Source organism: Lithobates pipiens, unplaced genomic scaffold (genome assembly GCF_037356315.1).
Source record: "Lithobates pipiens isolate NorthernLeopardFrog02 unplaced genomic scaffold, aLitPip1_a1.2 Scaffold_63, whole genome shotgun sequence".
Classification (NCBI taxonomy): domain Eukaryota; kingdom Metazoa; phylum Chordata; class Amphibia; order Anura; family Ranidae; genus Lithobates; species Lithobates pipiens.
Window position 1 is genome coordinate 441,670 of NW_027507885.1, and position 144,179 is coordinate 585,848.

At 55.3% G+C, this 144,179-nt stretch overlaps 2 protein-coding genes across 2 annotated transcripts; both read right to left on the reverse strand.

Moving 5' to 3' along the window:
- Positions 1–9,016: 9,016 nt before the first annotated feature.
- On the reverse strand, positions 9,017–92,915 carry LOC143958881 (neuronal acetylcholine receptor subunit alpha-10-like). Its single transcript, XM_077467864.1, has 5 exons — positions 92,654–92,915; positions 36,841–36,986; positions 31,206–31,360; positions 11,649–12,181; positions 9,017–10,434 (listed from the first exon to the last, which is right to left on the reverse strand). Exons 1-5 carry the CDS (start codon positions 92,697–92,699, stop codon positions 9,812–9,814), a joined length of 1,503 nt encoding a protein of 500 aa, XP_077323990.1. The 5' UTR covers positions 92,700–92,915; the 3' UTR covers positions 9,017–9,811.
- A 32,892-nt stretch (positions 92,916–125,807) lies between these two features.
- Positions 125,808–137,335, reverse strand: LOC143958882 (transcription initiation factor TFIID subunit 10-like). Its single transcript, XM_077467865.1, has 5 exons — positions 137,119–137,335; positions 136,539–136,690; positions 134,741–134,805; positions 129,121–129,235; positions 125,808–126,321 (listed from the first exon to the last, which is right to left on the reverse strand). The coding sequence occupies exons 1-5, from the start codon at positions 137,318–137,320 to the stop codon at positions 126,232–126,234; spliced, it is 624 nt and encodes a 207-aa protein (XP_077323991.1). The 5' UTR covers positions 137,321–137,335; the 3' UTR covers positions 125,808–126,231.
- Positions 137,336–144,179: the final 6,844 nt, after the last annotated feature.

The window sequence follows — 144,179 nt, forward strand, 5'->3', positions numbered from 1 at the left end:
CCCACATCCAATCACTAACTAAATCCTGCCTCCTCAACCTCCGCAACATCTCCAGAATTTGCCCCTTGCTGATTAACGACAGCCCCAAACAACTTATTCACTACTTGGCTATTTCCAGCCTTGGCTACTGCAACTCCCTCCTCACTGGCTGACCTTTACACAGGCTCCTCCCCCTTCAATCTATTATGAATGCTGCCAGACACCTTAATAACTGATTTTTGACAGCTGTTCCTCTCTGCCAATCCCTCCATTGTCTTCCCCTCCCCCATCATATAGAATTCAAAATACGAACCACAACATACAAGGCCATCCACAACATTGCCCCCATCTACATCACCAACCTCATCTGCAGATATCGCCCAAATCATCCTCTCTGATCCTCCCAGGACCTCCTGCTCTCTAGCTCCTCCCATGCTCGCCTCCAGGACCTCTCCAGAGCCTCTCCCATCCTCTGGAACTCCCTGCCTCGGTATGTCTGGTCAGAATCTACCCTGTCTGCCTTTAGGCAATCCTTGAAAACTCACTTATTCAGGGAAGCCTACCCCTCCTCCACCTAAGAGCTGTACTTAAGTCACATCCATCAGATTATCTGCTGCAGCTATTACTTTTTGTACAACCTCCCCCTCGCTTTAGATTGTTAGCTCCATGAGCAGGGACCTCCTATTCGTTCTGTATTGAACTGTATTATAATTTTACTATCCCCCACTACATTATAAGGTGCTGCATAAAATCTTGGCGCTGTGTAAATCCTGTATAATAATAATGTATAGTAATAGATAGGTTGAAGCTCTCATAGGACCTCATTGATACGTCAGATCTCTCGTAGGACCTCATAGATAGGTTAGAACTCTTGCAGGACCTCATAGATAGGTCAGATCTCTCATAGGACTTCATAGATAGGTTAGATCTCTCGTAGGACCTCATAGATAGGTCAGATCTCTCATAGGACCTCATAGATAGGTTGAAGCTCTCATAGGACCTCATTGATACGTCAGATCTCTCATAGGACTCATAGATAGGTCAGATCTCTCATAGGACCTCATAGAAAGGTCAGATCTCTCGTAGGACCTCATAGATAGGTTAGATCTCTTGTAGGACCTCATAGATAGGTTAGATCTCTCGTAGGACCTCATAGATAGGTTAGAACTCTCATAGGAACTCATAGAAAGGTCAGATCTCTCGTAGGACCTCATAGATAGGTTAGATCTCTTGTAGGACCTCATAGATAGGTTAGATCTCTCGTAGGACCTCATAGATAGGTAAGAACTCTCATAGGACCTCATAGAAAGGTTGAAGCTCTCATAGGACCTCATTGATACGTCAGATCTCTCGTAGGACTCATAGATAGGTCAGATCTCTCATAGGACCTCATAGAAAGGTCAGATCTCTCGTAGGACCTCATAGATAGGTTAGATCTCTTGTAGGACCTCATAGATAGGTTAGATCTCTCGTAGGACCTCATAGATAGGTTAGATCTCTTCTAGGACCTCATAGATAGGTTAGATCTCTCGTAGGACCTCTTAGATAGGTTAGAACTCTTGTAGGACCTCATAGATAGGTTAGATCTCTCGTAGAACCTCATAGAAAGGTCAGAGCTCTCGTAGGACCTCATAGATAGGTTGACATTCTCCTACCTTGTAGATAGGTCAGAGCTCTCACAGGACGCCTCAAATAGGTCAGAGCTCTCGTAGGACCTAATAGATAGGTCAGAGCTCTCGTAGGACCTCACATATAGGTTGACATTCTCGTAGGACCTCATAGTTTGGTCAGAGCTCTTGTAAGCCCTTGTACACACGGTCAGAGATTCCGACAACCAAATCCGTCTGATTTTGTCCGTTGGATTTTGTCCGACTGATTTTTTCCGAAACTGTTGTATACACACGGTCGGACAAAGTTTTCGGAAAATCCGACGTGATGACGTTATTTCGTTTCGATGGGACTACGTTCAGGCTAGTAGCCAATAGCTTTGGTGTAAGAATTTTATCTGAGCATGCGTGGCACTTTGTCTGATCGGAATTCTCTACACATGATCGGAGTATGTCCAATCAGAGCATTTTGTCTGAAAATTTTACCAACAAGTTGGAAAACTTGGTCCGTCGGATACTCCGACGGAATCAGTCCGATGGAGACCACACACAGTCGGACATTCCCGACGGAATCTCCAACCGTGTGTACAAGGGCTAAGACCTCACAGATAGTTTGGAGTTCTCGTACCTTGTAGATAGGTCAGAGCTCTCATAGGACCCCTCAGATAGGTTGGAGTTCTCTTAGGACCTCATAGATAGGTCAGACCCAGTGGCGTAACTAGAACCTTCAGGGCCCTGATGCAAGAAACCATGAAGGGCCCCCCTGAACCCCAGCCAGGGCCCTTCCCTCCGAGTCCGGTGGTGGAATTCCAGGGCGTGGTCACAGGTATGACCTTTGTGAGCCCTGGAGTTCCACCACTGGTATCAGTAGATTTTTTTTATAATTTTTTTTTTTAATTTTTAGGTGCCCCGTTGGGGGACTGTCCCTAGGCAGGATGGGGTCCCCGTCCCCAGAAGAGATGAGGTCCTATTCTCCAGGGCAGATGAAGTTACTGCCCCCAGGTGAGAAGGGGTCCCTGTCCCCAGGGGAGGTGGGGGTCCCTGTCCCCACGTGAGAAGGGGTCCCTGTCCCCACGTGAGAAGGGGTCCCTGTCCCCAGGGGGAGATGGAGGGGGTATGTAATAGTGTGTGGGGGATGGGGTCCTCTCACTCACCATGACCAAGCTGTAGGCCGCGCACTCATCCATGTTGGCCTGGGCTCCATCCAGTGTGCTGGACGGGCGATCAGCATATCTCCCAGAAAGACCTTTCATCATCTGTGTATGACGGGGGAGGAGGGGGGCTGGCAGACAAGCCTGCAGTGTCCTCCGGGGGGCTCTCATAGGGCTGCACTGCATCTGTGTGCTTAAAGTTTGTTTACCCGGGAGAAGTATGCAGTGCAGTGGGTGCTGGACTCGGGGGGCGGGACTCTGGCTGGGGAGAACAGACATCGGACTGAGCGCCAATGCATGGAGCAGGAGAGGGGTACTCTGAGGAGCCCGGCCGAGGACACAGGTCATGCGGGGAATGCACAACTAAAGAGCTGCCAATGCGATAGTCGAGCATGGAGCTCTGCTAGTCACCCTCCACCTCCAGCCACCCGTGTGCATGGTGCACTGGTACCCCTAGCTGCCTATGCTGCTGCCGGCCATATGTAGAGGGGGCTGCATGGGCCCCCTGCATCACAGGGCCCGGTTGCGGTCGCGACTGCTGCACCCCCTATAGTTACGCCCCTGGTCAGACCTCTTGCAGGACCTCATAGATAGGTCAGATCTCTAGTAGGACCTCATAGGTCAGATGTCCTGTAAGAGTTTATAGATAGGTTGGAGCTCTCGTAAGACCTCACAGAAAGACTGGCACTCTTGCAGGACCTCATAGATTGGTCTTCAGCCATAAAACATACATTTGCCAGCCTTCTGGCTATCTAGACTTTGTAGTCCTAGAGCTTATTTCCGCACAGACTTTCCACTTTGTCTTAATGAGCTTTTGGACCCAAGAAATGCCCACCTTGGCTGCACAGGCTTCTGCCCAATGATTCACTGGCTCCTGAACACCTCTCAGGCTGCAGCCTGGTCCAGTCTGGCTCCCCCTCTCTGTGAGGCCAGGGAACACACCCGCCTAGTGTCTTCATCCACACAGGTACTGTATGCTGCTCCAGCAGCTTGTCTCCGTGGGAAAGGGGCCCTAAACTACAGACAGGCCCTTGATACTCAGCCTGCTGGTCTCCAGTAAGATGTGGATAATGTTTAGGAGTTTTCATCCCTCCCAAGACTCTTTGAAGTCTCTAGACTCCAGAACATTATCCGAGAGTTACCAGGAAAACTGAAAAACCCATTTTCTCCATTTAGAGGAGACATTTTGGAGTCCCTCAACCTACTTCTGTAAGAACCCTGTGTGGCATATACTTGCCTGGTGAGTAGGAGCATGCGGTAGGTACCTTTCTGGTTGTGGGCAGGTTGGAAATGTGTGTGCAGTTAGTTATCCAGCAGCCGGCCAAGGATGGGGAAAGGGTTAAACATTTTCGGCTCAGTTCCCGGGCATCTGGTTTTTGGCGAGCCCACATATTATATAAAAAGTGGGACAGCTAAGATCAGGAATGCTGAGGAACAGGATGTGGGGATAGGTGGAACATAGGCTCACCGTCGAGCGCCAGTGTGGTGCTGAAAACACGGAGATCACGGACAGCATCCAAGCCTTGCCCAAGGATTGCCGGGGCATCTACGTTCCATTGGTTAGGATCAGGGACAGGACCTTGTTGGTTTTGTACGGACATGCTGCATCTAAACTGTAAAAATCCCATTTACTGTTCTGAGCCTGGTCTGAAGTGACTGAAAAGTGCATGCTGGGATATTCCAGGGTCTGTAGAGTACTATGGGGTATGAAGTGACATCACTGCGACACTACTGTATTTCTCTTCTATACATCCATATTCCAGGGTGAGCTCCTTATCCCTTAGTGCAGCGCTATGAAAGTCTTCTTTCCTGTAGCTGGAAGACGTTCTACCATCTCCATGGCCCATGTCACTCTTTTATCAGCCCAGTCTGAACTCTATACCTTCCACACTCCTGCGCCCCTGCACTCTGTATCTTCCACACTCCTGAGCCCTGCACTCTGTACCTTCCACACTCCTGAGCCCTGCGCTCTGTACCTTCCACACTCCTGAGCCCTGCGCTCTGTACCTTCCACACTCCTGAGCCCTGCGCTCGGTACCTCCCACACTCCTGAGCCCTGCGCTCTGTACCTTCCACACTCCTGAGCCCTGCACTCTGTAACTCCCACACTCCTGAGCCCTGCACTCTGTACATTCTGCACTCCTGAGCCCTGCATTCTGTACCTTCCACACTCCTGAGCCCTGTACTCTGTACTTTCTGCACTCCTGAGCCCTGCACTCTGTACTTTCCACACTCCTGAGCCCTGCAGTGTTTACTTTCCACACTCCCGGGCCCTGCGCCCTTTACTTTCCACACTCCTGAGCCCTGCCCTCTGTACTTTCCACACTCCCAGCGGTGGGGTGCTGTATACACTATCTGTGATTCTGGGCCAGATATATCATCTGAGGTGCAGATTGTGAGACGTTGGGGTATTTAATCCCAGTTTTTAGTCTGCAGACGATAGGGGGCTCCATATGACCAGATGGTGGTCATCTAAAGACCTCTAGAACTCTATGAAGTTTTCTTCACAGTTTATTGTGGCAAAGGAGATGCCAACCAATGCCTCGGGGTTTGCCGGGTCTCCGGGACTATAGTGAATGTTTTTTTTAGCGACAGTCTTTTGGGGACAATTGTGATTTGCTCAGATCAGAAGATTTGTAGATTTAATTCCTCAACATCTGTAGAATTCATATCTGATGGTTTATAAATAACTGGATTGCTGTCCAATATACAGTAGGTCAACCAGATCAACCAGGTAGATGACCCTGTATTCAGCCAGACCTTTTAAAAATATGGAGGGGCAATTCAAGTACACTGTGGTAATCTGACCATGGATCACCCAAGTGGAATTTGATTACGCTGTATACCCTATCTGTGATTCTGACCTATATACCCTATCTGTGATTCTGACCTATATACCCTATCTGTGATTCTGACCTATATACCCTATCTGTGATTCTGACCTATATACCCTATCTGTGATTCTGACCTATATACCCTATCTTTGATGCTGACCTATATACCCTATCTGTGATTCTGAACTATATACCCTATCTGTGATTCTGATCTATATACCCTATCTGTGATTCTGGGCTATATACTCTATCTGTGATGCTGACCTATATACCCTATCTGTGATGCTGACCTATATACCCTATCTGTGATTCTGACCTATATACCCTATCTGTGATTCTGACCTATATACCCTATCTGTGATGCTGACCTATATACCCTATCTGTGATGCTGGGCTATATACCCTATCTGTGATGCTGACCTATATACCCTATCTGTGATGTTGGGCTATATACCCTATCTGTGATTCTGACCTATATACCCTATCTGTGATGCTGGGCTATATACCCTATCTGTGATGCTGGGCTATATACCCTATCTGTGATGCTGGGCTATATACCCTATCTATGATGCTGACCTGTATACCCTATCTGTGATTCTGAACTATATACCCTATATTCTCTATATGTAATGCTGGGCTGTATGCCCTATCTGTGATGCTGGGCTATATGCCCTATCTGTGATGGCGACCTATAAACTCCATCTGTGATGCTGGGCTGTATACCCTATCTGTGATGCTGACCTATATACCCTATCTGTGATGCTGACCTATATACCCTATCTGTGATGCTGACCTATATACCCTATCTGTGATTCTGAACTATATACCCTATCTGTGATTCTGAACTATATACCCTATCTGTGATGCTGGGCTATAAACCCTATCTGTGATGCTGGGCTATATACCCTATCTATGATGCTGACCTGTATACCCTATCTGTGATTCTGAACTATATACCCTATATTCTCTATCTGTAATGCTGGGCTGTATGCCCTATCTGTGATGCTGGGCTATATGCCCTATCTGTGATGGCGACCTATAAACTCCATCTGTGATGCTGGGCTGTATACCCTATCTGTGATGCTGACCTATATACCCTATCTGTGATGCTGACCTATATACCCTATCTGTGATGCTGACCTATATACCCTATCTGTGATTCTGAACTATATACCCTATCTGTGATTCTGAACTATATACCCTATCTGTGATGCTGGGCTATATACCCTATCTGTGATGCTGGGCTATATACCCTATCTGTGATGCTGGGCTATATACCCTATCTATGATGCTGACCTGTATACCCTATCTGTGATTCTGAACTATATACCCTATATTCTCTATCTGTAATGCTGGGCTGTATGCCCTATCTGTGATGCTGGGCTATATGCCCTATCTGTGATGGCGACCTATAAACTCCATCTGTGATGCTGGGCTGTATACCCTATCTGTGATGCTGACCTATATACCCTATCTGTGATGCTGACCTATATACCCTATCTGTGATGCTGACCTATATACCCTATCTGTGATGCTGACCTATATACCCTATCTGTGATTCTGAACTATATACCCTATCTGTGATTCTGAACTATATACCCTATCTGTGATGCTGGGCTATATACCCTATCTGTGATGCTGGGCTATATACCCTATCTGTGATGCTGGGCTATATACCCTATCTGTGATGCTGGGCTATATACCCTATCTGTGATGCTGACCTATATACCCTATCTGTGATGCTGACCTATATACCCTATCTGTGATGCTGGGCTATATACCCTATCTGTGATTCTGACCTATATACCCTATCTGTGATGCTGGGCTATATACCCTATCTGCGATGCCGGTCTGTATGCCCTATCTGCGATGCTGACCTATATGCCCCATCTGTGATGCTGGGCTGCATACCCTGTCCTGTGATGCTGGGCTGTATAACCTGTCCTGTGATGCTGGGCTGTATAACCTGTCATGTGATGCTGGGCTGTATACTCCTGACACTATGGGTAGAATACAGGGAATGGATTGGGTGGATTCTATAAGAGGTGGGGATTATGAGACATAGGAGGGGTCAACAAGGAAGGGCGGGGTCTGCCCCATCCTAAAACTTCACCAGTCGCCACTAGGTTAGTAGGATACCAGCCGGCTGCACCATACAGAGTGTGTCCTGGTGTGGGGGATACCGGCCGGCTGCACCATACAGAGTGTGTCCTGGTGTGGGGGATACCGGCCGGCTGCACCATACAGAGTGTGTCCTGGTGTCGGGGATACCGGCCAGCTGCACCATACAGAGTGTGATCTGGTGTGGGGGATACCGGCCGGCTGCACCATACAGAGTGTGTCCTGGTGTCGGGGATACCGGCCAGCTGCACCATACAGAGTGTGATCTGGTGTGGGGGATACCGGCCGGCTGCACCATACAGAGTGTGTCCTGGTGTCGGGGATACCGGCCAGCTGCACCATACAGAGTGTGATCTGGTGTGGGGGATACCGGCCGGCTGCACCATACAGAGTGTGTCCTGGTGTGGGGGATACCGGCCGGCTGCACCATACAGAGTGTGTCCTGGTGTGGGGGATACTGGCCGGCTGCACCATACAGAGTGTGTCCTGGTGTGGGGGATACTGGCCGGCTGCACCATACAGAGTGTGTCCTGGTGTGGGGGATACTGGCCGGCTGCACCATGCAGAGTGTGTCCTGGTGTGGGGGATACCGGCCGGCTGCACCATACAGAGTGTGTCCTGGTGTGGGGGATACCGGCCGGCTGCACCATACAGAGTGTCCTGGTGTGGGGGATACTGGCCGGCTGCACCATACAGAGTGTGTCCTGGTGTGGGGGATACTGGCCGGCTGCACCATACAGAGTGTGTCCTGGTGTGGGGGATACTGGCCGGCTGCACCATGCAGAGTGTGTCCTGGTGTGGGGGATACCGGCCGGCTGCACCATACAGAGTGTGTCCTGGTGTGGGGGATACCGGCCGGCTGCACCATACAGAGTGTCCTGGTGTGGGGGATACTGGCCGGCTGCACCATACAGAGTGTGTCCTGGTGTGGGGGATACTGGCCGGCTGCACCATGCAGAGTGTGTCCTGGTGTGGGGGATACTGGCCGGCTGCACCATACAGAGTGTGTCCTGGTGTGGGGGATACTGGCCGGCTGCACCATACAGAGTGTAATCTGGTGTGGGGGATACCGGCCGGCTGCACCATACAGAGTGTGTCCTGGTGTGGGGGATACTGGCTGGCTGCACCATTCATTACTATATTAAATGATTCCTTGGCTATTGCTGGGCCTACCTAAAGTGGAGACGGGTATAAGAACCGGATCAGGAAGGCATTGCCAGATCAGAAGATTCAGGAACCTCCTCCGAGTTCCGAAGGGCCACATATGGATCACAAATAATAGAAGTCACCAGAAATGATGGACAATCGAAATACATTGTGAGGATTGGGGTGGCAGTATGTTTATTATTATAGTTCTTGTCTAGCACATTGATGGTCCACCATGGATCTGGAACCAGCAGAAGTTCTCCACCGTTGGGTACTTACCCCCCATCACCCTCTATATCGGACACCTAGGAGCTGCCAAAGTCAAGAGCTTACCCTCAGGTAAGTCAATTGAAGACCACTGTGAGTTGGGGCCCTAGGCCTCCTCCATCGGGGGGCCCTTCAGATGGCTTTGCCCATGATGAGCACGCTCATGAAGAAGACCATGATGAAGAACACTGTGAGTTGGGGCCCTAGACCTCCTCCATCGGGGCCCTTCAGATGGCTTTGCCCATGATGAGCACGCTCATGAAGAAGACCATGATGAAGAACACTGTGAGTTGGGGCCCTAGGCCTCCTTCATCGGGGCCCTTCAGATGGCTTTGCCCATGATGATCACGCTCATGAAGAAGACCATGATGAAGAACACTGTGAGTTGGGGCCCTAGGCCTCCTCCATCGGGGGGCCCTTCAGATGGCTTTGCCCATGATGAGCACGCTCATGAAGAAGACCATGATGAAGAACACTGTGAGTTGGGGCCCTAGGCCTCCTCCATCGGGGGGCCCTTCAGATGGCTTTGCCCATGATGAGCATGCTCATGAAGAAGACCATGATGAAGAACACTGTGAGTTGGGGCCCTAGGCCTCCTCCATCGGGGCCCTTCAGATGGCTTTGCCCATGATGATCACGCTCATGAAGAAGACCATGATGAAGAACACTGTGAGTTGGGGCCCTAGGCCTCCTCCATCGGGGCCCTTCAGATGGCTTTGCCCATGATGAGCATGCTCATGAAGAAGACCATGATGAAGAACACCCACATGAAGAAACGGTCCATCACCTTTGCCACCTTCTTCCACTCACCAGTCCGTTTCTGAGTGGCCCTTTGTTCCCGGAAGCAGTTGGTCATGTACTCAATGTTTTTAAGCAGGCGTTCATTATGGCACAGACAATGAATTTTTGAGCACTCTTGGTCTCCGCACCCCGTCCCGGACCTGCGGGGATCAGAGCCTTGGTATTTACCCCCTGGCTCTTTCCAGGCTTTATGGCCATCTTGGCATCCCCAGTCCATCTCCTCCTTCACCGTCTTGGCGTTGGAAGTGCTGTCTGGACCGCTCTTCAGTACCGCCGGCGGCTCCTCCCGTTTGGCTTGCCCATTCATGGCCTGTCCTTGGGGTGGTCTCTCCGGCTCGGTTGGCGGCCTCTTGCAGCTCTCACCCACCTCGTAGACAAAGAATATCCGCGACATATACTGCAAGATGAACTTCTTGGCCCACTTGGGGACGGGCTTGGCCTCTGGGCCGCAGTGATGGATGTTCATGATGAAGATGGTGAGGGCGGTGGAGGCCGTGATCATGGTCATCGTGGCAATGTAATACTTTCCTGCCATGAGAGAAGAGACTTCAGTATATGGAGGTTATCACCGTATATCACGAACCAATGTCCACCAGCCGTACCCTGAGAGAGAATCACCTGTGTACTTACCTGTCTAGGGAAGTAGAGCGCGGGGTGTGTCCCCCACTGGGCTCTTCTGGAGGAACGTAATGGCCCAATGGGAGGAGCTCCAGCGCCCAGTTGGGGAAATGCTATCCGCCACTCCCGGGCCTCTGCGCTTCACCAGTCACCTACCGGCAGGTAAGTACACAAGTTATTCTATTATAGAGTACAGCTGGTGACAGGGTCACTTCATAGATCCACCCCAAACTGGGGGAAATCATATCCAATAAATACACAACCCGACCAATCAGAAAGTTCCTTCAAATGACCTGGAAGTGAGTTCACCCTCCCGAAATTCCAGACGCCCCCCATCCTTTATCAGAACTGCCCCACCTTCCATCACTAGAGGGGCATCCATGGGCTCCAGACAGGGGCCTTCACCTAGGCTGAGATAATAGCCCCATTACTACACCCCATATAACCCCACATCTCCTCTCCTAACTACACCCCCATATAACCCCACATCTCCTCTCTTAATTACACCCCCATATAACCCCACATCTCCTCTCCTAACTACACCCCCATATAACCCCACATCTCCTCTCCTAACTACACCCCCATATAACCCCACATCTCCTCTCCTAACTACACCCCATATAACCCCACATCTCCTCTACTGAATACACCCCATATAACCCCACATCTCCTCTCCTAAATACACCCCATATAACCCCACATCTCCTCTCCAAACTACACCCCATATAACCCCACATCTCCTCTCCTAAATACACCCCAATATAATCCTAAACCCCATTCCATACCCCCTCACGGTGATGGATTACATTACGGTCCCCTCAAGGTATAACTACAACTCCCAGCATAACATAGCAGCCAGAATATACTTCACAGAGTGATGGGTCATGTTAGGTCACCCATGGGTAGAACTACACCTCCTAGCATGCCCCACCACAGAGAAGAGAAGAGAAGAGAAGAGAAGAGAAGAGAGAACAGAGAGAGAGAAGAGAAGAGAGAAGAGAGAAGAGAGAAGAGAAGAGAGAAGAGAAGAGAGAAGAGAAGAGAAGTACATGGACATATTGGTAATGCTGATAAATGGAAAATAAGTTGTAGGTCCCGATGGCGTCGCCTCTTCCTACACTCACCGATTAGTGGCACATTTTCGGAGGGTGGCATACTTTCCGCCACCAGCAGCTGGAATACAGTGAGAGCCAGGAGGACAGTGACACCCAATGACACCTTCTCCCCAGAGTCTGCCGGCAGATAAAAGCCCAGAGGAGCCAGGAAGGAGATCATCACACAGGGCAGGAGGAGGTTGAAGATGTAAAAGGAGGCCCTCCTCTTCAGCATCAGGGTGTAGGTGACATCGGGGTACGGCTCAGAACAGCAGCCATAGGTGATGACATTTTTCTTGGCTGGCATCCCCAGAACCTCCCATTCCACATTCTCCACAAAGTCGGTCAGATCGCCCGTGTCCAGGTGGTTGAGGATATCGATCTGGTTACCGTTGTAGGTCCAGGAACCAAAGGTCAGGCGACATTGCTGTCCATCGAATGGGAAGAAGGAGACGTCCACTTTGCAGGAGCTCTTGGTGATGGCCGGTGAGTCCCACATAATCTGACCATCGTACCGAATCACAACATTGGTCTCCATGGATCCCGTGAACTGGTCGTCAGCGCTGGAGGGGAAAAAGATGGAAATGAGAAACGTATAAAGGAAAGAAGAAGCAGAAAATGCAGGTAAATTGTTGTCATTGACCTTCTATAGTTTACAAAGAAGCCCAAATGGTCCCATTCAGTTGGTCATCAGTAGATACAGTGGTGTGAAAAAGTGTTTGCCCCCTTCCTCATTTCCTGTTCCTTTGCATGTTTGTCACACTTAAGTGTTTCGGAACATCAAACCAATTTAAACAATAGTCAAGGACAACACAAGTAAACACAAAATGCAATTTGTAAATGAAGGTGTTTATTATTAAAGGTGAAAAAAAAATCCAAACCATCATGGCCCTGTGTGAAAAAGTGATTGCCCCCCTTGTTAAAACATACTATAACTGTGGTTGTCCACACCTGAGTTCAATTTCTCTAGCCACACCCAGGCCTGATTATTGCCACACCTGTTCACAATCAAGGCATCACTTAAATAGGAGCTGCTTGACACAGTAAGGTCCACCAGAAGATCCTTAAAAGCTACACATCATGCCGAGACCCAAAGAAATTCAGGAACAATTGAGAAAGAAAGTAATTGAGATCTATCAGTCTGGAAAGGGTTATAAAGCCATTTCCAAAGCTTTGGGAATCCAGCGAACCACAGTGAGAGCCATTATCCACAAATGGCGAAGACATGGAACAGTGGTGAACCTTCCCAGGAGTGGCCGCCGCCCAAAATTACCCCAAGAGCGCAGCGACGACTCATCCAAGAGGTCTCAAAAGACCCCACAACAACGGCCAAGGAACTGCAGGCCTCACTTGCCTCAGTTAAGGTCAGCGTTCATGCCTCCACCATCAGGAAAAGACTGGGCAAAAATGGCCTGCATGGCAGAGTTCCAAGGAGAAAACCACTGCTGAGCAAAAAGAACATCAAAGCTCGTCTCAATTTCTCCACAACACATCTTGATGATCCCCAAGACTTTTGGGACAACATTCTGTGGAGCGATGAGACAAAAGTGGAACTCTTTGGAAGGTGTGTGTCCAAGTATATCTGGCGTAGAAGGAACACTGCATTTCATAAAAAGAACATTATACCAACAGTAAAATATGGTGGTGGTAGTGTGATGGTCTGGGGCTGTTTTGCTGCTTCAGGACCTGGAAGACTTGCCGTCAGAGGCGGCTCTAGGATTTGTGAGGCCTTAGGCGAAACTTACACATGAGGCCCCAATCACGCCCATAATGGGGAAAAATTCAAGCAATAAAAATGGCTGCAAAAAGATGCACCGATCTAGCAAACAGTTCATCTGCACCACTTCCAGGGCACTCTCCTCACCCATCAGACACATGCAGCCATTAAAACATCTGGGCCCACCAAGGTGGCAACCCCTCTAAGAATTTCCTGTGTCTTGGGAAATGGGGAGGGTTGTCACTGAGCCATTCCACATCCGCAGAGGAAGTAGAGTGGGGGGATCCCAGCACAGTGCAGGGGGAGCAAGAGAGGGGAAGGGAGACAGAGAGGAGGGTGAGAGAGGGGAGGGGGGAGCGAGAGATTGTGAGAGATAGGGGAGGGAAAGATAGAGAGGGGGAGGGGAGAAAGGACATTGTGAGTGAGAGGGAGAGGGGTGACCGAGAGGGAGGCAGAGAGGGGGTAGATAAAGATGCACAAAAGGGGAGAGAGAGGTGGAAAGAGGAAGGGAGGAGAGAGGGAGGAGAGGGAGGGAAGGAGAGGGAAGGAAGGGGGAAGGAAGGGGGAAGGAAGGGGGAAGAAAGGGGAAAGGAAGGGGGAAGAAAGAGGAAGGAAGATAGAGAGGGAAGGAAGGGAGAGAGGGAAGGAAGGGAGGAGAGGGGAGGGAAGGAAGGAGGAGAGAGGGAAGGAGAGAGGGAGGGAAGGAAGGGAGAAGAGAGGAAGGGAGAAGAAAGGGAGGGAAGGAAGGAGGAGGAGAGGGAAGGAGAGAGGGAGGGAAGGAAGGGAGAAGAGAGGGAGGGAAGGAAGGGAGGAGAGAGGGAAGGAGAGAGGGAGGGAAGGAAGGGAGAAGAGAGGGAGGGAAGGAAGGGAGAAGATAGGGAGGGAAGGAAGGTAGAAGAAAGGGAGGGAAGGAAGGGAAGAGAGAGAGGGAGGAAGGGAGAAGAGAGAGAGGGAAGGAAGGAGAAGAAAGAGGGAGGGAAGGGAGAAGAAAGAGGGAGGGAAGGAGGGGAAAGAGGGGAGGGGAGAGAGGGAGGGAAGAGAGGGGAGGAAGAGAGGGAGGGAAGGGAGGGGAGGGGAGAGAGGGAGGGAAGGGAGGGGAGGGGAGGGGAGAGAGGAGGAAGGGAGGGGAGGGGAGAGAGGGAGGGAGGGGAGAGAGGAGGGAAGGAAGGGAGGGGAGAGAGGGAGGGTAGGAAGGGAGGGGAGATAGGGAGGGAGAGAGGGAGGGAAGGAAGGTATGGGAGAGAGGGAAGGAAGGGAGGGAGGGGAGAGAGGGAAGGGAGGGAGGGGAGAGAGGGAGGGAGGGAAGGAAGGGAGAGAGAGGGAGGGTAGGAAGGGAGGGAGATAGGGAGGGAGAGAGGGAGGGAAGGAAGGTATGGGAGAGAGGGAAGGGAGGGAGGGGAGAGAGGGAAGGGAGGGAGGGAAGGAAGGGAGGGGAGAGAGGGAGGGAAGGAAGGGAGGGAGAGAGAGGGAAGGGAGAGGGAGGGAAGGAAGGGAGAGAGAGGAAAGGAAGGAAGGCAGAGAGGGAGGGAAGGAAGTGAGATAGAGAGGGAAGGAAGGGAGATAGAGAGGGAAGGAAGGGAGATAGAGAGGGAAGGAAGTGAGATAGAGAGGGAAGGAAGGGAGAAGAGAAGGAGGGAAGGGAGGGGAGAGAGGGAGGAAGTGGAGGGGGAGAGGGAAGCGGAGGGAGAGAGGGAAGCAAGGGAGAGAGGGAAGCAAGGGAGAGGGGAGGAAGGGAGAGAGGGAGGAAGGGAGAGAGGGAGGGAGGGAGAGAGGGAGGGAGGAAGGGAAGGGGGGATAGAGGGAACGGAGAGAGGGAGGAGGGGAGAGAGGAAGGGAGGGAGGGAGAGAGGAAGGGGGAAGGGGGGATAGAGGGAAGGGAAGAGGGGGGGAAGGGAGAGAGGGGGAAGGGAGAGAGGGGAAGGAGAGAGGGGGGAAGGAGAGAGGGGGGAAGGGAGGGAGGGGAGGGAAGGGAGGGAAGGGGAGAGAAGGGAGAGAAGGGAGAGAAGGGAGAGAAGGGAGGGAAGGGAGGGGAGGGAAGGGAGGGAAGGGAGAGAAGGGAGGGAAGGGAGGGAATGGAGAGAAGGAGGGAATGGAGAGAAGGGAGGGAGAGAGAAAGGGGTGGGAAGGGGTGTGAGAGAGAGAGAGAGGGGGGAGGGAGAGGGGGGTAGGAGGGAGAGGGGGGTAAGAGAGAGAGGGGGGAGGGAGAGAGGGGGTAAGAGGGGCGGGGGTAAGAGAGAGAGAGGGGGAGGTGAAGAAAGAGAGGGTGAGGGAAAGGGGGAGAGAGAGATCTAGAGATCTGTCCCTGTCTGCAGTCCCTGGGGGGAAAAGAGCAGGGAGGAGCTGTAGAGTGCTGGGGGGTGGGGACCGGGAGAGTGCTGGGGGGTGGGGACCGGAGAGTGCTGGGGGGTGGGGACCGGAGAGTGCTGGGGGTGGGGGCTGGAGAGTGCTGGGGGCCAGAGAGTGCTGGGGGTGGAGAGTGCTGGGGGTGGAAGGTGGAGAGTGATGGGGGCAAGAGAGAGAAGTAGGGGGTGTAGGGTGGAGAGTGCTGGGGGCCAGATAGTGCTAAGGGTGGGGGGTGGAGAGTGCTGGGGGGGAGCTTGAGAGGGGAAGCAGAAAGAATTGGAGAGCAGGGGGTGCTGGCGAAATGGGGGTGGAGCCAGGGAGGACAAGAATTGGCTGGAGAGCAGGAGGGGCGGAGCCAGGGAGCAAAGGGAGGGGCTAAAGTGCAGGAGGCATGGAGAAAGGGAGTACAAGAAGGGGCGGAGCCAGGGAGCACAAAGGGGGCTGGAGAGCAGGAGGGGCGGGCCAGGGAGCGCACGGAGGGGCGGAGCCAGGGAGCGCACGGAGGGGCGGAGCCAGGGAGCGCACGGAGGGGCCGGAGAGAACGGGGATGCAGAAAAAGTTAGATAGGAGGAGTGGTGGGGAGACTGCACATAGATAGTGGAATTGATTTTTCCATATTCCTTCATGCAACCGCTGAATGATCACCTCTCCTCCCTGCAGACATTCAGCGGCTGTATGGATTAATATGTAAAAATCAATTCCACTATCTATGTGCAGTCTCCCCACCGCTCCTCCTATTCAGGCACACAGGGAAGGCTGCACGGCACGGGCACTCACCTTTGCTCTGGTCGGCAGCATAAGGCCGCGTACACACGCGGGGACTGTTCGCCCAACTTTGTCCGCTGAACAGTGTTTCGGCGGACAGTCCGCTCGTGTGTGGGCTTTCAGCGGACAGTTTCAGCGAACAGTCCGCTGAACAAGGTTTTTCGGAAATTCCGAAAAACTGTCCGCTGAAACTTGGTTTGAGCGGACAGTCCCCTCGTGTGTAGGCTTGTTCGACAAACTAAGTTCCGCGCATGCTCAGAAAGGATTTACACGCCGAAAGTTATAATGCAGTGTATAGGACGTCGTATTTTTCATCCCGTCGTACGTGCCGTTCACGTCATCGCGTGCGGTTTCAGCAAACTGTTCGTTCGTCGTGTGTGGCCATGTCCGTCCATGCTAATTTTGAGCGGACTGTTTGCTGAAACTGTTTGACGGACAAAGTTGAGCGAACAGTCCGCGCGTGTGTACGCGGCCTAAGAGTTCCTCCCTCTTCACACTCATGGTGGGACTATCCAGCTGGGTAGTTTTTCAGAAACACCCCGCTCCGACTCCAGAACCAAATAGGAGGCAGGTGCGGAGGAGAGGTCTGGTGAGCGGCACAAGAGAGAAGCTCAAGTGAGGGTCCCACATGGACATGCCGCCCTCATGCCGTCTGTCATCCAGCCGCTGCACCACCTAGAGGACTCTACTGTTCCGCTCCCCGCACTTGCTGCCACCAGATTATTTACAGGCAAATTACTCGATTGCGAGGCCCTTAAGACTGCGGGGCCTTAGGCAATCGCCTAATTTGCCTAATTAGAGAGCCGCCTCTGCTTGCCGTGATAAAAGGAACTATGAATTCTGCTGTCTACCAAGAGATCCTGAAGGAGAATGTCCGACCATCTGTTCGTGTACTCAAGCTGAAACGAACTTGGGTTCTGCAGCAGGACAATGATCCTAAACACACCAGCAAGTCCACCACCGAATGGCTGAAGAAAAACAAAATGAAGACTTTGGAGTGGCCTAGCCAAAGTCCTGACCTGAATCCTATTGAGATGTTGTGGTATGACCTTTAAAAAGGCCGTTCATGCTCGAAAACCCTCTAATGTAACTGAATTAGGACAATTCTGCAAAGATGAGTGGGCCAAAATTCCTCCAGGACGCTGTAAAAGCCTCATTGCACGTTATCGCAAACGCTTGGTTGCAGTTGTTGCTGCTAAGGGTGGCCCAACCAGTTATTAGGTTTAGGGGGCAATCACTTTTTCACACAGGGCCATGATGGTTTGGATTTTTTTTCACCTTTAATAATAAACACCTTCATTTACAAATTGCATTTTGTGTTTACTTGTGTTGTCCTTGACTATTGTTTAAAATTGGTTTGATGTTCCGAAACACTTAAGTGTGACAAACATGCAAAGGAACAGGAAATGAGGAAGGGGGCAAACACTTTTTCACACCACTGTAGTTGTTGGCACAAACAAACCCCCCAAGACCTCTGGCATGGAGAAGACCTGCCGGCATTCATGTGGTGGAGCGGTCAGGTTGGCTTTTCTGATTTCTCTTATGGCCAGCGATGATTGGACACAGGAAAAGATCACCTTATGGTCAGGACCACCATAGAAGGTAAGTGCAGGGACTAAAGAAAACTTACCTCTGTGGCACTATTCACAAGTTATGTCGCTGAATGACTCGTCCTCCAGGCAGGACACCCGCTGGCCACGGATCAGTTCCGGTTCTTGGAAGTGGACTTTGTAGTTCCCACAGAAGTCTATAGAACTGGGCTACGCCAATCACACAAAGTGCGGAACAGGGACCGCCATGGTACAGATGGAGGTGCCCAGTGTCCGGTATCAAAGTGTCTAGTAGGGATGAGCTTGGCATTTCAGTTGAACGTATGCTCGACTTGAACACCGGCTGGTCGCCCGTTCGGCAAAGCCGGAACTCTGTGGGCCGTTCGCGACCAAATTCGCGTGGCGCTCGCGGCCCACAATGCATTGCACCATCGCAGTGTATTGCTGGCTCACGATTGGCCAAGCATGCACTGTGACCCCGCATGCTTGGCCAATCACAGCGCCGGCAGCGAGGAGAGCCATGATTGGCCACAGGCAGGACACCCAGCTGGCCAGGGATCATTTCCGGTTCTTGGAAGTGGGCTTTGCGGTTCCCACGGACGTCTCTATAGGACTGGGCTACGCCAATCACACAAAGTGCGGAACAGGGACCGCCATGGTACAGATGGAGGTGCCCAGTGTCCGGTATCCAAGTGTCTAGTACAGTGCCTGGCAAAAGTATTCATACCCCCTGACATTCCCCACATTTTGTTACAACCAAAAACCATAAATGTATTTTATTGGGATTTTATGTGATGGACCAACACAAAGTGTCACATAATTGTGAAGTGGAAGGAAAATGATAAATGATACAAATAAATATGTGAAAAGTGTGGGGGAGGGGCATTTGTATTGCGCCCCCCGGAGTCAATACTTTGTAGAACCCCCTTTCTCTACAAGTCTTTTTGGGGGTGTCTCTACCTGCTTTGCACATCTAGAGAGGACATTTCTGCCCATTCTTCTTCTTTGTAAAATATCTCAAGCTCTGTCAGATTGGATGGAGAGCGTCTGTGATCAGCAATTTCCAAGTCTGGCCACAGATTCTCAATGGGATTTAGGTCTGGACTGTGACTGGGCCATTCTAACACATGAATATGCTTTGATGTAAACCATTCCATTGTAGCTCTGGCTGGATGTTTCGGGTCGTTGTCCTGCTGGAAGGGGAACCTCCGCCCCGGTCTCAAGTCTTCTGCCGACTCTAACAGGTTTTCTTCTAAGATTGTCCTGTATTTGTCTCCATCCATCTTCCCATCAACTCTGACCAGCTTCCCTGTCCCTGCTGAAGAAAACCATCCCCACCACATGATGCTGCCACCACCATGTCTCACGGTGGGGATGGTGTGTTTGGGGGATGGGCGGTGTTAGTTTCCCCCACACATAGCGTTTTGCTTTTAGACCATAAAGTAGTATTTTGGTCTCCTCTGACCAGATCACCTTCTTCCACATGTTTGCTGCCCCCTCCCCCACATGGCTTCTCACAAACTACAAACAGGACTTCTTATGACTTTCTTTCTCCAATGTCTTTCTTCTTGTCACTCTTCCATAAAGGGCAGATTTGTGGAGAGACGACTAATAGTTGTCCTGTGGACAGATTCTCCCCCCTGAGCTGTGGATCTCTGCAGCTCCTCCAGAGTTACCATGGACCTCTTGGCTCTTCTCTGATGAATGCTCTCCTTGCCCGGCCCGGTCAGTTTAGGTGGACGGCCGTGTCTTGGTAGGTTTGCGGTTGTGCCCATACTCTTTCCATTTTCCGATGATGGATTGAACAGAGCTCCGTGAGATGGTCAAAGCTTGGGAGATTTTATTATCACCCAACCCTGCTTTATACTTCTCCACAACTTTATCTCTGACCTGCCTGGTGTGTTCCTTGGCCTTCATGATGCTGTTTGTTCACTAAGGTTCTCTAATAAACCTGAAGAAGAAGCAGGCGGCTCACCTCCCCAATGGCAGCTACACAGTTTGGGAGAGACACAGGTCATATTTCCTCCCCTACAGCAGATTCCACAGTCTGGGTGTGGAGGAGCCCGGCCTCCCGCCCCAATGGTTAGCCGGAGCGGATGATGTGGACTCCCCAGCAGAAGTGCTGGCAACAGGGCAGAGTGCTACCAACCTCTGCCCAGCACCGGCAACAGCTACAGAGTTCCAGGGAGACGGGCAGTCGGCCCCTCACCCCGCGACAAGCGGATGTAGTGAAGCTTCTACTCCCAGCTGAATCACTGGCAACAGGGAGGAGCGCCGCTGGCCTTTACTGGAGATGGGATTCCTGGGGTAGAGGATGGCACTTCAGTCTCCACTGACCCAACCCCAGAAGAAGGTCCGGCATCGGGACGGGAGGATGTCAGCCTTGCTCTGCAAACACTGGTTCATCTAGTAACAGTGGATGGGACTTCAGTCTCCACCTGTATACCCCGGGGATGGTGAGCGGTCATCCCAGATCCCCAACAGGAGTGAGCCCAGCCGCCCCGTCTTCTCTCCAACCGCTGAAAGGATTCCGGGGGAAGGGCCAGTCCAGGCCTCTCCCCAGAGGCGGGTATGTTCTCCGAGAGAGGCAGAGGTTGGCTGGGTGAGGAATGTTCTGATTGGGACAATTTGGGGTACTGTGTGTGTACCGGCATCGGGGGGCTGGAACTACCGACTTCAGAGTCACCCCATCTGGGGTCTCCCCCTGTGTCAGTCCCCTGATGAAAGGGGAGAGGTGTGACGGGGGTGAAATATGTTCATGTACAGGAAAGGGTTAAATTGCTATTCCCTGGGGGGGGGGGCAGATAGTTTTCCTCCTCCATGCCCCTTCTTATTTAGGTGTGACCCCTTACAGGCGGGATCCCCGGAGCAGAGAATGATCCCCACAGCAGATGATTAATACAAGCCCCCCTCCCCCCCATGTGTCTGTAATTTGGTCCCGGGGCTCGGAGAGTCACCTCTGCTGAAGAACCTGAGCCGACGCACACGGCAGCTGTACCTGAGATTGTGTTACACCTTCCCGAGCGAGCAAATCCCTGCACAGCCCGTGGCCTGAAATGTCATGTGTGACCCCCCCCCCCCCCGGGAGCGTGGCCTGAAATGTCATGTGATCCCCCCCCGGAGCGTGGCCTGAAATGTCATGTGTGACCCCCCCGGAGCGTGGCCTGAAATGTCATGTGACCCCCCGGAGCGTGACCTGAAATGTCATGTGTGACCCCCCCAGGAGTGTGGCCTGAAATGTCATGTGTGACCCCCCCGGAGCGTGGCCTGAAATGTCATGTGACCCCCCAGGAGCGTGGCCTGAAATGTCATGTGTGACCCCCCCGGAGCGTGACCTGAAATGTCATGTGTGACCCCCCCCCAGGAGCGTGACCTGAAATGTCATGTGTGACCCCCCCCAGGAGCATGGCCTGAAATGTCATGTGTGACCCCCCAGAGCGTGACCTGAAATGTCATGTGTGACCCCCCCAGGAGCATGGCCTGAAATGTCATGTGTGACCCCCCCCAGGAGCGTGGCCTGAAATGTCATGTGTGACCCCCCCAGGAGCGTGGCCTGAAATGTCATGTGTGACCCCCCCAGGAGCATGGCCTGAAATGTCATGTGTGACCCCCCAGAGCGTGACCTGAAATGTCATGTGTGACCCCCCCAGGAGCATGGCCTGAAATGTCATGTGTGACCCCCCAGAGCGTGACCTGAAATGTCATGTGTGACCCCCCCGGAGCGTGGCCTGAAATGTCATGTGACCCCCCCGGAGCGTGACCTGAAATGTCATTTGTGACCCCCGGAGCGTGACCTGAAATGTCATGTGTGACCCCCCCCAGGAGCGTGGCCTGAAATGTCATGTGTGACCCCCCCCGGAGCGTGGCCTGAAATGTCATGTGTGACCCCCCCCAGGAGCATGGCCTGAAATGTCATGTGTGACCCCCCAGAGCGTGACCTGAAATGTCATGTGTGACCCCCCCAGGAGCATGGCCTGAAATGTCATGTGTGACCCCCCAGAGCGTGACCTGAAATGTCATGTGTGACCCCCCCCGGAGCGTGGCCTGAAATGTCATGTGACCCCCCCCAGGAGCGTGGCCCGAAATGTCATGTGTGACCCCCCCAGGAGTGTGGCCTGAAATGTCATGTGACCCCCCCCAGGAGCGTGGCCTGAAATGTCATGTGTGACCCCCCGGAGCGTGGCCTGAAATGTCATGTGTGACCCCCCGGAGCGTGGCCTGAAATGTCATGTGTGACCCCCCCAGGAGCGTGGCCTGAAATGTCATGTGTGACCCCCCCCCAGGAGCATGGCCTGAAATGTCATGTGTGACCCCCCAGAGCGTGACCTGAAATGTCATGTGTGACCCCCCCCGGAGCGTGGCCTGAAATGTCATGTGACCCCCCCCAGGAGCGTGGCCCGAAATGTCATGTGTGACCCCCCCAGGAGTGTGGCCTGAAATGTCATGTGTGACCCCCCCAGGAGCGTGGCCTGAAATGTCATGTGTGACCCCCCCAGGAGCGTGGCCTGAAATGTCATGTGACCCCCCCAGGAGTGTGGCCTGAAATGTCATGTGACCCCCCCCAGGAGCGTGGCCTGAAATGTCATGTGTGACCCCCCCGGAGCGTGGCCTGAAATGTCATGTGTGACCCCCCCAGGAGTGTGGCCTGAAATGTCATGTGTGACCCCCCCAGGAGCGTGGCCTGAAATGTCATGTGTGACCCCCCCCAGGAGCGTGGCCTGAAATGTCATGTGTGACCCCCCCAGGAGTGTGGCCTGAAATGTCATGTGTGACCCCCCAGGAGCGTGGCCTGAAATGTCATGTGTGACCCCCCCGGAGCGTGGCCTGAAATGTCATGTGTGACCCCCCCCAGGAGCGTGGCCTGAAATGTCATGTGTGACCCCCCCAGGAGTGTGGCCTGAAATGTCATGTGTGACCCCCCCAGGAGCGTGGCCTGAAATGTCATGTGTGACCCCCCCGGAGCGTGGCCTGAAATGTCATGTGTGACCCCCCCAGGAGTGTGGCCTGAAATGTCATGTGTGACCCCCCCAGGAGCGTGGCCTGAAATGTCATGTGTGACCCCCCCCAGGAGCGTGGCCTGAAATGTCATGTGTGACCCCCCCAGGAGTGTGGCCTGAAATGTCATGTGTGACCCCCCCAGGAGCGTGGCCTGAAATGTCATGTGTGACCCCCCCCAGGAGCGTGGCCTGAAATGTCATGTGTGACCCCCCCAGGAGTGTGGCCTGAAATGTCATGTGTGACCCCCCCAGGAGCGTGGCCTGAAATGTCATGTGTGACCCCCCCAGAGGGTGGCCTGAAATGTCATGTGTGACCCCCCCAGGAGTGTGGCCTGAAATGTCATATGTGACCCCCCCGGAGCGTGGCCTGAAATGTCATGTGTGACCCCCCCGGAGCGTGGCCTGAAATGTCATTTGTGACCCCCCCGGAGCGTGACCTGAAATGTCATGTGTGACCCCCCCAGGAGCGTGGCCTGAAATGTCATGTGTGACCCCCCAGGAGCGTGGCCTGAAATGTCATGTGTGACCCCCCTAGGAGCGTGGCCTGAAATGTCATGTGACCCCCCCAGGAGTGTGGCCTGAAATGTCATGTGTGACCCCCCCGGAGCGTGGCCTGAAATGTCATTTGTGACCCCCCGGAGCGTGACCTGAAATGTCATGTGTGACCCCCCCGGAGCGTGACCTGAAATGTCATGTGACCCCCCCAGGAGTGTGGCCTGAAATGTCATGTGTGACCCCCCCGGAGCATGGCCTGAAATGTCATGTGTGACCCCCCCCAGGAGCGTGGCCTGAAATGTCATGTGTGACCCCCCCAGGAGTGTGGCCTGAAATGTCATATGTGACCCCCCTCCCCAGAGCGTGGCCTGAAATGTCATGTGTGACCCCCCCGGAGCGTGGCCTGAAATGTCATGTGTGACCCCCCGGAGCGTGGCCTGAAATGTCATGTGTGACCCCCCCCCAGGAGCGTGGACTGAAATGTCATGTGTGACCCCCCCCGGAGCGTGGCCTGAAATGTCATGTGTGACCCCCCCCGGAGCGTGGCCTGAAATGTCATGTGTGACCCCCCAGGAGCATGGCCTGAAATGTCATGTGTGACCCCCCGGAGCATGGCCTGAAATGTCATATGTGACCCCCCTCCCCCGGAGCGTGACCTGAAAGGTCATGTGTGACCCCCCTCCCCCGGAGCGTGACCTGAAATGTCATGTGTGACCCCCTCAGAGCGTGGCCTGAAATGTCATGTGTGACCCCCTCCCCCGGAGCGTGGCCTGAAATGTCATGTGTGACCCCCCGGAGCGTGGCCTGAAATGTCACGTGTGACCCCCGGAGCGTGGCCTGAAATGTCATTTGTGACCCCCCGGAGCGTGGCCTGAAATGTCATGTGTGACCCCCTCCCCAGGAGCGTGGCCTGAAATGTCATATGTGACCCCCCCGGAGCGTGGCCTGAAATGTCATGTGTGACCCCCTCCCCTAGAGCATGGCCTGAAATGTCATGTGTGACCGCCCGGAGCGTGGCCTGAAATGTCATGTGTGACCCCCCTCCCCCGGAGCGTGACCTGAAATGTCATGTGTGACCCCCCGGAGCGTGGCCTCAAATGTCATGTGTGACCCCCGGAGCATGGCCTGAAATGTCATGTGTGACCCCCCCAGAGCGTGGCCTGAAATGTCATGTGTGACCCCCCCAGAGCGTGGCCTGAAATGTCATATGTGACCCCCCCCAGAGCGTGGCCTGAAATGTCATGTGTGACCCCCCGGAGCGTGGCCTGAAATGTCACGTGTGACCCCCGGAGCGTGGCCTGAAATGTCATTTGTCACCCCCCGGAGCGTGGCCTGAAATGTCATGTGTGACCCCCTCCCCAGGAGCGTGGCCTGAAATGTCATGTGTGACCCCCTCCCCTAGAGCGTGGCCTGAAATGTCATGTGTGACCGCCCGGAGCGTGGCCTGAAATGTCATGTGTGACCCCCCTCCCCCGGAGCGTGACCTGAAATGTCATGTGTGACCCCCCGGAGCGTGGCCTCAAATGTCATGTGTGACCCCCGGAGCATGGCCTGAAATGTCATGTGTGACCCCCCCAGAGCGTGGCCTGAAATGTCATGTGTGACCCCCCCAGAGCGTGGCCTGAAATGTCATATGTGACCCCCCCCAGAGCGTGGCCTGAAATGTTATGTGTGACCCCCTCCCCCGGAGCGTGGCCTGAAATGTCATGTGACCCCCCAGGAGCGTGGCCTGAAATGTCATGTGTGAGCCCCCCTCCCCCGGTGCGTGGCCTGAAATGTCATGTGACCCCCCTACCCCCGAACCATGGCCTGAAATGTCATGTGACCCCCCCTCCCCCCGGACCATGGCCTGAAATGTCATGTGACCCCCCCTCCCCCCGGACCATGGCCTGAAATGTCATGTGTGACCCCCCTCGCCCCCAGAGAGTGGCCTGAAATGTCATATGTGACTCCCCACTGGGGGCATGGCCTGAAATGGGGTTCAGGGGAAACATTAAAGGGGAGGTTCATGGTTTGGTTTTGGTTATTGGCTAATGTTAGGAAGGGTGATGTTGGGGGGAAAAAGCCTCTGACAGCCACAGGCCGACTATGATGTGGTTTAGGTGATCAGTAGGTAGTGGGGATTAGGCTGTAGGTGGCCATTAGAAGTAAAGGTGACCCTTAGTATTATTATTTTCAGCCATTGACCTTCTTCATAACAATGATCTGGGCCACTGTAGATTGCCATCACCAACCCCCCCCATCCACAATGTTCCTGACCTCCCCAACACATCCCCACCCACCCCACCCCACTTTCTTACTCGCCCCAACACCCCCATCCCCCACCACTTCCCAACCTTCCCCAACTCCCCCGCCTCGACCAGGTCCCCACCCGTCCCAGCAACCCCCCTCCACCACATCCCCACCCACCCCATCAACCTCGTTCACCACATACCCACCCACTATGTCCCCACCCACCCCATCAACCCCCTCCAACACGTCTCCACCGACCCCATCAACATCATTCACCACGTCCCCACCTGCCCCATCAACTTCCTTCACAACGTCCCCACCCGCCCCATCAACCTCCTTCACAACGTCCCCACCCGCCCCATCAACCTCCTTCACCACGTCCCCACCCGCCCCATCAACCTCCTTCACCACGTCCCCACCCGCCCCATCAACCTCCTTCACCACGTACCCACCTGCCCCATCAACTTCCTTCACAACGTCCCCACCCGCCCCATCAACTTCCTTCACAACGTCCCCACCCGCCCCATCAACCTCCTTCACCACGTCCCCACCCGCCCCATCAACCTCCTTCACCACGTCCCCACCCGCCCCATCAACCTCCTTCACCACGTCCCCACCCGCCCCATCAACCTCCTTCACCGTGTCCCCACCCGCCCCATCAACCTCCTTCACCACGTACCCACCTGCCCCATCAACCTCCTTCACCATGTCCCCACCCACCCCATCAACCTCCTTCACCACGTCCCCACCCGCCCCATCAACCTCCTTCACCACGTTCCCCCCTGCCCCATCAACCTCCTTCACAACGTCTCCACCTGCCCCATCAACCTCCTTCACCACGTTCCCCCCTGCCCCATCAACCTCCTTCACCACGTTCCCCCTGCCCCATCAACCTCCTTCACCACGTCCCCACCTGCCCCATCAACCCCATCCAACACGTCTCCACCGACCCATCAACCTCCTTCACCACGTCCCCACCCGCCCCATCAACCTCCTTCACCATGTCCCCACCCGCCCCATCAACCTCCTTCACCACGTCCCCATCCGCCCCATAAATCTCCTTCACCACGTCCCCACCCACCCCATCAACCTCCTTCACCACGTCCCCACTCACCCCATCAACCTCCTTCACCACGTCCCCACCCACCCCATCAACCTCCTTCACCACGTCCCCACCCTCCCCATCAACCTCCTTCACCATGTCCCCACCCGCCCCATCAATCTCCTTCACCACGTCCCCACCCGCCCCATCAACCTCCTTCACCACGTACACACCTGCCCCATCAACCTCCTTCACCATGTCCCCACCTGCCCCATCAACCTCCTTTACCACGTCCCCGCCCGCCCCATCAACCTCCTTCACCACGTCCCCACCCGCACCAACAACCCCCTCCAACACGTCTCCACCGACCCCATCAACATCATTCACCACGTCCCCACCCGCCCCATCAACCTCCTTCACCACGTCCCCACCCACCCCATCAACATCATTCACCACGTCCCCACCCGCCCCATCAACCTCCTTCACCACGTCCCCACCCGCCCCATCAACCTCCTTCACCACGTACACACCTGCCCCATCAACCTCCTTCACCATGTCCCCACCTGCCCCATCAACCTCCTTTACCACGTCCCCGCCCGCCCCATCAACCTCCTTCACCACGTCCACACCCGCCCCAACAACCCCCTCCAACACGTCTCCACCGACCCCATCAACATCATTCACCACGTCCCCACCTGCCCCATCAATTTCCTTCACCACGTCCCCACCCGCCCCATCAACCTCCTTCACCACGTCCCCACCTGCCCCATCAACCTCCTTCACCACGTACCCACCTGCCCCAACAACCCCCTCCAACACGTCTCCACCGACCACATCAACATCATTCACCACGTCCCCACCCGCCCCATCAACCTCCTTCACCACCTCCCCACCCACCCCATCAACCTCCTTCACCACGTCCCCACCCACCCCATCAACATCATTCACCACGGCTCCACCTGCCCCATCAACCTCCTTCACCACGTCCCCACCCGCCCCATCAACTTCCTTCACCACGTCCCCACCCACCCCATCAACCTCCTTCACCACGTCCCCTACCGCCCCATCAACCTCCTTCACCACGTCCCCACCCGCCCCATCAACCTCCTTCACCACGTCCCCACCCGCCCCATCAACCTCCTTCACCACGTCCCCACCCGCCCCAACAACCCCCTCCAACGCGTCTCCACTGACCCCATCAACATCATTCACCAAGTCCCCACCCACCCCGTCAACCTCCTTCACCAAGTCCCCACCCACCCCGCCAACCTCCTTCACCACGTCCCCACTTGCCCCATCAACCCCCTCCAACACGTCTCCACCGACCCCCATCAACGTCCTTCACCACGTCCCCACCTGCCCCATCAACCTCCTTCACCACGTCCCCACCCGCCCCATTAACCTCCTTCACCACGTCCCCACCCGCCCCATCAACCTCCTTCGCCACGTACCCACCTGCCCCATCAACCTCTTTCACCACGTCCCCACCCGCCCCATCAACCTCCTTCACCACGTTCCCACCCGCCCCATCAACCTTCTTCACCACGTCCCCACCTGCCCCATCAACCCCATCCAACACGTCTCCACCGACCCCATCAACCTCCTTCACCACGTCTCCACCCGCCCCATCAACCTCCTTCACCATGTCCCCACCCGCCCCATCAACCTCCTTCACCACGTCCCCACCCGCCCCATCAATCTCCTTCACCATGTCCCCACCCGCCCCATGAACCTCCTTCACCACGTCCCCACCCGCCCCATCAACCTCCTTCACCATGTCCCCACCGCCCCATCAACCTCCTTCACCACGTCCCCACCCACCCCATCAACCTCCTTCACCACGTCCCCACCCGCCCCATCAACCTCCTTCACCACGTCCCCACCCACCCCATCAACCTCCTTCACCACGTCCCCACCTGCCCCATCAACCTCCTTCACCACGTCCCCACCCGTCCCATCAACCTCCTTCACCATGTACCCACCTGCCCCATCAACCTCCTTCACCACGTCCCCACCTGCCCCATCAACCTCCTTCACCACGTCCCCACCCGCCCCATCAACCTCCTTCACCACGTCCCCACCCGCCCCATTAACCTCCTTCACCACATCCCCACCTGCCCCATCAACCTCCTTCACCACGTCCCCACCCGCCCCATCAACCTCCTTCACAACGTCCCCACCCACCCCATCAACCTCCTTCACCCCGTCCCCACCCACCCCATCAACCTCCTTCACCACGTCCCCACCCGCCCCATCAACCTAATTCACCATGTTCCCACCCGTCCCATTAACCTCCTTCACCACGTCCCCACCCGCCCCATCAACCTCCTTTACCATGTCCCCACCTGCCCAATCAACCTCCTTTAGCACGTCCCCACCTGTCCCATCAACCTCCTTCACCACGTCCCCACCCTCCCCATCAACCTCCTTCACCATGTCCCCATCCGCCACCATCAACCTCCTTTGCCACATTCCCACCCGCCTCATCAACCTCCTTCACCACATCCCCACCCTTTCCATCAACCTCCTTCACCACGCCCCCACCCGCCCCATCAACCTCCTTCACCACGTCCCCACCCTCCCCATCAACCTCCTTCACCAAGTTCCCACCTGTCCCATCAACCTCCTTTAGCACGTCCCCACCTGTCCCATCAACCTCCTTCACCACGTCCCCACCCTCCCCATCAACCTCCTTCACCACGTCCCCATCCGCCCCATCAACCTCCTTCACCATGTCCCCACCCGCCTCATCAACCTCCTTCACCACCTCCCCACCCGTTCCATCAACCTCCTTCACCATGCCCCCACCCGCCCCATCAACCTCCTTCATCACGTCCCCACCCGCCCCATCAACCTCCTTCACCACGTCCCCACCCGCCCCATCAACCTCCTTCACCACGTCCCCACCCGCCCCATCAATCTCCTTCACCACGTCCCCACCCGCCCCATCAACCTCTTCCAACATGTCTCCACCGGCCCCATCAAGCTCGTTCACCACGTCTCTGCCCACCCCATCAACCTCCTTCACCACGTTCCCGTCCACCCCATCCACCTCCTTCACCATGTCCCCACCAACCTCATCAACCTCCTTCACCAGGTACCTCCTTCACCACTTCCCCGTCCACCCCATCAACCTCCTTTACCACGTCCCCGCCAACCCCACCAGCCCCATCAACCTCCTTTACCATGTACCCACCCGCCCCATCAACCTCCTTCACCACGTCCCCACCCGGCCCATCAACCTCCTTCATCACATCCCCACCCGTCCCATAAACCTCCTTCACCACGTCCCCACCAACCCCATCAACCCCCTTCACCACGTCCCCACCAACCCCACCAGCCCCATCAACCTCCTTCACCACGTCCCCACCCGACCCATCAACTTCCTTCATCACATCCCCACCCACCCCTTCAACCCCCTCCAACATGTCCCCACTGGCCCAATAAACCTTCTTCATCACGTTGCCACCCGCCCCATCAACCTCCTTCACCACGTCCCCGCCCACCCCATCAACTCCCTCCACCTCATTCCCACCTGCCCCAGCACCCCTTCCACCATATCCTCACTCATCCCCATTTTTGTTCCTCAATGTCCTTTGCAAATTTTGAACCTGGAAGTGTTGATCATTTTGTCACTTCCGGGTTCAAAGCTGTCATTCTCTGGTTGCTGTGCCCAGGGGAGGAAGCAGCTATTCATGAACAATCTGTGCTTGACTTGCTGCAATGGAGGGCAGAGGAGACATTGGGGGGTTCAAAAGAAGTATCCATAAAGAGGACCTGTCACCTGCCCATGCTATAACATAGGGGCTTGTTAGCAGCCATAAGAATTTGTCCTTACTTCCTGTAATGTCTACAGAACAGGAAGTGGAGGGAAATCTCCACAATGGAATGCATCGGACCATAACTGGCAGAGGTTTATATATTTCCTACTATAGATTTGTCTTAAAGTATAAGTCCAGCCAAAGACTTTTATACTTTTGGATGGAATGGGGAAGTATTTGTTGGGTTTTACTGCTATTTGAGGCTCCGTTAGGAAATTTCCCCTTACTTCCTGTCCTACTAATGGCGTTTTAACAAACAGAAAATGAGGGAACACCTACACATCTTTTCTTTAGAAGAAGGCTAGAACCCCTGCTGGGTGTTTATTTCTGTCTGTGTTTAATGTACATTTTTCTCCTTTGGCTTGAAACCGCTGTCAGCAGGACTGGAAGTGAGTATTAATCGAATGGAGCCCCGGATAGCAGAGAGAACCTGACAGGGGTTACAATACACCACAACTCTGTCCAAAACTGAAAAGAGCTTTGCCATGAAGTCTATTGACCTACAGTATTCAGACAGAAGAACCAGGCAAGGCCGTCCCCGGTGACAGAGTAGAAGGTTTGGCCGCACCCAGGCTAGAAGAATGATAAAAATTGAAGTGATGTTCCCAACAGCCATCCGACCTACCTGTTATAGAGGACAATATCGGGTCTCCATACTTTACTACTCGGTATACGGATGGTATCCAGACCATCATAGTCTTCCTTGTTCCAGCGCAGGTAGGCGTCAAACCATACCTGCCGGATCCACAGATACGCCATCAAGATCTGATTCCGCTCATCCTAGGAAAGACCAGAAGGAGAAGGTGGTGATGACAACAGTGGTCAACCAGAAGAAGCCAACAGTGGTCAAGCAGAAGAAGCCAATAGTGGTCAAGCAGAAGGAGAAGACAATATTGGTCAAGCAGAAGGAGAAGACAATATTGGTCAAGCAGAAGGAGAAGCCAATAGTGGTCAAGCAGAAGGAGAAGACAATATTGGTCAAGCAGAAGGAGAAGACAATATTGGTCAAGCAGAAGGAGAAGACAATATTGGTCAAGCAGAAGGTGAGGACAATAGTGGTCAAGCAGAAGGAGAAGACAATATTGGTCAAGCAGAAGGTGAGGACAATAGTGGTCAGGCAGAAGGAGAAGACAATATTGGTCAAGCAGAAGGAGAAGACAATATTGGTCAAGCAGAAGGAGAGGACAATATTGGTCAAGCAGAAGGAGAAGACAATATTGGTCAAGCAGAAGGTGAGGACAATAGTGGTCAGGCAGAAGGAGAAGACAATATTGGTCAAGCAGAAGGTGAGGACAATAGTGGTCAAGCAGAAGGAGAAGACAATATTGGTCAAGCAGAAGGTGAGGACAATAGTGGTCAGGCAGAAGGAGAAGACAATATTGGTCAAGCAGAAGGTGAGGACAATAGTGGTCAAGCAGAAGGAGAAGACAATATTGGTCAAGCAGAAGGTGAGGACAATAGTGGTCAAGCAGAAGGTGAGGACAATAGTGGTCAGGCAGAAGGAGAAGACAATATTGGTCAAGCAGAAGGTGAGGACAATAGTGGTCAGGCAGAAGGAGAAGACAATATTGGTCAAGCAGAAGGTGAGGACAATAGTGGTCAAACAGAAGGAGAAGACAATATTGGTCAAGCAGAAGGTGAGGACAATAGTGGTCAAGCAGAAGGAGAAGACAATATTGGTCAAGCAGAAGGTGAGGACAATAGTGGTCAAACAGAAGGAGAAGACAATATTGGTCAAGCAGAAGGTGAGGACAATAGTGGTCAGGCAGAAGGAGAAGACAATATTGGTCAAGCAGAAGGAGAAGACAATATTGGTCAAGCAGAAGGAGAAGACAATATTGGTCAAGCAGAAGGAGAAGACAATATTGGTCAAGCAGAAGGAGAAGACAATATTGGTCAAGCAGAAGAAGCCAATAGTGGTCAAGCAGAAGGAGAAGACAATATTGGTCAAGCAGAAGGAGAAGACAATATTGGTCAAGCAGAAGGAGAAGCCAATAGTGGTCAAGCAGAAGGAGAAGACAATATTGGTCAAGCAGAAGGAGAAGCCAATAGTGGTCAAGCAGAAGGAGAGGACAATATTGGTCAAGCAGAAGGAGAAGACAATATTGGTCAAGCAGAAGGTGAGGACAATAGTGGTCAAGCAGAAGGAGAAGACAATATTGGTCAAGCAGAAGGTGAGGACAATAGTGGTCAAGCAGAAGGAGAAGACAATATTGGTCAAGCAGAAGGAGAAGACAATATTGGTCAAGCAGAAGGTGAGGACAATAGTGGTCAGGCAGAAGGAGAAGACAATAGTGGTCAAGCAGAAGGAGAAGACAATATTGGTCAAGCAGAAGGTGAGGACAATAGTGGTCAAACAGAAGGAGAAGACAATATTGGTCAAGCAGAAGGTGAGGACAATAGTGGTCAGGCAGAAGGAGAAGACAATATTGGTCAAGCAGAAGGAGAAGACAATATTGGTCAAGCAGAAGGAGAAGACAATATTGGTCAAGCAGAAGGAGAAGACAATATTGGTCAAGCAGAAGGTGAGGACAATAGTGGTCAAGCAGAAGGAGAAGACAATATTGGTCAAGCAGAAGGTGAGGACAATAGTGGTCAGGCAGAAGGAGAAGACAATAGTGGTCAAGCAGAAGAAGACAATATTGGTCAAGCAGAAGGTGAGGACAATATTGGTCAAGCAGAAGGAGAAGACAATATTGGTCAAGCAGAAGGTGAAGACAATATTGGTCAAGCAGAAGGTGAGGACAATAGTGGTCAAGCAGAAGGAGAAGACAATATTGGTCAAGCAGAAGGTGAGGACAATAGTGGTCAAGCAGAAGGTGAGGACAATAGTGGACTGGCAGAAGGAGAAGACAATATTGGTCAAGCAGAAGGAGAAGACAATATTGGTCAAGCAGAAGGAGAAGACAATATTGGTCAAGCAGAAGGTGAGGACAATATTGGTCAAGCAGAAGGTGAGGACAAAAGTGGTCAAGCAGAAGGTGAGGACAATAGTGGACTGGCAGAAGGAGAAGACAATATTGGTCAGGCAGAAGGAGAAGACAATATTGGTCAAGCAGAAGGAGAAGACAATAGTGGTCAAGCAGAAGGTGAGGACAATAGTGGTCAAGCAGAAGGTGAGGACAATAGTGGTCAAGCAGAAGGTGAGGACAATAGTGGTCAGGCAGAAGGAGAAGACAATATTGGTCAAACAGAAGGAGAGGACAATAGTGGTCAGGTCCATGTCTCTCTTGGTTTTAATCAGGCAGGTGGCAGGTGATGGCATATCTCTCTAATGGGGTCAGAAGGATGACCCTTCTTTATTATGGTGGGGAGAGGTGACAACATATTTTAGGTTTTTATTGCCCTCCTTGTATAGATGCCCCCACCCACATTTCATCTCCGGGAGTCATCAAGACAAGAAGGGAGGGAATATATTTCCCAGCAATCAACACCCTCTGCTCTGACCCTTATTTGCTCTGTCAATAAGGAACACAAAGTATTGGCCTAGAGTCCGGCTTTCATTATATTTAATTATCTGGCTGCCTCCAAATATTATTATTATTATTATTATTAAATATTTAATACAGGACACAGGATTCCCAAAGCTCTAGGTCTTAGCTAAAAAGAAAACACAGCAAATGCTTTGTCTCTGATTGAAACCCAATTTGGAGGAAGGGGCGGAGAGACTACTTTGGAGGGGGAGGAGTCACTGCTCTTAATTTTACTCTTGTTTGGAAATTTCATTTTAAGCTATTGAGCACCGTGAACAACAGCAGAGCAAAAAATTATAGTGCGGGAGGGCCAAGAAAAAAACGTACCTCTGGCCTCAATCCTCCTGTCTGGCCTCTATCCTCCATTCTGACCTCAATCCTCCTCTCTGGCCTCAATCGCCTTCTCTGGCCTCAATGCTTTTCTCCGGCCTTAATCCACCTCTTTGGCCTCAGTCCTCCTCTCTGGCCTCAGTCCTCCTCTCTAGTCTCAATCCTTCTCTCTGACCTCAATCCTTCCCTCTGACCTCAATCTTCCCCTCTGCCCTCACTCCTCTTCTTTGGCCTCAATCCTTCTCTCCGGCCTCAATCCTCCTCTCTGGCCTCAGTCCTCCTCTCTGGCCTCAGTCCTCCTCTCTGGCCTCAATCCTCCTCTCTGGCCTCAGTCCTCCTCTCTGGTGCTCTTCTCCAGCCCCTCATCCCTCTCACTCTCACCCCCTGCCATCCCTTGTTGCTCATCTTCCAGCTGTACACTTGGGGGCAATTTGGGGTGTTGAATTGTTTTAAATTCTGCAACAATCTCATGGAATTATCTTATTTGTAGACTTCTCCGACCTGGAAGTATTTAGGGTATGAAGGTATACAGGTGTATAGAGTTATAGGCTATGAAGGTATACAGGTGTATAGGTATATCGAGGTGTAGGGGGTATGAAGGTATACAGGTGTATAGGTATATAGAGGTGTAGGGGGTATGAAGGTATACAGGTGTATAAATATATAGAGGTGTAGGGGGTATGAAGGTATACAGGTGTATAGGTATATAGAGGTATAGGGTATTAAGGTATACAGGTGTATAAGTATATAGAGGTATAGGGTATGAAGGTATACAGGTATATAAGTATATAGAGGTATAGGGTATGAAGGTATACAGGTATATAAATATATAGAGGTATAGGGTATGAAGGTATACAGGTGTATAGAGTTATAGGCTATGAAGGTATACAGGTGTATAAGTATATAGAGGTGTAGGGGGTATGAAGGTATACAGGTGTATAGGTATATAGAGGTGTAGGGGGTATGAAGGTATACAGGTGTATAGAGTTATAGGCTATGAAGGTATACAGGTGTATAGGTATATAGAGGTGTAGGGGGTATGAAGGTATACAGGTGTATAAATATATAGAGGTGTAGGGAATGAAGGTATACAGGTGTATAGGTATATAGAGGTGTAGGGGGTATGAAGGTATACAGGTGTATAAATATATAGAGGTGTAGGGAATGAAGGTATACATGTGTATAGGTATATAGAGGTGTAGGGGGTATGAAGGTATACAGGTGTATAGGTATGTATACAGGATTTGTGGCAGAGGGTCTTGCAGGGAGCCGGGAAAAGTCCTGTTTGGGGTTTCCAGATCTCCCCGACTCTTTTCGGGAACCTCTGATCCTCTCTCCACTCCAGGCTGGGGTGGTCAGTCACATAGACAACTTAATTTCCTCTTCTGGTGACAAATAACATTTTGGATTTTCCATCCATTTCTATCCTCATTCCTAATGGTGACACCAGGACAGACAGAGAGGGTGAATCTCTCCAGAGGGGACACAGAAAGCAGTAATCTCCTGACAGAGGTTCTAACCCCTCATTACTCCATCCAAAACTTAAACCTTATTATACACTCTGTTGGTGCTTCCCAGATTAGGGGACCCCAGACACGCTTCCCGGACTAGGCTGGGCCCAGACACGCTTCCCGGACTAGGGGGCCTGGACACACTTCCCAGACTTGGGGGGGCCCGGAAACGCTTCCCATACTAGGGGGCCTGGACACACTTCCCAGACTTGGGGGGCCCGGAAACGCTTCCCATACTAGGGGGCCTGGACACACTTCCCAGACTTGGGGGGGCCCGGAAACGCTTCCCATACTAGGGGGCCTGGACACACTTCCCAGACTTGGGGGGCCCGGAAACGCTTCCCATACTAGGGGGCCTGGACACACTTCCCAGACTTGGGGGGGCCCGGAAACGCTTCCCATACTAGGGGGCCTGGACACACTTCCCAGACTTGGGGGGCCCGGAAACGCTTCCCATACTAGGGGGCCTGGACACACTTCCCAGACTTGGGGGGCCCGGAAACGCTTCCCATACTAGGGGGCCTGGACACACTTCCCAGACTTGGGGGGCCCGGAAACGCTTCCCATACTAGGGGGCCTGGACACACTTCCCAGACTTGGGGGGCCCGGAAACGCTTCCCATACTAGGGGGCCTGGACACACTTCCCAGACTTGGGGGGGCCCGGAAACGCTTCCCATACTAGGGGGCCCGGACACGCTTCCCGGACTAGGGGGCCTGGACACACTTCCCAGACTTGGGGGGGCCCGGAAACGCTTCCCATACTAGGGGGCCTGGACACACTTCCCAGACTTGGGGGGCCCGGAAACGCTTCCCATACTAGGGGGCCTGGACACACTTCCCAGACTTGGGGGGGCCCGGAAACGCTTCCCATACTAGGGGGCCTGGACACACTTCCCAGACTAAGGGCTTCACCATCCCCACCATCATTTTCTGCGGTGACTCTACCATGTCGATGATCTGGGACAGAGTGACCTGCAGGGTGACGTTCATCGCCTTGTCCATGTCCTCCACCGGGCGCAGAGCGTTGGAGTAATTCACAAAAAGGTCTTTCATCAGTTTGTAGGCAAATCTTCCCTGAGCCGGCAGAACACCTGAAATGACAGAACAGGTCAGAGTTACCTTCAGAGCGACCAGCGGGCAGTCTACAGAGATATGGCGCCAGGTCCCCGGCGCTGTGCTGACCGCAGACCAAAGAGAATCATTGGAGGAGAGCTGGTGACCCCCCTGTGATCTCTACGGGGTATATAATATAGTATAGAAGTCCAACCCATGTGTGTGATTATATGTCAGTGTTACATTGTATATCATGTATGTTGTGTGATTATATGTCAGTGTTACATTGTATATCATGTATGTTGTGTGATTATGTGTCAGTGTTACATTGTATATCCTGTATGTTGTGTGATTATATGTCAGTGTTACATTGTATATCATGTATGTTGTGTGATTATATGTCAGTGTTACATTGTATATCATGTATGTATGTGATTATATGTCAGTGTTACATTGTATATCATGTATGTTGTGTGATTATATGTCAGTGTTACATTGTATATCATGTATGTTGTGTGATTATATGTCAGTGTTACATTGTATATCATGTATGTTGTGTGATTATATGTCAGTGTTACATTGTATATCATGTATGTGTGTTGTGTGATTATATGTCAGTGTTACATTGTATATCATGTATGTGTGTTGTGTGATTATATGCCAGTGTTACATTGTATATCATGTATGTTGTGTGATTATATGCCAGTGTTACATTGTATATCATGTGTGTTGTGTGATTATATGTCAGTGTTACATTGTATATCATGTATGTTGTGTGATTATATGTCAGTATTACATTGTATATCATGTATGTTGTGTGATTATATGTCAGTATTACATTGTATATCATGTATGTTGTGTGATTATATGTCAGTATTACATTGTATATCATGTATGTTGTGTGATTATATGTCAGTGTTACATTGTATATCATGTATGTTGTGTGATTATATGTCAGTGTTACATTGTATATCATGTATGTTGTGTGATTATATGTCAGTGTTACATTGTATATCATGTATGTTGTGTGATTATATGTCAGTGTTACATTGTATATCATGTATGTTGTGTGATTATATGTCAGTATTACATTGTATATCATGTATGTTGTGTGATTATATGTCAGTATTACATTGTATATCATGTATGTTGTGTGATTATATGTCAGTATTACATTGTATATCATGTATGTTGTGTGATTATATGTCAGTATTACATTGTATATCATGTATGTTGTGTGATTATATGTCAGTATTACATTGTATATCATGTATGTTGTGTGATTATATGTCAGTGTTACATTGTATATCATGTATGTTGTGTGATTATATGTCAGTGTTACATTGTATATCATGTATGTTGTGTGATTATATGTCAGTGTTACATTGTATATCATGTATGTTGTGTGATTATATGTCAGTGTTACATTGTATATCATGTATGTGTGTTGTGTGATTATATGTCAGTGTTACATTGTATATCATGTATGTGTGTTGTGTGATTATATGTCAGTGTTACATTGTATATCATGTATGTTGTGTGATTATATGCCAGTATTACATTGTATATCATGTGTGTTGTGTGATTATATGTCAGTGTTACATTGTATATCATGTATGTTGTGTGATTATATGTCAGTGTTACATTGTATATCATGTATGTTGTGTGATTATATGTCAGTGTTACATTGTATATCATGTATGTTGTGTGATTATATGTCAGTGTTACATTGTATATCATGTATGTTGTGTGATTATATGTCAGTGTTACATTGTATATCATGTATGTTGTGTGATTATATGTCAGTGTTACATTGTATATCATGTATGTTGTGTGATTATATGTCAGTATTACATTGTATATCATGTATGTTGTGTGATTATATGTCAGTTTTACATTGTATATCATGTATGTTGTGTGATTATATGTCAGTATTACATTGTATATCATGTATGTTGTGTGATTATATGTCAGTGTTACATTGTATATCATGTATGTTGTGTGATTATATGTCAGTGTTACATTGTATATCATGTATGTTGTGTGATTATATGTCAGTGTTACATTGTATATCATGTATGTGTGTTGTGTGATTATATGTCAGTGTTACATTGTATATCATGTATGTGTGTTGTGTGATTATATGTCAGTGTTACATTGTATATCATGTATGTTGTGTGATTATATGCCAGTATTACATTGTATATCATGTGTGTTGTGTGATTATATGTCAGTGTTACATTGTATATCATGTATGTTGTGTGATTATATGTCAGTGTTACATTGTATATCATGTATGTTGTGTGATTATATGTCAGTGTTACATTGTATATCATGTATGTTGTGTGATTATATGTCAGTGTTACATTGTATATCATGTATGTTGTGTGATTATATGTCAGTGTTACATTGTATATCATGTATGTTGTGTGATTATATGTCAGTGTTACATTGTATATCATGTATGTTGTGTGATTATATGTCAGTATTACATTGTATATCATGTATGTTGTGTGATTATATGTCAGTTTTACATTGTATATCATGTATGTTGTGTGATTATATGTCAGTATTACATTGTATATCATGTATGTTGTGTGATTATATGTCAGTGTTACATTGTATATCATGTATGTTGTGTGATTATATGTCAGTGTTACATTGTATATCATGTATGTTGTGTGATTATATGTCAGTGTTACATTGTATATCATGTATGTTGCGGTCATTCAGGTGATTATCTATCTGATAACTGATCAATGCCCCCCACTGAGACCACCGCCTGTGGAAGGGAATTCCAAATCCTTGCTGCTCTTACAGAAAAGAACCCTCTATATAGTATAAAGTTAAACCTCTTTTCTTCTAATTTGAATGAGTGGCCACAAGTCTTGTTATACTCCCTTCTGCGAAAAAGTTTTCTCCCTATTGTGGGGTCACCAGTCCGGTATTTGTATACTGTGGGGTCACCAGTCTGGTATTTATATATTGTGGGGTCACCAGTCCGGTATTTATATATTGGGGGGTCACCAGTCTGGTATTTATATATTGTGGGGTCACCAGTCCGGTATTTATATATTGTGGGGTCACCAGTCTGGTATTTATATATTGTGGGGTCACCAGTCTGGTATTTATATATTGTGGGGTCACCAGTCCGGTATTTATATATTGTTGGGTCACCAGTCCGGTATTTATATATTGTGGGGTCACCAGTCCGGTATTTTTATATTGTGGGGTCACCAGTCCGGTATTTGTATATTGTGGGGTCACCAGTCCGGTATTTATATATTGTGGGGTCACCAGTCTGGTATTTATATATTGTGGGGTCACCAGTCCGGTATTTATATAATGAAATCATATCCCCTCTCAGGCGTCTCTTCTCCAGAGAGAATAAGTTCAGAGCTCACAACCTTTCCTCATATCTAATATCCTCCAGACCCTTTATTAGCTTTGTTGCCCTTCTTTGTAGTCGCTCCATTTCCAGTACATCCTTCCTGAGGACTGGTGCCCAGAACTGGACAGTATACTCCAGGTGCGGCCGGACCAGAGTCTTGTAGAGGGGAGAATTATGGCTTTATATGACAATATAGCTCTATGACAAGGTTGCAGCACCAAAAGTGAGACATTCCTTGTACACAGATGTCATAAATGGGATAAGTCCTGCCATGTGCTCCCAATATATCCCCCCTAACCAGAGATTATGACCTCCCAGTATAGTCATGAAACGCAAATCCTAAAAAAAAAAATCCCTTGGTGAAGCCGATTACACAATATTCTTCTGGATCTCCACCAGGAATAGTTCTTCTCCAATCTCCACCTCTGCCAGGAATCTCAACATGTTCTTATCGATCTCCACCAGGTATCAGTTTGTTCTCCTCGAATCTCCCCCTCCACCGGGAATCACAGTTTGTTCTCCTCGAATCTCCACCTCCACCGGGAATCACAGTTTGTTCTCCTCGAATCTCCACTTCCACCGGGAATCACAGTTTGTTCTCCTCGAATCTCCACCTCCACCGGGAATCACAGTTTGTTCTCCTTGAATCTCCACTTCCACCGGGAATCACAGTTTGTTCTCCTCGAATCTCCACTTCCACCGGGAATCACAGTTTGTTCTCCTCGAATCTCCACTTCCACCGGGAATCACAGTTTGTTCTCCTCGAATCTCCACCTCCACCGGGAATCACAGTTTGTTCTCCTCGAATCTCCACCTCCACCAGGAATCACAGTTTGTTCTCCTCGAATCTCCCCCTCCACCAGGAATCACAGTTTGTTCTCCTCGAATCTCCACCTCCACCAGGAATCACAGTTTGTTCTCCTCGAATCTCCACCTCCACCGGGAATCACAGTTTGTTCTCCTCGAATCTCCACCTCCACCGGGAATCACAGTTTGTTCTCCTCGAATCTCCACCTCCACCGGGAATCACAGTTTGTTCTCCTCGAATCTCCACTTCCACCGGGAATCACAGTTTGTTCTCCTCGAATCTCCACTTCCACCGGGAATCACAGTTTGTTCTCCTCGAATCTCCACCTCCACCGGGAATCACAGTTTGTTCTTATCGAATCTCCACCTCCACTAGGATTCCTGGTGGAGATTCCACAAGAACACACTGTGGGGGTCATTTACTATAGCGCTAATATACGTTCGCAGGTAGAAATACTCTCAAAATTGCGCTAATTAGCGGCTATAGCGCTGGGGAAATAATATTTCCAAAATGGAATTTACTATAGCTCTCAGACAACAGATAGCGCCCAAACCATGACTCTTGCTAGAACTTCAAATGTCACTCACATGCCTAATCGCTCCAATTGGAACCCAGGCTCATACAGCTATAAGCCCTTGTACACACGGTCGGCCATTCCGAGGGAGAATGTCCGATCGGCCCGCGTTGTCGCATAATCCGACCATGTGTGGGCTCCATCTGACTTTTTTCGTCGGAATGTCCGACCAACAAAGTTTGACAGCTGGATATAATATTTTCCGACAACATGATCCGATCGGACTTTGTCCGATCGTTTTTTTTTTGTAGAGAATTCCGATCGGACAAAGTGCCACGCATGCTCAGATCAGATTACGAAACCAAAGCTATTGGCTACTAGCCTGAACGTAGTCCCATCGTAAATGAACGAATGTCATCACGTTCCGAACCATCGGATTTTCCGACAACTTTGTCCGACCCGTGTGTACGCAACACCAGTTTCGGACAAAATCCGTCGGGAAAAAAAATCAGACGGATTTTGTTATTGGAATGTCCGACCCGTGTGTACAAGGGCTGAAAAGTGTTCTATACACTGAAATATCTTTTAAAGTCTGAGAAGCGATTCGATTCCCCATCTCTTTACAAACTAGGTGCCAACACAACTGAGCATGCTCAGACCTGCAAACTACTCTCATTTTAACTCCCATTGCTTTTTTACCAAGAGTTATAGTAAATACCAAAATGAGCGCTGGGTTAAAGCGGGAGTCCGCCGGGAGTTCCACCGTTTTTTTTTTTTATTAAAGTCAGCAGCTACAAATAATGACACTTACCCGCCCAGCGTGCCCGCGATGTCGGCACCCGAAGCCGATCTCTCGATCGTCTCTCGGGTGCTGCCGCCGCCATCTTGGGTATGGGAATCAGGAAGTGGAGCCTTTCGGCTTCATTTCCCGGTTCCCTACTGCGCATGCGCGAGTCGCGCTGCGCAATAAGGATGGTCCCCGCTGTCTCTGGGATCCGTGTGTTTCCCAGCAGGCAGCGGGGGTTCCTTCGGAAAGGGGCGTAGATTCTGCGGAAAGGGGCGTAGCTTCTGCAGAATCTACGCCGGAAGTGGGTGCAGATACCTGTACTGTACAGGTACCTGCACCCCCCTCCCCCCTGAAAGGTGCCAATCGTGGCGCCGGAGGGGGGGAGGGTTCCAATGAGCGGAAGGTCCACTTTAGGGTGGAGCTCCGCTTTAAGGAGCATTTTTAGAGAGTGAAGATTTGCGTAGCCCAATGCAGGTTTCAGCCATTGGTTCTAAAGGTACAATTGTAAATCTTTTCATGTTGTGGTGAAATGTGTCTTTCTCTCAAAGAAATTGTCCTTGCAACAATGTTGCTTCTTCATCATCTAATTTGTTTTTCAGAAGGCTAGAATGTTTTCATATATTATATATTTTTCTCTGTCACTTTCACTTGTTGCTCTCAATCTCACAAACATCTTTAGCAAAACTCACAAAAATGGTCTTTACAAAACCACAAACAATACCATTGCTGATGAAAATTTAAAATGAGTCTCAATTTTGTGTATTTTTTTTTTTATCATTTCCAAATGATCGTAATTTGAGCCAAAAAAAATCTGATATGTGTACCAACATCAGAAATAAAAATGTCATTCCCAAAAAATCAAAGGGTAACATCACTATTCTACACTCACACACCAAGAACAACCAACTATGACACGCTTTGCAATGGTGGTGGAACCCTCCTACACATAAATACTACATGTAGACATAATTTAGGGAAGGAATGGAGTCATGTTTAACAATGTAGGGAGATCAGACGACTTCTCTACATGAAGTGGCATGTTTGGGATTCAAACCCAGAGCCTCAGTCCTGCTAGGCAGAAGTGTTAACCTGTGAGCCACTGTACTGCCACATAAATACACTTAAACTGCATTTCTTTGCACATATAGGTGGTGGAATTACATTAGTCAGCAGTTAGTATTCTTGATTTAGTCTGTGATATTGTGGGCAGCTCAATAGGGTAGTGGTCAGTGCCCAGGGGCGTAACTATAGGGGGTGCAGCAGTCGCGACCACAACTGGGCCCTGTGCTGCAGGGGGCCCATGCAGCCCCCTCTACATATGGCCGGCAGCAGCATAGGCAGCTAGGGATACCAGTGCACCATGCACACGGGTGGCTGGAGGTGGAGGGTGACTAGCAGAGCTCCATGCTCGACTATCGCACTGGCTGCTCTTTAGTTGTGCATTCCTCGCATGACCTGTGTCCTCGGCCGGCTCCTCAGAGTACCCCTCTCCTGCTCCATGCATTGCCGCTCAGTCTGATGTCTGTTCTCCCCAGCCAGAGTCCCACCCCCCCCCCCCCAGAGTCCGGCCCACACTGCACTGCATACTTCTCCCGGGTAAACAAACTTTAAGCACACAGATGCAGTGCAGCCCTATGAGAGCCCCCCGGAGGACACTGCAGGCTTGTCTGCCAGCCCCCCTCCTCCCCCGTCATACACAGATGATGAAAGGTCTTTCTGGGAGATATGCTGATCGCCCGTCCAGCACACTGGATGGAGCCCAGGCCAACATGGATGAGTGCGCGGCCTACAGCTTGGTCATGGTGAGTGAGAGGACCCCATCCCCCACACACCATTATATACCCCCTCCATCTCCCCCTGGGGACAGGGACCCCTTCTCACGTGGTGACAGGGACCCCCACCTCCCCTGGGGACAGGGACCCCTTCTCACCTGGGGGCAGGGACCCTCATCTCCCCTGGGGACAGGGACTCCTTCTCACCTGGGGGCAGTAACTTCATCTGCCCTGGAGAAAAGGACCTCACCTCTTCTGGGGACGAGGACCCCATCCTGCCTAGGGACAGTCCCCCAATGGGGCACCTAAAAATAATAAAAAAAATAATAAAAAAAAAAACTACTGATACCAGTGGTGGAACTACAGGGCTCAGAAAGGTCATACCTGTGACCACGCCCTGGAGTTCCACCGCCGGACTCAGAGGGAAGGGCCCTGGCTGGGGTTCAGGGGGGCCCCTCATGGTTTCTTGCATCGGGGCCCTGAAGGTTCTAGTTACGCCACTGTCAGTGCCTCTACCTTGACAGACTCAGGCCTTGAAAGACTCATTGGTTTTCAAATCCCACAGAGGGTATCTACTAAAAGATTTCATTGGACTCAGCAGCCTATGCTGAAAATAGGCAAATGCCAATTAGCCAATGCACTTTACTTTGGTTGATTCTGATATATTAACTCTTCAAATGCATGCATTCAATATTATTATGGTGTGGAATTCCAAACATCACACACTAGTTAATGGGCAGTTTACATTTTTTTGTTTGTTTTATTTGAATTCGCTTGTGCACTGGACAAATACACACAGCTGGTGGGTGGTAGACTGGCTGGGATTTGAACTCATAACTTGAGTTGGAGACATCTGAGCAGACCACTTGTGCTAAGTACGCTGAGACCTGCATAATAGTGTAGTATGATTAAAGAATGAACATAAATAAATACTGCTTTTATAATCCCCTAAATAAAAATAAAAAAAAAACATATAACAAAAAGTAAAACAGCTATGTAAGTGTAAATGTTCAATACATGTAACTCTGCAATACTCATTCATAACAGCATTTGTTAGGAAAAGAAGAAAACAAACTAGGAATAGTAATTGTAATATACATCAATAGATGCACACGAGGGAGAAATCTCACATAAAAATGGTTTCTTCACATACATGGATCATGGTTGCAGTGCAGTGCTATATAATAACTTGGTAGCAATTGGCACTTGCAGATCCGCGGAATCTCCAATTTAGCGAGGCTAAATTTACTAAGGCATGTTCGCCGCTAATAGTGCAAATTTTCATTTTGCACGTTCGTCTGCTTGAACTCTTAATTGTCTGAAATGGGCGCTATTACATGTAGAGCGCCCAGTACTTCCCGGGAATCTTAGTAAATCAGCCTCTGTGAATTCTGGTGGAGGTGAAGATTGGAGAAGAACACACTAGTTCTTGGTGGAGATTCGAGAAGAACACCTTGTGATTCCTGTTGGAGTTTGGAGAAGAACACACTGATTTCTGGTAGAGATTTGAGAAGAACATCTTGTGATTCTGGTGGAGATTTGAGAAGAACACCTTGTGAATCCTGGTAGAGATTTGAGAAGAACACCTTGTGAATCCTGGTGGAGATTTGAGAAGAACACCTTGTGATTCCTGTTGGAGTTTGGAGAAGAACACACTGATTTCTGGTAGAGATTTGAGAAGAACACCTTGTGATTCCTGGTGGAGATTTGAGAAGAACACCTTGTGAATCCTGGTGGAGATTTGAGAAGAACACCTTGTGATTCCTGGTGGAGATTTGAGAAGAACACCTTGTGATTCCTGAAGGAGATTCGAGAAGAACACCTTGTGATTCCCGGTGGAGATTTGAGAAGAACACCTTCTGATTCCTGGTGGAGATTTGAGAAGAACACCTTGTGATTCCTGGTGGAGATTCGAGAAGAACACCTTGTGATTCCTGGTAGAGATTAGAGAAGAACACCTTGTGAATTCTGGTGGAGATTTGAGAAGAACACCTTGTGAATTCTGGTGGAGATTTGAGAAGAACACCTTGTGAATCCCGGTGGAGATTTGAGAAGAACACCTTGTGATTCCCGGTGAAGATTTGAGAAGAACACCTTGTGATTCCCGGTGGAGATTTGAGAAGAACACCTTGTGATTCCCGGTGGAGATTTGAGAAGAACACCTTCTGATTCCTGGTGGAGATTTGAGAAGAACACCTTGTGATTCCTGGTGGAGATTCGAGAAGAACACCTTGTGATTCCTGGTAGAGATTCGAGAAGAACACCTTGTGAATCCCGGTGGGGATTTGAGAAGAATACCTTGTGATTCCCGGTGGAGATTTGAGAAGAACACCTTGTGATTCCTGGTGGAGATTTGAGAAGAACACCTTGTGATTCCCAACAGAGATTTGAGAAGAACACCTTGTGATTCCCAACAGAGATTTGAGAAGAACACCTTGTGATTCCCAACAGAGATTTGAGAAGAACACCTTGTGATTCCCGGTGGAGATTTGAGAAAAACACCTTGTGATTCCCGGTGGAGATTTGAGAAGAACATCTTGTGATTCCTGGTGGAGATTTGAGAAGAACACCTTGTGATTCCTAGTGGAGATTTGAGAAGAACACCTTGTGATTTCCAGTGGAGATTTGAGAAGAACACCTTGTGATTCCTGGTGGAGATTTGAGAAGAACACCTTGTGATTCCTGGTAGAGATTTGAGAAGAACACCTTGTGATTCCTGGTAGAGATTTGAGAAGAACACCTTGTGATTCCTGGTGTAGATTCGAGAAGAACACCTTGTGATTCCTGGCGGAGATTCGAGAAGAACACCTTGTGATTCCTGGTGGAGATTTGAGAAGAACACCTTGTGATTCCTGGTGTAGATTCGAGAAGAACACCTTGTGATTCCTGGTGGAGATTTGAGAAGAACACCTTGTGAATCCCGGTCATCCTCAATGGGGGCCCATGCTCTATGGGGGGGTCATCCTCTGTGGGGACCATCCTCTATGGGGGGTCATCCTCTATGGGGGCCCAAGCTCTATGGGGGGCATCCTCTATGGGGACCCATCCTCTATGGGGACCATCCTTTATGGGGGGTCATCCTCTATGGGGGGTCATCCTCTATGGGGACCCATGCTCTATGGGGGGGTCATCCTCTATGGGGACCCATCCTCTATGGGGGGTCATCCTCTATGGGGAGTTTTCTCTTCTTCTTACACGTCGCCATCAAATATTTATCAGGGAAGGACACTGAAGGACGCTGCCAGATGATTTCAGTCCAGTAAACTTGTCGGCTGAAATCATCTGGTTAATTATCCGCTCAGGGCGGGAGATGAGCGCAATCCCATAAAACAGAATTAATTAAGCAGCGGGAGATAAACACAATCCGATAAAACAGAATGAATTGAGCGGCGGGAGATGAGTGGCATGGAAATGAATCTGAAGAGACAGATTGTATCGCTTCAATTAACAAGAAGATGGAAATCCGCAGCAGAGAGAAGTCAGTGAGATGTGAGGAACACGCCGAACCTTTAAGAGGACCCGTCACCAATCCCGACACGTCGCAATGTATAGCGACCATCACAATAAACACCGCCAGTCCGGGACTCTGCCTAACCTGAGATGGTGTCATCAGCACCTTCTCCCCTCCCCCAGTGATCAGACTGTACATTGTATCCTGGGAAGAGGATTTCCATGATTGTAAGATCTCTGAGCCCCAGGACATCCCCGGGCCATGCAGTGACATGCATTTGTTCAGGACAAGGTATCACAAGCCCCATAGTTGTGGATTAGACCCCCTGACGTTGTTTATTCACCGTCTCCCCGTGACCATTAGAAGAGTTGTCACCAAAAGCAGGGCCGTCTTTTAATATTGATTGGACCCTGGGCAAACATTTCCCCCGGGGGGGGGGGCATGCGGCTTTGCCCTCCACCTGCTCTGAGACATACAATAAATAGCAGCTAGGCTCAAAATCAGTTTACTGAATCAGATCCAGCAGTGATTGCGATTGGTTGACAGAGGTTACAGTGTATCATTACCGCTCACTGACTGGTTGCTAGAGGTTACAGCACATGATTTCTGCTTGTTGATTGGTTGTTAGAGATTACTGTACATCGATACTGCTCACTGATTGCTTACTGCACATCATTACTGATTGGTTGCTAGAGGTTACAGCACATGATCTCCTCACTGGCTGCACACCATGGACCGGGGAGGTGAGGGGACCCATTAATAGACAGAAAACACCTAGGGTTTCTAGGACTCATGGGATCAGTGGCAGTGCTGGGGGAGGGTGTAATCAATGGCAGTGCTGCTTGTTTTCAACACTGACCACCAATGTAATAGAGGTTTGCACTGACCACTAATGTAATAGGGGTTTGCACTGACCACTAATGTAATAGGGGTTTACACTGACCACCAATGTAATAGGGGTTTACACTGACCACCAATGTAATAGGGGTTTACACTGACCACCAATGTAATAGGGGTTTACACTGCCCACCAATGTAATAGGGGTTGACACTGACCACTAATGTAATACTAATGTAATAGGGGTTTTCACTGACCACTAATGTAATAGAAGCATTCACAGTAATCACCAATGTATGGGGGACCTTCACACTGGCCACTGGTGTGAATGAAAGGCTTCTACACCAATCCCACACTACCCTCCCCCCACCAATTTACTTACCTTTGCAGAACAGGCTTATGGTAGGCATAATGACCACAGTTGTTGGCAGGACTTTCCAGCATGCCCCATTATCTCCCCAGTGGGCAGCATTCAGTATAGGTGATGGTGGGTATGACCTCAGGGGGGCATGATATACATATGATTATCGGTTATTTACATGTAAACACAGGTCTGCAAGTGAGTCATCTGTACACAACAATATGGCAGAGACAGAACTTCATACTGAGATATTGGGACACAGCACGGAACTATAACCTCAAGGGAAGAGGGAATTTAAACTGGGATAGTTGGCAAGTATGAGGCAGCTGCTTTGGGTCCCACAACAATGACAGGGCCCGGGGCAGCTGCCCCTTTTACTCTGCCTTAAAGACAGCCCTGACCGAAGGTGAGATGCCCCGCCCACCACACACCGGAGGGTGACAAACTCCACATACCATTATTGGGGACAACTATCAAACCAATTAGAATAGAAATGGAGGTAATGAGGATGAGTGGGGGATGGTAGAGGAAGATGTGGGTGATGAGGAAGAGTGGGGGATGGTAGAGGAAGATGTCGAGGATGAGTGGGGGATGGTAGAAGAAGATGTCAGGGATGAGCGGGGGATGGTAGAGGAAGATGTCGGGATGAGCGGGGGATGGTAGAGGAAGATGTCGGGGATGAGCGGGGGGGATGGTAGAGGAAGATGTCGGGATGAGCGGGGAGGATGGTAGAGGAAGATGTCGGGATGAGCGGGGGATGGTAGAGGAAGATGTCGGGATGAGCGGGGGATGGTAGAGGAAGATGTCGGGGATGAGCGGGGGGATGGTAGAGGAAGATGTCGGGATGAGCGGGGAGGATGGTAGAGGAAGATGTCGGGATGAGCGGGGGATGGTAGAGGAAGATGTCGGGATGAGCGGGGATGGTAGAGGAAGATGTCGGGATGAGCGGGGGATGGTAGAGGAAGATGTCGGGGATGAGGATCTCCATCTTCTGTATCTGGGTCACCTTCCTTCTTCTCAATAAATGATGATTCTTTTCGCTCCTCTCGGGATCCTGAACCACATCCAGATATATGGAGGGGGAGGGGAGACATGAGTGGAATTCACTGTATTCTGGGGGCTATATTTGGAGTTACTGCTCCCCTCCCCCACATTTCTCCATCAGAGGCACAAATCTCATAATTCGGGATGAGCCGAACCCCATCCCTCCACCCCCCCCCCCCTCCCCGATTCGGTTCGCAGCAAAACATGCGAACAGGCAAAAAATGTGTTTGGACGTCATTAAAGTCTATGGGACACAAACATAAATAATCAAAAATGTGAATTTTAAAGGCTTATATACAAGTTATTGTCCTAAAAAGTGTTTGGGGACCCGGGTCCTGCCCCAGGGGAGTGTTTGGGGACCCGGGTCCTGCCCCAGGGGAGTGTTTGGGGACCCGGCTCCTGCCCCAGGGGAGTGTGTGGGGACCCGGCTCCTGCCCCAGGGGAGTGTTTGGGGACCCGGCTCCTGCCCCAGGGGAGTGTTTGGGGACCTGGGTCTTGCCCCAGGGGAGTGTTTGGGGATCCGGCTCCTTCCCCGGGGGAGTGTTTGGGGACCCGGCTCCTGCCCCAGGGGACATGTATCAATGCAATAAAAGTTTTAAAAACTGACGTTTTTTCAGGAGCAGTGATTTTAATAATCATTAAAGTGAAACAATAAAAGTGAAATATTCCTTTATATTTCGTACCTGGGGGGTGTCTATAGTATGCCTGTGAAGGGGCGCATGTTTCCCGTGTTTAGAACTGTCCGAGAGCAAAATGACATTTCTAAAGGAAAAAAAGTAATTTAACTTCTAGCGGCTACAATGAATTGTCGGGTTCCGGCAATACACATAAAAGTAATTGACAAAAACGGCATGAGATCCCCTCCAGTCCATTACCAGGTCCTTTGGGTCTGGTATGAATATTAAGAGGATCCCCACAGCAAAATGAAAAAAAAATGGCTTGGGGGGGGCCCCCCCAAAAATCCATACCAGACCCTTATCTGAGCACACAACCTGGCAGCCCACAGGAAAAGAAGGGGGGGGGGCGAGAGAGCACCCCCCTCCCTGAACCGTACCAGGCCACATGCCCTCAACATGGGGAGGGTGCATTGGGGTACCCACTCAAAGCACCTTGTCCCCATGTTGATGAGGACAAGAGCCTCATCCCCACAACACTTGCCCGGTGGTTGTGGGGGTCTGCGGGAGGGGGGCTTATCGGAATCTGGAAGCCTCCTTTAACAAGAGGACCCTCAGATTCCGCCCCCCATGTGAAATGGTAACGGGGTACACCATAAAAGTGTGAAAATGGTAAAAATGACAAGACACACCTTGGGACAAGTCCTTTATTAAAAAATAAAAATGTCCCACGAAGTCCATTCATCTTCTTCTCTCGCTCCGCCGACGGACTGGAAAAAAAAAAACCTGCAGGTGGCCACCAATCCCCCTCCATGGGAGGCACCCGCCATAGTGACCGTCCTCTCATGTGACAGTTCTTTTATAATTGAGAGCGGGGGCCACACTGTGACGTCGCCAGGTGACCCCACCCCCTCTGAGGCACAGAACATCCCTATGGCTTCCCCGCAGCGTCAGAGGGGGGCGGGGTCACCCGGTGACGTAGAAGCCATTGGAAAGTCCCCGTGAATCAGAGAGGGGCGGGGTCGCAGGGAAGTCCCTGTGCATCAGAGGGGGGCGGGGTCAAAGGGATGTCCCCGAGCGTCAGAGGGGGGCGGGGTCACCCGGGGACATCAGCGTGTGGCCCCACTCTCAGTTATAAAAGAGCTGCCATCTGTGCTAAGCATCATACGGCGGGTGCCTCCCATGGAGGCGGATTGGTGGCCATGTGTGGGGTCTTTTTTCCGGTCGGTTGGTGGAGCGAGAGAAGAAGATGAATGGACTTCGTGGGACATTTTATTTTTTTATTTTTTAATTGTCCCAAGCCGTGTCTTGTCATTTTTACCATTTTCACACTTTTTGGGTGAATTAGTAGGGGTAAATTTGTACCCGTTACCATTTCACACAGGAGCAGAGGCCAGGATCTGGGGGTCCCCTTGTCAAAGGGGGCTTCCAGATTCCGATAAGCCCCCCCCCCCCGCAGGCCCCCACAACCACCGGGCAAGGGTTGTGGGGATGAGGCCTGTTACAGTTCAGGGGGGGGCGCTCTCTCGCCCCCCCCTCTTTTCCTGTGGTCGGCCAGGTTGTGTGCTCAGATAAGGGTCTGACATGGATTTTTGGGGGGACCCCCACGCCATTTTTTTTGACATTTTGGCGTGGTGTTCCCCTTAATATTTATACCAGACCCAAAGGGCCTGGTAATGAATTGGGAGGGATCCCAGGCAGTTTTTTTCAATGACTTTTATGTGTATTGCAGAGAACCGACAATTCATTGTAGCCGTAAATAGTTTTAAATTACTTTTTTTCCTTTAGAAATGTCATTTTTGCTTTTGGACAGTTCTGAGCACGGGAAACATGCGCCCCTTCACAGGCATACTATAGACACCCCCCAGGTATGAAATATAAAGGAAGATTACACTTTGATTGTTTCACTTTAATCATTATTAAAATCACTGCTCCCGAAAAAAAACGGACGTTTTTAAAACTTTTTTTGCATTGACACATGTCCCCTGGGGCAGGACCCGGGTCCCCAAACACTCCCCTGGGGCAGAACCCGGGTCCCCAAACACTCCCCTGGGGCAGGACCCAGGTCCCCAAACACTCCCCTGGGGCAGAATCCGGGTCCCCAAACACTCCCCTGGGGCAGAACCTGGGTCCCCAAACACTCCCCTGGGGCAGAACCCGGGTCCCCAAACACTCCCCTGGGGCAGGACTCAGGTCCCCAAACACTCCCCTGGGGCAGAATCCGGGTCCCCATACACTCCCCTGGGGCAGGACCCAGGTCCCCAAACACTCCCCTGGGGCAGAATCCGGGTCGCCAAACACTCCCCTGGGGCAGGACCCGGGTCGCCAAACACTCCCCTGGGGCAGGACCCAGGTCCCCAAACACTCCCCTGGGGCAGGACCCGGGTCTCCAAACACTCCCCTGGGGCAGGACCCAGGTCCCCAAACACTCCCCTGGGGCAGGACCCGGGTCGCCAAACACTCCCCTGGGGCAGGACCCAGGTCCCCAAACACTCCCCTGGGGCAGGACCCGGGTCGCCAAACACTCCCCTGGGGCAGGACCCAGGTCCCCAAACACTCCCCTGGGGCAGGACCCGGGTCCCCAAACACTTTTTATGACAATAACTTGTATATAATCCTTTAAAATTATCACAAATTGTTTGCTATTCAGCGAACATAAAGCTGACCCCTACTCATAATAATAGAGTCACACACCCCGGGCACTTGGGGTCCCCAGAACAATGAAACCCTGACACTTGGGGGTCCAGAACAATGACACACTGACACTTGGGGTCCAGAACAATGACACACTGACACTTGGGGGTCCAGAACAATGACACCCTGACACTTGGGGGTCCAGAACAATGACACACTGACACTTGGGGGTCCCAGAACAATGACACCCTGACACTTGGGGGTCCCAGAACAATGACACCCTGACACTTGGGGGTCCAGAACAATGACACCCTGACACTTGGGGGTCCAGAACAATGACAGCCCAGACACTTGGGGGTCCAGAACAATGACAGCCCAGACACTTGGGGGTCCCAGAACAATGACACCCTGACACTTGGGGGTCCCAGAACAATGACACTCTGACACTTGGGGTGCAGAATAATGACACCCTGACACTTGGGGGTCCAGAACAATGACAGCCCAGGCACTTGGGGGTCCCAGAACAATGACACCCTGAAACTTGGGGTGCAGAATAATGACACCCCTGAAACTTGGGGGTCCCAGAACAATGACACCCTGACACTTGGGGTGCAGAATAATGACACCCTGACACTTGGGGGTCCAGAACAATGACAGCCCAGACACTTGGGGGTCCAGAACAATGACACCCTGACACTTGGGGGTCCAGAACAATGACAGCCCAGACACTTGGGGGTCCCAGAACAATGACACCCTGACACTTGGGGGTCCCAGAACAATGACACCCTGACACTTGGGGTGCAGAATAATGACACCCTGACACTTGGGGGTCCAGAACAATGACAGCCCAGGCACTTGGGGGTCCCAGAACAATGACACCCTGAAACTTGGGGTGCAGAATAATGACACCCCTGAAACTTGGGGGTCCCAGAACAATGACACCCTGACACTTGGGGTGCAGAATAATGACACCCTGACACTTGGGGGTCCAGAACAATGACACACTGACACTTGGGGGTCCCAGAACAATGACACCCTGACACTTGGGGGTCCAGAACAATGACACACTGACACTTGGGGATCCCAGAACAATGACACCCCGGCACTTGGGGGTCCCAGAACAATGACACCCTGACACTTGGGGTGCAGAATAATGACACCCCTGACACTTGGGGATCCCAGAACAATGACACCCCGGCACTTGGGGGTCCCAGAACAATGACACCCTGACACTTGGGGTGCAGAATAATGACACCCTGACACTTGGGGGTCCAGAACAATGACACCCTGACACTTGGGGGTCCCAGAACAATGACACCCTGACACTTGGGGTGCAGAATAATGACACCCCTGACACTTGGGGGTCCCAGAACAATGACACTCTGACACTTGGGGGTCCAGAACAATGACACCCTGACACTTGGGGGTCCAGAACAATGACAGCCCAGACACTTGGGGGTCCCAGAACAATGACACCCCGGCACTTGGGGGTCCCAGAACAATGACACCCGGCACTTGGGGGTCCCAGAACAATGGCACCCTGATACTTGGGGGTCCCAGAACAATGATACCCTGACACTTAAAGGTCCCCAGAACAATGACACCCTGACACTTGAGGGTCCCCAGAGCAATGAAACCCTGACAGTTGGGGGTCCATAACAATGACACACTGAGACTTGGGGGTCCCAGAACAATGGCACTCTGACACTTGGGGGGGTCCCAGAACAATGACACACTGACACTTGGGGGTCCAGAACAATGACACACTGACACTTGGGGGTCCCAGAACAATGACACCCTGACACTTGGGGGTCCAGAACAATGACACCCTGACCCTTGGGGGTCCAGAACAATGACACACTGACACTTGGGGGTCCAGAACAATGACACACTGACACTTGGGGTCCAAAACAATGACACACTGACCCTTGGGGTGCAGAATAATGACACCCCTGACACTTGGGGGTCCCAGAACAATGACACCCTGACACTTGGGGTGCAGAATAATGACACCACTGACACTTGGGGGTCCCAGAACAATGATACCCTGACACTTGAAGGTCCCCAGAACAATGACACCCTGACACTTGAGGGTCCCCAGAACAATGACACCCTGACACTTGGGGGTCCATAACAATGACACACTGACACTTGGGGGTCCCAGAACAATGACACCCTGACACTTGGGGGGTCCCAGAACAATGACACCCTGACACTTGGGGGTCCAGAACAATGACACCCTGACACTTGGGGGTCCAGAACAATGACACACTGACACTTGGGCGTCCAGAACAATGACACACTGACACTTTGGGTCCAGAACAATGACACCCTGACACTTGGGGGTCCAGAACAATGACACACTGACACTTGGGGGTCCAGAACAATGACACACTGACACTTGGGGTGCAGAATAATGACACCCTGACACTTGGGGGTCCCAGAACAATGACACCCTGAAACTTGGGGTGCAGAATAATGACACCCTGACACTTGGGGGTCCCAGAACAATGACACCCTGACACTTGGGGTGCAGAATAATGACACCCTGACACTTGGGGGTCCAGAACAATGACAGCCCAGACACTTAGGGGTCCCAGAACAATGACACCCTGGCACTTGGGGGTCCAGAACAATGACACACTGACACTTGGGGATCCCAGAACAATGACACCCCGGCACTTGGGGGTCCCAGAACAATGACACCCGGCACTTGGGGGTCCCAGAACAATAGCACCCTGCTACTTGGGGGTCCCAGAACAATGATACCCTGACACTTGAAGGTCCCCAGAACAATGACACCCTGACACTTGAGGGTCCCCAGAACAATGACACCCTGACACTTGGGGGTCCATAACAATGACACACTGACACTTGGGGGTCCCAGAACAATGACACTCTGACACTTGGGGGTCCCAGAACAATGACACCCCGGGCACTTGAGGGTCCCCAGAACAATGACACCCTGACACTTGGGGGTCCATAACAATGACACTCTGACACTTGGGGGTCCCAGAACAATGACACTCTGACACTTGGGGGTCCAGAACAATGACACACTGACACTTGGGGTCCCCAGAACAATGAAACCCTGACACTTGGGGGTCCAGAACAATGACACACTGACACTTGGGGATCCAGAACAATGACACACTGACACTTGGGGGTCCCAGAACAATGACACCCTGACACTTGGGGGTCCCAGAACAATGACACCCTGACACTTGGGGGTCCCAGAACAATGACACCCTGACACTTGGGGGCCCAGAACAATGACACACTGACACTTGGGGGTCCAAAACAATGACACCCTGACACTTGGGGGTCCAGAACAATGACAGCCCAGACACTTGGGGGTCCCAGAACAATGACACCCTGACACTTGGGGTGCAGAATAATGACACCCCTGACACTTGGGGGTCCCAGAACAATGACACCCTGACACTTGGGGTGCAGAATAATGACACCCCTGACACTTGGGGGTCCCAGAACAATGACACCCTGACACTTGGGGTGCAGAATAATGACACCCTGACACTTGGGGGTCCAGAACAATGACAGCCCAGACACTTAGGGGTCCCAGAACAATGACACCCTGGCACTTGGGGGTCCAGAACAATGACACACTGACACTTGGGGATCCCAGAACAATGACACCCCGGCACTTGGGGGTCCCAGAACAATGACACCCGGCACTTGGGGGTCCCAGAACAATAGCACCCTGATACTTGGGGGTCCCAGAACAATGATACCCTGACACTTAAAGGTCCCCAGAACAATGACACCCTGACACTTGAGGGTCCCCAGAGCAATGAAACCCTGACAGTTGGGGGTCCATAACAATGACACACTGAGACTTGGGGGTCCCAGAACAATGGCACTCTGACACTTGGGGGGGTCCCAGAACAATGACACACTGACACTTGGGGGTCCAGAACAATGACACACTGACACTTGGGGGTCCCAGAACAATGACACCCTGACACTTGGGGGTCCAGAACAATGACACCCTGACCCTTGGGGGTCCAGAACAATGACACACTGACACTTGGGGGTCCCAGAACAATGACACTCTGACACTTGGGGGTCCAGAACAATGACACACTGACACTTGGGGTCCCCAGAACAATGAAACCCTGACAGTTGGGGGTCCATAACAATGACACACTGAGACTTGGGGGTCCCAGAACAATGGCACTCTGACACTTGGGGGGGTCCCAGAACAATGACACACTGACACTTGGGGGTCCAGAACAATGACACACTGACACTTGGGGGTCCCAGAACAATGACACCCTGACACTTGGGGGTCCAGAACAATGACACCCTGACCCTTGGGGGTCCAGAACAATGACACACTGACACTTGGGGGTCCCAGAACAATGACACTCTGACACTTGGGGGTCCAGAACAATGACACACTGACACTTGGGGTCCCCAGAACAATGAAACCCTGACACTTGGGGGTCCAGAACAATGACACACTGACACTTGGGGATCCAGAACAATGACACACTGACACTTGGGGGTCCCAGAACAATGACACCCTGACACTTGGGGGTCCCAGAACAATGACACCCTGACACTTGGGGGTCCCAGAACAATGACACCCTGACACTTGGGGGCCCAGAACAATGACACACTGACACTTGGGGGTCCAAAACAATGACACCCTGACACTTGGGGGTCCAGAACAATGACAGCCCAGACACTTGGGGGTCCCAGAACAATGACACCCTGACACTTGGGGTGCAGAATAATGACACCCCTGACACTTGGGGGTCCCAGAACAATGACACCCTGACACTTGGGGTGCAGAATAATGACACCCCTGACACTTGGGGGTCCCAGAACAATGACACCCTGACACTTGGGGTGCAGAATAATGACACCCTGACACTTGGGGGTCCAGAACAATGACAGCCCAGACACTTAGGGGTCCCAGAACAATGACACCCTGGCACTTGGGGGTCCAGAACAATGACACACTGACACTTGGGGATCCCAGAACAATGACACCCCGGCACTTGGGGGTCCCAGAACAATGACACCCGGCACTTGGGGGTCCCAGAACAATAGCACCCTGATACTTGGGGGTCCCAGAACAATGATACCCTGACACTTGAAGGTCCCCAGAACAATGACACCCTGACACTTGAGGGTCCCCAGAACAATGACACCCTGACACTTGGGGGTCCATAACAATGACACACTGACACTTGGGGGTCCCAGAACAATGACACTCTGACACTTGGGGGTCCCAGAACAATGACACCCCGGGCACTTGAGGGTCCCCAGAACAATGACACCCTGACACTTGGGGGTCCATAACAATGACACACTGACACTTGGGGGTCCCAGAACAATGACACTCTGACACTTGGGGGTCCAGAACAATGACACACTGACACTTGGGGTCCCCAGAACAATGAAACCCTGACACTTGGGGGTCCAGAACAATGACACACTGACACTTGGGGATCCAGAACAATGACACACTGACACTTGGGGGTCCCAGAACAATGACACCCTGACACTTGGGGGTCCCAGAACAATGACACCCTGACACTTGGGGGTCCCAGAACAATGACACCCTGACACTTGGGGGCCCAGAACAATGACACACTGACACTTGGGGGTCCAAAACAATGACACCCTGACACTTGGGGGTCCAGAACAATGACAGCCCAGACACTTGGGGGTCCCAGAACAATGACACCCTGACACTTGGGGTGCAGAATAATGACACCCCTGACACTTGGGGGTCCCAGAACAATGACACCCTGACACTTGGGGTGCAGAACAATGACACCCTGACACTTGGGGGTCCAGAACAATGACAGCCCAGACACTTGGGGATCCCAGAACAATGACACCCTGACACTTGGGGGTCCAGAACAATGACAGCCCAGACACTTGGGGGTCCCAGAACAATGACACACTGACACTTGGGGGTCCCAGAACAATGACACCCTGACACTTGGGGGTCCCAGAACAATGACACCTTGACACTTGGGGGTCCCAGAACAATGACACCCCGGCACTTGGAGGTCCCAGAACAATGACGCCCTGGCACTTGGGGGTTCCAGAACAATGACACCCTGATACTTGGGGGTCCCAGAACAATGACACCCTGATACTTGGGGGTCCCAGAACAATGACACCCTGACACTTGGGGGTCCCAGAACAATAACACCCTGACACTTGGGGGTCCCAGAACAATGACACACTGACACTTGGGGGTCCCAGAACAATGACACCCTGATACTTGGGGGTCCCAGAACAATAACACCCTGACACTTGGGGGTCCCAGAACAATGACACACTGACACTTGGGGGTCCCAGAACAATGACACCCTGACACTTGAGGGTCCCCAGAACAATGACACCCTGACACTTGGGGGTCCCAGAACAATGACACCCTGACACCTGGGGGTCCCAGAACAATGACACCCTGACACTTGAGGGTCCCCAGAACAATGACACCCTGACACTTGGGGGTCCAGAACAATGACACCCTGACACCTGGGGGTCCAGTACAATTACACCCTGACACTTGGGGGTCCCAGAACAATGACACCCCGACACTTGGGGGTCCCAGAACAATGACACCCATGGCACTTGGGGGTCCAGAACAATGACACCCTGACACTTGGGGGTCCCAGAACAATGACACCCTGACACTTGGGAGTCCAGAACAACGACTCCCTGACACTTGGGGGTCCAGAACAATGACACCACTGACACTTGGGGCTCCAGAACAATGACACCCTGACGCTTGGGGGTCCCAGAACAATGACACCCTGACACTTGGGGGTCCCCAGAACAATGACACCCTGACACTTGGGGGTCCAGAACAACGACTCCCTGGGACTTGGGGGTCCAAGAACAATGACACCCTGACACTTGGTGGTCCCAGAACAATGACACCCCTGACCCTTGGGGGTCCCAGAACAATGGCACCCTGACACTTGGGGGTCCAGAACAATGACACCCTGATACTTGGGGGTCCCAGAACAATGACACCCTGACACTTGGGGGTCCAGAACAATGACACCCTGACACTTGGGGGTTCCCAGAACAATGACACCCTGACACTTGGGAGTCCAGAACAATGACACCCTGACACTTTGGGGTCCCAGAACAATGACACCCTGACACTTGGGGGTCCCAGAACAATGACACCCTTACACTTGGGGGTCCAGAACAATGACACCCTGACACTTTGGGGTCCAGAACAATGACACCCTGACACTTGGTGGTCCCCAGAACAATGACACCCCTGACACTTTGGGGTCCCAGAACAATGACAAGCTGACACTTGGGGGTCCCAGAACAATGACACCCTGACACTTGGGGGTCCCAGAACAATGACACCCCTGACACTTGTGGCTCCAGAACAATGACACCCTGACACTTGGTGGTCCCAGAACAATGACACCCCTGACACTTTGGGGTCCCAGAACAATGACACCCTGACACTTGGGGGTCCCAGAACAATGACACCCTGACACTTGGGGGTCCCAGAACAATGACACCCTGACACTTGGGGGTCCAGAACAATGACACTCTGACACTTGGGGCCCCAGAACAATGACACCCTGACACTTGGGGGTCCAGAACAATGACACCCTGACATTTGGGGGTCCAGAACAATGACACCCTGACACTTGGTGGTCCCCAGAACAATGACACCCTAACACTTGAGGATCCCCAGAACAATGACACCCTGACACTTGAGGGTCCCCAGAACAATGACACCCTGACACTTGGGGGTCCAGAACAATGACACCCTGACATTTGAGGGTCCCCAGAACAATGACACTGACACTTGAGGATCCCCAGAACAATGACACACTGATACTTGGGGGTCCAGAACAATAACACCCTGACACTTGGGGACCCAGAACAATGACACCCTGACACTTGGGGTCCCAAGAACAATGACACACTGACACTTGGGGGTCCCAGAACAATGACACCCTAACACTTGGGGGTCCAGAACAATGACACACTGACACTTGGGGGTCCCCAGAACAATGACACACTGAAACTTGAGGGTCCAGAACAATGACACACTGACACTTGGGGGTCCCCAAAACAATGACACCCTGACACTTGGGGGTCCCAGAACAATGACACACTGACACTTGAGGGTCCCCAGAACAATGACACCCTGACACTTGGGGGTCCAGAACAATGACACACTGACACTGGGGGGTCCCCAGAACAATGACACTCTGACACTTGGGGCTCCCAGAACAATGAAACCCCTGACACTTGGGGGTCCAGAACAATGACACACTGACACTTGGGGGTCCATAACAATGACACATTGACACTTGGGGGTCCCCAGAACAATGACACCCTGACACTTGGGGGTCCAGAACAATGACACACTGACACTTGGGGGTCCCCAGAACAATGACACACTGACACTTGGGGGTCCCAGAACAATGAGACCCTGACACTTGGGGGTCCCAGAACAATGAATCCCCTGACACTTGGGGGTCCAGAACAATGACACACTGACACTTGGGGGTCCCCAGAACAATGACACCCTGACACTTGGGGGTCCCAGAACAATGAGACCCTGACACTTGGGGGTCCCAGAACAATGACACACTGACACTTGAGGGTCCCCAGAACAATGACACCCTGACACTTGGGGGTCCCCAGAACAATGACACCCTGACACTTGGGGGTCCCAGAACAATGACACCCTGACACTTGGGATGACTCAAAGTCCCCTCAAGCCGCTCTTCCAAATAGAATGCTTTAGAATTTGTTGGGTTCTGCCAAGGATCCTCCTCACTGTCCAGTCGGGGGGCCCCTCTAAACTCCCGGCTCCTCCCACCCTTGACTTTTCTACCATCGGAGGTGATAGAAGTTTCTGTCAGAGCCGGAGAAGTGACCGGCATCAGAGCCAGGAAGAGCTTTGTGTCCCTTTATATAAGATGCTCAGATGACTCCGCCCACAACTCTGGCAATAACTGATATATCACTTTTGGGTGGAGCCACCCTTTACCATCATTCATGGGTGGAGCCACCCTTTACCATCATTCATGGGTGGAGCCACCCTTTACCATCATTTATGGGTGGAGCGACCCTTTACCATCATTTATGGGTGGAGCGACCCTTTACCATCATTTATGGGTGGAGTGACCCTTTACCACCATTTATGGGTGGAGCGACCCTTTACCATCATTTATGGGTGGAGCGACCCTTTACCATCATTTATGGGTGGAGTGACCCTTTACCATTATTTATGGGTGGAGTGACCCTTTACCATCATTTATGGGTGGAGTGACCCTTTACCATCATTTATGGGTGGAGTGACCCTTTACCATCATTTATGGGTGGAGTGACCCTTTACCACCATTTATGGGTGGAGCAACCCTTTACCATCATTTATGGGTGGAGCGACCCTTTACCCTCATTTATGGGTGGAGTAACCCTTTACCATTATTTATGGGTGGAGTGACCCTTTACCATCATTTATGGGTGGAGTGACCCTTTACCACCATTTATGGGTGGAGTGACCCTTTACCACCATTTATGGGTGGAGTGACCCTTTACCATCATTCATGGGTGGAGCGACCCTTTACCACCATTTATGGGTGGAGTGACCCTTTACCATCATTCATGGGTGGAGCGACCCTTTACCACCATTTATGGGTGGAGTGACCCTTTACCATCATTTATGGGTGGAGCGACCCTTTACCCTCATTTATGGGTGGAGTAACCCTTTACCATTATTTATGGGTGGAGTGACCCTTTACCATCATTTATGGGTGGAGTGACCCTTTACCACCATTTATGGGTGGAGTGACCCTTTACCACCATTTATGGGTGGAGTGACCCTTTACCATCATTCATGGGTGGAGCGACCCTTTACCACCATTTATGGGTGGAGTGACCCTTTACCATCATTCATGGGTGGAGCGACCCTTTACCACCATTTATGGGTGGAGTGACCCTTTACCATCATTCATGGGTGGAGCGACCCTTTACCACCATTTATGGGTGGAGTGACCCTTTACCATCCTGGTTGGACGTGTCACGGCTCTGCAATGTGTTGTGGATTCATGTCACCCACATAGACCGAGGAGAGGTGACCCCCCTCCCCCTCCCGCTGATGAATCTTTAATATGGCGGATTACATTCCCACAGCTCGGCTCTCTGTTGACATCTCTCAGACTCACTTACAGATCAAGACAACATTCGGCGTTCTCGGCCTGCGGATGCGCGGTCACGCTCGATTGAATTACAACTAATTCAGAGATGTATGAGGGCGATGAGAGCGGAGATCCTGCAAGGGAGGATACTTTAACCAATCACTGCCCTGGGGGGAGGGGGATCACCTTACAGGAAAACGGGGGTCCTCCATCATCCACATACCTGGCAAAGAGAGAGGACCGGGTACAAGAGGAGGAGACCGGGTACAAGAGGAGGAGACCGACTACCCGGGTACAAGAGGAGGAGACCGACTACCCGGGTACAAGAGGAGGAGACCGACTACCCGGGTACAAGAGGAAGAGACCGGCTACCCGGGTACAAGAGGAGGAGACCGACTACCCGGGTACAAGAGGAGGAGACCGGGTACAAGAGGAGGAGACCGACTACCCGGGTACAAGAGGAGGAGACCGGGTACAAGAGGAGGAGACCGACTACCCAGGTACAAGAGGAGGAGACCGGGTACAAGAGGAGGAGACCGACTACCCAGGTACAAGAGGAGGAGACCGACTACCCGGATACAAGAGGAGGAGACCGACTACCCGGATACAAGAGGAGGAGACCGACTACCCGGATACAAGAGGAGGAGACCGACTACCCGGATACAAGAGGAGGAGACCGACTACCCGGGTACAAGAGGAGGAGACCGACTACCCGGGTACAAGAGGAGGAGACCGGGTACAAGAGGAGGAGACCGACTACCCGGGTACAAGAGGAGGAGACCGACTACCCGGATACAAGAGGAGGAGACCGACTACCCGGATACAAGAGGAGGAGACCGACTACCCGGGTACAAAAGGAGGAGACCGGATACAAGAGGAGGAGACCGACTACCCAGGTACAAGAGGAGGAGACCGGGTACAAGAGGAGGAGACCGACTACCCAGGTACAAGAGGAGGAGACCGACTACCCGGATACAAGAGGAGGAGACCGACTACCCGGATACAAGAGGAGGAGACCGACTACCCGGATACAAGAGGAGGAGACCGACTACCCGGATACAAGAGGAGACCGACTACCCGGATACAAGAGGAGGAGACCGACTACCCGGGTACAAGAGGAGGAGACCGACTACCCGGGTACAAGAGGAGGAGACTGGGTACAAGAGGAGGAGACCGACTACCCGGGTACAAGAGGAGGAGACCGACTACCCGGGTACAAGAGGAGGAGACCGGGTACAAGAGGAGGAGACCGACTACCCGGGTACAAGAGGAGGAGACCGGGTACAAGAGGAGGAGACCGACTACCCAGGTACAAGACACACTATGTGTGTTTTTCTGTCCTGAAGGGTATTGTTTTTTTATTTGCACCTCTAGAGACACATATTGCCCTCGGAAGAGAACGTTTCACCATTGGAATCTGCTGAGATTTCACATTCCCGGGGAGATCCTTTTGGTGTCAAAACAAAAATGTCCCCCTTCCCCCTCATGTGGCAGCCATGTTATCACTGAAGTTGATGTGTTGAAAACAGAAATCACTACAGATCATTGATAGAGGTGGGGAGCAGGGAAGGATCATTGATGAAGGTGGGGAGGGAAGGGTCATTGATGGAGGTGGGGAGGGAAGGGTCATTGATGGAGGTGGAGGAGGGAAGGGTCATTGATGGAGGTGGGGGGAGGGAAGGCTCATTGATGGAGGTGGGGGACGGAAGGATCATTGATGGAGGTGGGGAGGGGGGGAGGCTCATTGATGGAGGTGGGGGAGGGAAGACTCATTGATGGAGGTGGGGAGGTAAGGCTCATTGATGGAGGTGGGGAGGGAACACTCATTGATGGAGGTGGGGGGAGGGAAAGGCTCATTGATGGAGGTGGGGAGGGAAGGCTCATTGATGGAGGTGGGGGAGGGAAGGCTCATTGATTGAGGTGGGGAGGGAAGGCTCATTGATGGAGGTGGGGGAGGGAAGGCTCGTTGATGGAGGTGGGGAGGGAAGGCTCATTGATGGAGGTGGGAAGGGAAGGCTCATTGATGGAGGTGGGGAGGGAAGGGTCATTGATGGAGGTGGAGGAGGGAAGGGTCATTGATGGAGGTGAAGGAGGGAAGGCTCATTGATGGAGGTGGGGGGAGGGAAGGCTCATTGATGGAGGAGGGGAGGGAAGGCTCATTGATGGAGGTGGGGGGAGGGAAGGCTCATTGATGGAGGTGGGGGGAGGGAAAGACTCATTGACGGAGGTGGGGAGGGAAGGCTCATTTATGGAGGTGGGGGGAGGGAAGGCTCATTGATGGAGGTGGGGGGAGGGAAGGCTCATTGATTGAGGTGGGGAGGGAAGGCTCATTGATGGAGGTGGGGAGGAGAGGCTCCTTGATAAAGGTGGTGAGGGAAGGGTCATTGATGGAGGTGTAGGAGGGAAGGCTCATTGATGGAGGTGGAGGAGGGAAGGCTCATTGATGGAGGTGGGGAGGGAAGGGTCATTGATGGAGGTGGAGGAGGGAAGGGTCATTGATGGAGGTGGAGGAGGGAAGGCTCATTGATGGAGGAGGGGGGAGGGAAGGCTCATTGATGGAGGAGGGGAGGAAAGGTTCATTGATGGAGGTGGGGAGGGAAGGCTCATTGATGAAGGTGGGGAGGGAAGGCTCATTGATGGAGGTGGGGAGAGGAAGTTCATTGATGGAGGTAGGGAGGGAAGGCTCATTGATAGAGGAGGGGAGGGAAGGCTCAGTGAAGGAGGTGGGGAGGGAAGGCTCATTGATTGAGGTGGGGAGGGAAGGCTCATTGATGGAGGTGGGGGGAGGGAACGCTCATTGATGGAGGAGGGGAGGGAAGGTTCATTGATGGAGGTGGGGAGGGAAGGCTCATTGATGAAGGTGGGGAGGGAAGGCTCATTGATGGAGGTGGGGGGAGGGAAAGGCTCATTGATGGAGGTGGGGAGGGAAGGCTCATTGAAGGAGGTGGGGGGAGGGAAGGCTCATTGATGGAGGTGGGGGGAGGGAAGGCTTATTGCTTGAGGTGGGGAGGAAAGGCTCATTGATGGAGGTGGGAAGGGAAGGCTCATTGATGGAGGTGGGGAGGGAAGGGTCATTGATGGAGGTGGAGGAGGGAAGGGTCATTGATGGAGGTGGAGGAGGGAAGGCTCATTGATGGAGGTGGGGGGAGGGAAGGCTCATTGATGGAGGAGGGGAGGAAAGGTTCATTGAAGGAGGTGGGGAGGGAAGGCTCATTGATGAAGGTGGGGAGGGAAGGCTCATTGATGGAGGTGGGGAGAGGAAGTTCATTGATGGAGGTAGGGAGGGAAGGCTCATTGATAGAGGAGGGGAGGGAAGGCTCAGTGAAGGAGGTGGGGAGGGAAGGCTCATTGATTGAGGTGGGGAGGGAAGGCTCATTGATGGAGGTGGGGGGAGGGAACGCTCATTGATGGAGGAGGGGAGGGAAGGCTCATTGATGGAGGTGGGGGAGGGAAGGATCATTGATGGAGGTGGGGGAGGGAAGGATCATTGATGGAGGTGGGGGAGGGAAGGATCATTGATGGAGGTGGGGGAGGGAAGGATCATTGATGGAGGTGGGGGGAGGGAACGCTCATTGATGGAGGAGGGGAGGGAAGGATCATTGATGGAGGTGGGGGAGGGAAGGATCATTGATGGAGGTGGGGGAGGGAAGGATCATTGATGGAGGTGGGGGAGGGAAGGATCATTGATGGAGGTGGGGAGGGGAGGCTCATTAATGGAGGTGGGGGGGAGGCTCATTGATGGAGATGGGAAGGGAAGGCTCATTGAAGGAGGTGGGGGTGGAGAAAGGTTCATTGGTGGAGGTGGGGGATGGAAGGCTCATTGATGGAGGTGGGGGAGGGAAGGCTCATTAATGGAGGTGGTGAGGGAAGGCTCATTGATGGAGGTGGGGAGAGAAGGCTCATTGATGGAGATGGGGGAGGGAAGGCTCATTGATGGAGGTGGGGGAGGGAAGGCTCATTGATGGAGATGGGGGAGGGAAGGCTCATTGATGGAGGTGGGGAGGGAAGGCTCATTGATGGAGGTGGGGAGGGAAGGCTCATTGATGGAGGTGGTGAGGGAAGGCTCATTGATGGAGGTGGGGAGGGAAGGCTCATTGATGAGGGTGGGGAGGGAAGGCTCATTGATGGAGGTGGGCAGGGAACACTCATTGATGGAGATGGGGAGGGAAGGCTCATTGATGGAGGTGGAGAGGGAAGGGTCATTGATGGAGGTGGGGAGAGAAGGCTCATTGATGGAGGAGGGGAGGGAAGGATCATTGATGGAGGTGGGGAGGGAAGGATTATTGATGGAGGTGGGGAGGGAAGGCTCATTGATGGAGGTGGGGAGGGAAGGCTCATTGATGGAGGTGGGGAGGGAAGGCTCATTGATGGAGGTGGGGAGGGAAGGCTCATTGATGGAGGTGGAGGAGGGAAGGCTCATTGATGGAGGAGGGGAGGGAAGGCTCATTGATGGAGGTGGGGAGGGAAGGCTCATTGATGAGGGTGGGGAGGGAAGGCTCATTGATGGAGGTGGGCAGGGAACACTCATTGATGGAGATGGGGAGGATAGGCTCATTGATGGAGGTGGGGAGGGAAAGGTCATTGATGGAGGTGGGGAGAGAAGGCTCATTGATGGAGGAGGGAAGGCTCATTGATGAAGGTGGGGAGGGAAGGCTCATTGATGGAGGTGGGGAGGGAAGGATTATTGATGGAGGTGGGGGAGGGAAGGATCATTGATGGAGGTGGGGGAGGGAAGGATCATTGATGGAGGTGGGGGAGGGAAGGATCATTGATGGAGGTGGGGGAGGGAAGGATCATTGATGGAGGTGGGGGAGGGAAGGATCATTGATGGAGGTGGGGAGGGGAGGCTCATTAATGGAGGTGGAGAGGGGAGGCTCATTGATGGAGATGGGAAGGGAAGGCTCATTGAAGGAGGTGGGGGTGGAGAAAGGTTCATTGATGGAGGTGGGGGAGGGAAGGCTCATTGATGGAGGTGGTGAGGGAAGGCTCATTGATGGAGGTGGGGAGGGAAGGCTCATTGATGGAGATGGGGAGGGAAGGCTCATTGATGGAGGTGGGGAGGGAAGGTTCATTGATGGAGGTGGAGGAGGGAAGGCTCATTGATAGAGGAGGGGAGGGAAGGCTCATTGATGGAGGTGGGGAGGGAAGGCTCATTGATGGAGGTGGTGAGGGAAGGCTCATTGATGGAGGTGGGGAGGGAAGGCTCATTGATGGAGATGGGGAGGGAAGGCTCATTAATTGAGGTGCGGAGAGAAGGCTCATTGATGGAGGTGGGGGGAAGGAACGCTCATTGATGGAGGAGGGGAGGCTCATTGATGGAGGTGGGGAGGGAAGGCTCACTGATGGAGGTGGGGAGGAGGGAAGGCTCATTGATGGAGGTGGGGAGCAGGGAAGGCTCATTGATGGAGGAGGGGAGGGAAGGCTCATTGATGGAGGTGGGGAGGGAAGGCTCATTGATGGAGGTGGGGAGGGAAGGCTCATTGATGAGGGTGGGGAGGGAAGGCTCATTGATGGAGGGGGGAAGGGACCACTCATTGATGGAGATGGGGAGGGAAGGCTCATTGATGGAGGTGGGGAGGGAAGGGTCATTGATGGAGGTGGGGAGGGAAGGGTCATTGATGGAGGTGGGGAGGGAACACTCATTGATGGAGGTGGGGGGAGGGAAAGGCTCATTGATGGAGGTGGGGAGGGAAGGGTCATTGATGGAGGTGGGGAGGGAAGGGTCATTGATTGAGGTGGGGAGGGAAGGTTCATTGATGGAGTTGAGGAGGGAAGGCTCATTGATGGAGGTGGGGAGGGAAGGCTCATTGATGGAGGTGGGGAGGGAAGGCTCACTGATGGAGGTGGGGAGGAGGGAAGGCTCATTGATGGAGGTGGGGAGGGAAGGCTCATTTATGGAGGTGGGGAGGGAAGGCTCATTGATGGAGGTGGGGAGGGAAGGCTCATTGATGGAGGTGGGGAGGGAACACTCATTGATGGAGATGGGGAGGGAAGGCTCATTGATGGAGGTGAGGAGGGAAGGGTCATTGATGGAGGTGGGGAGAAAAGGCTCATTGATGGAGGTGGGGGGAGGGAACGCTCATTGATGGAGGAGGGGAGGCTCATTGATGGAGGTGGGGGAGGGAAGGATCATTGATGGAGGAGGGGAGGGAAGGCTCATTGATGGAGGTGGGGGGAGGGAAAGCCTCATTGATGGAGGGGGGGAGGGAAGGGTCATTGATGGAGGTGGGGAGGGAAGGGTCATTGATTGAGGTGTGGAGGGAAGGCTCATTGATGGAGGTGGGGGGAGGGAACGCTCATTGATGGAGGAGGGGAGGGAAGGCTCATTGATGGAGGTGGGGGAGGGAAGGATCATTGATGGAGGTGGGGGAGGGAAGGATCATTGATGGAGGTGGGGGAGGGAAGGATCATTGATGGAGGTGGGGAGGGGAGGCTCATTAATGGAGGTGGGGGGGAGGCTCATTGATGGAGGTGGGGGTGGAGAAAGGTTCATTGATGGAGGTGGGGGAGGGAAGGCTCATTGATGGAGGTGGGGGAGGGAAGGCTCATTGATGGAGGTGGTGAGGGAACGCTCATTGATGGAGGTGGTGAGGGAAGGCTCATTGATGGAGGTGGTGAGGGAACACTCATTGATGGAGGAGGGGAGGGAAGGCTCATTGATGGAGGTGGGGAGGGAAGGCTCATTGATGGAGGTGGGGAGGGAAAGTTCATTGATCGAGGTGGAGGAGGGAAGGCTCATTGATGGAGGAAGGGAGGGATGCTCATTGATGGAGGTGGGGGCGGGAAGGCTCATTGATGAGGGTGGGGAGGGAAGGCTCATTGATGGAGGTGGGCAGGGAACACTCATTGATGGAGATGGGGAGGGAAGGCTCATTGATGGAGGTGGGGAGTGAAGGGTCATTGATGGAGGTGGGGAGAGAAGGCTCATTGATGGAGGAGGGGAGGCTCATTGATGAAGGTGGGGAGGGAAGGCTCATTGATGGAGGTGGGGAGGGAAGGATTATTGATGGAGGTGGGGAGGGAAGGCTCATTGATGGAGGTGGGGAGGGAAGGCTCATTGATGGAGGTGGGGAGGGAAGGATCATTGATGGAGGTGGGGGAGGGAAGGATCATTGATGGAGGTGGGCAGGGAACACTCATTGATGGAGATGGTGAGGGAAGGCTCATTGATGGAGGTGGGGAGGGAAAGGTCATTGATGAAGGTGGGGAGGGAAGGCTCATTGATGGAGGTGGGGAGGGAAGGATTATTGATGGAGGTGGGGGAGGGAAGGATCATTGATGGAGGTGGGGGAGGGAAGGATCACTGATGGAGGTGGGGGAGGGAAGGATCATTGATGGAGGTGGGGGAGGGAAGAATCATTGATGGAGGTGGGGAGGGGAGGCTCATTAATGGAGGTGGAGAGGGGAGGCTCATTGATGGAGTTGGGAAGGGAAGGCTCATTGAAGGAGGTGGGGGTGGAGAAAGGTTCATTGATGGAGGTGGGGGAGGGAAGGCTCATTGATGGAGGTAGGGAGGGAAGGCTCATTGATGGAGGTGGTGAGGGAAGGCTCATTGATGGAGGTGGGGAGGGAAGGCTCATTGATGGAGATTGGGAGGGAAGGTTCATTGATGGAGGTGGAGGAGGGAAGGCTCATTGATGGAGGAGGGGAGGGAAGGCTCATTGATGGAGGTGGGGACGGAAGGCTCATTGATGGAGGTGGGGAGGGAAGGCTCATTGATGGAGGTGGTGAGGGAAGGCTCATTGATGGAGGTGGGGAGGGAAGGCTCATTGATGGAGTTGAGGAGGGAAGGCTCATTGATGGAGGTGGGGAGGGAAGGCTCATTGATGGAGGTGGGGAGGGAAGGCTCACTGATGGAGGTGGGGAGGAGGGAAGGCTCATTGATGGAGGTGGGAAGGAGGGAAGGCTCATTGATGGAGGTGGGGAGGAGGGAAGGCTCATTGATGGAGGTGGGGAGGGAAGGCTCATTTATGGAGGTGGGGAGGGAAGGCTCATTGATGGAGGTGGGGAGGGAAGGCTCATTGATGGAGGTGGGGAGGGAACACTCATTGATGGAGATGGGGAGGGAAGGCTCATTGATGGAGGTGAGGAGGGAAGGGTCATTGATGGAGGTGGGGAGAAAAGGCTCATTGATGGAGGTGGGGGGAGGGAACGCTCATTGATGGAGGAGGGGAGGCTCATTGATGGAGGTGGGGGAGGGAAGGATCATTGATGGAGGAGGGGAGGGAAGGCTCATTGATGGAGGTGGGAGGAGGGAAAGCCTCATTGATGGAGGGGGGGAGGGAAGGGTCATTGATGGAGGTGGGGAGGGAAGGGTCATTGATTGAGGTGTGGAGGGAAGGCTCATTGATGGAGGTGGGGGGAGGGAACGCTCATTGATGGAGGAGGGGAGGGAAGTCTCATTGATGGAGGTGGGGGAGGGAAGGATCATTGATGGAGGTGGGGGAGGGAAGGATCATTGATGGAGGTGGGGGAGGGAAGGATCATTGATGGAGGTGGGGAGGGGAGGCTCATTAATGGAGGTGGGGGGGAGGCTCATTGATGGAGATGGGAAGGGAAGGCTCATTGAAGGAGGTGGGGGTGGAGAAAGGTTCATTGATGGAGGTGGGGGAGGGAAGGCTCATTGATGGAGGTGGGCGAGGGAAGGCTCATTGATGGAGGTGGTGAGGGAACGCTCATTGATGGAGGTGGTGAGGGAAGGCTCATTGATGGAGGTGGTGAGGGAACACTCATTGATGGAGGAGGGGAGGGAAGGCTCATTGATGGAGGTGGGGAGGGAAGGCTCATTGATGGAGGTGGGGAGGGAAGGTTCATTGATCGAGGTGGAGGAGGGAAGGCTCATTGATGGAGGAAGGGAGGGATGCTCATTGATGGAGGTGGGGGCGGGAAGGCTCATTGATGAGGGTGGGGAGGGAAGGCTCATTGATGGAGGTGGGCAGGGAACACTCATTGATGGAGATGGGGAGGGAAGGCTCATTGATGGAGGTGGGGAGTGAAGGGTCATTGATGGAGGTGGGGAGAGAAGGCTCATTGATGGAGGAGGGGAGGCTCATTGATGAAGGTGGGAAGGGAAGGCTCATTGATGGAGGTGGGGAGGGAAGGATTATTGATGGAGGTGGGGAGGGAAGGCTCATTGATGGAGGTGGGGAGGGAAGGCTCATTGATGGAGGTGGGGAGGGAAGGATCATTGATGGAGGTGGGGGAGGGAAGGATCATTGATGGAGGTGGGCAGGGAACACTCATTGATGGAGATGGTGAGGGAAGGCTCATTGATGGAGGTGGGGAGGGAAAGGTCATTGATGGAGGTGGGGAGAGAAGGCTCATTGATGGAGGAAGGGAGGCTCATTGATGAAGGTGGGGAGGGAAGGCTCATTGATGGAGGTGGGGAGGGAAGGATTATTGATGGAGGTGGGGGAGGGAAGGATCATTGATGGAGGTGGGGGAGGGAAGGATCACTGATGGAGGTGGGGGAGGGAAGGATCATTGATGGAGGTGGGGGAGGGAAGAATCATTGATGGAGGTGGGGAGGGGAGGCTCATTAATGGAGGTGGAGAGGGGAGGCTCATTGATGGAGTTGGGAAGGGAAGGCTCATTGAAGGAGGTGGGGGTGGAGAAAGGTTCATTGATGGAGGTGGGGGAGGGAAGGCTCATTGATGGAGGTAGGGAGGGAAGGCTCATTGATGGAGGTGGTGAGGGAAGGCTCATTGATGGAGGTGGGGAGGGAAGGCTCATTGATGGAGATTGGGAGGGAAGGTTCATTGATGGAGGTGGAGGAGGGAAGGCTCATTGATGGAGGAGGGGAGGGAAGGCTCATTGATGGAGGTGGGGACGGAAGGCTCATTGATGGAGGTGGGGAGGGAAGGCTCATTGATGGAGGTGGTGAGGGAAGGCTCATTGATGGAGGTGGGGAGGGAAGGCTCATTGATGGAGATGGGGAGGGAAGGCTCATTGATTGAGGTGCGGAGAGAAGGCTCATTGATGGAGGTGGGGGGAAGGAACGCTCATTGATGGAGGAGGGGAGGCTCATTGATGGAGGTGGAGAGGGAAGGCTCACTGATGGAGGTGGGGAGGAGGGAAGGCTCATTGATGAAGGTGGGGAGCAGGGAAGGCTCATTGATGGAGGAGGGGAGGGAAGGCTCATTGATGGAGGTGGGGAGGGAAGGCTCATTGATGAGGGTGGGGAGGGAAGGCTCATTGATGGAGGGGGGAAGGGACCACTCATTGATGGAGATGGGGAGGGAAGGCTCATTGATGGAGGTGGGGAGGGAAGGGTCATTGATGGAGGTGGGGAGGGAAGGGTCATTGATGGAGGTGGGGAGGGAACACTCATTGATGGAGGTGGGGGGAGGGAAAGGCTCATTGATGGAGGTGGGGAGGGAAGGGTCATTGATGGAGGTGGGGAGGGAAGGGTCATTGATTGAGGTGGGGAGGGAAGGTTCATTGATGGAGTTGAGGAGGGAAGGCTCATTGATGGAGGTGGGGAGGGAAGGCTCATTCATGGAGGTGGGGAGGGAAGGCTCACTGATGGAGGTGGGGAGGAGGGAAGGCTCATTGATGGAGGTGGGGAGGAGGGAACGCTCATTGATGGAGGTGGTGAGGGAAGGCTCATTGATGGTGGTGGGGAGGAGGGAAGGCTCATTGATGGAGGTGGGGAGGGAAGGCTCATTGATGGAGGTGGGGAGGGAAGGTTCATTGATGGAGGTGGAGGAGGGAAGGCTCATTGATGGAGGAAGGGAGGGAAGGCTCATTGATGGAGGTGGGGAGGGAAGGCTCATTGATGGAGGTGGGGAGGGAAGGTTCATTGATGGAGGTGGAGGAGGGAAGGCTCATTGATGGAGGAAGGGAGGGAAGGCTCATTGATGGAGGTGGGGCGGGAAGGCTCATTGATGGAGGTGGGGAGGGAAGGCTCATTGATGGAGGTGGGCAGGGAACACTCATTGATGGAGATGGGGAGGGAAGGCTCATTGATGGAGGTGGGGAGGGAAGGGTCCTTGATGGAGGTGGGGAGAGAAGGCTCATTGATGGAGGAGGGGAGGCTCATTGATGAAGGTGGGGAGGGAAGGCTCATTGATGGAGGTGGGGAGGGAAGGATTATTGATGGAGGTGGGGAAGGAAGGCTCAATGATGGAGGTGGGGAGGGAAGGCTCATTGATGGAGGTGGGGAGGGAAGGATCATTGATGGAGGTGGGGGAGGGAAGGATCATTGATGGAGGTGGGGAGGGAAGGCTCATTGATGGAGGTGGGGGGAGTGAACGCTCATTGATGGAGGAGGGGAGGCTCATTGATGGAGGTGGGGGAGGGAAGGATCATTGATGGAGGTGGGGAGGGAAGGCTCATTGATGGAGGTGGGGGGAGGGAAAGCATCATTGATGGAGGGGGGGAGGGAAGGGTCATTGATGGAGGTGGGGAGGGAAGGGTCATTGATGGAGGGGGGGAGGGAAGGGTCATTGATTGAAGTGGGGAGGGAAGGCTCATTGATGGAGGTGGGGGGAGGGAACGCTCATTGATGAAGGAGGGGAGGGAAGGCTCATTGATGGAGGTGGGGGAGGGAAGGATCATTGATGGAGGTGGGGGAGGGAAGGATCATTGATGGAGGTGGGGAGGGGAGGCTCATTAATGGAGGTGGGGGAGGCTCATTGATGGAGATGGAAAGGGAAGGCTCATTGAAGGAGGTGGGGGTGGAGAAAGGTTCATTGATGGAGGTGGGGGGGGGAAGGCTCATTGATGGAGGTGGTGAGGGAACGCTCATTGATGGAGGTGGTGAGGGAAGGCTCATTGATGGAGGTGGTGAGGGAAGGCTCATTGATGGAGGTGGGGAGGGAAGGCTCATTGATGGAGGTGGGGAGGGAAGGCTCATTGATGGAGGTGGGGAGGGAAGGTTCATTGATGGAGGTGGAGGAGGGAAGGCTCATTGATGGAGGAGGGGAGGGAAGGCTCATTGATGGAGGTGGGGAGGGAAGGCTCATTGATGAGGGTGGGGAGGGAAGGCTCATTGATGGAGGTGGGCAGGGAACACTCATTGATGGAGATGGGGAGGGAAGGCTCATTGATGGAGGTGGGGAGGGAAAGGTCATTGATGGAGGTGGGGAGAGAAGGCTCATTGATGGAGGAGGGGAGGCTCATTGATGAAGGTGGGGAGGGAAGGCTCATTGATGGAGGTGGGGAGGGAAGGATTATTGATGGAGGTGGGGAGGGAAGGCTCATTGATGGAGGTGGGGAGGGAAGGCTCATTGATGGAGGTGGGGAGGGAAGGCTCATTGATGGAGGTGGGGAGGGAAGGATCATTGATGGAGGTGGTGGAGGGAAGGATCATTGATGGAGGTGGGGGAGGGAAGGATCATTGATGGAGGTGGGGGAGGGAAGGATCATTGATGGAGGTGGGGGAGGGAAGGATCATTGATGGAGGTGGGGAGGGGAGGCTCATTAATGGAGGTGGAGAGGGGAGGCTCATTGATGGAGATGGGAAGGGAAGGCTCATTGAAGGAGGTGGGGGTGGAGAAAGGTTCATTGATGGAGGTGGGGGAGGGAAGGCTCATTGATGGAGGTAGGGAGGGAAGGCTCATTGATGGAGGTGGTGAGGGAAGGCTCATTGATGGAGTTGGGGAGGGAAGGCTCATTGATGGAGATGGGGAGGGAAGGCTCATTGATGGAGGTGGGGAGGGAAGGTTCATTGATGGAGGTGGAGGAGGGAAGGCTCATTGATGGAGGAGGGGAGGGAAGGCTCATTGATGGAGGTGGGGAGGGAAGGCTCATTGATGGAGGTGGTGAGGGAAGGCTCATTGATGGAGGTGGAGGAGGGAAGGTTCATTGATGGAGGTGGAGGAGGGAAGGCTCATTGATGGAGGAGGGGAGGGAAGGCTCATTGATGGAGGTGGGGAGGGAAGGCTCATTGATGGAGGTGGGGAGAGAAGGCTCATTGATGGAGATGGGGAGGGAAGGCTCATTGATTGAGGTGCGGAGAGAAGGCTCATTGATGGAGGTGGAGGGAAGGAACGCTCATTGATGGAGGAGGGGAGGCTCATTGATGGAGGTGGGGAGGGAAGGCTCACTGATGGAGGTGGGGAGGAGGGAAGGCTCATTGATGGAGGTGGGGAGGAGGGAAGGGTCATTGATGGAGGTGGGGAGGGAAGGCTCATTGATGGAGGTGGGGAGGGAAGGCTCATTGATGAGGGTGGGGAGGGAAGGCTCATTGATGGAGGGGGGAAGGGACCACTAATTGATGGAGATGGGGAGGGAAGGCTCATTGATGGAGGTGGGGAGGGAAGGGTCATTGATGGAGGTGGGGAGGGAAGGGTCATTCATGGAGGTGGGGAGGGAACACTCATTGATGGAGGTGGGGGGATGGAAAGGCTCATTGATGGAGGTGGGGAGGGAAGGGTCATTGATGGAGGTGGGGAGGGAAGGTTCATTGATGGAGTTGAGAAGGGAAGGCTCATTGATGGAGGTGGGGAGGGAAGGATTATTGATGGAGGTGGGGAAGGAAGGCTCAATGATGGAGGTGGGGAGGGAAGGCTCATTGATGGAGGTGGGGAGGGAAGGATCATTGATGGAGGTGGGGGAGGGAAGGATCATTGATGGAGGTGGGGAGGGAAGGCTCATTGATGGAGGTGGGGGGAGTGAACGCTCATTGATGGAGGAGGGGAGGCTCATTGATGGAGGTGGGGGAGGGAAGGATCATTGATGGAGGTGGGGAGGGAAGGCTCATTGATGGAGGTGGGGGGAGGGAAAGCATCATTGATGGAGGGGGGGAGGGAAGGGTCATTGATGGAGGTGGGGAGGGAAGGGTCATTGATGGAGGGGGGGAGGGAAGGGTCATTGATTGAAGTGGGGAGGGAAGGCTCATTGATGGAGGTGGGGGGAGGGAACGCTCATTGATGGAGGAGGGGAGGGAAGGCTCATTGATGGAGGTGGGGGAGGGAAGGATCATTGATGGAGGTGGGGGAGGGAAGGATCATTGATGGAGGTGGGGAGGGGAGGCTCATTAATGGAGGTGGGGGAGGCTCATTGATGGAGATGGAAAGGGAAGGCTCATTGAAGGAGGTGGGGGTGGAGAAAGGTTCATTGATGGAGGTGGGGGGGGAAGGCTCATTGATGGAGGTGGTGAGGGAACGCTCATTGATGGAGGTGGTGAGGGAAGGCTCATTGATGGAGGTGGTGAGGGAAGGCTCATTGATGGAGGTGGGGAGGGAAGGCTCATTGATGGAGGTGGGGAGGGAAGGCTCATTGATGGAGGTGGGGAGGGAAGGTTCATTGATGGAGGTGGAGGAGGGAAGGCTCATTGATGGAGGAGGGGAGGGAAGGCTCATTGATGGAGGTGGGGAGGGAAGGCTCATTGATGAGGGTGGGGAGGGAAGGCTCATTGATGGAGGTGGGCAGGGAACACTCATTGATGGAGATGGGGAGGGAAGGCTCATTGATGGAGGTGGGGAGGGAAAGGTCATTGATGGAGGTGGGGAGAGAAGGCTCATTGATGGAGGAGGGGAGGCTCATTGATGAAGGTGGGGAGGGAAGGCTCATTGATGGAGGTGGGGAGGGAAGGATTATTGATGGAGGTGGGGAGGGAAGGCTCATTGATGGAGGTGGGGAGGGAAGGCTCATTGATGGAGGTGGGGAGGGAAGGCTCATTGATGGAGGTGGGGAGGGAAGGATCATTGATGGAGGTGGTGGAGGGAAGGATCATTGATGGAGGTGGGGGAGGGAAGGATCATTGATGGAGGTGGGGGAGGGAAGGATCATTGATGGAGGTGGGGGAGGGAAGGATCATTGATGGAGGTGGGGAGGGGAGGCTCATTAATGGAGGTGGAGAGGGGAGGCTCATTGATGGAGATGGGAAGAGAAGGCTCATTGAAGGAGGTGGGGGTGGAGAAAGGTTCATTGATGGAGGTGGGGGAGGGAAGGCTCATTGATGGAGGTAGGGAGGGAAGGCTCATTGATGGAGGTGGTGAGGGAAGGCTCATTGATGGAGTTGGGGAGGGAAGGCTCATTGATGGAGATGGGGAGGGAAGGCTCATTGATGGAGGTGGGGAGGGAAGGTTCATTGATGGAGGTGGAGGAGGGAAGGCTCATTGATGGAGGAGGGGAGGGAAGGCTCATTGATGGAGGTGGGGAGGGAAGGCTCATTGATGGAGGTGGTGAGGGAAGGCTCATTGATGGAGGTGGAGGAGGGAAGGTTCATTGATGGAGGTGGAGGAGGGAAGGCTCATTGATGGAGGAGGGGAGGGAAGGCTCATTGATGGAGGTGGGGAGGGAAGGCTCATTGATGGAGGTGGGGAGAGAAGGCTCATTGATGGAGATGGGGAGGGAAGGCTCATTGATTGAGGTGCGGAGAGAAGGCTCATTGATGGAGGTGGAGGGAAGGAACGCTCATTGATGGAGGAGGGGAGGCTCATTGATGGAGGTGGGGAGGGAAGGCTCACTGATGGAGGTGGGGAGGAGGGAAGGCTCATTGATGGAGGTGGGGAGGAGGGAAGGGTCATTGATGGAGGTGGGGAGGGAAGGCTCATTGATGAGGGTGGGGAGGGAAGGCTCATTGATGGAGGGGGGAAGGGACCACTAATTGATGGAGATGGGGAGGGAAGGCTCATTGATGGAGGTGGGGAGGGAAGGGTCATTGATGGAGGTGGGGAGGGAAGGGTCATTCATGGAGGTGGGGAGGGAACACTCATTGATGGAGGTGGGGGGATGGAAAGGCTCATTGATGGAGGTGGGGAGGGAAGGGTCATTGATGGAGGTGGGGAGGGAAGGTTCATTGATGGAGTTGAGAAGGGAAGGCTCATTGATGGAGGTGGGGAGGGAAGGCTCATTGATGGAGGTGGGGAGGGAAGGCTCACTGATGGAGGTGGGGAGGAGGGAAGGCTCATTGATGGAGGTGGGGAGGAGGGAAGGCTCATTGATGGAGGTGGGGAGGAGGGAAGGCTCATTGATGGAGGTGGGGAGGGAAGGCTCATTGATGGAGGTGGGGAGGGAAGGCTCATTGATGGAGGTGGGGAGGGAAGGCTCATTGATGGAGGTGGGGAGGGAACGCTCATTGATGGAGATGGGGAGGGAAGGCTCATTGATGGAGGTGAGGAGGGAAGGGTCATTGATGGAGGTGGGGAGAGAAGGCTCATTGATGGAGGTGGGGGGAGGGAACGCTCATTGATGGAGGAGGGGAGGCTCATTGATGGAGGTGGGGGAGGGAAGGATCATTGATGGAGATGGGGAGGGAAGGCTCATTGATGGAGGTGGGGGGAGGGAAAGCCTCATTGATGGAGGGGGGGGGAAGGGTCATTTATTGAGGTGGGGAGGGAAGGCTCATTGATGGAGGTGGGGGGAGGGAACGCTCATTGATGGAGGAAGGGAGGGAAGGCTCATTGATGGAGGTGGGGGAGGGAAGGATCATTGATGGAGGTGGGGGAGGGAAGGATCATTGATGCAGGTGGGGAGGGGAGGCTCATTAATGGAGGTGAGGGGGAGGCTCATTGTTGGAGATGGGAAGGGAAGGCTCATTGAAGGAGGTGGGGGTGGAGAAAGGTTCATTAATGGAGGTGGGGGAGGGAAGGCTCATTGATGGAGGTAGGGGAGGGAAGGCTCATTGATGGAGGTGGGGAGGGAAGGCTCATTGATGGAGGTGGTGAGGGAAGGCTAATTGATGGAGGTGGTGAGGGAACGCTCATTGATGGAGGTGGTGAGGGAAGGCTCATTGATGGAGGTGGGGAGGGAAGGCTCATTGATGAAGGTGGGGGGGAGGGAAGGCTCATTGATGTAGGTGGGGAGGGAAAGCTCATTGATGGAGGTGGGGAGGGAAGGCTCATTGATGGAGGTGGGGAGGGAAGGTTCATTGATGGAGGTGGAGGAGGGAAGGCTCATTGATGGAGGAAGGGAGGGAAGGCTCATTGATGGAGGTGGGGGCGGGAAGGCTCATTGATGAGGGTGGGGAGGGAAGGCTCATTGATGGAGGTGGGCAGGGAACACTCATTGATGGAGATGGGGAGGGAAGGCTCATTGATGGAGGTGGGGAAGGAAGGGTCATTGATGGAGGTGGGGAGAGAAGGCTCATTGATGGAGGAGGGGAGGCTCATTGATGAAGGTGGGGAGGGAAGGCTCATTGATGGAGGTGGGGAGGGAAGGATTATTGATGGAGGTGGGGAGGGAAGGCTCATTGATGGAGGTGGGGAGGGAAGGCTCATTGATGGAGGTGGGGAGGGAAGGATCATTGATGGAGGTGGGGGAGGGAAGGATCATTGATGGAGGTGGGGAGGGAAGACTCATTGATGGAGATGGGGAGGGAAGGCTCATTGATGGAGGTGAGGAGGGAAGGTTCATTGATGGAGGTGGGGAGAGAAGGCTCATTGATGGAGGTGGGAGGAGGGAACGCTCATTGATGGAGGAGGGGAGGCTCATTGATGGAGGTGGGGGAGGGAAGGATCATTGATGGAGGTGGGGAGGGAAGGCTCATTGACGGAGGGGGGGAGGGAAAGCCTCATTGATGGAGGGGGGGAGGGAAGGGTCATTGATGGAGGTGGGGAGGGAAGGGTCATTGATTGAGGTGGGGAGGGAAGGCTCATTGATGGAGGTGGGGGAGGGAAGGATCATTGATGGAGGTGGGGGAGGGAAGGATCATTGATGGAGGTGGGGAGGGGAGGCTCATTAATGGAGGTGGGGGGAGGCTCATTGATGGAGATGGGAAGGGAAGGCTCATTGAAGGAGGTGGGGGTGGAGAAAGGTTCATTGATGGAGGTGGGGAGGGAAGGCTCATTGTTGAAGGTGGGGAGGGAAGGCTCATTGATGGAGGTGGGGAGGGAAGGCTCATTGATGGAGGTGGTGAGGAAACGCTCATTGATGGAGGTGGTGAGGGAAGGCTCATTGATGGAGGTGGTGAGGGAAGGCTCATTGATGGAGGTGGGGAGGGAAGGCTCATTGATGAGGGTGGGGAGGGAAGGCTCATTGATGGAGGTGGGCAGGGAACACTCATTGATGGAGATGGGGAGAGAAGGCTCATTGATGGAGGAGGGGAGGCTCATTGATGAAGGTGGGGAGGGAAGGCTCATTGATGGAGGTGGGGAGGGAAGGATTATTGATGGAGGTGGGGAGGGAAGGCTCATTGATGGAGGTGGGGAGGGAAGGCTCATTGATGGAGGTGGGGAGGGAAGGATCATTGATGGAGGTGGGGGAGGGAAGGATCATTGATGGAGGTGGGGGAGGGAAGGATCATTGATGGAGGTGGGAGAGGGAAGGCTCATTGATGGAGGTGGGGAGGGAAGGATCATTGATGGAGGTGGGGAGGGAAGGATCATTGATGGAGGCGGGGGAGGGAAGGATCATTGATGGAGGTGGGGAGGGGAGGCTCATTATTGGAGGTGGAGAGGGGAGGCTCATTGATGGAGATGGGAAGGGAAGGCTCATTGATGGAGGTGGGGGAGGGAAGGATCATTGATGGAGGTGGGGGAGGGAAGGCACATTGATGGAGGTAGTGAGGGAAGGCTCATTGATGGAGGTGGGGAGGGAAGGCTCATTGATGGAGATGGGGAGGGAAGGCTCATTGATGGAGGTGGGGAGGGAAGACTCACTGATGGAGGTGGGGAGGGAAGGCTCATTGATGGAGGTGGGGAGGGAAGGCTCATTGATGGAGGTGTGGAGGAGGGGAGGCTCATTGATTGAGATGGGGAGAAGGGGAGGCTCATTGATTGAGATGGGGAGAAGGGAAGGCTCATTGATGGAGGTGGGGAGGGAACGCTCATTGATGGAGGTGGTGAGGGAAGGCTCATTGATGGAGGTGGTGAGGAAACGCTCATTGATGGAGGTGGTGAGGGAAGGCTCATTGATGGAGGTGGTGAGGGAAGGCTCATTGATGGAGGTGGGGAGGGAAGGCTCATTGATGGAGGTGGGGAGGGAAGGCTCATTGATGCAGGTGGGGAGGGAAGGTTCATTGATGGAGGTGGAGGAAGGAAGGCTCATTGATGGAGGTGGGCAGGGAACACTCATTGATGGAGATGGGGAGGGAAGGCTCATTGATGGAGGTGGGGAGGGAAGGGTCATTGATGGAGGTGGGGAGAGAAGGCTCATTGATGGAGGAGGGGAGGCTCATTGATGAAGGTGGGTAGGGAAGGCTCATTGATGGAGGTGGGGAGGGAAGGATTATTGATGGAGGTGGGGAGGGAAGGCTCATTGATGGAGGTGGGGAGGGAAGGCTCATTGATGGAGGTGGGGAGGGAAGGATCATTGATGGAGGTGGGGGAGGGAAGGATCATTGATGGAGGTTGGGGAGGGAAGGATCATTGATGGAGGTGGGGGAGGGAAGGCTCATTGATGGAGGTGGGGAGGGAAGGATCATTGATGGAGGTGGGGAGGGAAGGATCATTGATGGAGGTGGGGGAGGGAAGGATCATTGATGGAGGTGGGGAGGGGAGGCTCATTATTGGAGGTGGAGAGGGGAGGCTCATTGATGGAGATGGGAAGGGAACGCTCATTGATGGAGGTGGGGGGGGAAGGATCATTGATGGAGGTGGGGGAGGGAAGGCTCATTGATGGAGGTAGGGAGGGAAGGCTCATTGATGGAGGTGGGGAGGGAAGGCTCATTGATGGAGATGGGGAGGGAAGGCTCATTGATGGAGGTGGGGAGGGAAGGCTCACTGATGGAGGTGGGGAGGGAAGGCTCATTGATGGAGGTGGGGAGGAGGGGAGGCTCATTGATGGAGGTGGGGAGGGAAGGCTCATTGATGGAGGTGTGGAGGAGGGGAGGCTCATTGATTGAGATGGGGAGAAGGGGAGGCTCATTGATGGAGATGGGGAGAAGGGGAGGCTCATTGATGGAGGTGGGGAGGGAAGGCTCATTGATGGAGATGGGAAGGGAAGGCTCATTGATGGAGGTGGGGGAGGGAAGGATCATTGATGGAGGTGGGGGAGGGAAGGCTCATTGATGGAGGTGGGGAGGGAAGGATTATTGATGGAGGTGGGGAGGGAAGGCTCATTGATGGAGGTGGGGAGGGAAGGCTCATTGATGGAGGTGGGGAGGGAAGGATCATTGATGGAGGTGGGGGAGGGAAGGATCATTGATGGAGGTGGGGGAGGGAAGGATCATTGATGGAGGTGGGGGAGGGAAGGCTCATTGATGGAGGTGGGGAGGGAAGGATCATTGATGGAGGTGGGGAGGGAAGGATCATTGATGGAGGTGGGGAGGGGAGGCTCATTAATGGAGGTGGAGAGGGGAGGCTTATTGATGGAGATGGGAAGGGAAGGCTCATTGATGGAGGTGGGGGAGGGAAGGATCATTGATGGAGGTGGGGGAGGGAAGGATCATTGATGGAGGTGGGGGAGGGAAGGATCATTGATGGAGGTGGGGGAGGGAAGGATCATTGATGGAGGTGGGGGAGGGAAGGATCATTGATGGAGGTGGGGGAGGGAAGGATCATTGATGGAGGTGGGGGAGGGAAGGATCATTGATGGAGGTGGGGAGGGGAGGCTCATTAATGGAGGTGGAGAGGGGAGGCTTATTGATGGAGATGGGAAGGGAAGGCTCATTGATGGAGGTGGGGGAGGGAAGGATCCTTGATGGAGGTGGGGGAGGGAAGGCTCATTGATGGAGGTAGGGAGGGAAGGCTCATTGATGGAGGTGGTGAGGGAAGGCTCATTGGTGGAGGTGGGGAGGGAAGGCTCATTGATGGAGATGGGGAGGGAAGGCTCATTGATGGAGGTGGGGAGGGAAGGCTCACTGATGGACGTGGGGAGGGAAGGCTCATTGATGGAGGTGGGGAGGAGGGGAGGCTCATTGATGGAGGTGGGGAGGGAAGGCTCATTGATGGAGGTGTGGAGGAGGGGAGGCTCATTGATTGAGATGGGGAGAAGGGGAGGCTCATTGATGGAGATGGGGAGAAGGGGAGGCTCATTGATGGAGGTGGGGAGGGAAGGCTCATTGATGGAGGTGGAGAGGAGGGGAGGCTCATTGATTGAGATGGGAAGAAGGGGAGGCTCATTGATGGAGGTGGGGAAGGAAGGCTCATTGATGGAGGTGGGGGAGGGAAGGATCATTGATGGAGGTGGGGGAGGGAAGGCTCATTGATGGAGGTAGTGAGGGAAGGCTCATTGATGGAGGTGGGGAGGGAAGGCTCATTGATGGAGATGGGGAGGGAAGGCTCATTGATGGAGGTGGGGAGGGAAGACTCACTGATGGAGGTGGGGAGGGAAGGCTCATTGATGGAGGTGGGGAGGGAAGGCTCATTGATGGAGGTGTGGAGGAGGGGAGGCTCATTGATTGAGATGGGGAGAAGGGGAGGCTCATTGATTGAGATGGGGAGAAGGGAAGGCTCATTGATGGAGGTGGGGAGGGAACGCTCATTGATGGAGGTGGTGAGGGAAGGCTCATTGATGGAGGTGGTGAGGAAACGCTCATTGATGGAGGGGGTGAGGGAAGGCTCATTGATGGAGGTGGTGAGGGAAGGCTCATTGATGGAGGTGGGGAGGGAAGGCTCATTGATGGAGGTGGGGAGGGAAGGCTCATTGATGCAGGTGGGGAGGGAAGGTTCATTGATGGAGGTGGAGGAGGGAAGGCTCATTGATGGAGGTGGGCAGGGAACACTCATTGATGGAGATGGGGAGGGAAGGCTCATTGATGGAGGTGGGGAGGGAAGGGTCATTGATGGAGGTGGGGAGAGAAGGCTCATTGATGGAGGAGGGGAGGCTCATTGATGAAGGTGGGTAGGGAAGGCTCATTGATGGAGGTGGGGAGGGAAGGATTATTGATGGAGGTGGGGAGGGAAGGCTCATTGATGGAGGTGGGGAGGGAAGGCTCATTGATGGAGGTGGGGAGGGAAGGATCATTGATGGAGGTGGGGGAGGGAAGGATCATTGATGGAGGTTGGGGAGGGAAGGATCATTGATGGAGGTGGGGGAGGGAAGGCTCATTGATGGAGGTGGGGAGGGAAGGATCATTGATGGAGGTGGGGAGGGAAGGATCATTGATGGAGGTGGGGGAGGGAAGGATCATTGATGGAGGTGGGGAGGGGAGGCTCATTATTGGAGGTGGAGAGGGGAGGCTCATTGATGGAGATGGGAAGGGAACGCTCATTGATGGAGGTGGGGGGGAAGGATCATTGATGGAGGTGGGGGAGGGAAGGCTCATTGATGGAGGTAGGGAGGGAAGGCTCATTGATGGAGGTGGGGAGGGAAGGCTCATTGATGGAGATGGGGAGGGAAGGCTCATTGATGGAGGTGGGGAGGGAAGGCTCACTGATGGAGGTGGGGAGGGAAGGCTCATTGATGGAGGTGGGGAGGAGGGGAGGCTCATTGATGGAGGTGGGGAGGGAAGGCTCATTGATGGAGGTGTGGAGGAGGGGAGGCTCATTGATTGAGATGGGGAGAAGGGGAGGCTCATTGATGGAGATGGGGCGAAGGGGAGGCTCATTGATGGAGGTGGGGAGGGAAGGCTCATTGATGGAGGTGGGGAGGAGGGGAGGATCATTGATGGAGGTGGGGGAGGGAAGGATCATTGATGGAGGTGGGGGAGGGAAGGCTCATTGATGGAGGTGGGGAGGGAAGGATCATTGATGGAGGTGGGGAGGGAAGGATCATTGATGGAGGTGGGGGAGGGAAGGATCATTGATGGAGGTGGGGAGGGGAGGCTCATTATTGGAGGTGGAGAGGGGAGGCTCATTGATGGAGATGGGAAGGGAAGGCTCATTGATGGAGGTGGGGGAGGGAAGGATCATTGATGGAGGTGGGGGAGGGAAGGCTCATTGATGGAGGTGGGGAGGGAAGGATTATTGATGGAGGTGGGGAGGGAAGGCTCATTGATGGAGGTGGGGAGGGAAGGCTCATTGATGGAGGTGGGGAGGGAAGGATCATTGATGGAGGTGGGGGAGGGAAGGATCATTGATGGAGGTGGGGGAGGGAAGGATCATTGATGGAGGTGGGGGAGGGAAGGCTCATTGATGGAGGTGGGGAGGGAAGGATCATTGATGGAGGTGGGGAGGGAAGGATCATTGATGGAGGTGGGGAGGGGAGGCTCATTAATGGAGGTGGAGAGGGGAGGCTTATTGATGGAGATGGGAAGGGAAGGCTCATTGATGGAGGTGGGGGAGGGAAGGATCATTGATGGAGGTGGGGGAGGGAAGGATCATTGATGGAGGTGGGGGAGGGAAGGATCATTGATGGAGGTGGGGGAGGGAAGGATCATTGATGGAGGTGGGGGAGGGAAGGATCATTGATGGAGGTGGGGGAGGGAAGGATCATTGATGGAGGTGGGGGAGGGAAGGATCATTGATGGAGGTGGGGAGGGGAGGCTCATTAATGGAGGTGGAGAGGGGAGGCTTATTGATGGAGATGGGAAGGGAAGGCTCATTGATGGAGGTGGGGGAGGGAAGGATCATTGATGGAGGTGGGGGAGGGAAGGCTCATTGATGGAGGTAGGGAGGGAAGGCTCATTGATGGAGGTGGTGAGGGAAGGCTCATTGGTGGAGGTGGGGAGGGAAGGCTCATTGATGGAGATGGGGAGGGAAGGCTCATTGATGGAGGTGGGGAGGGAAGGCTCACTGATGGACGTGGGGAGGGAAGGCTCATTGATGGAGGTGGGGAGGAGGGGAGGCTCATTGATGGAGGTGGGGAGGGAAGGCTCATTGATGGAGGTGTGGAGGAGGGGAGGCTCATTGATTGAGATGGGGAGAAGGGGAGGCTCATTGATGGAGATGGGGAGAAGGGGAGGCTCATTGATGGAGGTGGGGAGGGAAGGCTCATTGATGGAGGTGGAGAGGAGGGGAGGCTCATTGATTGAGATGGGAAGAAGGGGAGGCTCATTGATGGAGGTGGGGAAGGAAGGCTCATTGATGGAGGTGGGGAGGGAAGGCTCATAGATGGAGGTGGGGAGGGAAGGCTCATAGATGGAGGTGGGGAAGAAAGGCTCATTGATGGAGGAGGGGAGGTAGGGGAGGCTCATTGGTGGAGATAGGGAGAAGGGGAGGCTCATTGATGGAGGTGGGGAGGAGGGGAGGCTCGTTGATGGAGATGGGGAGAAGGGGAGGTTCATTGATGGAGGTGGGGAAGGAAGGCTCATTGATGGAGGTGGGGAGGGAATACTCATTGATGGAGGTGGGAAGGAGGGGAGGCTCATTGGTGGAGATAGGGGGAAGGGGAGGCTCGTTGATGGAGGTGGGGAGGAGGGAAGGCTCATTGATGGAGATGGGGAGAAGGGGAGGCTCATTGATGGAGGTGGGGAGGGAAGGCTCATTGATGGAGGAGGGGAGGGAAGGATCATTGATTGAGGTGGGGTGGGAAGGCTCATTGATGGAGGAGGGGAGGGAAGGATCATTGATGGAGGTGGGGAGGGAAGGCTCATTGATGGAGGTGGGGAGGGAAGGCTCATTTTTGGAGGTGGAGGAGGGAAGGCTCATTGATGGAGGTGGGGAGGAGGGGAGGCTCATTGATGGAGGTGGGGAGGGAAGGCTCATTGATGGAGGTGTGGAGGAGGGGAGGCTCATTGATTGAGATGGGGAGAAGGGGAGGCTCATTGATGGAGATGGGGAGAAGGGGAGGCTCATTGATGGAGGTGGGGAGGGAAGGCTCATTGATGGAGGTGGAGAGGAGGGGAGGCTCATTGATTGAGATGGGAAGAAGGGGAGGCTCATTGATGGAGGTGGGGAAGGAAGGCTCATTGATGGAGGTGGGGAGGGAAGGCTCATAGATGGAGGTGGGGAGGGAAGGCTCATAGATGGAGGTGGGGAAGAAAGGCTCATTGATGGAGGAGGGGAGGTAGGGGAGGCTCATTGGTGGAGATAGGGAGAAGGGGAGGCTCATTGATGGAGGTGGGGAGGAGGGGAGGCTCGTTGATGGAGATGGGGAGAAGGGGAGGTTCATTGATGGAGGTGGGGAAGGAAGGCTCATTGATGGAGGTGGGGAGGGAATACTCATTGATGGAGGTGGGAAGGAGGGGAGGCTCATTGGTGGAGATAGGGGGAAGGGGAGGCTCATTGATGGAGGTGGGGAGGAGGGAAGGCTCATTGATGGAGATGGGGAGAAGGGGAGGCTCATTGATGGAGGTGGGGAGGGAAGGCTCATTGATGGAGGAGGGGAGGGAAGGATCATTGATTGAGGTGGGGTGGGAAGGCTCATTGATGGAGGAGGGGAGGGAAGGATCATTGATGGAGGTGGGGAGGGAAGGCTCATTGATGGAGGTGGGGAGGGAAGGCTCATTTTTGGAGGTGGAGGAGGGAAGGCTCATTGATGGAGGAGGGGAGGGAAGGCTCATTGATGGAGGTGGGGAGGGAAGGCTCGTTGATGGAGGAGGGGAGGGAAGGCTCATTGATGGAGGTGGGGAGGGAAGGATCATTGATGGAGGTGGGGAGGGAAGGCTCATTGATGGAGGTGGGGAGGGAAGGCTCATTGATGGAGGTGGGGAGGGAAGGCTCATTGATGGAGGTGGGGAGGGAAGGCTCATTGATGGAGGTGGGGAGGGAAGGATCATTGATGGAGGGAAGGATCATTGATGGAGGAGATTACCCCTGAGATCGCTGAGAACACCCCGAGATTGCTACTGGGTTCACCCCTGAGATTACCCCTAAGATCGCTACTGAGATCACCCCTGAGATCGCTACTGAGATCACCCCTGAGATCGATACTGAGATTACCCCTGAGATCGCTACTGAGATTACCCCTGAGATTGCTACTGAGATCACCCCTGAGATCGCTACTGAGATCACCCCTGAGATCGCTACTGAGATTACCCCTGAGATCGATACTGAGATTACCCCTGAGATCGATACTGAGATCACCCCTGAGATCGCTACTGAGATCACCCCTGAGATCGCTACTGAGATTACCCCTGAGATCGATACTGAGATTACCCCTGAGATCGCTACTGAGATCACCCCTGAGATCGCTACTGAGATTACCCCTGAGATCGCTACTGAGATTACCCCTGAGATCGATACTGAGATTACCCCTGAGATTGCTACTGAGATCACCCCTGAGATCACCCCTGAGATTACTACTAATGTAACTATAGAGGGAAGACAAGCGTTCCAGAAATAGAAGATCTACAGATGTCATCTGATGAAATATGGAGATCTGACCGGGAAATATGGAGACCTGACCGGGAAATATGGAGACCTGACCGGGAAATATGGAGATGTGACCGGGAAATATGGAGATGTGACCGTGAAATATGGAGATGTGACAGTGAAATATGGAGATCTGACCGGGAAATATGGAGATCTGACCGGGAAATATGGAGATGTGACCGGGAAATATGGAGATGTGACCGGGAAATATGGAGATGTGACCGGGAAATATGGAGATGTGACCGTGAAATATGGAGATCTGACCGGGAAATATGGAGATCTGACCGGGAAATATGGAGATCTGACCGGGAAATATGGAGACCTGACCGGGAAATATGGAGAGCTGACCGTTCACATTTTGCACTTAATATAAAAATTGGAATTTGCAAAAACAATAAAAAAAAGAGAAGATTGCTGGTGAAGAATTATTACACATTAATCTTCTAAATTGGGGAAAAGTCTCAGGGATCCTTTGATGGGGTACAGATCATTGCACAGACAGGTGATGGGTATAGGGGTCTCCTGTGATCAGGTGGAGGAGTATGGGGGTCTCCTGTGATCAGGCGGAGGAGTATGGGGGTCTCCTGTGATCAGGTGGAGGAGTATGGGGGTCTCCTGTGATCAGGTGGAGAGGTATGGGGGTCTCCTGTGATCAGGCGGAGGAGTATGGGGGTCTCCTGTGATCAGGTGGAGGGGTATGGGGGTCTCCTGTGATCAGGTGGAGAGGTATGGGGGTCTCCTGTGATCAGGTGGAGAGGTATGGGGGTCTCCTGTGATCAGGCGGAGGAGTATGGGGGTCTCCTGTGACCAGGTGGAGAGGTATAGGGGTCTCCTGTGATCAGGCGGAGGAGTATGGGGGTCTCCTGTGATCAGGTGGAGGAGTATGGGGGTCTCCTGTGATCAGGTGGAGAGGTATGGGGGTCTCCTGTGATCAGGCGGAGGAGTATGGGGGTCTCCTGTGATCAGGTGGAGAGGTATGGGGGTCTCCTGTGATCAGGTGGAGAGGTATGGGGGTCTCCTGTGATCAGGTGGAGGGGTATGGGGGTCTCCAGTGATCAGGTGGAGGGGTATGGGGGTCTCCAGTGATCAGGTGGAGAGGTATGGGGGTCTCCTGTGATCAGGTGAGGGGGTATGGGGGTCTCCTGTGATCAGGTGAAGGGGTATGGGGGTCTCCTGTGATCAGGTGGAGGGGTATGGGGGTCTCCTGTGATCAGGTGAAGGGGTATGGGGGTCTCCTGTGATCAGGTGGAGGGGAATGGGGGTCTCCTGTGATCAGGTGGAGGGGTATGGGGGTCTCCTGTGAGAAGGTGGAGAGGTATGAGGGTGTCCTGTGATCAGGTGTAGTATGGGGGTCTCCTGTGATCAGGTGGAGGGGTATGGGGGTCTCCTGTGATCAGGTGAAGGGGTATGGGGGTCTCCTGTGATCAGATGGAGGAGTATGGGGGTCTCCTGTGATCAGGGGGAGAGGTATGGGGATCTCCTGTGATCAGATGGAGGAGTATGAGGGTCTCCTGTGATTACGGGGAGGGGTATGGGGGTCTCCTGTGACCAGGTGGAGAGGTATGGGGGTCTTCTGTGATCAGGTGGAGGGGTATGGGGGTCTCCTGTGATCAGGTGGAGGGGTATGGGTGTCTCCTGTGATCAGATGGAGGAGTATGGGGGTCTCCTGTGATCAGATAGAGGAGTATGGGGGTCTCCTGTGATCAGGTGGAGGAGTATGGGGGTCTCCTGTGATCAGGTGGAGAGGTATGGGGGTCTCCTGTGATCAGGGGGAGGAGTATTGGGGTCTCCTGTGATGAGGTGGAGAGGTATGGGGGTCTGTTGTGACCAGGTGGAGAGGTATGGGGGTCTCCTGTGATCAGGTGGAGGAGTATGGGGGTTTCCTGTGATCAGGTGGAGGGGTATGGGGGTCTCCTGTGATCAGGTGGAGGTGTATGGGGGTCTCCTGTGATCAGGTGGAGGGGTATGGGGGTCTCCTGTGATCAGGCGGAGGGGTATGGGGGTCTTCTGTGATCAGGCGGAGGAGTATGGGGGTCTCCTGTGATCAGGTGGAGATGTATGGGGGTTTCCTGTGATCAGGTGGAGGGGTATGGGGGTCTCCTGTGATCAGGTGGAGGGGTATGGGGGTCTCCTGTTATCAGGTGGAGGAGTATGGGGGTCTCCTGTGATCAGGTGGAGGTGTATGGGGGTCTCCTGTGATCAGGTGGAGAGGTATGGGGGTTTCCTGTGATCAGGTGGAGAGGTATGGGGGTTTCCTGTGATCAGGTGGAGGGGTATGGGGGTCTCCTGTGATCATGGGGAGGTGTATGGGGGTCTCCTGTGATCAGGTGGAGGTGTATGGGGGTCTCCTGTGATCAGGTGGAGGTGTATGGGGGTTTCCTGTGATCAGGCGGAGGAGTATGGGGGTCTCCTGTGATCAGGGGGAGGTGTATGGGGGTCTCCTGTGATCAGGTGGAGGGGTATGGGGGTGTCCTGTGATCAGGGGGAGGTGTATGGGGGTCTCCTGTTATCAGGTGGAGGAGTATGGGGGTGTCCTGTGATCAGGGGGAGGTGTATGGGGGTCTCCTGTGATCAGGTGGAGGTGTATGGGGGTCTCCTGTGATCAGGTGGAGGGGTATGGGGGTCTCCTGTGATCAGGCGGAGGGGTATGGGGGTCTTCTGTGATCAGGCGGAGGAGTATGGGGGTCTCCTGTGATCAGGTGGAGATGTATGGGGGTTTCCTGTGATCAGGTGGAGGGGTATGGGGGTCTCCTGTGATCAGGTGGAGGGGTATGGGGGTCTCCTGTTATCAGGTGGAGGAGTATGGGGGTCTCCTGTGATCAGGTGGAGGTGTATGGGGGTCTCCTGTGATCAGGTGGAGAGGTATGGGGGTTTCCTGTGATCAGGTGGAGAGGTATGGGGGTTTCCTGTGATCAGGTGGAGGGGTATGGGGGTCTCCTGTGATCATGGGGAGGTGTATGGGGGTCTCCTGTGATCAGGTGGAGGTGTATGGGGGTCTCCTGTGATCAGGTGGAGGTGTATGGGGGTTTCCTGTGATCAGGCGGAGGAGTATGGGGGTCTCCTGTGATCAGGGGGAGGTGTATGGGGGTCTCCTGTGATCAGGTGGAGGGGTATGGGGGTGTCCTGTGATCAGGGGGAGGTGTATGGGGGTCTCCTGTTATCAGGTGGAGGAGTATGGGGGTGTCCTGTGATCAGGGGGAGGTGTATGGGGGTCTCCTGTGATCAGGTGGAGGTGTATGGGGGTCTCCTGTTATCAGGTGTATGGGGGTCTCCAGAAGCTCTGCACTTACCTGGAAGGATGGATATCCAGCAGCTGAGGATAGCCAGCAGTCTCATGGTGATCTGGTTTAGGGAGATGAGATGTCGGGGTGATCAGTGGGTTTCATGTCCTGGGGGTGCACACAGAGTCCTCAGCACATGGGGGTCCTCAGCACATGGGGGTCCTCAGCACATGGGGGTCTCAGTATGAGGGTCCTGGAAAGCTGTATGAGTGATATAAGAGGGCAGCATGTCTGCAGAGCTGTACTGTCATTCCATCCTCCTCTCCCGACTGTTGTGTCTTCTCATCTCCTCTTCTCCTTCCTCCTCCCCCCACTCCAATCCCTCCAATCCTCCTCCTCCATCACCTGACACCTGCCGGCTCCTCCGTCATCCCATCCTCCACTTTAATTACCTTCCCGACACCGGAGGATTCCCACCCCGCTTCCCCGAAATTCCCTATTACACCGGAGGATTCCCACCCCGCTTCCCCGCAATTCCCCATTACACCGGAGGATTCCCACCCCGCTTCCCCGCAATTCCCCATTACACCGGAGGATTCCCACCCCGCTTCCCCGCAATTCCCCATTACACCGGAGGATTCCCACCCCGCTTCCCCGCAATTCCTTATTACACCGGAGGATTCCCACCCCGCTTCCCCGAAATTCCCTATTACACCGGAGGATTCCCACCCCGCTTCCCCGAAATTCCCCATTACACCGCAGGATTCCCACCCCGCTTCCCCGGAATTCCCCATTACACCGGAGGATTCCCACCCCGCTTCCCCGCAATTCCCCATTACACCGGAGGATTCCCACCCCGCTTCCCCGCAATTCCTTATTACACCGGAGGATTCCCACCCCGCTTCCCCGAAATTCCCTATTACACCGGAGGATTCCCACCCCGCTTCCCCGAAATTCCCCATTACACAGGAGGATTCCCACCCCGCTTCCCCGCAATTCCCCATTACACCGGAGGATTCCCACCCCGCTTCCCCGAAATTCCCCATTACACCGGAGGATTCCCACCCCGCTTCCCCGCAATTCCCCATTACACCGGAGGATTCCCACCCCGCTTCCCCGAAATTCCCCATTACAGCGGAGGATTCCCACCCCGCTTCCCCGCAATTCCCCATTACACCGGAGGATTCCCCCCCCCGCTTCCCCGGATTTCCGATTACACTGGAGGATTCCCACCCCGCTTCCCCGCAATTCCCCATTACACCGGAGGATTCCCCCCCCGCTTCCCCGGATTTCCGATTACACCGGAGGATTCCCACCCCGCTTCCCCGCAATTCCCCATTACACCGGAGGATTCCCACCCCGCTTCCCCAAAATTCCCCATTACACCGGAGGATTCCCACCCCGCTTCCCCGCAATTCCCCATTACACCGGAGAATTCCCACCCCGCTTCCCCAAAATTCCCCATTACACCGGAGGATTCCCACCCCGCTTCCCCGGAATTCCCCATTACACCGGAGGATTCCCACCCCGCTTCCCCGGAAATCCCCATTACACCGGAGGATTCCCACCCCGCTTCCCCGCAATTCCCCATTACACCGGAGGATTCCCACCCCGCTTCCCCGCAATTCCCCATTACACCGGAGGATTCCCACCCCGCTTCCCCGCAATTCCCCATTACACCGGAGGAATCCCACCCCGCTTCCCCGAAATTCCCCATTACACCGGAGGATTCCCACCCCGCTTCCCCACAATTCCCCATTACACCGGAGGATTCCCACCCCGCTTCCCCGCAATTCCCCATTACACCGGAGGATTCCCACCCCGCTTCCCCACAATTCCCCATTACACCGGAGGATTCCCACCCCGCTTCCCCGGAATTCCCCATTACACCGGAGGATTCCCACCCCGCTTCCCCGCAATTCCCCATTACACCGGAGGATTCCCACCCCGCTTCCCCGCAATTCCCCATTACACCGGAGGATTCCCACCCCGCTTCCCCGCAATTCCCCATTACACCGGAGGATTCCCACCCCGCTTCCCCACAATTCCCCATTACACCGGAGGATTCCCACCCCGCTTCCCCGCAATTCCCCATTACACCGGAGGATTCCCACCCCGCTTCCCCACAATTCCCCAATACACCGGAGGATTCCCACCCCGCTTCCCCGGAATTCCCCATTACACAGGAGGATTCCCACCCCGCTTCCCCGCAATTCCCCATTACACCGGAGGATTCCCACCCCGCTTCCCCACAATTCCCCATTACACCGGAGGATTCCCACCCCGCTTCCCCGGAATTCCCCATTACACCGGAGGATTCCCACCCCGCTTCCCCGGAATTCCCCATTACACCAGAGGATTCCCACCCCGCTTCCCCGCAATTCCCCATTACACCGGAGGATTCCCACCCCACTTCCCCGCAATTCCCCATTACACTGGAGGATTCCCACCCCGCTTCCCCGCAATTCCCCATTACACCGGAGGATCCCCACCCCGCTTCCCCGAAATTCCCCATTACACCGGAGGATTCCCACCCCGCTTCCCCGAAATTCCCCATTACACCGGAGGATTCCCACCCCGCTTCCCCACAATTCCCCATTACACCGGAGGATTCCCACCCCGCTTCCCCGCAATTCCCCATTACACCGGAGGATTCCCACCCCGCTTCCCCGCAATTCCTCATTACACCGGAGGATTCCCACCCCGCTTCCCCGCAATTCCCCATTACACCGGAGGATTCCCACCCCGCTTCCCCGAAATTCCCTATTACACCGGAGGATTCCCACCCCGCTTCCCCGCAATTCCCCATTACACCGGAGGATTCCCACCCCGCTTCCCCGGAATTCCCCATTACACCGGAGGATTCCCACCCCGCTTCCCCAAAATTCCCCATTACACCGGAGGATTCCCACCCCGCTTCCCCGCAATTCCCCATTACACCGGAGGATTCCCACCCCGCTTCCCCAAAATTCCCCATTACACCGGAGGATTCCCACCCCGCTTCCCTGCAATTCCCCATTACACCGGAGGATTCCCACCCCGCTTCCCCAAAATTCCCCATTACACCGGAGGATTCCCACCCTGCTTCCCCGCAATTCCCCATTACACCGGAGGATTCCCACCCCGCTTCCCCGCAATTCCCCATTACACCGGAGGATTCCCACCCCGCTTTCCCACAATTCCCCATTACACCGGAGGATTCCCACCCCGCTTCCCCGCAATTCCCCATTACACCGGAGGATTCCCACCCCGCTTCCCCGCAATTCCCCATTACACCGGAGGATTCCCACCCCGCTTCCCCGGATTTCCCCATTACACCGGAGGATTCCCACCCCGCTTCCCCGCAATTCCCCATTACACCGGAGGATTCCCACCTCGCTTCCCCGGATTTCCCCATTACACCGGAGGATTCCCACCCCGCTTCCCCGCAATTCCCCATTACACCGGAGGATTCCCACCCCACTTCCCCGCAATTCCCCATTACACCGGAGAATTCCCACCCCGCTTCCCCACAATTCCCCATTACACCGGAGGATTCCCACCCCGCTTCCCCGCAATTCCCCATTACACTGGAGGATTCCCACCCCGCTTCCCCGCAATTCCCCATTACACCGGAGGATTCCCACCCCGCTTCCCCACAATTCCCCATTACACCGGAGGATTCCCACCCCACTTCCCCGCAATTCCCCATTACACCGGAGGATTCCCACCCCGCTTCCCCACAATTCCCCATTACACCGGAGGATTCCCACCCCGCTTCCCCGCAATTCCCCATTACACCGGAGGATTCCCACCCCGCTTCCCCACAATTCCCCATTACACCGGAGGATTCCCACCCCGCTTCCCCGGAATTCCCCATTACACCGGAGGATTCCCACCCCGCTTCCCCGCAATTCCCCATTACACCGGAGGATTCCCACCCCGCTTCCCCGCAATTCCCCATTACACCGGAGGATTCCCACCCCGCTTCCCCGCAATTCCCCATTACACCGGAGGATTCCCACCCCGCTTCCCCACAATTCCCCATTACACCGTAGGATTCCCACCCCGCTTCCCCGCAATTCCCCATTACACCGGAGGATTCCCACCCCGCTTCCCCACAATTCCCCATTACACGGGAGGATTCCCACCCCGCTTCCCCAAAATTCCCCATTACACCGGAGGATTCCCACCCCGCTTCCCCGCAATTCCCCATTATACCGGAGGATTCCCACCCCGCTTCCCCACAATTCCCCATTACACTGGAGGATTCCCACCCCACTTCCCCGCAATTCCCCATTACACCGGAGGATTCCCACCCCGCTTCACCGCAATTCCCCATTACACCGGAGGATTCCCACCCCGCTTCCCCGAAATTCCCCATTACACCGGAGGATTCCCACCCCGCTTCCCCGCAATTCCCCATTACACCGGAGGATTCCCACCCCGCTTCCCCGCAATTCCCCATTACACCGGAGGATTCCCACCCCGCTTCCCCGGAATTCCCCATTACACCGGAGGATTCCCACCCCGCTTCCCCACAATTCCCCATTACACCGGAGGATTCCCACCCCGCTTCCCCGCAATTCCCCATTACACCGGAGGATTCCCACCCCGCTTCCCCGCAATTCCTCATTACACCGGAGGATTCCCACCCCGCTTCCCCGCAATTCCCCATTACACCGGAGGATTCCCACCCCGCTTCCCCGAAATTCCCTATTACACCGGAGGATTCCCACCCCGCTTCCCCGCAATTCCCCATTACACCGGAGGATTCCCACCCCGCTTCCCCGGAATTCCCCATTACACCGGAGGATTCCCACCCCGCTTCCCCAAAATTCCCCATTACACCGGAGGATTCCCACCCCGCTTCCCCGCAATTCCCCATTACACCGGAGGATTCCCACCCCGCTTCCCCAAAATTCCCCATTACACCGGAGGATTCCCACCCCGCTTCCCTGCAATTCCCCATTACACCGGAGGATTCCCACCCCGCTTCCCCAAAATTCCCCATTACACCGGAGGATTCCCACCCTGCTTCCCCGCAATTCCCCATTACACCGGAGGATTCCCACCCCGCTTCCCCGCAATTCCCCATTACACCGGAGGATTCCCACCCCGCTTTCCCACAATTCCCCATTACACCGGAGGATTCCCACCCCGCTTCCCCGCAATTCCCCATTACACCGGAGGATTCCCACCCCGCTTCCCCGCAATTCCCCATTACACCGGAGGATTCCCACCCCGCTTCCCCGGATTTCCCCATTACACCGGAGGATTCCCACCCCGCTTCCCCGCAATTCCCCATTACACCGGAGGATTCCCACCTCGCTTCCCCGGATTTCCCCATTACACCGGAGGATTCCCACCCCGCTTCCCCGCAATTCCCCATTACACCGGAGGATTCCCACCCCACTTCCCCGCAATTCCCCATTACACCGGAGAATTCCCACCCCGCTTCCCCACAATTCCCCATTACACCGGAGGATTCCCACCCCGCTTCCCCGCAATTCCCCATTACACTGGAGGATTCCCACCCCGCTTCCCCGCAATTCCCCATTACACCGGAGGATTCCCACCCCGCTTCCCCACAATTCCCCATTACACCGGAGGATTCCCACCCCACTTCCCCGCAATTCCCCATTACACCGGAGGATTCCCACCCCGCTTCCCCACAATTCCCCATTACACCGGAGGATTCCCACCCCGCTTCCCCGCAATTCCCCATTACACCGGAGGATTCCCACCCCGCTTCCCCACAATTCCCCATTACACCGGAGGATTCCCACCCCGCTTCCCCGGAATTCCCCATTACACCGGAGGATTCCCACCCCGCTTCCCCGCAATTCCCCATTACACCGGAGGATTCCCACCCCGCTTCCCCGCAATTCCCCATTACACCGGAGGATTCCCACCCCGCTTCCCCGCAATTCCCCATTACACCGGAGGATTCCCACCCCGCTTCCCCACAATTCCCCATTACACCGTAGGATTCCCACCCCGCTTCCCCGCAATTCCCCATTACACCGGAGGATTCCCACCCCGCTTCCCCACAATTCCCCATTACACGGGAGGATTCCCACCCCGCTTCCCCAAAATTCCCCATTACACCGGAGGATTCCCACCCCGCTTCCCCGCAATTCCCCATTATACCGGAGGATTCCCACCCCGCTTCCCCACAATTCCCCATTACACTGGAGGATTCCCACCCCACTTCCCCGCAATTCCCCATTACACCGGAGGATTCCCACCCCGCTTCACCGCAATTCCCCATTACACCGGAGGATTCCCACCCCGCTTCCCCGAAATTCCCCATTACACCGGAGGATTCCCACCCCGCTTCCCCGCAATTCCCCATTACACCGGAGGATTCCCACCCCGCTTCCCCGCAATTCCCCATTACACCGGAGGATTCCCACCCCGCTTCCCCGGAATTCCCCATTACACCGGAGGATTCCCACCCCGCTTCCCCGCAATTCCCCATTAAACCGGAGGATTCCCACCCCGCTTCCCCGGAATTCCCCATTACACCGGAGGATTCCCACCCCGCTTCCCCGGATTTCCCCATTACACCGGAGGATTCCCACCTCGCTTCCCCGCAATTCCCCATTACACCAGAGGATTCCCACCCCGCTTCCCCGCAATTCCCCATTACACCGGAGGATTCCCACCCCGCTTCCCCGGAATTCCCCATTACACCGAAGGATTCCCACCCCGCTTCCCCGCAATTCCCCATTACACCGGAGGATTCCCACCCCGCTTCCCCGGAATTCCCCATTACACCGAAGGATTCCCACCCCGCTTCCACGCAATTCCCCATTACACCGGAGGATTCCCACCCCGCTTCCCCGCAATTCCCCATTACACCGGAGGATTCCCACCCCGCTTCCCCGAAATTCCCCATTACACCGGAGGATTCCCACCCCTCTTCCCCGAAATTCCCCATTACACCGGAGGATTCCCACCCCGCTTCCCCACAATTCCCCATTACACCGGAGGATTCCCACCCCGCTTCCCCGCAATTCCCCATTACACCGGAGGATTCCCACCCCGCTTCCCCGCAATTCCCCATTACACCGGAGGATTCCCACCCCGCTTCCCCGCAATTCCCCATTACACCGGAGGATTCCCACCCCGCTTGCCTGAAATTCCCCATTACACCGGAGGATTCCCACCCCGCTTCCCCGCAATTCCCCATTACACCGGAGGATTCCCACCCCGCTTCCCCGAAATTCCCCATTACACCGGAGGATTCCCACCCCGCTTCCCCGGATATCCCATTACACCGGAGGATTCCCACCCCGCTTCCCCGAAATTCCCCATTACACCGGAGGATTCCCACCCCGCTTCACCGCAATTCCCCATAACACCGGAGGATTCCCACCCCGCTTCCCCGCAATTCCCCATTACCCCGGAGGATTCCCACCCCGCTTCCCCGCAATTCCCCATTACACCGGAGGATTCCCACCCCGCTTCCCCGGATTTCCCATTACACCGGAGAATTCCCACCCCGCTTCCCCGCAATTCCCCATTACACCGGAGGATTCCCACCCCGCTTCCCCGCAATTCCCCATTACACCGGAGGATTCCCACCCCGCTTCCCCGCAATTCCCCATTACACCGAAGGATTCCCACCCCGCTTCCCCGGATTTCCCATTACACCGGAGGATTCCCACCCCGCTTCCCCACAATTCCCCATTACACCGTAGGATTCCCACCCCGCTTCCCTGGAATTCCCCATTACACCGGAGGATTCCCACCCCGCTTCCCCACAATTCCCCATTACACCGGAGGATTCCCACCCCGCTTCCCCACAATTCCCCATTACACCGGAGGATTCCCACCCCGCTTCCCCCGCATTTCCCCATTACACCGGAGGATTCCCACCCCGCTTCCCCGGATTTCCCCATTACACCGGAGGATTCCCACCCCGCTTCCCCGCAATTCCCCATTACACCGGAGGATTGCCACCCCACTTCCCCGGATTTCCCATTACACTGGAGGATTCCCACCCCGCTTCCCCGGATTTCCCCATTACACCGGAGGATTCCCACCTCGCTTCCCCGCAATTCCCCATTACACCGGAGGATTCCCACCCCGCTTCCCCGGATTTCCCCATTACACCGTAGGATTCCCACCCCGCTTCCCCGCAATTCCCCATTACACCGGAGGATTCCCACCCCGCTTCCCCGGATTTCCCCATTACACCGGAGGATTCCCACCCCGCTTCCCCACAATTCCCCATTACACCGGAGGATTCCCACCTCGCTTCCCCGGATTTCCCCATTACACCGGAGGATTCCCACCCCGCTTCCCCGCAATTCCCCATTACACCGGAGGATTCCCACCCCACTTCCCCGGATTTCCCATTACACTGGAGGATTCCCACCCCGCTTCCCCGGATTTCCCCATTACACCGGAGGATTCCCACCTCGCTTCCCCGCAATTCCCCATTACACCGGAGGATTCCCACCCCGCTTCCCCGGATTTCCCCATTACACCGGAGGATTCCCACCCCGCTTCCCCGCAATTCCCCATTACACCGGAGGATTCCCACCCCGCTTCCCCGGATTTCCCCATTACACCGGAGGATTCCCACCCCGCTTCCCCACAATTCCCCATTACACCGGAGGATTCCCACCCCGCTTCCCCAGAATTCCCCATTACACCGGAGGATTCCCACCCCGCTTCCCCGGATTTCCCCATTACACCGGAGGATTCCCACCTCGCTTCCCCGCAATTCCCCATTACACCAGAGGATTCCCACCCCGCTTCCCCGCAATTCCCCATTACACCGGAGGATTCCCACCCCGCTTCCCCGGAATTCCCCATTACACCGGAGGATTCCCACCCCACTTCCCCGCAATTCCCCATTACACCGAAGGATTCCCACCCCGCTTCCACGCAATTCCCCATTACACCGGAGGATTCCCACCCCGCTTCCCCGCAAATCCCCATTACACCGGAGGATTCCCACCCCGCTTCCCCGAAATTCCCCATTACACCGGAGGATTCCCACCCCGCTTCCCCGGAATTCCCCATTACACCGGAGGATTCCCACCCCGCTTCCCCCGCATTTCCCCATTACACCGGAGGATTCCCACCCCGCTTCCCCGGATTTCCCCATTACACCGGAGGATTCCCACCCCGCTTCCCCGCAATTCCCCATTACACCGGAGGATTCCCACCCCACTTCCCCGGATTTCCCATTACACTGGAGGATTCCCACCCCGCTTCCCCGGATTTCCCCATTACACCGGAGGATTCCCACCTCGCTTCCCCGCAATTCCCCATTACACCGGAGGATTCCCACCCCGCTTCCCCGGATTTCCCCATTACACCGTAGGATTCCCACCCCGCTTCCCCGCAATTCCCCATTACACCGGAGGATTCCCACCCCGCTTCCCCGGATTTCCCCATTACACCGGAGGATTCCCACCCCGCTTCCCCGCAATTCCCCATTACACCGGAGGATTCCCACCTCGCTTCCCCGGATTTCCCCATTACACCGGAGGATTCCCACCCCGCTTCCCCGCAATTCCCCATTACACCGGAGGATTCCCACCCCGCTTCCCCGCAATTCCCCATTACACCAGAGGATTCCCACCCCGCTTCCCCGCAATTCCCCATTACACCGGAGGATTCCCACCTCGCTTCCCCGCAATTCCCCATTACACCGGAGGATTCCCACCCCGCTTCCCCGGATTTCCCCATTACACCGTAGGATTCCCACCCCGCTTCCCCGCAATTCCCCATTACACCGGAGGATTCCCACCCCGCTTCCCCGGATTTCCCCATTACACCGGAGGATTCCCACCCCGCTTCCCCGCAATTCCCCATTACACCGGAGGATTCCCACCTCGCTTCCCCGGATTTCCCCATTACACCGGAGGATTCCCACCCCGCTTCCCCGCAATTCCCCATTACACCGGAGGATTCCCACCCCGCTTCCCCGCAATTCCCCATTACACCAGAGGATTCCCACCCCGCTTCCCCGCAATTCCCCATTACACCGTAGGATTCCCACCCCGCTTCCCCGCAATTCCCCATTACACCGGAGGATTCCCACCCCGCTTCCCCGGATTTCCCCATTACACCGGAGGATTCCCACCCCGCTTCCCCGCAATTCCCCATTACACCGGAGGATTCCCACCTCGCTTCCCCGGATTTCCCCATTACACCGGAGGATTCCCACCCCGCTTCCCCGCAATTCCCCATTACACCGGAGGATTCCCACCCCGCTTCCCCGCAATTCCCCATTACACCAGAGGATTCCCACCCCGCTTCCCCGCAATTCCCCATTACACTGGAGGATTCCCACACCGCTTCCCCGGATTTCCCCATTACACCGGAGGATTCCCACCTCGCTTCCCCGCAATTCCCCATTACACCGGAGGATTCCCACCCCGCTTCCCCGGATTTCCCCATTACACCGGAGGATTCCCACCCCGCTTCCCCGCAATTCCCCATTACACCGGAGGATTCCCACCCCGCTTCCCCGGATTTCTCCATTACACCGGAGGATTCCCACCCCGCTTCCCCACAATTCCCCATTACACCGGAGGATTCCCACCCCGCTTCCCCAGAATTCCCCATTACACCGGAGGATTCCCACCCCGCTTCCCCGGATTTCCCCATTACACCGGAGGATTCCCACCTCGCTTCCCCGCAATTCCCCATTACACCAGAGGATTCCCACCCCGCTTCCCCGCAATTCCCCATTACACCGGAGGATTCCCACCCCGCTTCCCCGGAATTCCCCATTACACCGAAGGATTCCCACCCCGCTTCCACGCAATTCCCCATTACACCGGAGGATTCCCACCCCGCTTCCCCGCAAATCCCCATTACACCGGAGGATTCCCACCCCGCTTCCCCGAAATTCCCCATTACACCGGAGGATTCCCACCCCGCTTCCCCGAAATTCCCCATTACACCGGAGGATTCCCACCCCGCTTCCCCACAATTCCCCATTACACCGGAGGATTCCCACCCCGCTTCCCCGCAATTCCCCATTACACCGGAGGATTCCCACCCCGCTTCCCCACAATTCCCCATTACACCGGAGGATTCCCACCCCGCTTCCCCGCAATTCCCCATTACACCGGAGGATTCCCACCCCGCTTCCCTGAAATTCCCCATTACACCGGAGGATTCCCACCCCGCTTCCCCGCAATTCCCCATTACACCGGAGGATTCCCACCCCGCTTCCCCGCAATTCCCCATTACACCGGAGGATTCCCACCCCGCTTCCCCGCAATTCCCCATTACACCGGAGGATTCCCACCCCGCTTCCCCGCAATTCCCCATTACACCGGAGGATTCCCACCCCGCTTCCCGGCAATTCCCCATTACACCGGAGGATTCCCACCCCGCTTCCCTGAAATTCCCCATTACACCGGAGGATTCCCACCCCGCTTCCCCGCAATTCCCCATTACACCGGAGGATTCCCACCCCGCTTCCCCGCAATTCCCCATTACACCGGAGGATTCCCACCCCGCTTCCCCGGATTTCCCATTACACCGGAGGATTCCCACCCCGCTTCCCCGAAATTCCCCATTACACCGGAGGATTCCCACCCCGCTTCCCCGCAATTCCCCATTACACCGGAGGATTCCCACCCCGCTTCCCCGCAATTCCCCATTACCCCGGAGGATTCCCACCCCGCTTCCCCGCAATTCCCCATTACACCGGAGGATTCCCACCCCGCTTCCCCGGATTTCCCATTACACCGGAGGATTCCCACCCCGCTTCCCCGGATTTCCCATTACACCGGAGGATTCCCACCCCGCTTCCCCGGATTTCCCATTACACCGGAGGATTCCCACCCCGCTTCCCCGGATTTCCCATTACACCGGAGAATTCCCACCCCGCTTCCCCGCAATTCCCCATTACACCGGAGGATTCCCACCCCGCTTCCCCGCAATTCCCCATTACACCGGAGGATTCCCACCCCGCTTCCCCGCAATTCCCCATTACACCGAAGGATTCCCACCCCGCTTCCCCGGATTCCCCATTACACCGGAGGATTCCCACCTCGCTTCCCCGCAATTCCCCATTACACCGGAGGATTCCCACCCCGCTTCCCCGGATTTCCCCATTACACCGTAGGATTCCCACCCCGCTTCCCCGCAATTCCCCATTACACCGGAGGATTCCCACCCCGCTTCCCCGGATTTCCCCATTACACCGGAGGATTCCCACCCCGCTTCCCCGCAATTCCCCATTACACCGGAGGATTCCCACCTCGCTTCCCCGGATTTCCCCATTACACCGGAGGATTCCCACCCCGCTTCCCCGCAATTCCCCATTACACCGGAGGATTCCCACCCCACTTCCCCGGATTTCCCATTACACTGGAGGATTCCCACACCGCTTCCCCGGATTTCCCCATTACACCGGAGGATTCCCACCTCGCTTCCCCGCAATTCCCCATTACACCGGAGGATTCCCACCCCGCTTCCCCGGATTTCCCCATTACACCGGAGGATTCCCACCCCGCTTCCCCGCAATTCCCCATTACACCGGAGGATTCCCACCCCGCTTCCCCGGATTTCTCCATTACACCGGAGGATTCCCACCCCGCTTCCCCACAATTCCCCATTACACCGGAGGATTCCCACCCCGCTTCCCCAGAATTCCCCATTACACCGGAGGATTCCCACCCCGCTTCCCCGGATTTCCCCATTACACCGGAGGATTCCCACCTCGCTTCCCCGCAATTCCCCATTACACCAGAGGATTCCCACCCCGCTTCCCCGCAATTCCCCATTACACCGGAGGATTCCCACCCCGCTTCCCCGGAATTCCCCATTACACCGAAGGATTCCCACCCCGCTTCCACGCAATTCCCCATTACACCGGAGGATTCCCACCCCGCTTCCCCGCAAATCCCCATTACACCGGAGGATTCCCACCCCGCTTCCCCGAAATTCCCCATTACACCGGAGGATTCCCACCCCGCTTCCCCGAAATTCCCCATTACACCGGAGGATTCCCACCCCGCTTCCCCACAATTCCCCATTACACCGGAGGATTCCCACCCCGCTTCCCCGCAATTCCCCATTACACCGGAGGATTCCCACCCCGCTTCCCCGCAATTCCCCATTACACCGGAGGATTCCCACCCCGCTTCCCCGCAATTCCCCATTACACCGGAGGATTCCCACCCCGCTTCCCTGAAATTCCCCATTACACCGGAGGATTCCCACCCCGCTTCCCCGCAATTCCCCATTACACCGGAGGATTCCCACCCCGCTTCCCCGCAATTCCCCATTACACCGGAGGATTCCCACCCCGCTTCCCCGCAATTCCCCATTACACCGGAGGATTCCCACCCCGCTTCCCCGGATTTCTCCATTACACCGGAGGATTCCCACCCCGCTTCCCCACAATTCCCCATTACACCGGAGGATTCCCACCCCGCTTCCCCAGAATTCCCCATTACACCGGAGGATTCCCACCCCGCTTCCCCGGATTTCCCCATTACACCGGAGGATTCCCACCTCGCTTCCCCGCAATTCCCCATTACACCAGAGGATTCCCACCCCGCTTGCCCGCAATTCCCCATTACACCGGAGGATTCCCACCCCGCTTCCCCGGAATTCCCCATTACACCGAAGGATTCCCACCCCGCTTCCACGCAATTCCCCATTACACCGGAGGATTCCCACCCCGCTTCCCCGCAAATCCCCATTACACCGGAGGATTCCCACCCCGCTTCCCCGAAATTCCCCATTACACCGGAGGATTCCCACCCCGCTTCCCCGAAATTCCCCATTACACCGGAGGATTCCCACCCCGCTTCCCCACAATTCCCCATTACACCGGAGGATTCCCACCCCGCTTCCCCGCAATTCCCCATTACACCGGAGGATTCCCACCCCGCTTCCCCGCAATTCCCCATTACACCGGAGGATTCCCACCCCGCTTCCCTGAAATTCCCCATTACACCGGAGGATTCCCACCCCGCTTCCCCGCAATTCCCCATTACACCGGAGGATTCCCACCCCGCTTCCCCGAAATTCCCCATTACACCGGAGGATTCCCACCCCGCTTCCCCGGATTTCCCATTACACCGGAGGATTCCCACCCCGCTTCCCCGAAATTCCCCATTACACCGGAGGATTCCCACCCCGCTTCCCCGCAATTCCCCATTACACCGGAGGATTCCCACCCCGCTTCCCCGCAATTCCCCATTACCCCGGAGGATTCCCACCCCGCTTCCCCGCAATTCCCCATTACACCGGAGGATTCCCACCCCGCTTCCCCGGATTTCCCATTACACCGGAGGATTCCCACCCCGCTTCCCCGGATTTCCCATTACACCGGAGGATTCCCACCCCGCTTCCCCGGATTTCCCATTACACCGGAGGATTCCCACCCCGCTTCCCCGGATTTCCCATTACACCGGAGAATTCCCACCCCGCTTCCCCGCAATTCCCCATTACACCGGAGGATTCCCACCCCGCTTCCCCGCAATTCCCCATTACACCGGAGGATTCCCACCCCGCTTCCCCGCAATTCCCCATTACACCGAAGGATTCCCACCCCGCTTCCCCGGATTTCCCATTACACCGGAGGATTCCCACCCCGCTTCCCCACAATTCCCCATTACACCGTAGGATTCCCACCCCGCTTCCCTGGAATTCCCCATTACACCGGAGGATTCCCACCCCGCTTCCCCCGCAATTCCCCATTACACCGGAGAATTCCCACCCCGCTTCCCCGGATTTCCCATTACACCGGAGGATTCCCACCCCGCTTCCCCGGATTTCCCCATTACACCGGAGGATTCCCACCCCGCTTCCCCGCAATTCCCCATTACACCGGAGGATTCCCACCCCACTTCCCCGGATTTCCCATTACACTGGAGGATTCCCACCCCGCTTCCCCGGATTTCCCCATTACACCGGAGGATTCCCACCTCGCTTCCCCGCAATTCCCCATTACACCGGAGGATTCCCACCCCGCTTCCCTGGATTTCCCCATTACACCGGAGGATTCCCACCCCGCTTCCCTGCAATTCCCCATTACACCGGAGGATTCCCACCCCGCTTCCCCAAAATTCCCCATTACACCGGAGGATTCCCACCCCGCTTCCCCGCAATTCCCCATTACACCGGAGGATTCCCACCCCGCTTCCCCGCAATTCCCCATTACACCGGAGGATTCCCACCTCGCTTCCCCGGATTTCCCCATTACACCGGAGGATTCCCACCCCGCTTCCCTGCAATTCCCCATTACACCGGAGGATTCCCACCCCACTTCCCCGGATTTCCCATTACACTGGAGGATTCCCACCCCACTTCCCCGCAATTCCCCATTACACCGGAGGATTCCCACCCCGCTTCCCCGGATTTCCCCATTACACCGGAGGATTCCCACCCCGCTTCCCCGCAATTCCCCATTACACCGGAGGATTCCCACCCCGCTTCCCCGGATTTCCCCATTACACCGGAGGATTCCCACCCCGCTTCCCCGCAATTCCCCATTACACCGGAGGATTCCCACCTCGCTTCCCCGGATTTCCCCATTACACCGGAGGATTCCCACCCCGCTTCCCCGCAATTCACCATTACACCGGAGGATTCCCACCCCGCTTCCCCGCAATTCCCCATTACACCGGAGGATTCCCACCCCGCTTCCCCGGATTTCCCATTACACCGGAGGATTCCCACCCCGCTTCCCCGCAATTCCCCATTACACCGGAGGATTCCCACCCCGCTTCACCGCAATTCCCCATTACACCGGAGGATTCCCACCCCGCTTCCCCGAAATTCCCCATTACACCGGAGGATTCCCACCCCGCTTCCCCGCAATTCCCCATTACACCGGAGGATTCCCACCCCGCTTCCCCGCAATTCCCCATTACACCGGAGGATTCCCACCCCGCTTCCCCATTACACCGGAGGATTCCCACCCCGCTTCCCCGCAATTCCCCATTACACCGGAGGATTCCCACCCCGCTTCCCCGCAATTCCCCATTACACCAGAGGATTCCCACCCCGCTTCCCCGCAATTCCCCATTACTCCGGAGGATTCCCACCCCGCTTCCCCGGAATTCCCCATTACACCGGAGGATTCCCACCCCGCTTCCCCGCAATTCCCCATTACACCGGAGGATTCCCACCCCGCTTCCCCGAAATTCCCCATTACACCGGAGGATTCCCACCCCGCTTCCCCGAAATTCCCCATTACACCGGAGGATTCCCACCCCGCTTCCCCACAATTCCCCATTACACCGGAGGATTCCCACCCCGCTTCCCCGCAATTCCCCATTACACCGGAGGATTCCCACCCCGCTTCCCCGCAATTCCCCATTACACCGGAGGATTCCCACCCCGCTTCCCCGCAATTCCCCATTACACCGGAGGATTCCCACCCCGCTTCCCTGAAATTCCCCATTACACCGGAGGATTCCCACCCCGCTTCCCCGCAATTCCCCATTACACCGGAGGATTCCCACCCCGCTTCCCCGCAATTCCCCATTACACCGGAGGATTCCCACCCCGCTTCCCTGGAATTCCCCATTACACCGGAGGATTCCCACCCCGCTTCCCCGCAATTCCCCATTACACCGGAGGATTCCCACCCCGCTTCCCCGCAATTCCCCATTACACCGGAGGATTCCCACCCCGCTTCCCCCGCAATTCCCCATTACACCGGAGAATTCCCACCCCGCTTCCCCGCAATTCCCCATTACACCGGAGGATTCCCACCCCGCTTCCCTGAAATTCCCCATTACACCGGAGGATTCCCACCCCGCTTCCCCGCAATTCCCCATTACACCGGAGGATTCCCACCCCGCTTCCCCGCAATTCCCCATTACACCGGAGGATTCCCACCCCGCTTCCCTGGAATTCCCCATTACACCGGAGGATTCCCACCCCGCTTCCCCGCAATTCCCCATTACACCGGAGGATTCCCACCCCGCTTCCCTGGAATTCCCCATTACACCGGAGGATTCCCACCCCGCTTCCCCCGCAATTCCCCATTACACCGGAGAATTCCCACCCCGCTTCCCCGGATTTCCCATTACACCGGAGGATTCCCACCCCGCTTCCCCGGATTTCCCATTACACCGGAGGATTCCCACCCCGCTTCCCCGAAATTCCCCATTACACCGGAGGATTCCCACCCCGCTTCCCCGCAATTCCCCATTACACCGGAGGATTCCCACCCCGCTTCCCCGCAATTCCCCATTACCCCGGAGGATTCCCACCCCGCTTCCCCGCAATTCCCCATTACACCGGAGGATTCCCACCCCGCTTCCCCGGATTTCCCATTACACCGGAGGATTCCCACCCCGCTTCCCCGGATTTCCCATTACACCGGAGGATTCCCACCCCGCTTCCCCGGATTTCCCATTACACCGGAGGATTCCCACCCCGCTTCCCCGGATTTCCCATTACACCGGAGAATTCCCACCCCGCTTCCCCGCAATTCCCCATTACACCGGAGGATTCCCACCCCGCTTCCCCGCAATTCCCCATTACACCGGAGGATTCCCACCCCGCTTCCCCGCAATTCCCCATTACACCGAAGGATTCCCACCCCGCTTCCCCGGATTTCCCATTACACCGGAGGATTCCCACCCCGCTTCCCCACAATTCCCCATTACACCGTAGGATTCCCACCCCGCTTCCCTGGAATTCCCCATTACACCGGAGGATTCCCACCCCGCTTCCCCCGCAATTCCCCATTACACCGGAGAATTCCCACCCCGCTTCCCCGGATTTCCCATTACACCGGAGGATTCCCACCCCGCTTCCCCGGATTTCCCCATTACACCGGAGGATTCCCACCCCGCTTCCCCGCAATTCCCCATTACACCGGAGGATTCCCACCCCACTTCCCCGGATTTCCCATTACACTGGAGGATTCCCACCCCGCTTCCCCGGATTTCCCCATTACACCGGAGGATTCCCACCTCGCTTCCCCGCAATTCCCCATTACACCGGAGGATTCCCACCCCGCTTCCCTGGATTTCCCCATTACACCGGAGGATTCCCACCCCGCTTCCCTGCAATTCCCCATTACACCGGAGGATTCCCACCCCGCTTCCCCAAAATTCCCCATTACACCGGAGGATTCCCACCCCGCTTCCCCGCAATTCCCCATTACACCGGAGGATTCCCACCCCGCTTCCCCGCAATTCCCCATTACACCGGAGGATTCCCACCTCGCTTCCCCGGATTTCCCCATTACACCGGAGGATTCCCACCCCGCTTCCCTGCAATTCCCCATTACACCGGAGGATTCCCACCCCACTTCCCCGGATTTCCCATTACACTGGAGGATTCCCACCCCACTTCCCCGCAATTCCCCATTACACCGGAGGATTCCCACCCCGCTTCCCCGGATTTCCCCATTACACCGGAGGATTCCCACCCCGCTTCCCCGCAATTCCCCATTACACCGGAGGATTCCCACCCCGCTTCCCCGGATTTCCCCATTACACCGGAGGATTCCCACCCCGCTTCCCCGCAATTCCCCATTACACCGGAGGATTCCCACCTCGCTTCCCCGGATTTCCCCATTACACCGGAGGATTCCCACCCCGCTTCCCCGCAATTCACCATTACACCGGAGGATTCCCACCCCGCTTCCCCGCAATTCCCCATTACACCGGAGGATTCCCACCCCGCTTCCCCGGATTTCCCATTACACCGGAGGATTCCCACCCCGCTTCCCCGCAATTCCCCATTACACCGGAGGATTCCCACCCCGCTTCACCGCAATTCCCCATTACACCGGAGGATTCCCAACCCGCTTCCCCGAAATTCCCCATTACACCGGAGGATTCCCACCCCGCTTCCCCGCAATTCCCCATTACACCGGAGGATTCCCACCCCGCTTCCCCGCAATTCCCCATTACACCGGAGGATTCCCACCCCGCTTCCCCATTACACCGGAGGATTCCCACCCCGCTTCCCCGCAATTCCCCATTACACCGGAGGATTCCCACCCCGCTTCCCCGCAATTCCCCATTACACCAGAGGATTCCCACCCCGCTTCCCCGCAATTCCCCATTACTCCGGAGGATTCCCACCCCGCTTCCCCGGAATTCCCCATTACACCGGAGGATTCCCACCCCGCTTCCCCGCAATTCCCCATTACACCGGAGGATTCCCACCCCGCTTCCCCGAAATTCCCCATTACACCGGAGGATTCCCACCCCGCTTCCCCGAAATTCCCCATTACACCGGAGGATTCCCACCCCGCTTCCCCACAATTCCCCATTACACCGGAGGATTCCCACCCCGCTTCCCCGCAATTCCCCATTACACCGGAGGATTCCCACCCCGCTTCCCCGCAATTCCCCATTACACCGGAGGATTCCCACCCCGCTTCCCCGCAATTCCCCATTACACCGGAGGATTCCCACCCCGCTTCCCTGAAATTCCCCATTACACCGGAGGATTCCCACCCCGCTTCCCCGCAATTCCCCATTACACCGGAGGATTCCCACCCCGCTTCCCCGCAATTCCCCATTACACCGGAGGATTCCCACCCCGCTTCCCTGGAATTCCCCATTACACCGGAGGATTCCCACCCCGCTTCCCCGCAATTCCCCATTACACCGGAGGATTCCCACCCCGCTTCCCCGCAATTCCCCATTACACCGGAGGATTCCCACCCCGCTTCCCCCGCAATTCCCCATTACACCGGAGAATTCCCACCCCGCTTCCCCGCAATTCCCCATTACACCGGAGGATTCCCACCCCGCTTCCCTGAAATTCCCCATTACACCGGAGGATTCCCACCCCGCTTCCCCGCAATTCCCCATTACACCGGAGGATTCCCACCCCGCTTCCCCGCAATTCCCCATTACACCGGAGGATTCCCACCCCGCTTCCCTGGAATTCCCCATTACACCGGAGGATTCCCACCCCGCTTCCCCGCAATTCCCCATTACACCGGAGGATTCCCACCCCGCTTCCCTGGAATTCCCCATTACACCGGAGGATTCCCACCCCGCTTCCCCCGCAATTCCCCATTACACCGGAGAATTCCCACCCCGCTTCCCCGCAATTCCCCATTACACCGGAGGATTCCCACCCCGCTTCCCCGGATTTCCCATTACACCGGAGGATTCCCACCCCGCTTCCCCGGATTTCCCCATTACACCGGAGGATTCCCACCCCGCTTCCCCGCAATTCCCCATTACACCGGAGGATTCCCACCCCGCTTCCCCGCAATTCCCCATTACACCGGAGGATTCCCACCCCGCTTCTCCGGATTTCCCCATTACACCGGAGGATTCCCACCTCGCTTCCCCGCAATTCCCCATTACACCGGAGGATTCCCACCCCGCTTCCCCGGATTTCCCCATTACACCGTAGGATTCCCACCCCGCTTCCCCGCAATTCCCCATTACACCGGAGGATTCCCACCCCGCTTCGACGGATTTCCCCATTACACCGGAGGATTCCCACCCCGCTTCCCCGCAATTCCCCATTACACCGGAGGATTCCCACCTCGCTTCCCCGGATTTCCCCATTACACCGGAGGATTCCCACCCCGCTTCCCCGCAATTCCCCATTACACCGGAGGATTCCCACCCCACTTCCCCGGATTTCCCATTACACTGGAGGATTCCCACCCCGCTTCCCCGGATTTCCCCATTACACCGGAGGATTCCCACCTTGCTTCCCCGCAATTCCCCATTACACCGGAGGATTCCCACCCCGCTTCCCCGGATTTCCCCATTACACCGGAGGATTCCCACCCCGCTTCCCCGCAATTCCCCATTACACCGGAGGATTCCCACCCCGCTTCCCCGGATTTCCCCATTACACCGGAGGATTCCCACCCCGCTTCCCCGCAATTCCCCATTACACCGGAGGATTCCCACCCCGCTTCCCTGGAATTCCCCATTACACCGGAGGATTCCCACCCCGCTTCCCCGCAATTCCCCATTACACCGGAGGATTCCCACCCCGCTTCCCTGGAATTCCCCATTACACCGGAGGATTCCCACCCCGCTTCCCCGCAATTCCCCATTACACCGGAGGATTCCCACCCCGCTTCCCCGCAATTCCCCATTACACCGGAGGATTCCCACCCCGCTTCCCCCGCAATTCCCCATTACACCGGAGAATTCCCACCCCGCTTCCCCGCAATTCCCCATTACACCGGAGGATTCCCACCCCGCTTCCCTGAAATTCCCCATTACACCGGAGGATTCCCACCCCGCTTCCCCGCAATTCCCCATTACACCGGAGGATTCCCACCCCGCTTCCCCGCAATTCCCCATTACACCGGAGGATTCCCACCCCGCTTCCCTGGAATTCCCCATTACACCGGAGGATTCCCACCCCGCTTCCCCGCAATTCCCCATTACACCGGAGGATTCCCACCCCGCTTCCCTGGAATTCCCCATTACACCGGAGGATTCCCACCCCGCTTCCCCCGCAATTCCCCATTACACCGGAGAATTCCCACCCCGCTTCCCCGCAATTCCCCATTACACCGGAGGATTCCCACCCCGCTTCCCCGGATTTCCCATTACACCGGAGGATTCCCACCCCGCTTCCCCGGATTTCCCCATTACACCGGAGGATTCCCACCCCGCTTCCCCGCAATTCCCCATTACACCGGAGGATTCCCACCTCGCTTCCCCGGATTTCCCCATTACACCGGAGGATTCCCACCCCGCTTCCCCGCAATTCCCCATTACACCGGAGGATTCCCACCCCACTTCCCCGGATTTCCCATTACACTGGAGGATTCCCACCCCGCTTCCCCGGATTTCCCCATTACACCGGAGGATTCCCACCTTGCTTCCCCGCAATTCCCCATTACACCGGAGGATTCCCACCCCGCTTCCCCGGATTTCCCCATTACACCGGAGGATTCCCACCCCGCTTCCCCGCAATTCCCCATTACACCGGAGGATTCCCACCCCGCTTCCCCGCAATTCCCCATTACACCGGAGGATTCCCACCTCGCTTCCCCGGATTTCCCCATTACACCGGAGGATTCCCACCCCGCTTCCCCGCAATTCCCCATTACACCGGAGGATTCCCACCTCGCTTCCCCGCAATTCCCCATTACACCGGAGGATTCCCACCCCACTTCCCCGGATTTCCCATTACACTGGAGGATTCCCACCCCGCTTCCCCGGATTTCCCCATTACACCGGAGGATTCCCACCTTGCTTCCCCGCAATTCCCCATTACACCGGAGGATTCCCACCCCGCTTCCCCGGATTTCCCCATTACACCGGAGGATTCCCACCCCGCTTCCCCGCAATTCCCCATTACACCGGAGGATTCCCACCCCGCTTCCCCGGATTTCCCCATTACACCGGAGGATTCCCACCCCGCTTCCCCGCAATTCCCCATTACACCGGAGGATTCCCACCTCGCTTCCCCGGATTTCCCCATTACACCGGAGGATTCCCACCCCGCTTCCCTGCAATTCACCATTACACCGGAGGATTCCCACCCCGCTTCCCCGCAATTCCCCATTACACCGGAGGATTCCCACCCCGCTTCCCCGGATTTCCCATTACACCGGAGGATTCCCACCCCGCTTCCCCACAATTCCCCATTACACCGGAGGATTCCCACCCCGCTTCCCCGGAATTCCCCATTACACCGGAGGATTCCCACCCCGCTTCCCCGCAATTCCCCATTACACCGGAGGATTCCCACCCCGCTTCCCCGGATTTCCCATTACACCGGAGGATTCCCACCCCGCTTCCCCGGATTTCCCATTACACCGGAGGATTCCCACCCCGCTTCCCCGGATTTCCCATTACACCGGAGAATTCCCACCCCGCTTCCCCGCAATTCCCCATTACACCGGAGGATTCCCACCCCGCTTCCCCACAATTCCCCATTACACCGGAGGATTCCGACCCCGCTTCCCCGCAATTCCCCATTACACCGGAGGATTCCCACCCCGCTTCCCCGCAATTCCCCATTACACCGAAGGATTCCCACCCCGCTTCCCCGGATTTCCCATTACACCGGAGGATTCCCACCCCGCTTCCCCGGATTTCCCATTACACCGGAGGATTCCCACCCCGCTTCCCTGGATTTCCCCATTACACCGGAGGATTCCCACCCCGCTTCCCCACAATTCCCCATTACACCGGAGGATTCCCACCCCGCTTCCCCACAATTCCCCATTACACCGGAGGATTCCCACCCCGCTTCCCCACAATTCCCCATTACACCGGAGGATTCCCACCCCGCTTCCCCGGATTTACCATTACACCAGAGGATTCCCACCCCGCTTCCCCGCAATTCCCCATTACACCGGAGGATTCCCACCCCGCTTCCCCGCAATTCCTCATTACACCGGAGGATTCCCACCCCGCTTCCCCGGATTTCCCATTACACCGGAGGATTCCCACCCCGCTTCCCCGCAATTCCCCATTACACCAGAGGATTCCCACCCCGCTTCCCCGCAATTTCCCATTACACCGGAGGATTCCCACCCCGCTTCCCCGCAATTCCCCATTACACCGGAGGATTCCCACCCCGCTTCCCCACAATTCCCCATTACACCGGAGGATTCCCACCCCGCTTCCCCGCTACACCGGAGGATTCCCACCCCGCTTTCCTGCAATTCCCCATTACACCGGAGGATTCCCACCCGCTTCCCCGCAATTCCCCATTACACCGGAGGATTCCCACCCCGCTTCCCCGCAATTCCCCATTACACCGGAGGATTCCCACCCCGCTTCCCCGGAATTCCCCATTACACCGGAGGATTCCCACCCCGCTTCCCCAAAATTCCCCATTACATCAGAGGATTCCCACCCCGCTTCCCCGCAATTCCCCATTACACCGGAGGATTCCCACCCCGCTTCCCCACAATTCCCCATTACACCGGAGGATTCCCACCCCGCTTTCCTGCAATTCCTCATTACACTGGAGGATTCCCACCCCGCTTCCCCGAAATTCCCCATTACACCGGAGGATTCCCACCCCGCTTCCCCGCAATTCCCCATTACACCGGAGGATTCCCACCCCGCTTCCCCGGATCTCCCATTACCCAGGAGGACTCCCACCCCGCTTCCCCACAATTCCCCATTACATCGGAGGATTCCCACCCCGCTTCCCCGCAATTCCTCATTACACCGGAGGATTCCCACCCCGCTTCCCCGCAATTCCCCATTACACCGGAGGATTCCCACCCCGCTTTCCTGCAATTCCCCATTACACCGGAGGATTCCCACCCCGCTTCCCCCGAAATTCCCCATTACACCGGAGGATTCCCACCCCGCTTCCCCGGATCTCCCATTACCCAGGAGGACTCCCACCCCGCTTCCCCGCAATTCCCCATTACACTGGAGGATTCCCACCTCGCTTCCCCGCAATTCCCCATTACACCGGAGGATTCCCACCCCGCTTCCCCGCAATTCCCCATTACACCGGAGGATTCCCACCCCGCTTTCCTGCAATTCCCCATTACACCGGAGGATTCCCACCCCGCTTCCCCGAAATTCCCCATTACACCGGAGGATTCCCACCCCGCTTCCCTACAATTCCCCATTACACCGGAGGATTCCCACCCCGCTTCCCCGCAATTCCCCATTACACCAGAGGATTCCCACCCGCTTCCCCGAAATTCCCCATTACACCGGAGGATTCCCACCCCGCTTCCCCGCAATTCCCCATTACACCGGAGGATTCCCACCCCGCTTCCCCGGATCTCCCATTACCCAGGAGGACTCCCACCCCTCTTCCTTAACTCATAACCCCTCAGTCTCCCCCACTATTCCCATTTAATGGGTTAGCATCTATATAATGAGTAAATATGGTTTCCTCCATAGACAGTAATTATTTCAAGTTATACATAATGAGGAGAATATTTACATGAAACTCATTTTCACATTTAATAAAAATACGTTTGAAAAGTGGAGGATTCCTTTCAGGAGTGAAGACAAAGTGTTGTAGCTCCACCTGGTGTTCACCTCGGCACATCTCACTCCACAAACCCCGCTCGGGAAAGTCACAATCAACTCCACCATCCCCCCTTCCTTCTATACAACCCCCAAAAATCAGCCCCCCCCCCATTCCCTGCTGTCAGAAACCATGAATCCGACCGAGACAGAAGTACAATTAAATCACACTTGTTTATTAAATAAAAATAGAAGGTAAATAGAGAAACCGTAGTCAAAGCATAGCCAGTCCAGTAACTGGATCAAGTAGTCAGCCAGGCCAGAAGTCAGGGATCCAAGTGGAGCAACAGCAAGCAGGGTAAGGAGCCAGAAGGGATGTCAGCAAGCCAGTCTTTAAACAGAACCGCAGGAGATGGTTTCTTGTGATGTGACCAAGGCGAAGGCAGAGGTGGAGTGAGCTGGACAGCTTTAAGTAGGCAGGTCACACGAGCAAGATCAGGAATAGCTGGTAACTGAGGAAAGAGATGAGAGCTGGCAATTAGCAGAAAGCTGAGCAGCCAGCCCAGAGAAGGAAGGGCTAAGTCAGCCAATGACCCCTCTCCCTCGGAGGGCCACGGGGCTTGAGGGGTAACCGGTCTATGGAACTCGCGGAGGAGGACAGGGGCATGTACATCCGAGGATGAAACCCAGGAGCGTTCCTCCGGACCGTACCCCTTCCAATGCACCAGGTACTGTATGAGCCCACGGAATCTACGGGAGTCAACAATGGCTTGTACCTCATACACCTCATGGTTCTCAACCTGAATAGGGTGAGGACGTGGCACCGAGGTGGTAAATCGGTTACAGACCAACGGTTTCAATAAGGAGACATGAAACACATTTGAGATGCGCATACTAGGAGGAAGGTCCAACGCGTAAGCCACTGGGTTAATCCTGAGAAGGATACGGAAAGGCCCAATAAACCGAGGTGAGAACTTCAGTGAGGGAACACAAAGCCGCAGGTTGGGAGATGACAGCCAGACCCCGTCCCCAACCTGGTAAGAAGGCGCAGGCAGGCGTCTGCGGTCAGCATGGAGTCTGTACCTATCATTAGCATGATGCAAAGCCTCCTGGACTTGTGTCCAAGTGGAACGAAGACCACGGAGATGCTCCTCTAACGCAGGAATACTCTGCGGAACAAACAAGTCAGGCAACATGGAAGGTTGGAAACCATAATTCTCCATAAATGGAGACAATCGGGAGGCAGAATTCAAGGCACAGTTGTGAGCAAACTCTGCCCAAGGTAAGAAGTCAGACCAGTTGTTATGATGGTCAGAAATATAGCAACGTAGGAATTGCTCCAAGGACTGATTGGCTCGTTCTGCGGCCCCATTAGACTGCGGGTGATACGCAGAAGAGAACGCAAGCTGGATTCCCAACTGTGCACAAAAGTCTCGTCAGAATCGGGAGACAAACTGACTGCCCCTGTCCGAGACAATCACCTTGGGTAGCCCATGTAAGAGAAAGATCTCCCGAGCAAAAATGGAAGCCAGTTCCTTAGAGGTGGGCAACTTCTTAAGTGGAATACAATGAGACATCTTTGAGAACCGGTCCACCACCATAAGGATAACAGTGTTGCCTTGGGAGTTGGGCAATTCCACAATGAAATCCATAGACAGGTGAGTCCAGGGCCTCTCTCCATTGGGTATGGGTTGTAGGAGGCCCACTGGAAGGTGTTGTGGAGTCTTACTCTGAGCACACATGGGACTGGCAGCTACGAAGGCAGTAACATCAGCCCATAGACTAGGCCACCAGAATTGTTGGGAAATGGCCCAAAAGAGTTGATTCTTCCCAGGATGGCCAGCTGCCTTGGGTGAATGGTAAGTCTGGAGCACTGCAGTACGGAGACTCTCTGGGACAAAGCAGCGGTCACAAGGTTTATCAGGAGGAGCATGGACCTGAGCAGCAAGAATTTTGTCACCCAGAGGAGAAGTGAGACTGGTGCGAACCGTAGCCAAGATACGATCAGGAGGAATCACAGGAACCGGAACCGACTCCGACTTGGAAGTGGAGGAAAATTGTGGTGACAAGGCATCAGCCTTACATTCTTAGTACCGGGTAAGAATGAGACAATGTAATTAAAGCTTGACAAGAAAAGAGCCCATCGCACTCTTCTGGGAGAGAGTCGCTTAGCCTCAGACAAGAATGTGAGATTCTTCTGGTCAGTAAGAATAAGAACGGGCACAGTGGTACCTTCAAGGAGATGTCTCCATTCTTTCAGGGCTAAAATGATCACCAACAGCTCTCTGTCACCAATCTCATAATTGCACTCAGCAGGTGACAATTTCTTGGAAAAGTAGCCACACGGATGCATAGCGCTCTCAGAGTTAGGACGTTGAGACAGAAGGGCGCCAACTCCAGTCTCAGAAGCATCAACTTCTAGGATAAAAGGCAACGTAGGATCAGGATGTGCCAACACAGGAGCAGAAACAAAGGCAGCCTTGAGAGTCTCAAAGGCCTTAATGGACTCCGGAGACCAACTCTGTGGGTTACCGTCCTTTCTGGTCATATCAGTCAGAGGCTTGACCAGAGATGAGAAGTTATGAATAAACTTCCAATAGTAATTGGCAAAACCCAGGAAACGCTGTAGAGGACATAAACCCACGGGTCGAGGCCACTGTAGGACTGCCGAAAGTTTCTCTGGGTCCATCGAAAAACCAGCAGTGGAAATGACAGGAATGTAACCTGTTCACGATGGAACTCGCACTTCTCCAGTTTACAATAGAGATTGTTCTCTCTTCGTTTCTGAAGCACACGACAGACATCTGTGTGGTGGCTCTCCAGGGACTTGGAAAATATGAGGATATCATCGAGATAAACCACCACACATAACTGCAACAAATCTCGGAGGACATTGTTAATAAATTCCTGGAAAGCTGCCGGGGCATTACAAAGGCCAAAAGGCATTACCAGGTATTCATAATGGCCTGTTCTGGTATTAAATGCAGTTTTACACTCGTCGTCCTAAACAGAACCGCAGCAGATGGTTTCTTGTGATGTGACCAAGGCGAAGGCAGAGGTGAAGTGAGCTGGACAGCTTTAAGTAGGCAGGTCAGACGAGCATGATCAGGAACAGCTGGTAACTGTGGAGAAGATGAGAGCTGGCAATTAGCCGACAGCTGAGCAGCCAGCCAAGAGAAGGAAGGGTTAAGCCAGCCTTGACACCTGCATTGTGACCTGAGCCGTGGGTAATGGCCAATATCCTTCATACAACACTGCGGTATAGGTCAGAGCTATTTAAAGACTAGGATCTCCTTTACAGAAAAAATAATAAATGACGTTACTTTTGCAGGAAAAAAAATGTGCATTTGGAAGCCTGGAAAGCATTGCACCCGATCAGTGGATCAGTAGATGACGGGTACAACGTGGGTCCTCCAGCCTTCCCCTCCTCCATATCCCACTGAAACTACAATTCCACCTGCCACAGTAGAAGATTATTCATTCACAGGGATCGGCTGTGTAGCAAATGACGGTGGGAGTGGGGAGAAGAACCCCCCCCCCCCCGCTGTCACAGGGTTGGGGGAGAGGGGGCAGGAGCTGGAGGATGTTCCACCCCAAATATAGAGGGTGGCCTACGTGTTCCGTGCTGTACTCCAAGATATGGAATTTACAGGCGAGTCAAACTTTCTCTCATGTTAATCGGTACATGGCCCAGGCTGGATATTCATAGGATCTGGGATGTCCCCCATAACTCTACCCCACTCCACGAGTTCTCAGTTTTGTAGCAAGCAGTGGAGAGGAATGGAAGGGAGGGTGCCCTGTACACGGCACAGACTGGATATTCATAGGATCTGGGAAGTCCCACAAGAGATGAATGAGAAGGTTGGGCAACAACTAGACAACAGAACCACGGAAACGGGATGATAAAAACCCAGAACCTTCCTGCCAAAAGCTGCTTCTGCAGAAAATTCCAGGTCCCCCGGGTAAAACTTTGACAAAGACCAAGCTGGGATCCTAAAGGGCCGGGGTGCTCCAACAAATCTGGTGTAGTGTGCATGGAAGAGTGCCGGAGGTGGTGTTTGTTTTAGAGTGTGAGCTCTGGTGATCAAACTTCTTATCCTCCATCCAATGGAATCATTACAAGGGTTCCCGTAGGGCAGGGGTCTCAAACTGGCGGCCCTCCAGCTGTTGCGAAACTACAAATCCCATCATGCCTCTGCCTGTGGGAGCCATGCTTGTAACATTCAGCCTCGCAATGCCTCATGGGACTTGTAGTTTTGCAGCAGCTGGAGGGCCGCCAGTTTGAGACCCCAGCCGTAGGGTAAACAGACTGAGAAAGGCTGCATTAGGGTTGTCCTGCTTCCTTTAGACAGACCCCCCGTTTCTCCTGTCCTCGACTCCTCGCAACGGGTACAGTGAGATGTTTGTTTGGGATGATCCACAGGAATAGCCCACTTTTTTGTAAACTTTTTTTTCAACTGGATGGAGTTAAGCAAAAATTTAATATTTTCAGGAGAGCCCCAATCATCATAAATCTACAATTTCTATGTTTTGGACCTGTGCAGCTCCTTATGGCTAACCCAACGCATTGCACCAAGTGCCCCACACAGGATCCAGTACCCAAAACAACGTTATAGACTGCCCCAACAGCGTGGTGTCCAGGCAGGGCCGTTTTTAAGGCAGGGCAAAAGGGGCAGCTGCCCTGGGCCCTGTCATTGTTGTGGGGCCCAAAGCAGCTGCCTCATACTTGCCAACTATCCTGGTTTAAATTCCCTCATCCCTTGAGGTTTTAGTCCTGTGCTGTGTCCCGATATCGCAGTGTGAAGTGCTGCAACTAATGCTGCCCAGCTCTGTCCTATTGTGCAAAGATGACTCACCTGCAGACCCTGTGTTTACATGTAAATTACAGGCATTCATATGTAAATAGGGGCGGCCAGAGACATTGATATGTATATCATGCCCCCCTGAGGTCATATCCACAGTAATCTCTAGCAACCAATCAACAAGAAGAAATCATGTGCTGTAACCTCTAGCAACTAATCAGTGAGCCATATTGTTTGCTGTAACCAGTAGCAACCAGTCAGTGAGTGGTAATAGTACACTGTAACCTCTGGCAACCAGTCAGTGAGTGGTAATAGTACACTGTAACCTCTGGCAACCAGTCAGTGAGTGGTAATAGTACACTGTAACCTCTAGCAACCAGTCAGTGAGTGGTAATAGTACACTGTAACCTCTAGCAACCAGTCAGTGAGTGGTAATAGTACACTGTAACCTCTGGCAACCAGTCAGTGAGTGGTAATAGTACACTGTAACCTCTAGCAACCAGTCAGTGAGTGGTAATAGTACACTGTAACCTCTAGCAACCAGTCAGTGAGTGGTAATAGTACACTGTAACCTCTAGCAACCAGTCAGTGAGTGGTAATAGTACACTGTAACCTCTGGCAACCAATTGCAATAGCTCCCTGATTCAGTAAACTGATTTTGAGTCTAGCTGCTATTTATTGTATTTCTCGGAGCAGGCGGAGAACAAAACTGCATGGGGGGGGGCCCAAGAAAAGTTTTGCCCCGGGGTCCAATCAATATTAAAGACGCCCTGTGTCCAGGTATTGGCCCCTAACCTGAGGGAGAAGGGGAGACGGATCTCCTATCACAATTTGGATTAGCAGCAAGGATGGGAAGTGTTATCATAATGGGGGATTTTAATTATCCAGACATAGACTGGGCGGAGGGAACCGCGCATTCATCTAAGGCTCGCCAGTTCCTAAATGTCTTGCATGGGTCAGATGGTAGACGCACCAACTAGAAATAAAGCGTTACTGGATCTACTGATTACCAACAATACAGACCTGATCACGAATGTGGAAATACGGGGAACAGCGATCACAGGTCAATTGGCTTCCGTATACATCACACAAATAGCAAACATAAGGGGAATACAAAGACACTGAATTTCAAAAGAGCCAACTTCCCTAAACTACGAACCTTGCTATAAGGCATAAATTGGGATAAAATCTTAGGAATAGGGATGAGCCGAACACCCCCTGCTCGGTTCACACCAGAACATGCAAAAAAATGTGTTCAAACACGTGAACACCATTAAAGTCTATGGGACTCGAACATGAATAATCAAAAGTGCTAATTGTAAAAGCTTATATGCAAGTTATTGTCATAAAAAGTGTTTGGGGACCCGAGTCCTGCCCCAGGGGAGTGTTTGGGGACCCAGGTCCTGCCCCAGAGGAGTGTTTGGGGACCCGGGTCCTGCCCCAGAGGAGTGTTTGGGGACCCGGGTCCTGCCCCAGGACATGTATCAATGCAAAAAAAAAGTTTTAAAAACGCACGTTTTTTCGGGAGCAGTGATTTTAATAATGTTTAAAGTGAAACAATAAAAGCGAAATATTCCTTTAAATTTCATACCTGGGGGGTGTCTATAGGATGCCTGTAAAGGGGCGCATGTTTCCCGTGCTTAGAACTGTCTGACAACAAAATGACATTTCTAAAGGAAAAAAAAGTCATTTAAAACTACTCGCGGCTACAATGAATTGTCGGTCTGACAATACACATAACAGTTCATTGATAAAAACAGCATGGGGATTTCCCACAGGGGAACCCTGAACCAAAATTAAGAAAAATAAATGCATGGGGGTCCCCCGAAAATTCCATACCAGGCCCTTCAGGTCTGGTATGGATATTAAGGGGAACCCTGCTCTAAAATGTAAAAAATAAATAAATAAATAAAAAAACTGGCGTAGGGGTCCCCCTCAAAATCCATACTGGACCCTAAGGGTCCGGTATGGATTTTAAGGGGAACCCCATGCCGAATTTAAAAAAATGGCGTGGGGGTCCCCATAAAACTTCATACCAGACCCTTATCTGAGCACGCAACCTGGTAGGCCGCAGAAAAAGAGAGGAGGACGAGAGAGTGCCCCCCCCCCCCCCCGAACCGTACCAGGCCACATGCCCCCAACGTTGGGAGGGTGCTTTGGGGTAGACCCCATGTTGATGGAGACAAGGGCCTCATCCTCACAACCCTAGCCTTTGGTTGTGGGGGTCTGTGGGTGGGGGGATTATCGGAATCTGGAAGCCCCCTTTAACAAGGGGACCCCCAGATCCCGCCCCACCTGTGTCAAATGATAATGGGGTACAAAAGTATCCCTACCATTTCACAAAAAAAGTGTCAAAAATGTAAAAAATGACAAGAGACAGTTTTTGACAATTCCTTTATTTACAGTCTTCTTCAGGTCTTCTTCCTTCCTATGGTTTCTTCCTCCTCTGCTTCTTGCTCCGATGTTCTCGTCCGGTGTCTTCCTCCACGGCGTCTTCTTCCCCGATTCGTTCTCGGGTCGCTCCGCATCCATGGGAGGCTCCCGTTGTGTGACGCTTCTCTTCTTCTGACAGTTCTTATATCACGGAGGGTGGGGCCACCCAGTGACCCCGCCCCCTCTGACGCACAGGGACTTGACGGAGACTTCCCTATGGCTTTCCCTGTGATGTCAGAGGGGCGGAGTCACCCGTTAAGTAATAACAATGTATAAGGGGTCCTGGGAACTCGGCACAGGGACAGTGGGAACCCCTCATAATGGGCACAGCGGGTGTACAGACCCGGGAACTCAGCACAGGGATGGTGGGAACCCCTCATAATGGGCACAGCGGGTGTACAGACCCGGGAACTCAGCACAGGGATGGTGAGAACCCCTCATAATGGGCACAGCGGGGGTACAGACCCGGGAACTCAGCACAGGGATGGTGAGAACCCCTCATAATGGGCACAGCGGGGGTACAGACCCGGGAACTCAGCACAGGGATGGTGGGAACCCCTCATAATGGGCACAGCGGGTGTACAGACCCGGGAACTCAGCACAGGAATGGTGGGAACTCAGCACAAGGGATGGTGGGAACCCCTCATAATGGGCACAGCGGGGGTACAGACCCGGGAACTCAGCACAGGGATGGTGGGAACCCCTCATAATGGGCACAGCGGGTGTACAGACCCGGGAACTCAGCACAGGAATGGTGGGAACTCAGCACAAGGGATGGTGGGAACCCCTCATAATGGGCACAGCGGGTGTACAGACCCGGGAACTCAGCACAAGGGATGGTGGGAACTCAGCACAGGGATGGTGGGAACCCCTCATAATGGGCACAGCGGGTATTTTGGGTTTAATCTTTGTAGAAATTCTCAGGGATTCTGTTATAAATCAGATCTTCACCTATTCAGATATTTTCCTGGTATTTCCGCAGTAGGGGGCGCTGTTGTCACACACAGGGATGGGGTGGCCGGGCCTACGAAGACTTCCGACATCTACACCTGTGTGGGACACCCAAAGATGGGGGAGGGGATTACCAGGAGGAACCTAGAACCCAGGGAGTGGGGGAGGGGCACATACAGGAAGACAACAAACTGAACACCAGATAATTATATATTTATTTTACTGTCCAAACTAATTCCATGTGAGAAAAGACGCCATTTCTGACTCCTCCCACAGTGGGAGGGTCCTCTTGGAAAGGGAGGTGAACTCTCTTGCTCCTCCCACAGTGGGAGGGTCCTCTTGGAAAGGGAGGTGAACTCTCTTGCTCCTCCCACAGTGGGAGGGTCCTCTTGGAAAGGGAGGTGAACTCTCTTGCTCCTCCCACAGTGGGGTGGGACGTCCTCCAGAATATCGGGAACGTTCTCCAATGATGGCGGAATAGTCTTTGGATGGAACATTTCCCAGAATCCCTCAGCAAGTTCTCTCATTGGTTCCCGTCACACTTCTATACAGAGCGGGGGATGGTGGCTGCACCACATAACAGTCCATAGGAAGCCCATCCCCCGCACGGCCCCCTCTAGGTGAAATAATGCGGTTTCTTCACATTGATGCCGTATTCCGCCAACGCCGGGCTCAGGTCCTCCATGGTGAGCGTGTACTTCTTATCCTGCAGGGGGAGACAGGGAGTATTATACAGTATTCACTACTATGCCCCGCCCACCAGGGGGGGGGGGGATGCTCATAATGCCCAGCCTCCAACATATATAACAGAGATAAATACCCCGACCCCAAAAGAGGACCACCACCACCGCCGAGTAATGCCCCTCCCACCCCCAAAGAGGACCACCACCGCCGAGTAATGCCCCTCCCACCCCCAAAGAGGACCACCACCGCCGAGTAATGCCCCTCCCACCCCCAAAGAGGACCACCACCGCCGAGTAATGCCCCTCCCACCCCCAAAGAGGACCACCACCGCCGAGTAATGCCCCTCCCACCCCCAAAGAGGACCACCACCGCCGAGTAATGCCCCTCCCACCCCCAAAGAGGACCACCACCGCCGAGTAATGCCCCTCCCACCCCCAAAGAGGACCACTGAGTAATGCCCGTCCCCCCAAAGAGGACCACCGAGTAATGCCCGTCCCCCCAAAGAGGACCACCGAGTAATGCCCGTCCCCCCAAAGAGGACCACCGAGTAATGCCCGTCCCCCCAAAGAGGACCACCGAGTAATGCCCCACCCCCCAAAGAGGACCACCGAGTAATGCCCCACCCCCCAAAGAGGACCACCGAGTAATGCCCCACCCCCCAAAGAGGACCACCGAGTAATGCCCCACCCCCCAAAGAGGACCACCGAGTAATGCCCCACCCCCCAAAGAGGACCACCGAGTAATGCCCCGCCCGGAGGAGGGATCCCTTGTTAGTGATCCTGCCATGGAGGCCCCTCCTCCTGTGATGTAGAGGACGGATCCCTCTGCTGTATTCTATATACTCTTTGTATCCATGTAAAGACCGGGCCGGCTTCTACCATGCTGGACCAATGAACAGCTTTTATTTCGGTTACTAAAGACTTCCTGTTTGGATGGTCACACGGGGACACGCCCACTGGGCAGAACTTCTAGAAGGTCGGTTATTGCCGATTATTTCCCAAAATGTCCAACAAAATCACTTGGAGGAACGACAACAAACTGAATGTCGGAGGAGGAGGGGGAAGTCAACAATGCCCATGTAGTAAAGTATCCCTACTGTGAAGCACGGCGGTGGATCTCTGCTTTCTGGAGTTATGAGAATTCAGTGACAACCAATGGTAGAGGAGCGCAGATTAGAATATCTGTAGTCACCCGCACAACGATCCCAGAGGGCCAGGTCACCCTTCAGTGTACCAAGACATTTTGGACAATTTCATGCTCCCAACTTTGTGGGAGGAGTTTGGGGACGGCCCCTTCCTGTTCCAACATGACTGCCCCCCAGAGCACAAAGCAAGGTCCATAGAGACATGGATGGGGGAGTTTGGAGTGGAGGTACTTTTTATTTATTTCAGGTACTTCTATAGCGCCGTCAATTTACTCAGCGCTTTACATATACATTGTACATTCACATCGGTCCCGACCCTCAAGGAGTTTACAATCTAAGGTCCCCATTCATATACTAGGGACAAATTAGACAGGATCCAATTAACCTCCCTGCATGTCTTTGGATTGTGGGAGGAAACCGGAGTACCCGGAGGAAACCAACACAGGGAGAACATGCAGACTCCAGGCAGGTGGTGTCCTGGTTGGGATTTGAACCAGCGACCCTTCTTATGGCTTAGTGAAAGTGCTAACCACTACACCACTGTGACTGGCCTGCACAGAGTCCTGATCTCAACCCCATAGAACACCTTTGCGATGAATTAAAATGGAGACTATAAGGCAGGCCTTCTCATCCAACATCAGTAACTGACCTCACAAATGCTCTTCTGGAAGAACGGTGAAACATTTCCATAGACACCCTCCTAAACCTTGTGGACGGCCTTCCCAGAAGAGGAGCTGTTAGGGCCCTTTCACACTGGGGCGGTTTTCAGGCGTTACAGCGCTAAAAATAGCGCCTGTAAAAAGCGGCGCGTTTCACACTGGAGCGGTGCGCTGGCAGGAGGGTGAAAAAAAAAGTCCTGCTAGCCGCATCTTTGGAGCCGTGTACTCACCACTCCTACCCATTGAAATCCATGGGACAGCGCGGCTATACCGCCGGCAAAGTGGCGCTTTTAACCCTTTTTCGGCCGTTAGCGGGGGTTAAAACCACCCCGCTAGTGCCGGCAGACCAACGGTAACGCGCCGCTAAAATTAGTGGCGCTTTACCGCCGACGGTTGCACCGCCCCAGTGTGAAAGGGGCCTTATAGGTAGAGGGTGACTGATCTGGGCGTTTCTCTGGTCGATATTTGATGGCGATTTTTTTTTTTCTTCCCCTTCATCTCATAAAATCTAACAGACCCCTCCCCCCCCCCAGGCCAATTTTATCATTTGTGTATTTCCCCCCAAAAAAAAATTGCGTTTGAAAGTCCTCTAAACAAATATGAAATACTGCGACAACCGCCATTTTATTCCCCGAGGTCTCTGATAAAAACATATCATTTTTGGGGGTTCCGGGGGGGGGGGGGAGATTTGTTCTCCACCGGAGGTCAGTCCAGAGAGGAGTTTTTGGATCTCTTTGCTCTTTTCCTGCCCAGAGAGGAGACGAGTCTCTTCACAAGTCTTCAGGAAACTTCCATTACAGGAATCATTTGGACGTCGCGCTGAAGATACAAACATCGTCCTCCACTTATATCTGCAGAGGGCCGACCCCACATTCCACCCCCCCGGACCAAGACTGGGGGGTCATTAAAGGTCATGTGAGTGTAAAGGCAGGTGTCCCAATACTTTTGGTGATGGTGTATATACACCCCCCAGGAAGTGATGTCGGTGGGTGGGGGTGGGGTTGGGGGCGGTACTCACCTTGCTCTTGTTGCGGGAGCTCCCGGACGCCGTCCCCTTCATCTTGCAGTGCTGCAGAGCGTCGTTTGCGATGTCAGAGATGAACTTCTGAGCAGCCAATGAAATCAGCCGAATGCTGGAGAGAGAGAACAGCACAATGTATGAGAGACCGCCCCACCGACTGGAGGTCCTCCCCCCCCCCACCCAACCCCGACCCAACCCAACCCAGGGAACACCCGGAACCGAGGAGGTCCTCCCCCCCCCCACCCAACCCAGGGAACACCCAGAACCGAGGAGGTCCTCCCCCCCCCCACCCAACCCAGGGAACACCCAGAACCGAGGAGGTCCTCCCCCCCCCCCACCCCCCCCACCCAACCCAGGGAACACCCAGAACCGAGGAGGTCCTCCCCCCCCCCACCCAACCCCGACCCAACCCAACCCAGGGAACACCCGGAACCGAGGAGGTCCTCCCCCCCCCCACCCAACCCAGGGAACACCCAGAACCGAGGAGGTCCTCCCCCCCCCCACCCAACCCAGGGAACACCCAGAACCGAGGAGGTCCTCCCCCCCCCCACCCAACCCAGGGAACACCCAGAACCGAGGAGGTCCTCCCCCTCCCCCACCCAACCCAGGGAACACCCAGAACCGAGGAGGTCCTCCTCCCGACCCAACCCAGGGAACACCCGGAACCGAGGAGGTCCTCCCCCCCCCAACCCAACCCAGGGAACACCCAGAACCGAGGAGGTCCTCCCCCCCCCCCCCAACCCAACCCAGGGAACACCCGGAACCGAGGAGGTCCTCCCCCCCCCCCCAACCCAACCCAGGGAACACCCAGAACCGAGGAGGTCCTCCCCCCCCCCACCCAACCCCAACCCAACCCAGGGAACACCCGGAACCGAGGAGGTCCTCCCCCCCCCCACCCAACCCAGGGAACACCCAGAACCGAGGAGGTCCTCCCCCCCCCCCCCCACCCCCCCCCACCCAACCCAGGGAACACCCAGAACCGAGGAGGTCCTCCCCCTCCCCCACCCAACCCAGGGAACACCCAGAACCGAGGAGGTCCTCCCCCCCCCCCACCCAACCCAGGGAACACCCAGAACCGAGGAGGTCCTCCCCCTCCCCCACCCAACCCAGGGAACACCCAGAACCGAGGAGGTCCTCCTCCCGACCCAACCCAGGGAACACCCGGAACCGAGGAGGTCCTCCCCCCCCCAACCCAACCCAGGGAACACCCAGAACCGAGGAGGTCCTCCCCCCCCCCCCAACCCAACCCAGGGAACACCCGGAACCGAGGAGGTCCTCCCCCCCCCCCCCCAACCCAACCCAGGGAACACCCAGAACCGAGGAGGTCCTCCCCCCCCCCCAAACCCAACCCAGGGAACACCCAGAACCGAGGAGGTCCTCCCCCCCCCAACCCAGGGAACACCCGGAACCGAGGAGGTCCTCCCCCCCCCCCCACCCCAACCCAGGGAACACCCAGAACCGAGGAGGTCCTCCCCCCCCCCCCCACCCAACCCAGGGAACACCCAGAACCGAGGAGGTCCTCCCCCCCCCCCCCCCACCCAACCCCGACCCAACCCAGGGAACACCCGGAACCGAGGAGGTCCTCCCCCCCCCCCACCCAACCCAGGGAACACCCAGAACCGAGGAGGTCCTCCCCCCCCCCCCCCACCCAACCCCGACCCAACCCAGGGAACACCCGGAACCGAGGAGGTCCTCCCCCCCCCCCACCCAACCCAGGGAACACCCAGAACCGAGGAGGTCCTCCTCCCGACCCAACCCAGGGAACACCCAGAACCGAGGAGGTCCTCCCCCCCCCCCAACCCAACCCAGGGAACACCCAGAACCGAGGAGGTCCTCCCCCCCCCCCAACCCAACCCAGGGAACACCCGGAACCGAGGAGGTCCTCCCCCCCCCCCCACCCCAACCCAGGGAACACCCAGAACCGAGGAGGTCCTCCCCCCCCCCCACCCAACCCAGGGAACACCCAGAACCGAGGAGGTCCTCCCCCCCCCCCCCCACCCAACCCCGACCCAACCCAGGGAACACCCGGAACCGAGGAGGTCCTCCCCCCCCCCCACCCAACCCAGGGAACACCCAGAACCGAGGAGGTCCTCCCCCCCCCCCACCCAACCCCGACCCAACCCAGGGAACACCCGGAACCGAGGAGGTCCTCCCCCTCCCCCACCCAACCCAGGGAACACCCAGAACCGAGGAGGTCCTCCTCCCGACCCAACCCAGGGAACACCCGGAACCGAGGAGGTCCTCCCCCCCCCCCAACCCAACCCAACCCAGGGAACACCCGGAACCGAGGAGGTCCTCCCCCCCCCCCCCAACCCAACCCAGGGAACACCCAGAACCGAGGAGGTCCTCCCCCCCCCCCCCAAACCCAACCCAGGGAACACCCAGAACCGAGGAGGTCCTCCCCCCCCCAACCCAACCCAGGGAACACCCGGAACCGAGGAGGTCCTCCCCCCCCCCCCCCCCACCCCAACCCAGGGAACACCCAGAACCGAGGAGGTCCTCCCCCCCCCCCCCACCCAACCCAGGGAACACCCAGAACCGAGGAGGTCCTCCCCCCCCCCCCCACCCCGACCCAACCCAGGGAACACCCGGAACCGAGGAGGTCCTCCCCCCCCCACCCAACCCAGGGAACACCCAGAACCGAGGAGGTCCTCCTCCCGACCCAACCCAGGGAACACCCGGAACCGAGGAGGTCCTCCCCCCCCCCAACCCAACCCAGGGAACACCCAGAACCGAGGAGGTCCTCCCCCCCCCCCCCCCAACCCAACCCAGGGAACACCCGGAACCGAGGAGGTCCTCCCCCCCCCCCCAACCCAACCCAGGGAACACCCAGAACCGAGGAGGTCCTCCCCCCCCCCCCACCCAACCCCGACCCAACCCAGGGAACACCCGGAACCGAGGAGGTCCTCCCCCCCCCCACCCAACCCAGGGAACACCCAGAACCGAGGAGGTCCTCCTCCCGACCCAACCCAGGGAACACCCGGAACCGAGGAGGTCCTCCCCCCCCCCCAACCCAACCCAGGGAACACCCAGAACAGAGGAGGTCCTCCCCCCCCCCCCAACCCAACCCAGGGAACACCCGGAACCGAGGAGGTCCTCCCCCCCCCCCCCCAACCCAGGGAACACCCGGAACCGAGGAGGTCCTCCCCCCCCCCCAACCCAACCCAGGGAACACCCAGAACAGAGGAGGTCCTCCCCCCCCCCCCAACCCAACCCAGGGAACACCCGAAACCGAGGAGGTCCTCCCCCCCCCCCAACCCAGGGAACACCCGGAACCGAGGAGGTCCTCCCCCCCCCCAACCCAACCCAGGGAACACCCAGAACCGAGGAGGTCCTCCCCCCCCCCCAACCCAACCCAGGGAACACCCAGAACCGAGGAGGTCCTCCCCCCCCCCCCAACCCAGGGAACACCCGGAACCGAGGAGGTCCTCCCCCCCCCCCAACCCAACCCAGGGAACACCCAGAACCGAGGAGGTCCTCCCCCCCCCCAAACCCAACCCAGGGAACACCCGGAACCGAGGAGGTCCTCCCCCCCCCCAACCCAACCCAACCCAGGGAACACCCGGAACCGAGGAGGTCCTCCCCCCCCCCAACCCAACCCAGGGAACACCCGGAACCGAGGAGGTCCTCCCCCCCCCCCCAACCCAGGGAACACCCAGAACCGAGGAGGTCCTCCCCCCCCCCCCCCAACCCAACCCAGGGAACACCCGGAACCGAGGAGGTCCTCCCCCCCCCCCCCAACCCAACCCAGGGAACACCCAGAACCGAGGAGGTCCTCCCCCCCCCAACCCAACCCAGGGAACACCCGGAACCGAGGAGGTCCTCCCCCCCCCCCCACCCCAACCCAGGGAACACCCAGAACCGAGGAGGTCCTCCCCCCCCCAACCCAACCCAGGGAACACCCGGAACCGAGGAGGTCCTCCCCCCCCCCCCCAACCCAACCCAGGGAACACCCAGAACCGAGGAGGTCCTCCCCCCCCCCCCAACCCAACCCAGGGAACCGAGGAGGTCCTCCCCCCCCCCCCACCCCAACCCAGGGAACACCCAGAACCGAGGAGGTCCCCCCCCCCCCCCCACCCAACCCAGGGAACACCCAGAACCGAGGAGGTCCTCCCCCCCCCCCCACCCAACCCCGACCCAACCCAGGGAACACCCGGAACCGAGGAGGTCCTCCCCCCCCCCACCCAACCCAGGGAACACCCAGAACCGAGGAGGTCCTCCTCCCGACCCAACCCAGGGAACACCCAGAACCGAGGAGGTCCTCCCCCCCCCCAAACCCAACCCAGGGAACACCCGGAACCGAGGAGGTCCTCCCCCCCCCCAACCCAACCCAACCCAGGGAACACCCGGAACCGAGGAGGTCCTCCCCCCCCCCAACCCAACCCAGGGAACACCCAGAACCGAGGAGGTCCTCCCCCCCCCCCCCCCCAACCCAACCCAGGGAACACCCGGAACCGAGGAGGTCCTCCCCCCCCCCAAACCCAACCCAGGGAACACCCAGAACCGAGGAGGTCCTCCCCCCCCCCCCACCCAACCCCGACCCAACCCAGGGAACACCCGGAACCGAGGAGGTCCTCCCCCCCCCCACCCAACCCAGGGAACACCCAGAACCGAGGAGGTCCTCCTCCCGACCCAACCCAGGGAACACCCGGAACCGAGGAGGTCCTCCCCCCCCCCCAACCCAACCCAACCCAGGGAACACCCAGAACCGAGGAGGTCCTCCCCCCCCCCCCCAACCCAACCCAGGGAACACCCGGAACCGAGGAGGTCCTCCCCCCCCCCCAACCCAGGGAACACCCGGAACCGAGGAGGTCCTCCCCCCCCCCCAACCCAACCCAGGGAACACCCAGAACCGAGGAGGTCCTCCCCCCCCCCCAACCCAACCCAGGGAACACCCAGAACCGAGGAGGTCCTCCCCCCCCCCCCCAACCCAGGGAACACCCGGAACCGAGGAGGTCCTCCCCCCCCCCAACCCAACCCAGGGAACACCCAGAACCGAGGAGGTCCTCCCCCCCCCCAAACCCAACCCAGGGAACACCCGGAACCGAGGAGGTCCTCCCCCCCCCCCCAACCCAACCCAGGGAACACCCAGAACCGAGGAGGTCCTCCCCCCCCCCCCAACCCAACCCAGGGAACACCCGGAACCGAGGAGGTCCTCCCCCCCCCCCCCAACCCAGGGAACACCCGGAACCGAGGAGGTCCTCCCCCCCCCCCAACCCAGGGAACACCCAGAACCGAGGAGGTCCTCCCCCCCCCCCAACCCAGGGAACACCCGGAACCGAGGAGGTCCTCCCCCCCCCCCCAACCCAACCCAGGGAACACCCGGAACCGAGGAGGTCCTCCCCCCCCCCCAACCCAACCCAGGGAACACCCAGAACCGAGGAGGTCCTCCCCCCCCCCAAACCCAACCCAGGGAACACCCGGAACCGAGGAGGTCCTCCCCCCCAACCCAACCCAGGGAACACCCGGAACCGAGGAGGTCCTCATCTCCGACACAGAGAACACCCGGACCTGAGGGCAGTGGGGAGTCTAATTGATCGGCACGACAGCCAGAGGAGCATCTTCAGGAGGAAGGTTCAGCACATTGATGACATCACAGACATATCCGGATACTCACATGCGAGGGTCGGAGGCCTCAAATCCCGCCCGGTTCAGATAATACCCGGTCACTGCGTCCGGGATCTGTGCAGAGAGAAAACAAGGAAGACGGAACGTATAATCAGGAACATATCGGAGGAGGAGGAGACTACAGAGACCTTCCACCAATCAGATCACACAGGAGGCCGTCCTCCAATACAAGTCAGGAAGGTGAGAATATCCCTGAAAACCGATGACATCACCGGCATGAAAAGTTGAAAAACCCGCCCCCACACACACACACAGCGCCTCGCCCCATGCCAACCCGCCCCGCCCCATGCCAACCCGCCCACACAGCGCCTCGCCCCACGACAACCCGCCCACACACAGCGCCTCGCCCCACGACAACCCGCCCACACACAGCGCCTCGCCCCATGTCAACCCGCCCACACACAGCGCCTCGCCCCATGTCAACCCGCCCACACACAGCGCCTCGCCCCATGTCAACCCGCCCACACACATAGCGCCTCGCCCCACGCCAACCCGCCCACACACATAGCGCCTCGCCCCACGCCAACCCGCCCACACACACAGCGCCTCGCCCCACGCCAACCCGCCCACACACACAGCGCCTCGCCCCACGCCAACCCGCCACACACACAGCGCCTCGCCCCACGCCAACCCGCCCCACACACACACACACAGCGCCTCGCCCCACGACAACCCGCCCACACACACACACACACACAGCGCCTCGCCCCACGACAACCCGCCCACACACACACAGCGCCTCGCCCCACGCCAACCCGCCCACACAGCGCCTCGCCCCACGCCAACCCGCCCACACACATACACAGCGCCTCGCCCCACGCCAACCCACCACACACATACACAGCGCCTCGCCCCACGCCAACCCGCCACACAGCGCCTCGCCCCACGCCAACCCGCCCCACACACACAGCGCCTCGCCCCACGCCAACCCGCCCCACACACACAGCGCCTCGCCCCACGCCAACCCGCCCACACACACAGCGCCTCGCCCCACGCCAACCCGCCCACACACACAGCGCCTCGCCCCACGCCAACCCGCCCACACACACAGCGCCTCGCCCCACGCCAACCCGCCCACACACACAGCGCCTCGCCCCACGCCAACCCGCCCACACACACAGCGCCTCGCCCCACGCCAACCCGCCACACACACAGCGCCTCGCCCCACGCCAACCCGCCCCACACACACACACACAGCGCCTCGCCCCACGACAACCCGCCCACACACACACACACACACAGCGCCTCGCCCCACGACAACCCGCCCACACACACACAGCGCCTCGCCCCACGCCAACCCGCCCACACAGCGCCTCGCCCCACGCCAACCCGCCCACACACATACACAGCGCCTCGCCCCACGCCAACCCACCACACACATACACAGCGCCTCGCCCCACGCCAACCCGCCACACAGCGCCTCGCCCCACGCCAACCCGCCCCACACAGCGCCTCGCCCCACGCCAACCCGCCCCACACACACAGCGCCTCGCCCCACGCCAACCCGCCCACACACACAGCGCCTCGCCCCACGCCAACCCGCCCACACACACAGCGCCTCGCCCCACGCCAACCCGCCCACACACACAGCGCCTCGCCCCACGCCAACCCGCCCACACAGCGCCTCGCCCCACGCCAACCCGCCCACACACATACACAGCGCCTCGCCCCACGCCAACCCGCCACACACATACACAGCGCCTCGCCCCACACCAACCCGCCCACACACAGCGCCTCGCTAACCCGCCCCATGCTGACCGTCCACCAGCAGGGGGCGGTATACTTACAGTGGGTGTGTAATCTTCCAGCTGCATCAGGAAGTCCACCAGAGGAGTGCTGGAGATGATGGGCTTTATGTCCCCATTGGTCACCCCGGGGGGGAGGTACACGCCATTGGAGAGGGAGGAGCTCTCAGGAGGGGCGGCAGCAGAAACCGGAACTGAGGAGAGAAAAAAATAGTTCAATCAAAATCTTTATATAGGGGGGAGGGGAGACACCCCCAATACAGTCAGCTGGCGTCCAATGAAGGGACAGATCTATCCAGGAGCGGGGCAATACCCCCCTCCCCCCCTACTATGTGTCTATTAGGGGCAAATAATGACAACTGCTTACCACAATACACACATTGGAGGAGAACTACAAATCCCATCATCCCCCCTGGAATGTCTGATGGGACTTGTAGTCCTACAACAAGCGGGGGATGGGCACCCCACAGATCACCGGGGGCGGGGCTCTGTGATCTCACCTCATACATGGAGGGAACCCCCAACCCTCCCCCACAGAGGGAACCCCCAACCCCTATACACAAGACAATATATATATCTGGTGGGGGGAGGGGAAGACCCCCCTCCCGCTCCTCACACTCACCGCCGGCTCTCCTCTCCCCCGCTCCGATCCCCGGCGCCGGTTTGGGTATACTGGCCGGACTGGGTTTGTTCTCCAGGGCGAGGACGATGTTGTTGGTTCCGGACTGTGCCGGAGCTCCGGAGAGCGGAGATTCCTGAACCGACTCCGAGCCGCTCATCTTCACACCACCCACTTCCGCTCTCACCCGGAAGTGCGACTCCATAACGCTCCGCCCCTTCCGCCAGCAGGCCCGCCTTACCTATACTTCCGCCCACAGACGGGTCCACGCCCACCCGAGACTCCGCCCACTCAGAACGTATGGAGACCTACAGCTAATCCCACCCGAGACCCCGCCCACGGGCAGCCATATTGGGGAGGGCAAGGTCCGTCCTACGTGTCCGCCATATTGGGAGGGGCGTAGAAAGTGATGAATGGCCTCTACAGACAATATTGATGAATTGGAAGTTTTGATATTTATTTCCCTTTCATGTATTGTGGAGGATCAATCAATATATTGGAGCGCTTTATTTCTATTGATTTGTGGGCGGGGTTTGATCTTTGCAGTGTTTGAAACTCCTGGTGTTTGACCCTCGTGGTGTTTGACCCTCGCGACCTTTGACTCTCACGGTGTTTGACCCTCTTGGTGTTTGACTCTCGCAGTGTTTGAACCCCGTGGGGTTTGAAACTCCTGGTGTATGATCCTCGCAGTGTTTGACTCTCGCAATGTTTGACCCTCGTGCTGTTTGATCCCTGCGGTGTTTGACCCTCGTGGTGTTTGACCCTCGTGGTGTTTGATCCTCATGGTGTTTGACCCTCTTGGTGTTTGACTCTCACGGTGTTTGATCCCCATGGTGTTTGATCCCAGTGGGGTTTGACCCTCGTGGTGTTTGATTCTCGTGGTGTTTGACCCTACTAGTGTTTGACCCTCCTGGTGTTTGATCCCCGTGGGGTTTGACCCTCGTGCTGTTTGATCCTCGTGGTGTTTGATCCTCGTGGTGTTTGACCCTCGTGGTGTTTGACCCTCGTGGTGTTTGACCCTCGTGGTGTTTGAAACTCCTGGTGTTTGATCCTCGCGGTGTTTGATCCTCGCGACCTTTGACTCTCGCGTTGTTTGACCCTCACGGTGTTTGAAACTCCTGGTGTTTGACCCTCGTGGTGTTTGACCCTCCTGGTGTTTGACCCTCTTGGTGTTTGATCCTCGTGGTGTTTGACCCTCGTGACCTTTGACTCTCACGGTGTTTGACCCTCTTGGTGTTTGACTCTCGCAGTGTTTGATCCCAGTGGGGTTTGACCCTCGTGGTGTTTGATCCTCGCGGTGTTTGACCCTCGTGGTGTTTGACCCTCGTGGTGTTTGATCCTTGTGGTGTTTGACCCTCGCAACCTTTGACTCTCGCGGTGTTTGACCCTCACGATGTTTGACTCTCCTGGTGTTTGATCCCCGTGGGGTTTGACCCTCGTGCCGTTTGATCCTCGTGCTGTTTGACTCTCGCGGTGTTTGACCCTCGTGGTGTTTGACCCTCCTGGTGTTTGACCCTCCTGGTGTTTGACCCTCGCGCTGTTTGATCCTCCTCGCGTTTGACCCTAACAGTGTTTGACCCCCATGGTGTTTGAACCACGTGGGGTTTGAAACTCCTGGTGTATGATCCTCGCAATGTTTGACCCTCCTGGTGTTTGATCCCCGTGGGGTTCAACCCTCGTGCTGTTTGATCCCTGCAGTGTTTGACCCTCGTGCTGTTTGATCCCTGCGGTGTTTGACCCTCGTGCTGTTTGATCCCTGCGGTGTTTGACCCTCGTGCTGTTTGATCCTCATGGTGTTTGACCCTCCTGGTGTTTGACCCTCCTGGTGTTTGACTCTCACGGTGTTTGATCCCAGTGGGGTTTGACCCTCGTGGTGTTTGACCCTACTAGTGTTTGACCCTCCTGGTGTTTGATCCCCGTGGGGTTTGACCCTCGTGCTGTTTGATCCTCGTGCTGTTTGAATCTCACGCTGTTTGACCCTCACGGTGTTTGATCCTCGTCACGTTTGACCCTAACAGTGTTTGACCCTCCTGGTGTTTGACCCTCCTGGTGTTTGAAACTCCTGGTGTATGATCCTCGCAGTGTTTGACTCTCGCAATGTTTGACTCTACTGGTGTTTGACCCTCCTGGTGTTTGATCCTCGCGGTGTTTGACCCCCACAGTGTTTGATCCTCATGGTGTTTGACCCTCGTGGTGTTTTAAAGTCGCGGTGTTTGACCCTTGTGGTGTTTGATCCCCGTGGGGTTTAACCCTCGTGCTGTTTGATCCCTGCGGTGTTTTACCCTCGTGGGGTGTTTGACCCTCGCAGTGTTTGACCCTCACGGTGTTTGATCCTCACGGTGTTTGACCCTCGCAGTGTTTGATGCCCATGGGGTTTGACACACGTGGTGTTTGACCCTCGCTGTGTTTCATCCCCGCGGTGTTGGACCCTCGCGGTGTTGGACCCTCGCGGTGTTGGACCCTCGCGGTGTTGGACCCTCGCGGTGTTGGACCCTCGCGGTGTTTGACACTCCTGATGTTTGATCCCTGCGGCGTTTGACCTTCCTGGTGTTTGGTCCCTGTGGGGTTTGATGCTCACGGTGTTTGACTGTTGTGGTGTTTGATCCTCGCTAAGTTTTACCCTCACGGTGTTTGACCCTCGTGGGTGTGTATTCCGGGTGTGATCGGTGAATGGAGTGTATGAGATGCCCCATCCGACTCCAACTCTGACCCCATCCGACCCCAACTCTGACCCCCTCCGACCCCAACTCTGACCCCCTCCGACCCCAACTCTGACCCCCTCCGACCCCAACTCTGACCCCAACTCTGACCCCATCCGACCCCAACTCTGACCCCATCCGACCCCAACTCTGACCCCCTCCGACCCCAACTCTGACCCCCTCCGACCCCAACTCTGACCCCAACTCTGACCCCATCCGACCCCAACTCTGACCCCATCCGACCCCAACTCTGACCCCATCCGACCCATCCGACCCCAACTCTGACCCCATCCGACCCATCCGACCCCAACTCTGACCCCATCCGACCCATCCAACCCCAACTCTGACCTCATCCGACCCCAACTCTGACCCCATCCGACCCCAACTCTGACCCCATCCGACCCCAACTCTGACCCCATCCGACCCCAACTCTGACCCCCTCCGACCCCAACTCTGACCCCCTCCGACCCCAACTCTGACCCCCTCCGACCCCAACTCTGACCCCAACTCTGACCCCATCCGACTCCAACTCTGACCCCATCCGACCCCAACTCTGACCCCCTCCGACCCCAACTCTGACCCCCTCCGACCCCAACTCTGACCCCATCCGACCCCAACTCTGACCCCATCCGACCCCAACTCTGACCCCATCCGACCCATCCGACCCCAACTCTGACCCCATCCGACCCATCCGACCCCAACTCTGACCCCATCCGACCCATCCAACCCCAACTCTGACCTCATCCAACCCCAACTCTGACCTCATCCGACCCCAACTCTGACCCCATCCGACCCCAACTCTGACCCCATCCGACCCCAACTCTGACCCCATCCGACTCCAACTCTGACCCCATCCGACCCCAACTCTGACCCCATCCGACCCCAACTCTGACCCCATCCGACCCCAACTCTGACCCCATCCGACCCCAACTCTGACCCCATCCGACTCCAACTCTGACCCCATCCGACCCCAACTCTGACCCCATCCGACCCCAACTCTGACCCCATCCGACCCCAACTCTGACCCCATCCGACCCCAACTCTGACCCCATCCGACCCCAACTCTGACCCCATCCGACTCCAACTCTGACCCCATCCGACCCCAACTCTGACCCCATCCGACTCCAACTCTGACCCCATCCGACCCCAACTCTGACCCCATCCGACTCCAACTCTGACCCCATCCGACTCCAGCTCTGACCCCATCCGACTCCAGCTCTGACCCCATCCGACTCCAGCTCTGACCTCATCCGACTCCAACTCTGACCCCATCCGACCCCATCCCTGACCCCATCCGACTCCAACTCTGACCCCATCCGAACCCAGCTCTGACCCCATCCGACTCCAGCTCTGACCCCATCCGACCCCAGCTCTGACCCCATCCGACCCCAGCTCTGACCCCATCCGACCCCAGCTCTGACCCCATCCGACTCCAACTCTGACCCCATCCGACCCCAACTCTGACCCCATCCGACCCCAACTCAGACCCCAACTCTGACCCCATCGGACTCCAACTCTGACCCCAACTCTGACCCCATCCGACCCCAGCTCTGACCCCATCCGACCCCAGCTCTGACCCCATCCGACCCCAGCTCTGACCCCATCCGACTCCAACTCTGACCCCATCCGACCCCAACTCTGACCCCATCCGACCCCAACTCTGACCCCATCCGACCCCAACTCTGACCCCCTCCGACCCCAACTCTGACCCCATCCGACCCCAACTCTGACCCCATCCGACCCCATCCGACCCCAACTCTGACCCCATCCGACTCCAACTCTGACCCCATCCGACTCCAACTCTGACCCCATCCGACTCCAACTCTGACCCCATCCGACCCCAACTCTGACCCCATCCGACCCCAACTCTGACCCCATCCGACTCCAACTCTGACCCCATCCGACTCCAACTCTGACCCCATCCGACTCCAGCTCTGACCCCATCCGACCCCAGCTCTGACCCCATCCGACCCCAGCTCTGACCCCATCCGACCCCAACTCTGACCCCATCCGACTCCAACTCTGACCCCATCCGACTCCAACTCTGACCCCATCCGACTCCAACTCTGACCCCATCCGACCCCAACTCTGACCCCATCCGACCCCAACTCTGACCCCATCCGACTCCAACTCTGACCCCATCCGACCCCAACTCTGACCCCATCCGACCCCAACTCTGACCCCATCCGACCCCAACTCTGACCCCATCCGACCCCAACTCTGACCCCCTCCGACCCCAACTCTGACCCCATCCGACCCCAACTCTGACCCCCTCCGACCCCAACTCTGACCCCCTCCGACCCCAACTCTGACCCCATCCGACCCCAACTCTGACCCCATCCGACCCCAACTCTGACCCCATCCGACCCCAACTCTGACCCCATCCGACTCCAACTCTGACCCCATCCGACCCCAACTCTGACCCCATCCGACCCCAACTCTGACCCCATCCGACCCCAACTCTGACCCCATCCGACTCCAACTCTGACCCCATCCGACCCCAGCTCTGACCCCATCCGACCCCAACTCTGACCCCATCCGACCCCAACTCTGACCCCATCCGACCCCAACTCTGACCCCATCCGACCCCAACTCTGACCCCATCCGACCCCAACTCTGACCCCATCCGACCCCAACTCTGACCCCATCCGACCCCAACTCTGACCCCATCCGACCCCAACTCTGACCCCATCCGACCCCAACTCTGACCCCATCCGACTCCAACTCTGACCCCATCCGACTCCAACTCTGACCCCATCCGACTCCAACTCTGACCCCATCCGACTCCAACTCTGACCCCATCCGACCCCAACTCTGACCCCATCCGACTCCAGCTCTGACCTCATCCGACTCCAACTCTGACCCCATCCGACCCCATCCGACTCCAACTCTGACCCCATCCGAACCCAGCTCTGACCCCATCCGACTCCAGCTCTGACCCCATCCGACTCCAGCTCTGACCCCATCCGACCCCACTTCTGACCCCATCCGACCCCAGCTCTGACCCCATCCGACCCCAGCTCTGACCCCATCCGACCCCAGCTCTGACCCCATCCGACCCCAGCTCTGACCCCATCCGACCCCAGCTCTGACCCCATCCGACTCCAACTCTGACCCCATCCGACCCCAACTCTGACCCCAACTCTGACCCCATCCGACTCCAACTCTGACCCCATCCGACCCCAACTCTGACCCCATCCGACCCCAACTCTGACCCCATCCGACTCCAACTCTGACCCCATCCGACCCCAGCTCTGACCCCCTCCGACTCCAACTCTGACCCCCTCCGACTCCAACTCTGACCCCATCCGACCCCAACTCTGACCCCATCCGACTCCAACTCTGACCCCATCCGACCCCAGCTCTGACCCCCTCCGACTCCAACTCTGACCCCATCCGACTCCAACTCTGACCCCATCCGACTCCAGCTCTGACTCCATCCGACTCCAGCTCTGACCCCATCCGACTCCAGCTCTGACCCCATCCGACTCCAGCTCTGACCCCATCCGACTCCAGCTCTGAGCCCATCCGACTCCAGCTCCGACCCCATCCGACTCCAGCTCCGACCCCATCCGGCTCCAGCTCCGACCCCATCCGACCCCAGCTCTGACCCCATCCGACTCCAGCTCTGACCCCATCCGACCCCAGCTCTGACCCCATCCGACTCCAACTCTGACCCCATCCGACTCCAGCTCTGACCCCATCCGACTCCAACTCTGACCCCATCCGACTCCAACTCTGACCCCATCCGACTCCAACTCTGACCCCATCCGACCCCAGCTCTGACCCCCTCCGACTCCAACTCTGACCCCATCCGACCCCAACTCTGACCCCATCCGACTCCAACTCTGACCCCAGCTCTGACCCCCTCCGACTCCAACTCTGACCCCATCCGACTCCAACTCTGATCCCATCCGGCTCCAGCTCTGACTCCATCCGACTCCAGCTCTGACCCCATCCGGCTCCAGCTCTGACCCCATCCGGCTCCAGCTCTGACCCCATCCGGCTCCAGCTCTGACCCCATCCGGCTCCAGCTCTGACCCCATCCGGCTCCAGCTCTGACCCCATCCGGCTCCAGCTCTGACCCCATCCGACTCCAGCTCTGACCCCATCCGACTCCAGCTCTGACCCCATCCGACTCCAGCTCTGACCCCATCCGACTCCAACTCTGACCCCATCCGACCCCAACTCTGACCCCATCCGACTCCAACTCTGACCCCAACTCTGACCCCATCCGACTCCAACTCTGACCCCATCCGACTCCAACTCTGACCCCATCCGACCCCAACTCTGACCCCATCCGAACCCAGCTCTGACCCCCTCCGACTCCAGCACTGACCCCATCCGACTCCAGCACTGACCCCA

Bases quoted from the DNA above. Each gene is read 5' to 3' on its own strand.
- LOC143958881 (XM_077467864.1), bottom strand. From the start codon at position 92,699: ATGAGACTGCTGGCTATCCTCAGCTGCTGGATATCCATCCTTCCAG. The intron at 36,987-92,653 runs GTAAGTGCAGAG...CTGTCATTTCAG, and splicing joins CTGGATATCCATCCTTCCAG to GTGTTCTGCCGGCTCAGGGA. The intron at 10,435-11,648 runs GTGAGTGTAGGA...CTCTCATGGCAG, and splicing joins CGAAAATGTGCCACTAATCG to GAAAGTATTACATTGCCACG.
- LOC143958882 (XM_077467865.1), bottom strand. From the start codon at position 137,320: ATGGAGTCGCACTTCCGGGTGAGAGCGGAAGTGGGTGGTGTGAAGATG. The intron at 134,806-136,538 runs GTAAGTATACCG...CTCTCTGCACAG, and splicing joins TGGAAGATTACACACCCACT to ATCCCGGACGCAGTGACCGG. The intron at 126,322-129,120 runs GTGAGTACCGCC...CTCCCCCTGCAG, and splicing joins GCTCCCGCAACAAGAGCAAG to GATAAGAAGTACACGCTCAC.